Source organism: Oncorhynchus tshawytscha, linkage group LG07 (genome assembly GCF_018296145.1).
Source record: "Oncorhynchus tshawytscha isolate Ot180627B linkage group LG07, Otsh_v2.0, whole genome shotgun sequence".
Taxonomy (NCBI): domain Eukaryota; kingdom Metazoa; phylum Chordata; class Actinopteri; order Salmoniformes; family Salmonidae; genus Oncorhynchus; species Oncorhynchus tshawytscha.
In genome coordinates this window covers 13,520,592-13,664,770 of record NC_056435.1, presented here as the reverse complement: position 1 = coordinate 13,664,770, position 144,179 = coordinate 13,520,592, and the positions used below count along the sequence as shown (strand labels likewise).

Sequence of the window (144,179 nt, the reverse complement as noted above, 5' to 3'; positions counted from 1 at the left end):
ACGCAAACCATGCATGTATTCAGCACACAATGGAGTCCTTCGGTGTGTGTCCTTGTAGCCTAGTTTCCTGGTATGTAGGGGGAAAACCCACTGTGCCACGGTAACTAGTAATGACTGGCCCGGCTGGAGGGGCTTCACAAGTGTAGCACACCTCACATGACATCAGAGCTGTCTGCTGAGCATCTGCTGTGTTTCACTGCCCTGTTCTGTCTATTACATTACATGAATGCTTTTGGCTCCTCTTCAGCCAAGTGAGTCAGTGGCCCTATCCAGAAGCCCTTAGCCCTTAGCCACTAGCCCCTAGCCCTCTTTGTGCTTGTGTAGTTCTGAAAGAATGGGATTGGTATAAGCAATAAGGTAGTAGCTACACCTATCCCTCTGATTTAGATCTAACTAGATGGAATTTGACTGGATGGCATTTTCGCCATATTGCTTAAGTCTAGCGACACAAGTGCTTATAGGGCGTAGCAGCTAGTTTCAAGTATGTAAGCTACTGAGTATCAGGGTTGGGGTCAAGTCAATTTCAGTTCTAGTCAATTTAGAAAGTAAATGAAACTCCAATTCCACATTTTCCTCATTAAAATGCATTGAAGTGAATTGAAATTGGAATTTCAGTGTACTTCCTCAGCTGACTAATTGAAATGGAGTTGACACAAACCCTATGGTGCTATGGGGAGTGTGTATGGGGTCCAAATTAAACAGTCTGGTTACAGAGAGAGGCCGGGAATGTCCTTCATGATGGGATCGGGGACAGGAAGCCATAAACATGTGTTCTTGGTTCCTCCCCAGCCCTCCTGTAACATGCTTCTTAGAAAGAAGGCTGTGGCCAGGGGTCCTCAAGCTCTGTTTATTGTGTTACAGGGCCTGTATGAAGGGCCTGTAAACAGCTTGCAGTGCGACACATACGGTACTGACAGACACATACGCACACATACATTGTTTCATCAAAAACTCACAGGAACACACACACAGAGACCTACGTTAACATGCATAACAGACCTACTGGATGAAGTACATTGTTTCTACTGTGCACACACACACACACCCACACTTACACATACACACACACACACACACATGAATGCAATACCTCTTGAGACATAGTAGGCCCAGCAAATGGAAGTGCACACCCTAAACCAAACACTGCTGGACGACCGAGAGAATAAAAAAAGAGAAGAACTTCAGAGGGTTAAAAGACGTTCACAGTCTGTCTTCAGATCAGCTGTCTTGAACACAGAAAGGCAAGATATACTGTAGCCTATTTCATGATGACTTGTCCTTTGTCCTGCAAAGAATATCAATCATAAGTCAGTGATGTGTCACACAAAGATGAGGTCAAGATTCCCCCTTCCACTGGACACAGGAGACATAACAAAGGTCAGAGTTCACATGCACCACCCTTGGTAAACCCCATAAAGAGAGGGACTGGTTACTTTGGCAGAAGACATTTTTCAGTGTGTAAATGTACAAGAATGTGTGATGAAGTGCTACATTTGGAATTCATTTAATTTTCACACTCCACCCAGTTCTTATATAAGAAGCCCTCGTAACTGCAGCAAGGGTTCACTGGATAGAACCAAAAACATCTCGGGTTCAGGCCTATTCGAGATTTCCACTGGCATAAAATGGTTGCAAGCAGTTCGTCTTGCTTTGCTCAGATGTGACATGGGCCAGTCGACATATCTAGCCTTTGTAATCCTTAAGTCAAATGTACACAATTGTAAGAGCATGGTTTGTTATTGCTTCAAGGCACAAGTAGTATTGTTTTTTTGTATTCTGAGCCTCAGTACAAAAGTGTCCAATGTGCAAATGAAGCCACTAGAGAGGATTTCATCACACAGTATGTCCATGGGTTTCCTTAATTATAATTATTTTATTTAAGGGCTTGGTGGGGGTAGATCCACTTTAATACTGCAGATAGATTGTAGCTTCCATCAATGTAATTGTCTGCATCATTTCCAATCCCACCATATATGTTTTTGTCAATTATACAGTGCCTTAAAGTATTCAGTCCCCTTGACATTTTCCACATTTTGTTACTTTACAGCCTTATTCTAAAATTTATCAAATAAAAAAAAATCCTCAACAATCTACCAAAATACCACATAATGACATAGAGAAAACAGGTTTTTAGAAATATTTTCAAATGTACTAAACATTAAAAAACAGTATTCAGATCCTTTGCTTATGAGACTCAAAATTGAGCTCACGTGCATCCTGTTCCATTGATCATCCTCAAGATTTTTCTACATCATGATTGGAGTCCACCTGTGGTAAATTAAATTGATTGGGCATGATTTGGAAAGGCACACACGTGTCTATATAAGGTCCCAAAGTTGACAGTGCATTTCAGAGCAAAAACCAAGCCATGAGGTCGAAGGATTTGTCCGTAGAGCTCCGAGACAGGATTGTGTTGAGGCACAGATCTGGGGAAGGGAACCAAAAAATGTTTGCAGCATTGAAAGCCCCCAAGAACACAGTGGCCTCCATCATTCTTAAATGGAAGAAGCTTGTAACCACCAAGACTCTTCCTGAACTGAGCAATCAGGGGAGAAGGGCCTTGGTCAGGGAGGTGACTAAGAACCCAATGGTCACTCTGACAGAACTATAGAGTTCTTCTGTGTAGATGGGAGAGCCTTCCAGAAGGACAACCATCTCTGCAGCACTCCACCAATCAGGGCTTTATGGTAGAGTGGCCAGATGGAATCCACTTCTCAGTAAAAAGCACATGACAGCCCACTTGGAGTTTGACAAAGTCAACTAAAGACTCTCAGACCATGAGAAACAAGATTCTCTGGTCTGATGAAACCAAGATTGAACACTTTGGCCTGAATGCCAAGCTTCACGTCTGGTGGAACCCTGGCACAATCCTTATGGTGAAGCATGGTGGTGGCTGCATCATGCTGTGGGGAAGTTTGTCAGTGGCAGGAACTGGGAGACTAGTCAGGATTGAGGGAAAGATGAACAGAGCAAAGTACAGAGAGATCCTTGATGAAAACCTGCTCCAGAGTGCTCAGGACCTCAGACTGGGGCGAAGGTTTAACTTCCAACAGGAGAATGACCCTAAGCACACAGACAAGACAACGCAGGAGTGGCTTCTGAATGTCCTTGAGTGGCCCATCCAGAGCCCGGGCTTTAACCCGATCGAACATGTCTGGAGAGACCTTAAAATAGCTGTGCTGCAACGCTCCCCATCCAACCTGACAGCGTTTGAGAGGATCTGCAGAGAAGAATGGGAGAAACTCCTCAAATACAGGTGTGCCAAGCTTTTAGTGTCATACCCAAGAAGACTCGAGGCTGTAATCGCTCCAAAGGTGCTTCAACAAAGTAATGAGTAAAGGGTTTGAATACTTATGTAAATGTCATATTTCATGTTTCCATATAAATTTGCAAACATTTCTAAAAAACAGTTTTTGCTTTGTCATTATTAAACATCATTGTGTGTAGATTGAGGTGGGAAAAAATCTATTTAATCCATTTTAGAATAAGGCTGTAACATAACAAAATGTGGTAAAGGTCAAAATGTCTGAATACTTTCCGAATGCACTGCATATACATATATTTTCTTAAATATATTTTCCCCTAACCCTACCCCCCCCTTCCATTCTATAATTGGAGTAAACTAATGGACAACAACACTTAGGCTTCTACTTCCAGCTTATACATACTATATACATTTTACGGACACTATGTATTTTACAATAGGTATCTTTTGTTTGCTTCAAATTCCATCCTTCAGCCACCATCAACCACTCCCATCTATCTCTTAAAACCAAACATTTTTTTATTTCTATTTGCCATATACAGTGCCTTGCGAAAGTATTCGGCCCCCTTGAACTTTGCGACCTTTTGCCACATTTCAGGCTTCAAACATAAAGATATAAAACTGTATTTTTTTGTGAAGAATCAACAACAAGTGGGACACAATCATGAAGTGGAACGACATTTATTGGATATTTCAAACTTTTTTAACAAATCAAAAACTGAACAATTGGGCGTGCAAAATTATTCAGCCCCCTTAAGTTAATAGTTTGTAGCGATTACAGCTGTAAGTCGCTTGGGGTATGTCTCTATCAGTTTTGCACATCGAGAGACTGACATTTTTTCCCATTCCTCCTTGCAAAACAGCTCGAGCTCAGTGAGGTTGGATGGAGAGCATTTGTGAACAAGCAGTTTTCAGTTCTTTCCACATATTCTCGATTGGATTCAGGTCTGGACTTTGACTTGGCCATTCTAACACCTGGATATGTTTATTTTTGAACCATTCCATTGTAGATTTTGCTTTATGTTTTGGATCATTGTCTTGTTGGAAGACAAATCTCCGTCCCAGTCTCAGGTCTTTTGCAGACTCCATCAGGTTTTCTTCCAGAATGGTCCTGTATTTGGCTCCATCCATCTTCCCATCAATTTTAACCATCTTCCCTGTCCCTGCTGAAGAAAAGCAGGCCCAAACCATGATGCTGCCACCACCATGTTTGACAGTGGGGATGGTATGTTCAGGGTGATGAGCTGTGTTGCTTTTACGCCAAACATAACGTTTTGCATTGTTGCCAAAAAGTTAAATTTTGGTTTCATCTGACCAGAGCACCTTCTTCCACATGTTTGGTGTGTCTCCCAGGTGGCTTGTGGCAAACTTTAAACAACACTTTTATGGATATCTTTAAGAAATGGCTTTCTTCTTGCCACTCTTCCATAAAGGCCAGATTTGTGCAATATACGACTGATTGTTGTCCTATGGACAGAGTCTCCCACCTCAGCTGTAGATGTCTGCAGTTCATCCAGAGTGATCATGGGCCTCTTGGCTGCATCTCTGATCAGTCTTCTCCTTGTATGAGCTGAAAGTTTAGAGGGACGGCCAGGTCTTGGTAGATTTGCAGTGGTCTGATACTCCTTCCATTTCAATATTATCGCTTGCACAGTGCTCCTTGGGATGTTTAAAGCTTGGGAAATCTTTTTGTATCCAAATCCGGCTTTAAACTTCTTCACAACAGTATCTCGGACCTGCCTGGTGTGTTCCTTGTTCTTCATGATGCTCTCTGCGCTTTTAACGGACCTCTGAGACTATCACAGTGCAGGTGCATTTATACGGAGACTTGATTACACACAGGTGGATTGTATTTATCATCATTAGTCATTTAGGTCAACATTGGATCATTCAGAGATCCTCACTGAACTTCTGGAGAGAGTTTGCTGCACTGAAAGTAAAGGGGCTGAATAATTTTGCACGCCCAATTTTTCAGTTTTTGATTTGTTAAATTTTTTTGAAATATCCAATAAATGTCGTTCCACTTCATGATTGTGTCACACTTGTTGTTGATTCTTCACAAAAAAATACAGTTTTATATCTTTATGTTTGAAGCCTGAAATGTGGCAAAAGGTCGCAAAGTTCAAGGGGGCCGAATACTTTCGCAAGGCACTGTATTTTACAACTGTGATGTTTCATAGAAGTTCTGAACTTTCTTCAGATTGTAAATAAAAAAGAAACACTGTTGCTAAAAGTATTATTGTGTTATTGATTGATTGACTATGACTTTTCAAATCACCCAGTAGGGCTACAGTATCTGCAGAGGTATCTCCAGGTAAATGTTCCACTTCTTCAACTATTCCTTGACCTGCGACCAAAACAGAGCTACAGCACTTAAACAAAAATAATTTACATGTTTCATTTAACCTTTTATTTAACTAGGCAGGTCAGTTAAGAACACGTACTTATTTACAATGACGGCCTAGGAACAATGGGTTAACTGCCTTGTTCAGGGGCAGAACGATAGATTTTTACCTTGTCATGATCTAATGATTCGGTGTCTTCGCAGCAAAAGAGACCTCTATATGCACTGCTCAAAAAAATAAAGGGAACACTAAAATATCACATCCTAGATCTGAATGAATGAAATATTCTTATTAAATTTTTTTTTCTTTACATAGTTGAATGTGCTGACAGCAAAATCACACAAAAATCAATGGAAATCAAATTTACCAACCCATGGAGGTCTGGATTTGGAGTCACACTCAAAATTAAAGTGGAAAACCACAGTACAGGTTGATCCAATTTTGATGTAATGTCCTTAAAACAAGTCAAAATGAGGCTCAGTAGTGTGTGTGGCCTCCACGTGCCTGTATGACCTCCCTACAATGCCTGGGCATGCTCCTGATGAGGTGGCGGATGGTCTACTGAGGGATCTCCTCCTAGATCTGGACTAAAGCATCCGCCAACTCCTGGACAGTCTGTGGTGCAACGTGGCATTGGTGGATGGAGCGAGACATGATGTCCCAGATGTGTTCAATTGGATTCAGGTCTGGGGAACGGGCGGGCCAGTCCATAGCATCAATGCCTTCCTCTTGCAGGAACTGCTGACACACTCCAGCCACATGAGGTCTAGCATTGTCTTGCATTAGGAGGAACCCAGGGCCAACCGCACCAACATATGGTCTCACAAGGGGTCTGAGGATCTCATCTTGGTACCTAATGGCAGTCAGGCTACCTCTGGCGAGCACATGGAGGGCTGTGCGGCCCCCCAAAGAAATGCCACCCCACACTATGACTGACCCACCGCCAAATCGGTCATGCTGGAGGATGTTGCAGGCAGCAGAACGTTCTCCACGGCGTCTCCAGACTGTCACGTCTGTCACATGTGCTCAGTGTGAACCTGCTTTCATCTGTGAAGAGCACAGGGCGCCAGTGGTGAATTTGCCAATCTTGGTGTTCTCTGGCAAATGCCAAACGTCCTGCACGGTGTTGGGCTGTAAGCACAACCCCCACCTGTGGACGTCGGGCCCTCATACCACCCTCATGGAGTCTGTTTCTGACCGTTTGAGCAGACCCATGCACATGTGGCCTGCTGGAGGTCATTTTGCAGGGCTCTGGCAGTGCTCCTCCTGCTCCTCCTTGCACAAAGTCGGAGGTAGCGGTCCTGCTGCTGGGTTGTTGCCCTCCTACGGCCTCCTCCACATCTCCTGATGTACTGGCCTGTCTCCTGGTAGCGCCTCCATGCTCTGGACACTACGCTGACAGACACAGCAAACCTTCTTGTCACAGCTCGTATTGATGTAACATCCTGGATGAGCTGCACTACCTGAGCCACTTGTGTGGGTTGTAGACTCCGTCTCATGCTACCACTAGAGTGAAAGCACCACCAGCATTCAAAAGTGACCAAAACATCAGCCAGGAAGCATAGGAACTGAGAAGTGGTCGGTCTGTGGTCACCACCTGCAGAACCACTCCTTTATTGGGGGTGTCTTGCTAATTGCCTATAATTTCCACCTGTTGTCTATTCCATTTGCACAACAGCATGTGAAATTTATTGTCAATCATTGTTGCTTCCTAAGTGGACAGTTTGATTTCACAGAAGTGTGATTGACTTGGAGTTACATTGTGTTGTTTAAGTGTTCCCTTTATTTTTTTGAGCAGTGTATAACATTCTATTGGTTGCAAGAATTTTGTATAATAATTTTAAAAGAAAAAGTTTTGAATCCGGTCTTGATTTGCGTATCAGTTCATAAACCATGTGCCATGGAACCGGAACAGTGGCGTGCGAAAGTATTCACCCCCTTGGCATTTTTCTATTTTGTTGCCTTACAACCTGGAATTCAAATAGATTTTTTTTTGGGGGGGGGGTTGTATCATTTGATTTACACAACATGCCTACCACTTTGAAGATGCTAAATATATTTGGGGGTGAAAAAACAAGAAATAAGGCAAAAAAATGAGAACTTGAACTTGCATAACTATTCACCCCCCTAAAGTCAATACTTTGTAGAGCCACCTTTTGCAGCAATACTACAGTTGCATGTCTTTTGGGGTATGTCTCTATGAGCTTGGCACATTTAGCCACTGGGATTTTTGCCCATTCTTCAAGGAAAAACTGCTCCAGCTCCTTCAAGTTGGATGGGTTCTGCTGGTGTACAGCAATCTTTAAGTCATACCACAGATTCTCAATTAGATTGAGGTCTGAGCTTTGACTAGGCCATTCCAAGACATTTACATGTTTCCCCTTAAACAAGTTGAGTGTTGCTTTAGCAGTATGCTTAGGGTCATTGTCCTGCTGGAAGGTGAACCTCTGTCCCAGTCCCAAATCTCTGGAAGACTGAAACAGGTTTCCCTTGAGAATTTCCCTGTATTTAGTGCCATCCATCATTCCTTCCATTCTGACCAGTTTCCCAATCCCTGCCGATGAAAAACATCCCCAAAGTATGATACTGCCACCACCATGCTTCACTGTGGGGAAGTTGTTCTCGGGGTGATGAGAGGTGTTGGGTTTGCGCCAGACATAGCGTTTTCCTTGATGGTCAAAAAGCAAAATGTGTGTCTCATCTGACCAGAGTACCTTCTTCCACATGTGTGAGGAGTCTCCCACATGCCTTTTGGCGAACACTAAACGTGTTTGCTTATTTTTTTCTTTAACCAGTGGCTTTTTTCTTGCCACTCTTCCGTAAAGCCCAGCTCTGTAGAGTGTACAGCTTAAAGTGGTCCTATGGACAGATACTCCCATCTCTGCTGTCGAGCTCCTTCAGGGTTATCTTTTGTCTGTTTGTTGCCTCTGATTAATGCCCTCCTTGCCTGGTACATGAGTTTGGGGGGCAGCCCTCTCTTGGCAGGTTTGTTGTTGTGCCATATTCTTTCAAATTTTTAGGATGGATTTAATTGTGCTCTGTGGGATGTTCAAAGTTTTGGATATATTTTTCGAACCCAACCCTGATCTGTACTTTGTCCCTGACCTGTTTGGAGAGTTCCTTGGTCTTCATGGTGCCACTTTCTTGGTGGTGCCCCTTGCTTAGTGGTGGCAGACTCTGGGGTCTTTCAGAACATGTGTATATATACTGAGATGAGTGACAGATCATGTGATACTTAGATTGCACACAGGTGGACTTTATTCAACTAATTATGTGACTTCTGAAGGTAATTGGTTGCACCAGATCTTATTTAGGGGTTTCATAGCATAGGGGATGAATACATATGCACACACCACTTCTCCATTTGACACTTTTTTGAATTCTTTAAACAATTAAGTGTAATATATATATTTTTTTAATAAAGCGAACTGGATGGAATATGGGTAAATATTTGCTAAATCATTTCTTAATTTACAACTTAACAAAAATAATTGACTGAAACTTGTTACAAATGATGGAGTCACCCATGAGTCACCAAGCGATATTTTGAAAGAGGAAGCAAAGGATGTGTTTTCGTTTCAGTCTCCTCCATCTCCAATAACCAAAGATAATCGTATGGATGTTTTTCTATTAATAATGTAAAATTAACAGCTGTACAGAAAGTCATGTTAATTCAGGATTGGTGGGTTATCCGGGGCGGTTGAGCTATTGCGATTAGTATGACGTTATAAGTAACAAGAACATTTACCAGGACATAGACATATCTGATATTGGCAGAAAGCTTAAATTCTTGTTAATCTAACTGCACTGTCCCATTTAGAGTACCTATTACAGTGAAAGAATACCATGCTATTGTTTGAGGAGAGTGCACAATTTTGAACATGAAAAGTTATTAATAAGCAAATTAGGCCTATTTGGGCAGTCTTGATGCAAACTTTTGAACAGGAATGTAATAGTTCATTGGATTAGACTAAAATTGACCTAAATTGCACCTGGGCTGGAATAATACATTATTGGCTTTCTCTTGCAAACGGTTGTTTTTTCTTTGTATTATCTTTTACCAGATCTAATGTGTTATATTCTCCTACATTCCTTTGAGATTTCCACAAACTGCAAAATGTTTCCTTTCAAATGGTACCAAGAAAATGTATATCCTTGCTTCAGGGCTTGAGCTACAGGCAGTTAGATTTGGGTATGTCATTTTAGGTGGAAAATGAAAAAAAGGGTCCGATCCTTAAGAGGATTTAATATGCACTCTTTTGACCTAAATTGCTTTTGTTTTAGAGATGAGTACTGAATTGCATGGCCTCTAAAGGCATGAGTTTTTCTTTCCAGTTTGCAATGTTCTCTGCAAGTGGTCAGCTATATTGGGTTATTGTGTATATTTGGGTTTGTGTATGTACACTGAACAAAAACATTAAAGCAACGTCTAAACTGTTAGTCCCATGTATCATGTGCTGCAATAAAAGTTCCCGGAAATGTTTCATACACAGAAAGAGCTTATTTCTCTCCTTGTGTGCACAAATCTGTTTACATCCCTGTTAGCGAGCATTAATCCTTTGCCAGGATAATCAATCCACCTGAGAGGTGTGGAATATCAAGAAGCTGATTAAACAGTATGATCGTTACACAGGTGCACCTTGTGCTGGGGACAATAAAAGGTCACTCTAAAATGTGCAGTTTTCTCACACAATGCCACAGATGTCTTGTGGGAGCGTACAATTGGGATGCTGACTGCAGGAATTTCTACCAGAGCTGTTGCCAGACAATTTAATGTTAATTGCTCTACCATAAGCCGCCTCCAACATTGTTTTAGAGAATTTGGCAGTGCGTTCAACCGGCCTCACAACCGCAGACAACATGTAACCACACCAGCCCAGGACCTGCACATCCGGCTTCATCACCTGTGGGATCATCTGAGGCCAGCCACCCAGACAGCTGATGAAACTGGAGTTTTGCACAACCAAACCATTTCTGCACAAACTGTCAGAAACCGTCTCAGGGAAGCTAATCTACATGCTCGTCATCCTCATCAGGGCCTTGACCTGACTGTAGTTCGGCATCGTAACTGACTTAAGTGGGCAAATGCCACCTCGATGGCCACTGGAGAAGCTGGAGAAAGAAGTGTGCTCTTCATGGATGAATCCTGGTTTCAACTGTACTGGGCAGATGGCAGACAGCGTGTATGGCAATGTGTGGGTGAGCAGTTTGCTGATGTCAGTGCCCCATGATGATGGTGGGGTTGTGGTATGGGCAGGCATAAGCTATGGACAACGAACACGATTGCATTTTATCAATGGCAATTTGAATGCACAGAGATACCGTGACGAGATCCCGAGGCCCATTGTAGTGCCACTCATTTTTTTACCTTTATTTAACTAGGCAAGTCAGTTAAGAACAAATTCTTATTTTCAATGACGGCCTAGGAACAGTGGGTTAACTGCCTGTTCAGGGGCAGAACGACAGATTTGTACCTTGTCGGCTCGGGGATTTGAACTTGCAACCTTTCGGTTACTAGTCCAACGCTCTAACCACTAGGCTACCCTGTCGCCATCGACGTGTACAACAGCGTGTTCCAGTTCCCGTCAATTTCCAGCAACTTTGCACAGCCATTGAAGAGGAGTGGGACAGCATTCCACAGGCCACAATCAATAGCCTGATCAACTCTACGCAAAGGAGATTTGTCACGCTGCATGAGGCAAATGGTGGTCACACCAGATACTGACTGGTTTTCTTATCCACGCTGATTTTCCTATCCACGACGTGGATGGCCGACAGGCGGATGCAGTCGATTGGGACGCAGCTTAAACTGACAGATTTTTACGTGGATTTTTTTATTATGCCATTATGCACCCGTGCATCAATAGACTCTTACTTTTTCTGATGTTCACAAGGATGTTCCCAGAGGGTTTCCCACGGGCAGTAAAACTGTCCCGAATGGCTGATTGCACATAGGCCTTTTTTACTGTACAACTACTTAATGTATATCAGCTTTACCATTTACTTACTAGTTGTTGTATATTGTGTATTTCTTGCTGTTTGTATGCTGTTTGCATTATCAGAGCTCTGCTGAGTAATATAGAGCTCTGGTGACGTCCAATATATTTATTTATTACACATGAACCCTTTGCTCCAACACCATAAAAACGCAGTGAACTTAGATATCCAAGATGGCTGGAACCTCAAGTTGGGAAAATGTTGCGCTGACAATTGAATACAAAAAAAATAAAAAATAATTCTGCTCAGTGTGAGTTGAACTTGAAAAACAATGTTATGTGAAATGAAATATGATTTGCCTTTGCAGCACAAATATCTGAGTTATGGATGTCTGGTCCATTAATTGGACCATGACTGAAACTGGAAAGGAGTCAAATGGGACTCTAAGTACAACTTTAACATTATTTGTCTCAAGCAAAATCAAAAAAAACTATGGCAACCATCTTAAAAAACAAAACAATTTCCATAGTTAAAACATCTAACAAAGGGATAGTGTGACATTTTGGCATCTGAGACTTTTCTCTACTTACCCATAGTCAGATGAACTCATGGATGCCATTTTTATGTCTGAGTGCAGTTTGAAGGACGTTGGCACTGGCATTAGCACAATGACTGGAAGTCTACAGGAACAGCTAGCATGTTAGTTGTTCCTTTAGACTTCCAGTCATTGTGTTAGTTGCATAAAAGATTTATTATAATAATCATAGTTGACTCAACAAATCTTTTTTTACAGTGCACTGGGAGCTGAAAGGAGTAAGTCAACACATGGCAAATGAACTTTAAACTTGATGATGGACTCTATAAAAAAAACAGTTTGATAAGCTTTAGTTATGAACTTGCCCAAAGTAATTGACAACCACACCTTGTAGCCGACTTCAGTAAAAGTGAAAAAGATGTGGCAGGCACTTTATTAAATCTGCACCCTACCCAGTGTAGCTCAGTTGGTAGAGCATGGTTAGATTCCCATGGGGGAACAGAATTAAAAAAGTATACAAATATATGCACGCATTACAGTAAATTGCTCTGATTAAGAGTGTCTGCTAAATGAAAATACCCCAAAAATACATGGGGCCAAACAGTAGCTATTAGCCCACAAAACAATACAAAAAAAAACTGAAATGATAATTGCAGAGAGAGTGTGAATTTCAGATACTTTCTTGTCTTCTGACATCACAGGAAAGTCAGTGAATTATACAGTTGAAGTCGGAAGTTGACATACACCTTAGCCAAATACATTTAAACGCAGTTGCAGTCACGTTCTCCTGCAGCAGGGTTCTCAAATCTTTATGGAACATCTTTATGGAGCATAAGCATGTTTTGATATTTGGATAAGAAGACAGTGCTGTTGTCGAGGAAATTATAATGTGTCACGTTCTGACCTTAGTTCCTTTGTTATGTCTTTGTTTTAGTTTAGTCGGGGCGTGAGTTGGGGTGGGTAGTCTATGTTCTTTTTTCTATGTTGTGGTGTTGTGTTTGGCCTGGTATGGTTCTCAATCAGAGGCAGGTGTCGTTCGTTGTCTCTGATTGAGAATCATACTTAGGTAGCCTTTTCCCACCTGTGTTTTGTGGGTGATTATTTCCTGTTTAGTGTTTTTTCCATTCACCTTACGGGACTGTTCGTTTGTCGTTTATTGTTTTGTTCAGTGTTCAGTTATTTTATAAAAAATATGAACACTTACCACGCTGCGCTTTGGTCCTCACCATCTTCCACCACAGATGATCGTTACGTAATGATTTTACTGCGGTACCATGTCATTTATTTAGGGCGTGAACTGTAATTGTAAATCATGTCCATGTCATAACCACACACACACATACCAGGGGTTGGAACCTGTTCAGGGAACAATACTGAAAAACGGAAAATAATACATATTTTAAGGAACAGAAACATAACCTGGAACGAAAGTGATCCATACCGTTTGGGAACAGAACCCGTTATTTTAAATGTGGTTAATAAGCCCTCACTCTGTCACTCAGAAACTTATTCCAGTGTCTGCCTACTGCAAGCTGAAAATCTTTGCCCTTGCATACTTAGCCTACGTGCCTCTCCCCCTTCCAAAGCATAGGCTACTGTGCTGAAGTTACAAGCTTCAATTAGAAGATGGGGAGAGAGATTTTTGATTAGCTGTAGAAGAATGGATTAACTTTATCAATGCCAAGTAAGGATACTATAAGCTGAGTTATTATGTTTCACGTTGGATTTATTAACTACAAAAAGCTAAGATGTGTTTTTAAATTCTGGTGCCGCTTTGCGCACACAATATTGTTAGCTAGCTAGCTCAAGCTTGTTAGCTAGCTATCTCAAAGGAATTTTAATGTTCCTCCATAGAAGCTGCCGCTCGTAGGTATAATTCTGAGGACCTAATTCATATAATGTATGTCATAACAAGATGCACAGCCCTTCAAACCTCTTCCCTCTCTCGCTCTCTCCCCACTCGCAAAATTGAAGTTGTCTCTTGCTTCATAGGCTAAACTTGCCTGTCCATATAAACAGCTAGCTTGCCTGCTCTATCCACACTGATTGGTGAATTAATTTAATGAGATAAATGTAAAAAAACATTTAATTTCACAGGTTAAAAAAGGAATGATTTAAATGATATAAACCGGTACTTGTTTTGGGTTCGAACCGGCTCAGAGCTGGTCGATTGGGGGGAAAAAATGTGGTTCCAACCTCTGACCCATAAACACGCATACTGAGAGACCACAGACTGTCAGTGAGGCAGGGGCCCCGTAAGGCTGTGGCTTTTTTACTGGAAAAACAAATGTCAGTCGAGGGAGAGTTGGATTGGACCACCGTGGACCTTATTTGATCCCCTAGCATATGACCACCCATCTTATCTAGCCTTATCTTGGGGCTTGACAATCTCCAGATACAACACATCAGCAGCATAGGATTATTTTTTGTCACACACAAAGACACAGACACACACACACACACACGCTCCTTTCATCACTGTCTGGCCAAAGGAGGCCCTTGAACTTGAGGAGTGAGGTGTATTGTATAGCATGTAGTATCGGAGTCTGACAGCCATGTCTCTAAGACGTCTTATCTTGGGCCTTGTGAAACCGAATTACCAGAGGGACGTCAAATGGCTGAGTCATCAGTCATCAGTCATCATGGCTGAGCCCCTCAGCGACCGTTTTGGCTCCAGTTCAGCCCAGTGTGAGATGAACGATGAGGAGATCCCAAGCTCTCTACTGTCTCTGGCCTAGCATGTGGCTCAAGTCTCGTTCCACCTCATTGGGGCGGCAGGTAGCCTAGTGGCTAGAGCGTTGGACGAGTAACCAAAAGGTTGCAAGATCGAATCCCTGAGCTGACATGGTAAAGAATCCCTGAGCTGACAAGGTAAAAAAAATCTGTTGTTCTGCCCCTGAACAAGGCACTGTTCCTGGGCCGTCATTGAAAATAAGAATTTCTTATTAACTGACTTGCCTAGTTAAATATAGGTCATTGAAGTTGGGTATCTTAGAGAGGGAAACATGATATCTAGATTATATTCCTTTCTCTATACGTTTAACATTTTGCCAATGGATTGTCCGTAGGGAGACAGCTTGGGGGACAAAAGGTGGTAAGTAATGTATAATGTATGCGAAACTAAATCAATGTTTTTCCTGCCCTTGTAGAGTGTATGGTTTTCAAAACGTTCAACCTTAGCCTTAGTAAGGGTAAGAAAAAACACTGGAGTGGTACTGGTTTAAGGCATAGAATGAAATGTAACATAGTCATGAATACGGGCTGTAACCACAAGCATGGCCGCGGGAACATGTTTTGGGTTGGGGGTGATGTTGACGGTGGGGCTGAGTAGTATTCTTCTCCACTCTGCTAAGGAGTATTTTTCACCGCTCATAGAGGAGTACTAAAGGCCTAGTTCACACATTTTGTGGAAGGAAAAAGGTGTCGCGGCACCCTCAGCACCCCTACTTCTCGCGGCTACGATCACAAGCTGGCGTTCCCAACAGTGACCTATGGCTGCTTGCCTATTCCAGATGGCCAATTACCATACACAATACATGTGCATTACACATAAAATCGAATGACTGCATGGATGTGCCAAAGCAGCATTTTCACCCCCCCCTCCTTCCTCACAGTGCTATTACACAGTGACATAATTTTGTCTTACAGCATGTGTGTTTTATTTGTGGTCCTATTTAAGTTTTCTGAGCCAGGATCGAGAACCAACCACGGATGTTTGGTTGGAGCGACTTTCCATTGGGTTTTCTTTCTTCTCTTTCTTAAACCCATACTGCTGATGCAGCTCTTTGGCTTTTGCAGTCACATGCTCCGTGTTTGCTAACTTTGCTATTAAGTGGCCTAGTGTAGTGGGACCCTGGCCAGCAGTGGGAAAGATGCCTCTTGAAACGTTCTCTTTGAGCGTTTATGGCTGAATCGTAAAGTAATAACTGAAAGCGATGGAAGCTGAGCCCTTCAGCTAAAAAAATATGGTCTCCTGTTTGGAAGTGCAACCAGAATGGAAGGGAGGACAATGAATGCGTAGATCTTTTGGAGGCATAGGTTTCCCTTGGAGACAATGTTGAGTCAAATGCTGGAGCTATTTTCAACTTCTATCCTTCCTACTGAATTCAATGGTAACGGTATTATTATGGTTTGGCTGCCTTGAGGGTCATAAACTCAGCAAAAAAAGAAACGGCCCTTTTTTCAGGACCCTGCCTTTCAAAGATGATTCATAAAAATCCCAATAACTTCACAGATCGTTATTGTAAAGGGTCAAAAACATTGTTTCCCATGCTTGTTCAATGAACCATCAACAATTAATGAACATGTACCTGTGGAACGGTCGTAAAGGCACTAACAGCTTACAGACGGTAGGCAATTAAGGTCACAGTTATGAAAACTTAGGACACTAAAGAGGCCTTTCTACTGACTCTGAAAAACACCAAAAGAAATATGCCTAGGGTCCCTGCTCATCTGTGTGAATGTGCCTTAGACATGCTGCAAGGAGGTATGAGGACTGCAGATGTGGCTAGAGCAATAAATTGTAATGTTCGTACTGTGGGACGCCTAAGACAGCGCTACAGGGAAACTGGACTGACGGCTGATCGTCCTTGCAGTGGCAGACCACGTGTAACAACACCTGCACAGGATCAGTACATCCGAATATCACACCAGCGGGACATGTACAGGACGGCAACAACTGCCCGAGTTACACCAGGAACGCACAATCCCTCCATCAGTGCTCAGACTGTCCGCAATAGGCTGAGAGAGGCTGGACTGGGGGATTTTAGGCCTGTTGTAAGGCAGGTTCTCACCAGACATCACCGAAACAACGTCGCCTATGGGCACAAACCCACCGTCGCTGGACCAGACAGGACTGGCAAAGAGTGCTCTTCACTGATGAGTCACGGTTTTGTCTCACCAGGTGTGATGGTCGGATTCGTGTTTATTGTCAAAGGAATGAGGGTTACACCGAGGCCTGTACTCTGGAGAGGAATCGATTTGGAGGTGGAGGGTCCGTCATGGTCTGGGGCGGTGTGTCACAGCATCATCGGACTGAGCTTGTTGTCATTGCAGGCAATCTCAATGCTGTGCGTTACAGGGAAGACGTCCCCCTACCTCATGTTGTACCCTTCCTGCAGGCTCATCCTGACATTACCCTCCCGCATGACAATGCCACCAGCCATACTGCTCGTTCTGTGCGTGATTTCCTGCAAGACAGGAATGTCAGTGTTCTGCCATGGCCAGCGAAGAGCCCGGATCTCAATCCCATTGAGCACATCTGGGACCTGTTGGATCGGAGGGTGAGGGCCAGGGCCATTCCCCCCAGAAATGTCCAGATACTTGCACATGCCTTGGTGGAAGAGTGGGGTAACATCTCACAGCAAGAACTGGCAAATCTGGTGCAGTCCATGAGGAGGGGATGCACTGCAGCACTTAATGCAGCTGGTGGCCACACCAGATACTGACTGTTACTTTTGATTTTGACCCCCCTTTGTTCAGGGACACATTATTCCATTTCTGTTAGTCACGTATGTGGAACTTGTTCAGTTTATGTCTCAGTTGTTGAATCTTGTTATGTTCATACAAATATTTACACGTTTAAGTTTGCTGAAAATTAACACAGTTCACAGTGAAAGGACTTTTATGAGGTTGTGTTTTGTTGCTTTAGACAATATATTTATTTTAGGGTTAAGGTTAGGGTTAAGTTTAGGTGTTAGGTTAAGGTGAGGGTTAGGGGAAGGGTTAGCTAACATTCTAAGTAGTTGCAAAGTAGCTAAAGAAGTAGTAAGTAGTTCAAAAGTTTCTAATTGGCTAAAATTGTCAGTGATTAGATTCAAACTCTCTACCTTTTGGGTTTATAGATGTTTGCATTTAAGGCTAACCCATTCACCTCGACCAACCACCCTACTTTAGCTTTTGACTTAAGTAACCATCTGTCTTGTGTAACCATACCAAACGTAACATATCATATTAATTTGAGTGTCCCAGATGTTCATTTACTATGTTACGCCTAGTAGCTGCTGGCCCAGCTCCAACTCTGAAGCAGGCTCTGCTTTCACTCCTGCCTTGTTTTTGTTTGTACATTGGGCCGGAGGACGCGTTATTGTATGGCAAGTAAGAAATCTTCTTACGAGACCCAAGTTCTCCAACCCAGCTTGGAATAACAGACAAAGCCCAATTCCTTGTCGTCTCCCACCGCCTTTCCATGACCCCCCTACCTGGTTCCTTTATCCTAGGCCTTAAGCCTCGGGCCTGACACGCTGCTCCATTCACCTCCACTTCCTGGCCCCAACAACAAGGTCTTGTTTGTGTTTTTCTGTCTGGAGGGAGAACTGAGAGTGAAGACATTTTATGTCAGACCCAGGTGTGACTCTCATGAAATCCTAACCCTCCATTCTCTTTCCAAGAAAAGTAATATACTATACGCAGGGTTATTCAACTCTTACCCTACAAGGTCCGGAGCCTGCTGGTTTTCTGTTCTACATGATAATTAATTGCACCTACCTGGTGTCCAAGTCTAAATCAGTTCCTGATTAGAGGGGAACAATGAAAGAAAGGAGTGGAACTGGCTTTGAGGTCCGGAGTTGAGTTTGAGGGTACTATTGGGTGATCACATGGGCAATAATAGTGGAAAGCTCAGGAGGTGTGATCATATACTGCAGGCAGGCTTATGGCCACGCAATGTTTTGATGTTTTGTTTGCTCTCTAAATCACATGAAGGACACCCCCCCCCAACACGCACACTGGACTGGGTTGCATACACACACACATTTGACCAGAGGCCATGACTCAGCCTTTAGCTTTTTTAACAGTCTGAGTGCCCCGACCTCAGTGAACCTCTCAACCTCTGATGAGAGAATGTTATTGTTTCAGCCCCTAGTCAACAAGGCCACAGGGGCTCTCCAAAAAAAAAAAAAACATAACTCAATGGGGCGACTCGCCAAAAGCCCTTGACCAAGGTGCTTAGCCTCAGATAAGGTCCTGGTATCCAGGCATATCAATAGGCTCTGTCTGTGGAATGTTAAAACCAAGGTGAACCTGCAAAGCGAGCCGGAGACGATAGCCACGCAATAATGCAATAACACACTAACGCAGGGTTTCTTAAACTATGGGTCGGGAAAGGTGGGTCACGAATTATAAGAATACATCTATAATTACACACTATTTATTCTTAATTTGGGTAGTTGGAGGGCAATTTGGATCATGGGAGGAGCCGTCAATTTCTCATTTGGGTCTTGAAGAAAAAATAATAATAAATAACCTGCTCTAATGAAAGCCAAGTGACGATAATTAAACGATTTATTTATTATATAGGAACCCCCCACATCATGTTTACAGTATGGAAACGCGAGGGCCAACAATAGTTCTTACCGAATTAGAATAAGGACGTTAATGGTATGCAGGTTACCAAACGTTTCTTTGGGAATGGGGTGCTGGTCTGGTTGAACATTGTAGACTCAAATTCCCATGGTCCTCCTTGGTTGCCCTAACACTGGTTCTCACGGCGTCGGTGTTGGCACAATCAGAATGCTTTATCTACTCTCCCTGTTCACCCAGTATGAGTGACAAACAAACTCTATTCACTGGCGGTGGTGGAAGCTGGCCGAGAAAGGGATTATTGTTTAATTACTCGAGATAATCAAATTGCGCTCGGAGGAGTAGTTCTGCTGTTGGAAGGAGTGGAGGACCAAGGTGCTGCGTGGTATATGTTCATCTTTATTATTTGAACTGAACACTGATTAACAACAAACGAAACAGTTCTGTCTGGTGCAGAAAGATACAAAACAACTACCCACAAATCACATGTGAGCAAGAGCTTCCTAAGTATGGTTCTCAATCAGAGACAACGATAGACAGCTGCCTCTGATTGAGAACCACACCCGGCCAAACACACAGAAATAGAAACACATAGAAAAAGAACATAGAATGCCCACCCAAATCACACCCTGACCAAACCAAAATAGAGACATAAAAAGCTCTCTACGGTCAGGGCGTGACAGATACAAAATGTATTTGGGTGAAACATTGATATTAGCATTAGCAAATGGGCTTGGGACACGTGTGATGTGTTTTTATTGAGGACACAATGTATCTGGTGGTCGGTTGCGTTGTACAGTAAGTGTGTACTGGTGCAGTGAAAGGATATTGGCTGGTCATGTGTAGTAGTATTAGTTCATGGTTGATTTGTATTTGTGTGAAGGGATTATGTGGTTTAATGCACCTGTTGCTTAGTCTTGTGGGCAACAACGGGGAGTTGTGCATTGCTAAACCAAGATACTTGGCTGTGTGTGTTTGGTTTACAAAGAGCAGCCCTCGTTCAGTTTTATTTGTCAAGTACAGTGAAATGCTTAATAACTTGCAAGCAGTAGTCAATATCAAAATAGTATAACTAATAAAATATAAAAATAAAACATGAGAAATAAGAAATTAAAGAGGAAGCTATATTCAGGGTCAGTGCAAGTACCAAAATTACAGTGTGCAGGGATACTGGAGTATCTGAGGTAGATATGTAAACATTATGGCATGAGCAAAAGTAATGGGTGGGTGTATGGTGGTGGTGGTGAGTGTGTGGGTGTATGTGTGTGTCGGTGTAAGTGTAAGTGTGTGGGTGTTAGTGTGAGCGTGTGGGTGTGAGTGTGTGGGTGTCAGTGTCAGTGTCCGTGTAGGTATGATAGGCGGATATACACTGAACAAAAATATAAATTCAACATGTAAAGTGTTTATTTAATTGTTTTAACCTTTATTAAACTAGGCAAGTCAGTTAAGAACAAATATTTACAATGACGGCCTACCAAAAATCAAAAGGCCTCCTGCGGGAATGGGGGCTGGGATTAAAAATAAAAATAAATGAAATAGAAATATAGGACAAAACACACATCACGACAAGAGACAGCACTACATAAAGAGAGACTTAAGATAACAACATAGCATGGCAGAAACACATGACAACAAAATGGTAGCAACACAACATGGTAGCAGCACAAAAAATGGTACAAACATTATTGGTCACAGACAACAGCACAAAGGGAAAGAAGGTAGAGGCAACAATACATCACGCAAAGCAGCCACAACTGTCAGTAAGTGTCCATGAATGAGTCTTTGAATTCAGAAAATTAGATAAAACTGTCCAGTTTGAGTGTTTGTTGCAGCTCGTTCCAGTCGCTAGCTGCAGCGAACTGAAAAGACGAGCAAACCATGGATGTGTGTGCTTAGTGAGCATTTCTCCTTTGCCAAGATAATCCATCCACCTGACAGGTGTGGGATATCAAGAATCTAATTCAACAGCAAGATCATTACACAGGTGCACCTTGTGCTGGGGACAATAAAAGACCAATCTAAAATGTGTAGTTTTGTCACACAACACAATGTCACAAATTGAATGTTCCTCTACCATAAGCCACCGCCAACGTCATTTTAGAGAATTTGGCAGTTCGTCCAACAGGCTCACAACCGCAGACCACGTGTTTCACGTTGTGAGCGGTTTGCTGATGTCAATGTTATCAACAGAGTATCCCATGGTGGAGATGGGGTTATAGTGTGGGCAGGCACAAGCTACAGACAACGAACACAATTGCGTTTTATCAATGGCAATTTGAATGCACAGAGATACTGTGACGAGATCCGGACACCCATTGTCGTGCAATTCATCCGCCGCCATCACCTCATGTTTCAGTATGATAATGCACAGGCCCATGTCGCAAGGATCTGTACACAATTCCTGGAAGCTGTAAATGTCCCAGTTCTTTCATGGCCTGCATACTCACCAGACATGCCACCCACTGACCTTGTTTGGGATGCTCTGCATCGACGTGTATGACAACGTGTTCCAGTTCCCACCAATATCCAGAAACTTCACACAGCCATTGTTGAGGAGTGGGACAACATTCCACACGGCCAAAATCAACACCCTGATCAACTCTATGTGTTGAAGATGTGTCGTGCTGCATGAGAAAAATGATGGTCACACCAGATACTGACTGGTTTTCTGATCCACACCCCTACCTTTTTTAGTAAGGTATCTGTGACCAACAGATGCATATCTGTATTCCCATTCATGTGAATTCTGTAGGTTAGGGCCTAATGAATTGATTTAAATGGACTTATTTTCTTTTCTGAACTGTAAAATTGTTGAAAGTTGCATTTTATATATTGTTTTCAGTAAACATGTAAACAGGGTTGAAAAGTGACTGGTAGCAGGAATGTATGAACACTTATGGTAATATATTAATGGTAATACACACTGAGTGTATAAAACATTAAGAACGCTCTTTCCACGACAGACTGACCAGGTGAATCCAGGTGAAAGCTATGATCCCTTATTGATGTCACTTCAATCGGTGTAGATGAAGGGGACGAGACAGGTTAAAGAAGGATTTTACATGTAAACTGGAGTAATAGTGACCAGCACCAGGATAAATAGATAGATAATCAATGAACAGCAGCGCAGTGGTAGTAATACATCTAATCAATCGTTATTTTAGCAGTATCGTACACTGTAAAAACCATGAAACATGTGACACATTTATAAGCTAAACATCTTTAAAACTTAAACATTTGGCATGTAGATTAGCAAATAAGTGCTCTCGTCTTAAACACAGTGTTTAGAATGTAGGAATAAAACATACTAGTCAGGTTTTTCCTGTCCGTTTCAAAGCAGGAGAGCACCTACGGTATACAGTATCTCCTACGTTTTCAGATTTTAAAACCAGTGTTGACTTTCCCACCATCCTGTTGAGAGTGTATTTAGTCGTTACAACTGGATGTGACTTCCCTTACCTTTGATTCAGATCAGTGTTAGGTATGTCTGTCACCTTACCAACATTTCAGCACAACTGAACAGGACATTTGATTCAAGAAATATTTTCAATCGTGTAGTGTTGTTGTTGCTCCTGAGTGGCGCAGCGGTCTAAGGCACTGCATTTTAGTGCTAGAGGTGTCACCACAGACCCTGGTTCAATCCCAGGCTGTATCACAACTGGCTGTGATCTGGAGTCCCGGTAGGGCGGTGCACAATTGGCCCAGCATCCTCCGGGTTAGGTGAGGGTCATTGTAAAATATGAATTTGTTCTTTGTTAAATAAAGCTTCAATAAAAATTAAATACTAATTTCTGTTAACTCAGAGTGAAAACGAAATGGGAGGGGGAACATTATCATATTTCCCAGCATGCTTTGTTGCAGGTTGCTTTTTAGAATAGTTTGTTATAATACAGTATCTAAATTTCCTCATGCTCCTTGATCAGTGGTGTAAAGTACTTGAGTAAAAATACTTTGAAGTACTACTTAAGTCGTTTTTGGGGGTATCTGTACTTTACTATTTATATTTTTGACAGCTTTTACTTCACTACATTCCTAAAGAAAATAATGTACATTTTTACTCCACACATTTTCCTTGACACCCAAAAGTACTTGTTACAATTTGAATGCTTAGCAGTACATGAAAATGGTCCAATTCACGGACTTATCAAGACAACGTTCCTGGTCATCCCTACTGCCTCTGATCTGGCAGACTCACTAAACACAAATGCTTAGTTTGTAAATTATGTCTGAGTGGTGGAGTGTGCCCCTGGCTGTCAAATAATAATAATAAGGAAATTGTGCCGTCTGGGGTGCTAACTATATCGAATTTGACTTATAGCTTTTACTTTTTACTTTCACTCAAGTATGACAATTTGGTACTTTTTCCACCACTGTACTTAAGTTAATTTAAAACCAGATACTTTTAGACTTTTATTCAAGTAGTATTTTACTGGGTGACTTTTACTTTTTCTATTTTCTATTAAGGTATCTGTCAGGCCCTGACCTTAGTTCCTTTTTATGTCTCTATTTTGGTTTGGTCGGGGCGAGAATTGGGGTGGGCATTCTATGTTTTTCTATGTTTTCTATGTGTTTGGCCTGGTATGGTTCACAATCAGAGGCAGCTGTCTATCGTTGTCTCTGATTGAGAACCATACTTAGGTAGCCTGTTCCCACCTGTTGTTTGTGGGTAGTTGTTTCCTGTTGTGGCACCTTTCAGGAATGGTTTGATTTTCGTTGTTTCACGTTGTTATTTTGTGTTCAGTTACATTAAATTTAACATGGACACTTACCACGCTGCGTTTTGGTCCGATCTTTCCTGTTCCTCAGATGAAGATCGTTACAGTATCTTTACTTTGACTCAAGTATGACAATTTAGTACTTTTTCCACCTCTGACTTTGATTAATTGATCTTATACTATAGAAAGAAATACAGATAAAAAACTTTATAAATGAACCCAGGGGTTGGATTTATTACACTCATTACTGAGATGGTTGTTCCAGTTTAGGTGGTTTAGGTAGTCTTAAGTCCACCGTAGCAGTCATTCTGAGTGCACGTTGTGGGTGATAACATTGATGGATATCTTCCCTCTGGCTTGATTCTGATAGGAATTACTAAGTATCAAAAATCATTTAAAATTCCTTATATAAAGCAAACTAGACGGCACCATTGTCTTGTTTTTAAAATGTACGGATAGCCAGGGGTACACTCCAACAGACATCATTTGCAAACAATGCATTTGTGTTCAGTAAGTCTGCCAGACCAGAGGCAGTAGGGATGAACACATGTTTTCTTGATAAGTGTGTGAATTGGCCAGGACCATTTTCCTGTCCTGCTAAGCACTCGACATGTAACGAGTACCTTTGGGTGTCAGGGAAAATGTATGGAGTAAAAAGTACATTATTTTCTTTAGGAATGTAGTGAAGTAAAATGAAAAAATTGTTTCAGCCTCCTGAAGGAGAAGAGGCCCTGCCATGCCTTCTTCACGACTGTGCAGGTGGGAGAGGACCATGTTAAGCCCTCAGTGATGTGGACACCGAGGAACTTTGTGTGTGTGCTTGCGCGCATACCTGTGTATGTGTACATGCTTGCGTGCATGCATGTGTATGTGTGTGCGCACATGTGATGTGTATGTGTGTGCGCGCATATGTGTGTGTGTGTCAGTTCGTAGCCTGGTCTCGTGGTTAGACCGTTTAGACCTAGGCTCCAGGATCAGTGAGCAGTAGGAATCTGTGTTTGTTTGGCTTGTCTGGATCCGTCTCTTCCCAACTCGGATCACTGAAGCATGGGATGGGAATTTGACCACCAGGTGGGTCTGTGGTCTGTACATGTTGCCCCATCCATGGTCTTCCTGATCACTAGCGTTCCTGAGAATCCTATAGGATTCCATATAATGGGAACTGGGAATGCCGGCTCTTGTCCTCATCCATCTTGCTTGTGCAGTGTGTCGACACAAAGTGTTTATTCAACACAAACACACTTATGTACACACAGACACATGTACACTAACACGCAAACACATACTGTACACAAATACACACTACACTCATGTACATAGACGTACACACACATGTACACAGACACACATGTACACACTAAAACAAACACACACATACCTCCATCATCCATGTTGATGTTTTTGTGTATGGCCCCATTGACTGTGTCAGTATTTGCACTGTGCAATGTATGGTCTTGCTGAAAGCTGTGGCCTTGTGTGCTACAGAAGAGAGTGGAAGAGATGAGAAGAGATGTTGACAGGACTGTACTCCTTGAGAAGAACCGTGGTCTTGCTTTGACACTTAGAAGCAACTGGAACCTAAGAGATCAACACCCGTAACTCCTAACTTGAGATCAACACCTGTGACTCCTAAACTAAGTCCGACACTCATGATTCAGACTGTATATCATGCTTTATGTCAATGGAAGATTTGCATGGACATTTGAATAATGCACACAGATTTTTAAAAAGTTAACATCTGGTCCTCTCTCTGTCCCTACCCTATGTACTTCATTATTTCCTACTCGCATGTCTCCGGCCTATAGGCCAGCCTGCTTAGTCTGGCCTCATTAAACTAGCTCCTAACCCCAATTAGCACTCTTGGATGGAGGATGGGGTGTGGGAGTGGGTTTGTCCACTCTAATTCAAGGAGAGAGAGAGAGACCATTGTTTCAGAGGGACTCCAGACTGGGAGTAGTAGTCAGTCCCCCTCCTTCTCAGCCCAGAGCACATAAAATCCCCAGGAAGGATTATTAGCATTAAAGCGCCATTCACAATAAATACAACATTAAATGGCCTCCCTCGATCGCCTCAGGGGAGCCCTGCCCAACGGCAAATGTTTAGGGCAAAATGCTGCAAGGGAATATTAGATTAGTGCTTTCCCCCTGGTGTGTTTGACATAGAGGTCAGGGGGGGTTGAAGGTAAGCCGTATTGGCCACATCCGAGAAAGAGGAAATGTGTGAAGGGGGTCGTAGACAGGGGCGCAGTGGTGAGGGGAAGAGCACGGGCCTGTATCCACAAAGCATCTCAGAAAAGGTCTTAGGAATCCTGTTTTAAGACTATAAACACTCCCAGCTCAAGAGTATGTTTCAGAGTGACGTTAAGACACTGCCCAGACAAACTCTGAGCCAGGAGTAAAATCAACACATAAAAGTTTATCTCGGCTGGTAATCACAACAGTTTGAGATACTGCAAAGGAAAGATAGTGATGACGCTCATTGACATGGTTGCAAATTGAGGATAAACCAGCTAGCATCGTCAGCTCTGAACTCTATAGCACGCTTCAAACAACCACGGTGAATGTGATTTAAAAAATAATAATTATACAGTAATCATCATTATTTAGACACACTCGTCTCGGCCCGTTTTAACAACTCTATGTCACTTGCCGATAATGTTGCATACAACCTTGAGTACAATGTTGGAAAGGTAGAGCAGTGGGAAGTATGGGTACTGCAGTATCACTTGAAAATGAAAAATGTTTCACAAAAGCGGACCGATACCCGTGCCAAAACAGCCCCACCCCCCAAAACATCTTCCTGCAGCCATGTTGAAAGGTCTATAATTTGAACACAATCAAAGTCAACATAAGCCCTTAGATGCCTTTTCAATTGTCCAATTTATAGGCATGCCCAATTTAGACATTGTTTTTAACCACGCGATGTTGCGCTCCAAATGGATAACTTCAAATAACATGATAATTAAATCATCAAAAGAAAAATGTGTTTATTTATTCGCCGAGTGGTTATAAGTATTCATGCATATCATGTGAAATGGGCCTAATGTGAAGTCATTGTCCAAAGGCGCAAGAGATACTTTTTTGCGTGTAGGTCTAGATCATTTATGGATTGATCATAGGCCTATAGAAATATCTAAACATTATTTGAACAACTCCAAAGCAATTGAATGTGGCGCAAGGGACCCCATGACTTGCTGCATTTTTCTATTATCAGAACACCTGCTGGTAACTCTTAGACTGGTTAGGACAGCTCATGAGCATGGCCGCTTGAAGTAGGGTTGCCCGAGGGTGCTGCAGCACCCCCTGAAAAATCCAAATCAAAACAAAAGTAGTGGACTGGGCCTTTTCTAGTCCTGTGTCAGCGGAACCGATATAGTCATCTGTAGCGCGGTCCAAAGGAAAATCAGCATCGGCCATGATTACTTCAAGGTTTAAATGGTTGACTAAAATAACTACCAATCTAAAAATTGTTAGCTGACGTGGCTAATTTAGTCCTGTCAGTGACTGACATAACAAGAGGAAAATTGTTGAATAATGGACAACCAAACATCAAAATGGAGTATTCTAGTGTTTTTACTGTCAATAGTAAGTTGAGACCCCGACTGAGTTCCCCCACAAAAGAAATCAGATTATGTCGCATATGCGTGGAGCCGGCCCAGCCTGGTACTCTGCTAATGTCAGTCGTGTCTGGGTAGATCTCAGACCAACAGTACAGTGCCTTCGGAAAGTATTCAGACCCCTTGACTTTTTCCACATTTTGATACGTTACAGCCTTATTCTAAAATGTATTAAATTAAACATTTTCCTCAGCAATCTACACACAATACCCCATGAAGACAAATGTATTAAAAATGAAAAACAGACACCTTATATACATAAGTATTCAAACCCTTTGCTAAGAGACTTGAAATTGAGCACAGGTGCATCCTGTTTCCATTGATCATCCTTGAGATGTTTCAACAACTTGATTGGAGTCCACCTGTGGTAAATTCTATTTATTGGCAATTATTTGGAAAGGCTCACACCGGTCTATTTAAGGTCCCACAGTTGATAGTGCATGTCAGAGCAAAAACCAAGCCATGAGGTCGAAGGAATAGAGCTCCGAGAAATGACTGTTGAGTCACAGATCTGGGGAAGGGTACCAAAACATTTCTGCAGCATTGAAAGCCCCCAAGAACACATTGGCCTCCATCATTCTTAAATGGTAAATTTGCAAAAAATATGTTTTTGCACTGTCATTATGGGGTATTGTGTGTAGATTGACGAGGGGGGGGAAAAACAATTTAAGTCTGTAACATAAAATGTGGAAAAAGTCAAGAGGTTCTGTATGCACTGTATGTAGCAAAAGAAACTTAAGCAGATACAGTGGCTCAGTGGGTTGGACAGAACATAGTGTTAGCATCACATGTTGAATCGGGACCAACAAAGAGCAAATACACTATGTCCAGCTGTGACCAACTGTATTCAGTATTTTTGTTGTTGTTATTATACTTTGTTTGTTTGCTTGAGTCTGCCTGAAGTACCAGATGGGCAGGCGTTTGCACTTTTAGGACTATTCCATTGGTTCAATTCATCCAAGCAAACTCAATCAAGCACTGCTACCGTTCCGGCAAAGATTTCAGATACATTTTTTCAGGTCTAGTATTAACACGAAAATCCCTCATACACAGCTACCCCTACCGACCCCAAAATACCGCAATACCACAATGACTAGACCTCTGTGGTGATAGGGCGGAATCCAGGCGAGTGGTGTGTGGTGTATAAGTGAGTGATGCTGGGGGTCTAGTAGTGTCAACATGGGGAATGTGTGAACCAGTGCCCTGCCTGCCAGACATCAGTTAAAGGCACCATAAAGCATGCTACTGGACACCGACGTCAGTTCAACGTCTAGTTTTGATTTACATTTGGTTGAGTTGTCAACTAATGTGAATTCAACATAAAATCAACAAATAAATTCATCATGTCATTGGATTTAGGTTAAAAAGAGAACATTCCTTTGTTGATGACTTTTTGCAAATCCAATTAGTTTTCCACATTGATTCAACATCATCACATTGAATATATTGGTTGAAATGACTTGGAAACAACGTTGATTCAACCAGTTTCTGCCCAGTGGGATGCTAGTAGAGGCCTACGATTGTGCCTAGGCTGAATTCTGCCACTAATTTACAGGGACTCCAGGTCTGTTCTGCACAGAACAATGGCCACTGTGTGAAAAGACTCTTACGCTGGTATTTGATTTGTCCCAAGTAGCTGAATGGAGTCTGGAGTTGGGTTTGGAATGTGGATATGAAAAAGTGTGTGGGGTGAGGTCTGTGTGTGTTGGGGGGGAGGGGATTTATCTGTGTGTGTGTGTGTGTGTGTGTGTGTGTGTGTGTGTGTGTGTGTGTGTCTTTCTGTCAAACAAATGTTTAACAGGTACATAACTATTAACAAAAACGATACATAGTCCCTTCTTTCACTCGCCAACGGAGTCTGAAGAGGATCTTGAATTACCAACCTGTGTGTAAGTGTGTGTGGATTTTTAGACTTCCTTACTCTTGACCCTCAGTGACCAGCCCAGTGCAGACCAGCCTGTGTAGGTCGGTAGTTAGCTTTGCTGTGGATGAATGGCATTACCACTGAGTCGTGTTATGGTAGGAGTGTTGTTGTGATTTGCGGGTTGACTCACAACTGCAGAGCGGGCAGGTTTAGGGTCATTAAATATTGTGGGGATGAAGGACGGGTGGGTTGAATAAAGAGAAAACAACACCTTACAAAATCTTGTAAATAAGAATTTGTTCTTAACTGACTTGCCTAGTTAAATAAAGGTTAAATAAAAATAAATACATGTATAATTTTTGTACAATTTATACCTATAGGCTACATTGAGGTTTTAATTTCATTATTTTAAGCTATCTGGCATTAGAGCGTAAGTCTAAGCTTCAAGGCCTAACTGTACATGCACCAAATAGCCTACACAGCAATCGCCAAATGCTTTGGGGAACAGGCAGAAAAATGCATCCATGGAGGGAAAAAGGACACTGTCAGAGTTGAATTCAATAAGAGAAAAGCTGCAAAATGGATTTGAAAATAAAGAGATAGGAGGGACTGAAAAGTAATATTTGGGAAAGATTTGGTGAAGAGGTAATAGAGGATGATAACAGTGCCTAATATGTTAGTTTAGTTTATTAGGATCCCCATTAGCTACTGCACATGCAGCAGCTACTCTTTCTGGGTTCCACATGAAACGTACAAATACATGACAAAGTTCAGAACATTAATAGATAAGAACAACATAAAATATAACATTAAATTCAAAAGTTTTACGTATATGGGAAGGACACCAAGACACAACAAAAATACTATTGGCACACTATTCATATATACATATTCATATATCCAGTACAGTTCAATTTGATCTTTAGAAAGAGGAGAGGTTCTGCGATACTGTAATGTGGTCTGTGTGTAGCTTGTGTAGAGGAGTCAGGCGCAGGACAGCAGATATGAGTGAATAAACATAATTTACGCAAATACAAGACAAATACAATACAATAAAGAGAGCCCACATAACAGACCGCATTACATACAAACAATTATTCACAAACAAACATGGGGGAACAGAGGGTTGAATAATGAACAAGTAAGTATACCAAACTCACTAAAAGTGGCAGTAATAAAGCCTCTCTTGAAAAAGCCAAACCTTGACCCAGAAAATATAAAAAACTATAGGCCTATATCGAATCTTCCATTCCTCTCAAAAATTTTAGAAAAGGCTGTTGCGCAGCAACTTACTGCCTTCCTGAAGACAAACAATGTATACGAAATGCTTCAGTCTGGTTTTAGACCCCATCATAGCACTGAGACGGCACTTGTGAAGGTGGTAAATGACATTTTAATGGCATCGGACCGAGGCTCTGCATCTGTCCTCGTGCTCCTAGACCTTAGTGCTGCTTTTGATACCATCGATCACCACATTCTTTTGGAGAGATTGGAAACCCAAATTGGTCTACACGGACAAGTTCTGGCCTGGTTTAGATCTTATCTGTCGGAAAGATATCAGTTTGTCTCTGTGAATGGTTTGTCCTCTGACAAATCAACTGTACATTTCGGTGTTCCTCAAGGTTCCGTTTTGGGACCACTATTGTTTTCACTATATATTTTACCTCTTGGGGATGTTATTCGAAAACATAATGTTAACTTTCACTGCTATGCGGATGACACACAACTGTACATTTCAATGAAACATGGTGAAGCCCCAAAATTGCCCTTGCTAGAAGCATGTGTTTCAGACATAAGGAAGTGGATGGCTGCAAACTTTCTACTTTTAAACTCGGACAAAACAGAGATGCTTGTTCTAGGTCCCAAGAAACAAAGAGATCTTCTGTTGAATCTGACAATTAATCTTAATGGTTGTACAGTCGTCTCAAATAAAACTGTGAAAGACCTCGGCGTTACTCTGGACCCTGATCTCTCTTTTGAAGAACATATCAAGACCATTTCAAGGACAGCTTTTTTCCATCTACGTAACATTGCAAAAAATCAGAAACTTTCTGTCCAAAAATGATGCAGAAAAATTCATCCATGCTTTTGTCACTTCTAGGTTAGACTACTGCAATGCTCTACTTTCTGGCTACCCGGATAAAGCACTAAATAAACTTCAGTTAGTACTAAATACGGCTGCTCGAATTCTGACTAGAACCAAAAAATTTGATCATATTACTCCAGTGCTAGCCTCTCTACACTGGCTTCCTGTCAAAGCAAGGGCTGATTTCAAGGTTTTACTGCTAACCTACAAAGCATTACATGGGCTTGCTCCTACCTATCTCTCTGATTTGGTCCTGCCGTACATACCTACACGTACGCTACGGTCACAAGACGCAGGCCTCCTAATTGTCCCTAGAATTTCTAAGCAAACAGCTGGAGGCAGGGCTTTCTCCTATAGAGCTCCATTTTTATGGAACGGTCTGCCTACCCATGTCAGAGACGCAAACTCGGTCTCAACCTTTAAGTCCTTACTGAAGACTTATCTCTTCAGTGGGTCATATGATTGAGTGTAGTCTGGCCCAGGAGTGGGAAGGTGAACGGAAAGGCTCTGGAGCAACGAACCGCCCTTGCTGTCTCTGCCTGGCCGGTTCCCCTCTTCCCACTGGGATTCTCTGCCTCTAACCCTATTACAGGGGCTGAGTCACTGGCTTACTGGGGCTCTCTCTTGCCGTCCCTGGAAGGGGTGCGTCACCTGAGTGGGTTGATTCACTGATGTGGTCATCCTGTCTGGGATGGCGCCCCCCTTGGGTTGTGCCATGGCGGAGTTCTTTGTGGGCTATACTCAGCCTTGTCTCAGGATGGTAAGTTGGTGGTTGAAGATATCCCTCTAGTGGTGTGGGGGCTGTGCTTTGGCAAAGTGGGTGGGGTTATATCCTTCCTGTTTGGCCCTGTCTGGGGTGTCCTCGGATGGGGCCACAGTGTCTCCTGACCCCTCCTGTCTCAGCCTCCAGTATTTATGCTGCAGTAGTTAATGTGTCGGGGGGCTAGGGTCAGTTTGTTATATCTGGAGTACCTCTCCTGTCCTATTCGGTGTCCTGTGTGAATCTAAGTGTGTGTTCTCTAATTCTCTCTTTCTCTCTCTCTCTCTCTCTCTCTCTCTCTCTCTCTCTCTCGGAGGACCTGAGCCCTAGGACCATGCCCCAGGACTACCTGACATGATGACTCCTTGCTGTCCCCAGTCCACCTGGCCGTGCTACTGCTCCAGTTTCAACTGTTCTGCCTTATTATTATACGACCATGCTGGTCATTTATGAACATTTGAACATCTTGGCCATGTTCTGTTATAATCTCCACCCGGCACAGCCAGAAGAGGACTGGCCACCCCACATAGCCTGGTTCCTCTCTAGGTTTCTTACTAGGTTTTGGCCTTTCTAGGGAGTTTTTCCTAGCCACCGTGCTTCTACACCTGCATTGCTTGCTGTTTGGGGTTTTAGGCTGGGTTTCTGTACAGCACTTTGAGATATCAGCTGATGTACGAAGGGCTATATAAATAAATTTGATTTGATTTGATTTAATTGGGGAATTGAAACCAGGTGTGTAAGACAAAGACAAAACAAATGGAAAATGAAAAGTGGATCGGCGATGGCTAGAAGGCCAGTGACATCGACCGCCGAACGCCGCCTGAACAAGGAGAGGGACCGACTTCGGAGGAAGTCGTGACAGATACAAGATGTTTTTAAAAGCTACACTTGCTTTTTGCCTGAATAACCTCTGGTGGCAGAGCATTCCACCATGACATGACTGTATGAATAACTGAGCGTCGCATTAAATCTGTTTTTGGTTTGGGTACCCTGAAGAAACCCATAGTGGCGTGTCTGGTGGGGTATGTCTGTTTGAAGTGTATGTGAAAAGATTATACAAGTGGTTAGGCATTTTTAACACACAAATGTTTCTTTAAAAAACTAGAAGAGAAGTAGTGAATTTTTCCTCAACCCTCAACTATGAAAGACTATCGTACATGTTGTTGATGTTGGTTCTGTGTGTGCAGTTAACGGCAAGGCGTTCTGCTTTGTTTTGAGCCAGCTGCAGCTTTGCTAGGTCTTTCTTTGCTGCACCTGACCATATTACCGGACAGTAATCCAGATGAGACCATATCAAAGCCTAAACATTTAGTACAGTTGATCTTTGTGTCAAAACTGCTCTTGTTGCAAGCGATAGAACCCTTTCTGGTTCTACAAGGATTTTGTTTTCTAAGAATGTAATGTAAACTAACCTGGCCCAGCTCAACCTCAGGAATGTAATTTTCTGAATGGAGACTTGGAGCAAATTATGGGCGGGAGTCTTGGTTTTACGGTGCCTATAAAAAGCAGGCTGAATGAGCACAGACAATGACACAGCCTGTTACCTTTTTGAGAATTGCCTGGGATGGCCTAAATGGCAAAGACGCCATTTATAGAACGACAGACTCCACAATAGCCAAAACTAAGAGCAACGTATTATTTATATTTAGTTTATAGCTAGCTTTGTCTTCCCAGATGGATGACTCTTTATTCTCAACCCACCAGATTGGAGATGGTGTTCCTCGCTCATCAATTTGGCTTCTCTGCTGTCCTAATATTTTGCTTTTTAATCATTTAATTTTGGGGCTCCCGAGTGGCGCAGCGGTCTAAGGCACTGCATCTCAATGCTAGAGGGGTCACTACATACCCTGGCTCGATTCCAGACTGTATCACAACCGGCTGTGATTGGGAGTCCCATAGGGCGGCGCACAATTGGCCCAGTGTCGTCCAGGTTAGGGTTTGGCCGGGCTAGGCCGTCATTGTAAATAAGAATTTGTTCTTAACTGACTTGCCCAGTTAAATAAAAATAAATAGGAATGGAGACAGTTTTAGCACTGAGGCAAGCAATTAGCATCCCAGGCAAACTGAAAGCTTGGGATGGTGAGACGATAACAGCTCAGAATGTTGAGGGTCCCATATGACAGATCCCTGTTGTAAACAGCCAATGATCTAACCGAGTAGATGACAGACTTGTACCAAGAAGCCAATGATAGATCAGAATAGTGATGCGTTAATGACAGAATGATGGTGTAACACATCTAAGGTGGTCAGTGTCTTGTCTGTGGGTGCATGTGTACGTGTGTGTGCATGCGTGGTTTACAAGCAAGTCTACCCTCACACTACAAGCAAGTCCACAGGCCTGCGCTTTGTAAGAGCAGGCAGATGGAACTAATGAAACTATGTGTGCTTTTCCAAAACAAAACCAAATGACATGGAAATAACAACTGCAGTCGAAGGTGGAAGTGCATTTCGGTACATTGGTTCTCACTCTCTCTTATGTTCTTTCAGTCCCAGGAGGAAGGAGGCCAGTGTTGACATTGGGGATGGCGGTAGCAGGAGGCCGTGGCAGCCGCTAAGGTCACCTGTATGTAGCTGTGGCATGTTATGCTAGGTGCACTAGGGATGGAATGTGAGATCACACTGAAGCTAGTATACTGAACACCAGACATGACTCAGCTTAGAATCATCATCAGCCAAAAGCACTTGACAAATTCAGTAGAGAAAGTGTGAATGTAAACTTGGAAAGGCAGATATTTATGTTGTTAAAAACAAAGTTGTTTGTTCTACTCAAATGGGTAATGGGTGTCTCGGAAGTCTTACACACGACTGGAGACACCTGGAGGAATGCCGTTGACACTAAAAATGTCTACCCACTAGCTAACCTACAACACTCTAGTCTAGTCAGAGCCTTATGTTCATTTCCTATGCAGGTGCCCAAAGTGGCAAGAACGGGATAAAGCTACAGGTGGCAGCGACCTCACTTCCTTTTAGCCTTAACACTTCGTTCAGCTGTTGCTCAACCTACATCCATCCACCAACAATCTTGTACTTTTTTGATGGCTTTTGGGTGGGCGATGATTTATTCAGATTTAATAGAGCGCTTGTCGTATACTGTTACTTTAATATTGAATAAACACACTAGATTACATGTGGACTTTGAGTCAAGAAACTAAGTATTCCATTTAAGGTCTTCATCTTGGATGAATAAAATGGGTAAGCTATGCACTGGTCAATACATTTTAGAGCCTGCAAGGCTATAAGCTTTGCCTGCTTGGCAATGAGGAGGGAGTGCAAACACAGAAATGTTTGAAAGGCTTAGAGTTCAATCCACTCAGTGCACAGTTATTCAGGCCTTTTCACACTGCATTGTTCTTAGCCCCTGGCTTGCCTTAGCCCTTGGCTAAGACTGACCCTGGGCTAGCTTAGCATGTGTTCACATAAGCAGGGCTAACTGAAACCGACTGTCATTTTTCTGGAGTAGAATATTCGAATTAGGGGACTGTGATTGGCTCACCCTGGGCTAAGGTTGGCGCTATCTTAGATTTAATATGTGCAATATGTAAGCAGTCGCTTAGCCCTGGGCTAAAAGCTCTCTTAGTCCAGGGCTAAGGAGGGCTAAGCCCTAGGCTAAGTGCAGTGTGAACACTATTGACAATTGCATGACAACTAGAAAAAAGGGGAAAAATGTGAAAATAATATTTGGTTATTTTTTTAAAAACATTTTGATTACTGGCCGAATACTTTTAACCACTAGGCTACCTGCCTCCCCCTGTAAAAAAAAAAAAAAAAATGTTAGGAAAACAATACCCTATACAACTCCCTTCTTTCACGGAACAATGCCTCATTTGGATTGCGAAGAGGATCGTGAATTGCCAAAGTACATATTAGGCGACTTAGAGAAGCCTGGAGACGAGAAGGACATTAAAGATGAGGTAGAGTCCCAGTTCCAACAGGGGTTTGATTATAGGGGGGTTCGGTTTTACCAAGAGTAGAGTGATCATAATCTACCTTTGGCATTACATAAACAAGTTCATGCTCAGTCTTGTATCTATTGGGGTATTATTAAGTGTGTGTGTGTGTGTGTGTGTGTGTGTGTGTGTGTGTGTGTGTTCATGTCTACAATAATAGTATCAGACTAGTTGTGTATTCACTTATGGTCCATAGAAGATCACCTGTGCTGTCTACTGCAGTACGTTTGCCAGTCAACTGTACTTCAACTGAGGTCATTTTGAAGATAGACTGCAATACTACTGTAGTCATATTCTGTTACTGTAACTTCATAACTACAATATTTTTTATTTTAGAGGAGAATTTAAAATATAAAAAATATAGCAGGCAAAAGGAACCCCCGCAAGACGCATTTTTCCCTGTGTAACACTCATGCCTTTCGCCTTGAAGGGTTTCTAGCATTGGCGACTGTTCTTTGTGACAGAAGTGTAAGTGCTGTAGGACCCGCTACTGGTGAACGTCTTTCGGCTTCTAATGCTGCGTTAAAGGGCAAGTCGGAAACTTAAAAACTCAGACAAACCCGGAATTGTTACTGGTTGAACGCGGCACGCGTATAACTACAACCAGTTAGCAAGTCGGAGATTTAAGTGTTTCCTAGTTCCGAATAGCACGTGAACGCGGCAAATGTATAGGCTGCTCTTCGGAATTAGGTAGGCTAAAATAACCGCGGTCGTAATCCTTGTGAAATGCTAAATGTTGACCACGAAAAACGCATTGTTTTTAGGCTATTTATTTGTGTGGTTTCATCTGCGCTGTTGTATGGCGTATGAAAGTTTTCGATAACCGTACCAACTGAAACCTGATTATTATAAATGATTAACCCAGTAATTCTAAAGTTCACCGTTTTACATCCGTCCGTTTATGCTCACAACTATTTGTGTTGCCCGTGAGGTGTGTTATGAAAGGCGCAAGGAAGGCATGTTGTGGAGATCCGTCTCTACATTCATTGTAAGCTATCATACCAGGTACAAGTACGTTTTTTTTCACTAACTACTTTTGCACTTGATAGGAAAGCTAAGCAAATGTCCTCGTTGTGTATCGTTAATGGCCAAATGCGAACTGTTACAGATATTAATAGTGTAGCAACAGCGGCCACACTAGTCCAAAAATCATTGCAAACTACGCCTCTAGCCTAATAGTGTAGCTACAGCGACTACACTGTAGCCAAAAAATAATTGCAAGCTACGCCTCTATCTAGCTCTGCATCTTGATTGTATAAAAGGATGCAAAAATGGGACCTGTGTCTTCTGACTAGGCTATTGGATATCCGTTGTAAACGGTGCCTTTGCTCTCTCTGTCCCTCAACCTATATGAATCCTGGAAAGGTTATACATCAGAGACCGTAAAAAGCAGGGTTATATAGGTACTTGACTATCATCACTATCTCACTAGACACACGTAACAACCAAAGGCAGTGGTAACATAGTAGTAACATGACAGTTGCAGTTTGAGTAACCCAGCTGACAATCGAAAAAGCAATGTAATGTCCAAATCAAATTTATTTATATAGCCCTTCGTACATCAGCTGATATCTCAAAGTGCTGTACAGAAACCCAGCCTAAAACCCCAAACAGCAAGCAATGCAGGTGTAGAAGCACGGTGTCTTTCCTAGGCACTAAGTCTAGGCAGTAAATCGGGGAGGCAGATAGCCTAGTGGATCGAATCCTGGAGCTGACGAGCAGTGTTGCCAACTCCACAGTAAGGAAAGTAGCTATTGGTTGTCCTAAAAGTCGCTCGAAGTCGCCAAATGACGTCTTTGCCTAATTTGCATAATTGCGCATGTGCATGTAGTTGTGATGGACGCTGTAGGAGAGACAAAAAGTGAGAAAAAACACCCTAAATAGATTATTTGTAGTTCTAAACATTTCTTCTGTTGATCCTTGTTTTTTTTTTTTTTTGTCACAATTCCAACCCAACTCTTTTATCCGGGCAAGAGACATTCTGACGGAGTTACTTCGTTTTTTAAAATTTTTATTTACATTTACATTCAGGGCGGGATCAGCCAACGGCTTCCCTCATGCGCAATTCCTTTGCAGTCTGGACGTGGAGGGGTGAACATCTCCTGCTCTGACTGCAGCTGGGAGGGACTGGTGCGAGAGGACTGGGCCACCTGTGAGTGCTTTGGGACCCCCGGTAGAACCCGCTGCTCGTTGAGAAGAGTAAGAACGATACATGCTTTCACGTCAGAGTCCCAATAACACCAGAAAAAGTCGCTAGATTTGTCGCTAGTCTCTTTTTTGAAAATGTGTTGCTAGAGGGGTCTGAATACTCGCTAAATATAGCGACAAAGTCCCTAAGTTGGCAACACTGCTGACAAGGTACAAATCTGTCGTTCTGCCATTGAACAAGGCAGTTAACCCACTGTTCCCCGGTAGGCTGTCATTGTAAATAATAATTTGTTCTTAACTGGCTTGCCTAGTTCAATAAAGGTTAAGTAAATACATTTTTTTAAAGTATGCCATGGTTCGTTAGACAAAGCGTTTTGGAAAATGAAGGGCTTTCTAATTATTAAAGATCATGTTCTGACTGATATTTTCTCATAAGAACTTATAGGCCTGTGTTAATATTATAATATTTGCCATTTAGCAGACGCTTTTATCAAAAAAGGGACTTAGTCACAGATGCATACATTTTATGCATGGGTGGTCCCAGGAATCCAACCCACTGCCCTAGCATTACACGCATCGTGCTCTACCAACTGAGCTACAAAGGACCTCAAACCTTATTTTTTGGGGTTTGAGTACTTATGATACCCACTGTACATTGAGAAAGGAAGCTGAGCTGAGTTGCTATGGGGGGGGTTAGTAGATATTCAATTCAATCTCTGTGTGTGTCTTTTACTTTCCCCATTCATTTTGCCCATAGTAATGGCTGATTCAGTTCTGCATTTTTGAACTACAACTGGTGAGCTCTATGGTGTGGGGTGGGGTGGGATAGGAGGAGGGGGGGTGGGGTTTAGGAATGGAGTTGCTCACGTTTACATACAAACAGACTGCAGAATTGATGCGTGGCACAGGAGCGTATGTGGTGCCAGTCTACGACTTGGACATGTATTTAAATCACGATTTACAGTTAGTTGTTGACAGCCCCCGAAACACCAAACACACATGTACAAACACCTTCTAGACCTTGCCTGCGTCCCAAATGGCACCTTATTTCCTACATAGTGCGCAACTTTTGAATAAGGTGCCATTTGCAACGTAGACCTTGTGTAGCCTGAGGAAGTCAGATAGCAGACACACACCCGACACAGGGCGGGCCATGAGAAGGGAGGTACAGATAAGTTACGCAGGCAGGCCCAACCGTCAGAGAAGCGCCCTACTAAGGTTGTTGGTCTCTCCATCGCAGGCGGCAGAGATGTAAGCACTCATGTTAACCCTCTCTCTCTCTCTCCCATTCTGTAGCCAAATTTGTATTTTTACTTTGTTTTTCCCACTAATGGCTCCTCAATGGTCATTCATCTTCGCTGTTAGAGATGCAAGCTCCCTGCCATCTCTCTCTCTCTCTCTCTCTCTATCTCACTAACTCTAGCCTAATTCATATTTTTACCATCTGTAGGATGTGTGTGTGCCTTATTCTCATCCATCCCCTCTCTTTCTGTAGGAGTGTGTGTGTATCTCTACTGGATCCCGTCATGTTGACCCAGCCTGCTCCGGAGCAGGGAGGTGTGTTGCTGAACAGTGGCCTGCACATGAAGAGCAAGAAGGGTCTGGAGGCCGGGAAAGTGGAAGGCCTGCAGGCCCGGGGCCAGTGGGCCAGCAAGGCAGAGTTCCTGCTGGCTGTGGCGGGACAGATCATAGGCCTGGGCAACGTGTGGAGATTCCCCTACCTGTGCTACAAGAACGGAGGAGGTGAGAAACTAAGTTTTGAAGGAAAGACGTTACCACAGATGTCAGAGCTAACTGTACTGTTTTGAATCATAACATCAACGGAACAATACAGAAAGTGGGCGCCGTAAAATAACCCTAGGGTCAACCACTGTAAGAATAACATCTCACGTGACTTCCTACTGTACAGACATAACACTATGTAGGCCTTATCTTGGAACCCAGAGTTAAATGTTAGGGTAAGAGTCAGTCACGAGACTAAAGTAGGCCTACATGTACAGTTGGTATGATAAGTGTTCACCCACCTTGGATTTTTTTCACATTATGTTGTGTTACAAAGTGGGATGGAAATAGATTTAATTGTGATTTTATTTTTTGCAATTGATAGACACAAAATATTCTACAATGATAGTGGAACTAAAATTCCATAGATTTTTTTTTTACAAATTAATACTAATTAAATAACTAAAATATAGTTGTTGCATAAATATTCACCCTCTTTTGTTTAGGCAAACCTAAATTAGTTCAGGAGTAAAATTTGACTTAAGAAATCACATAATAGGTTCCATGGACTCACTCTGTGTGAAATAATAGGTGTTGACATGATGTTTTTATGACTACCCCTTCCTTACTCTGTCTCCCATACTGTGGGGCAAAAAAGTATTTAGTCAGCCACCAATTGTGCAAGTTCTCCCACTTAAAAAGATGAGAGGCCTGTAATTTTCATCATAGGTACACTTCAACTATGACAGAAAATCACATTGTAGGATTTTTAATGAATTTATTTGCAAATTATGGTGGAAAATAAGTATTTGGTCAATAACAAAAGTTTCTCAATACTTTGTTATATACCCTTTGTTGGCAATGACAGAGGTCAAACGTTTTCTGTAAGTCTTCACAAGGTTTTCACACACTGTTGCTGGTATTTTGGCCCATTCCTCCATGCAGATCTCCTCTAGAGCAGTGATGTTTTGGGGCTGTTGCTGGGCAACACAGACTTTCAACACCCTCCAAAGATTTTCTATGGGTTTGAGATCTGGAGACTGGCTAGGCAATTCCAGGACCTTGAAATGCTTCTTACGAAGCCACTCCTTTGTTGCCCGGGCGGTGTGTTTGGGATCATTGTCATGCTGAAAGACCCAGCCACGTTTCATCTTCAATGCCCTTGCTGATGGAAGGAGGTTTTCACTCAAAATCTCACGATACATTCATTCTTTCCTTTACACGGATCAGTCGTCCTGGTCCCTTTGCAGAAAAACAGACCCAAAGCTTGATGTTTCCACCCCCATGCTTCACAGTAGGTATGGTGTTCTTTGGATGTAACTCTGCATTCTTTGTCCTCCAAACACGACAAGTTGAGTTTTTACTTAAAAGTTCTATTTTGGTTTCATCTGACCATATGACATTCTCCCAATCTTCTTCTGGATCATCCAAATGCTCTCTAGCAAACTTCAGACGGGCCTGGACATGTACTGGCTTAAGCAGGGGGACACGTCTGGCACTGCAGGATTTGAGTCCCTGGCGGCGTAGTGTGTTTGTTACTTTGGTCCCAGCTCTCTGCAGGTCATTCACTAGGTCCCCCCGTGTGATTCTGGGATTTTTGCTCACCGTTCTTGTGATCATTTTGACCCCACGGGGTGAGATCTTGCGTGGAGCCCCAGATCGAGGGAGATTATCAGTGGTCTTGTATGTCTTCCATTTCCTAATAATTGCTCCCACAGTTGATTTCTTCAAACCGAGCTGCTTACCCATTGCAGATTCAGTCTTCCCAGCCTGGTGCAGGTCTACCATTTTGTTTCTGGTGTCCTTTGACAGCTCTTTGGTCTTGGCCATAGTGGAGTTTGGAGTGTGACTGTTTGAGGTTGTGGACAGGTGTCTTTTATACTGATAACAAGTTCAAACAGGTGCCATTAATACAGGTAACGAGTGGAGGACAGAGGAGCCTCTTAAAGAAGAAGTTACAGGTCTGTGAGAGCCAGGAATCTTGCTTGTTTGTAGGTGATCAAATATTTATTTTCCACCATAATTTGCAAATCAATTCATAAAAAAATCCTACAATGTGATTTTTCTGGATTTTTTTCTCTCATTTTGTCTGTCATAGTTGAAGTGTACCTATGATGAAAATTACAGGCCTCTCTCATATTTTTAAGTGGGAGAACTTGCACAATTGGTGGCTGACTAAATACTTTTTTGCTCACTGTATATTATACGTCTCTTTATCTGTGTTCATCCATCCCCCTCTCTCTCTCTCTCAGGTGTGTTCTTTGTGCCCTACCTGTTGTTTTTGGTTCTGTGTGGTGTTCCTCTCTTCCTGATGGAGACCTCTCTGGGTCAGTATACCAGCCTGGGAGGGGTCAGTGCCTGGAGGAGCATCTGCCCACTGTTCGGAGGTACAAACACACACCACCCCAAGGTATACATCCACGCACAAATAGGGCTGTTGCGGTGACCGTATTACTGCCACAACAGCGGTCACGAATTACAACGGCAGTCAAATTCCATGTGACTATTTGGTCGCTGTAATTAGGCTTCTCCAAGCTCTGATGCTGCTGATGGTCATTAGTAACCTACCAAAGTTGCTAACTGCTGGGTATTCAGCACTCTATTGTCCCTCTAATCACTCTGACAGCAATGAGAGCCCATGAGCTGATGTTGCTCAACATTTTTATAGGCTATGCAATTGCGTGAGAAAACAGAGTGATGGCCTCTATTAAAAAGAGGAGGCTCCCATCAGCTTTCTAATGGCTAGGCCTACTATATTTATTTCTCAACTTTCCTAATATTAAGCACATTGCTTCTCTTCACAACAGGAGTATAGCCTACCTGGCTGGCATGAAAATGAACCATGGGAAATGCATCCTCCATTCACTATTTAATTGGATAGATGACATGTATTTTTTTCCCCTGCCCCTGTTTCAAGACAGGTGGATGATAATGGTCCATTCTAAATAAAAAGCGTATATTATTTTAGTCTATGTAAAGATAAGATTAAATCATGACTAGTCTGATGGGTGACAATATTAGCCTATCACTTGTGAATGATGCCCAGGCAAGAAACAGCGCATTCCTTTTAATTTGTGACGTTTTGTTCAAATCATAGTCACACACCTCATGTAGCCTATCCCATAGGCCTATATATTTTAATAAGGTTTGTATCACAACTAAAGTGGCCAAATAACTTCTTAAAATTAAGCATATTAATGCGATTTACAAGGGGTGTAGAGTAGAGGTCCACCGATTATGATTTTTCAACGCTAATACCGATTATTGGAGGGACAAAAAAATGCGATACTGATTAATCGGCCTATTTAAAAAATATATATATATGTGTGTATTTATTTGTAATAATGACAATTCCAACAATACTGAATGAACACTTATTTTAACTTAATATAATACATCAATAAAAATCCATTTAGCCTCAAATAAATAATGAAACATGTTCAATTTGGTTTAAATAATGCAAAAACAAAGTGTTGGAGAAGTAAAAGTGCAATATGTGCCATGTAAAAAACAAAAAAGCTAACGTTTGAGTTCCTTGCTCAGAACATGAGAACATATGAAAGCTGGTGGTTCCTTTTAACATGATGCTTCAATATTCCAAGGTAAGAGGTTTTAGGTTGTAGTTAATATAGTATTTATAGGACTATTTCTCACTATACCATCTGTATTTCATATACCTTTGACTATTAGATGTTCTTATAGGCACTTTAGTATTGCCAGTGTAACAGTATAACTTCCGTCCCTCTCCTCACCCCTACCTGGGCTCGAACCAGGAACACATCGACAACAGCCACCCTCGAAGCAGGCGTTACCCATCGCTTCACAAAAGCCGAGGCCCTTGCAGAGCAAGGGGAATATCTACTCCAAGACTCAGAGCGAGTGACGTTTGAAACGCTATTAGCGCGCACCCCGCTAACTAGCTAGCCATTTCACATCGGTTACACCAGCCATTAGGCTAATAGGCTTGAAGTCATAAACAGCACTGTGCTTGCGAAGAGCTGTTGGAAAAACGCACGAAAGTGCTGTTTGAATGAATGTTTACGAGCCTGCTGCTGCCTACCATCACTCAGTCAGACTGCTCTATCAAATATCAAATCATAGATTTAATTATAACATAATAACACAGAAATACGAGCCGTTGTTCATTAATATGGTGGAATCCGGAAACTATCATTTCGGAAGAAAAAAAACTTTTATTATTTCAGTGAAATACGGAACCGTTCGATATTTTATCTAACGGGTGGCATCCCTAAGTCTAAATATTCTTGTTACATTGTACAACCTTCAATGTTATGTCATAATTAGGTAAAATTCTGGCAATTTAGTTCGCAATGAGCCAGGCTGCCCAAACTGTTGCATATACCCTGACTCTGCGTGCAATGAACGCAAGAGAAGTGACACAATTTCACCTGGTTAATATTGCTTGCTAACCTGGATTTCTTTTAGCTAAATATGCAGGTTTAAAAATATATACTTCTGTGTATTGATTTTAAGAAAGGCATTGGTGTTAATGGTTAGGTACAGTCGTGCAACAATTGTGCTTTTTTAACAAATGCGCTTTTGTTAAATCATCCCCCATCATCCCCCAGTTGCATCGATTATATGCAACGCAGGACACGCTAGATAAACTAGTAATATCATCAACCATGTGTAGTTAACTAGTGATTGATTGATTGTTTTTTATAAGATTAAGTTTAATACTATTTAGCAACTTACCTTGGGTTCTACTGCATTCACGTAACAGGCAGGATCCACGTGGAGTGCATTGAGAGGCAGGTGGTTAGAGCGTTGAACTAGTTAACCGTAAGGTTGCAAGATTGAATCCCAGAGCTGACAAGGTGAAAATCTGTCTTTCTGCCCCAGAACAAGGCAGTTAACCCACCGTTCCTAGGCCGTCATTGAAAATAAGAATGTGTTCTTAACTGACTTGCCTAGTTAAATAAATAAAATTAAAAAAAATACAAATCGGAGTCCAAAAATACAGAATTCCGATTGTTATGAACTTGAAATCAGCCCTAATTAATCAGCAATTCCGATTAATCGGTCAACCTCTATTGTAGAGCCTGACTGGCATACATATGCAGCACGTGAGTTTCATGTTTGGGGAAGATAATTTTCACCATTAAAAATGCACAATCACATTTCGGTCACTTTTGAGAATGGTGTTTTCCAGCTAATTGATTGCATTTTGGAACATTCATGCTGATATCCTACTGCTGTGTGCATATTGCTACGCTTATAATGTGAAGAAATAGCCTAATAGTTTACCAACAATTTAAGCTAACCGTTCTGTTCTGTTACGTCAACCTCATTGCTTACAAAATGTTTTGCTGTTGTGTCAACCTCATTGCTTACAAATGTCCCAGATTACAAATGTCCCAGCAAAACAGGCTCCACCCCCAACTGCCCTGAATGAGGGGTCGCAACTGCCTTAATGACTTACACACACACACTCTCACTCATCTGTGGTGCCATGTGTTATTGTTTGTTTTGACAAAACAGTGAGAGGGTTTAAGTTATGTTTAGTTGGTTTGGACAGACTGAAATGAATGAGTTAAAGCCACAGACTTGATGATGATGATAGCTACATCTCTAGATTGAACTGTTCAGGTGGCGCAGAGGCATAGGTAAACTAAGCTACACTCAACCCTCTCGTTTGATCTTATTCTCAAATGGTCTCCTTGTCTCCCTTAGACGTTTTTAGAAATAGATGAGTCTAGGAACTACTTTTCAGTCTCGCTGTATCCTACTACTTCCAACTGCATTGTCTAAACCAGACACGGTCATTGCGTGTCTCGCGAGACGCCTGCGTCTCTTGGCGACTTAATTGGTGACTCGTGACAATAGTCTGAAAGAATGTGTTTTCCTCAGTCAGCCGAAGTTCATAGAATCGTGGTATCAGTGTCCGTTTCTAGTGCCTCTGGCGCATCTTGAAATAGTTTTTTTTCCTACGAATTTGGCTCTAGATTTTCAACGGTTGGAGCTATTACCATCCCTGAAAGCTAAGACTTTCAGGAACAAGTATGTGTCTTCTGTTTCCATCTAAGACACAAGCTGTGCAGGACTTTTTTAGAAGGGAGAGTGATGAATTTGCACAGGATAACTGAGGGAAATGAATAGATTCTCCATAAACAAGCATACATAAGATTGTTTGATGACCATCCCTGATGTTTTCTTGAACATTACAATACCTTTCTGATGCATTTCAATCATTCCAAGGCCTGCTTTCTTCAGACTGAAATTTGCCATTACCTGATTTAACATATCTTGTGCTAGATAATATTATTGAGAGTATGGCAATAAGGTCAGATTCTAACAATTCATCACATTTGTTTCTGATATCCCCAAATGTCCTAAAGTAGAGATTCAGGTAATCAAATAACTTGGAGGTCCATGTTAATACATGTAAGTATTATGTAGAAATTAGTTTAAGATCTTCAATTAATCAATTTTAGTTTGTGACCCCCTCCAACCCCCGTTCTCCAATGGGAATGGCGCCTCACCAAGTGATTTTGTTTTACAAAAGTTGTTCCCTCTGAAATATAAGTGACTAACACTGGTCTAAACTGTTCAACCTGGGACATGTTCATGAGGGAACACCATAGTGAAACATTTTACAACAGAAAGCAAAAACACGCATATCTTATTAAGTTCAGATATTGGCTTGTTTTCTCTTTTTCTTTGTGCCGTTCTGTCCCGTTTCGTAACCTGGGTACTGGTCTGTTTGTGCCATCATGCCACGCCTTGTCATGTCAAACATGTTTTGCATGACGAGGGGCATGATGGCTCAAATAGACTGGTACCCCGGCTCTGCCTGCTGAACACAACCTGGGTGTGGTACTTTCTACAGGTGCAGCCAGATGACTAGCTTCTTAGCAAAGCCACCTGGTCGACACATTGTAAACGTAGTCTATCTTGTAAACAAGCTGGTGTTAGAACTCTCTGCCTCTGGATAGCTTTCCGGTTCACGTAAACATGCCTCTTCCTCCTCCTCCTCCTCCTCTCCCCCTCATACAGACAGCTGCTGTTCTCTGTCCATATGGCCAACAGCTGCACAGACACACTTACATGCTTGTACACACACACACACACACACACACAAATACAGTGCATTCGGAAGGTTTTCACACCCCTTCCCTTTTTCCACATTTTGTTACGTTACAGCCTTATTTTAAAATGTATTAAATAAATAAAAATCCTCATCAATCTACACACAATACCTCATAATGACGAAGCGAAAACAGGTTTTTAGATATTTTTACTAATGTATGAAAAAACAAACGATAATAATACTTTATTTACATAAGTATTCAGACCCTTTGCTATGAGACTCGAAATTGAGCCCAGGTGCATCCTGTTCCCATTGATCATCCTAGAGATGTTTCTACAACTTGATTGGAGTCCACCTGTGGTACATTTAGTTGAATGGACATGATGTGGAAAGGCACACACCTCTCTATATAAGGTCCCACAGTTGACAGTGCAAAAAACAAGCCATGAGGTCGAAGCAACTGTCCGTAGAGCTCAGAGACAGAGCTCAGAGACAGGATTGTGTCAAGGAACACATCTGGGGAAGGGTACCAAAACATTTCTGCAACATTGAAGGTCACCAAGAACACAGTGGCCTCCATCATTCTTAAATGGAAGAAGTGTGGAACCACCAAGACTCTTCCTAGAGCTGGCCGCCCAGCCAAACTGAGCAATCAGGGAAGAAGGGCCTTGGTCATGGAGGTGACCAAGAACCAGATGCTGTGCAGTGATGCTCTCCATCCAACCTGAACTCCCCAAATACAGGTGTGCCAAGCTTGTAGCGTCATACCCAAGAACACTCAAGGCTGTAATCACTGCCAAAGGTGCTTCAACAAAGTACTGAGTAAAGGGTCGAAGTACTGATGTAAATGTAATATATTTTCTAAATTATACATTTGCTAAAACCTACTTTGGGGGTATTGTGTGTAGATTAATGGGGGGGACAGTTCATCAAATTTTAGAATAAGGCTGTAATTGTAACAAAATGTGGAAAAAGTCAAAGGGTCTGAATACTTTCCCGAATGCACTGTACACGCTCGCACAGACACACAGAGCCCAGATAAGACAGCAGGCATGGAATGTTTACAGCGAGTTGTGTGATGGCCAACAGAGCCATGTGTTAGCAGAGGGACAAAACACTGCTGCAGCATCTGTGTTTTGGTACATTTAGTACTAGTAGATTGTTTTTAGACTTGTCTGCCTGTGCACGTGTTCAGGCTCTTTTTAGTGCGTCCTAAATGTTAAGGGTGAAATCTTTTCTTAAAAGCTATGCAAATGTATGTGCACGTTTACCTGTACCCTTGTTAATCCATGATCTACATGGGAGTTTGTTTTGTGTGTCTGTTATTAGCGTTTTTATCAAGCGGTTAGTAACGACCACTCAAGGTGATTGGTTAAAAGCCAAGTTGTGCGTTGTTCACGAAATAGCACAGGGAATGCACACTAACGGTTTTATTTGAATCATAGCTGTGTATCCATTAGAATGTATCAGTGTTTTTTTCCCCCTGTGCCTGCGTGTTTGTTGTTTGTGTGCCTCTGCCCGTGTTTGAGTGTGTAGGTTTTGTGTGTGTGTGTGTGTTGTCTTAGTGCCTGTGGGTGTGTAACTAAAGTTATTCATGCAGTAAAGGTCTGACAAAGTTTTAGACACTTTTGGTACTTTTGTATCGATGAGTCCATGTGACTTAAAAATAAAACAAGTTTGAATCCTTGATTGTAATGTTTTATTCATTTATTTAACCAGGTTAGTTTCAAGAGAGACCTGGATTGTGATTTGTAGATATAAATAAAGTATTTGGAATGTGTTTCCACAGGTCTGGGCTTTGCCAGTCAGGTGATGATCCTCCACGGGTGTGTGTATTACATTGTGGTCCTGGCCTGGGCTCTCTTCTACCTGGTGCACAGCTTCCAGTCAGAGCTGCCCTGGGCCCACTGCAACAACACCTGGAACACAGGTACACCATGTACTGATACCATTTTCACACTGAGTCAAACTGAGCCAAGCTGTACTCGGCTGGCCTGTTTATGCATCCACAATATTTGCTGGAACCATACTGGAAGTTGGGGATGTTGATAGGTTATCTTATTTTCAAAGAGGTAATATCAAATAGGCCTACATATGTCAACTAGTGTCAAATATTTGAACGCATTGGAGATGTGTTTGATTAGGTTGGAGTTTGCATTTTTGGGACGAATTCCAATGGTTCCATTGTACCAGAAAACCTAAATCAAGTGCAGCTCAATTATCCGGTCCAAGTATTTGACCTACAGGTGCCTATGTACCTATTTGACCCAGGTCTGTGAAATATTTCACATATTTCTCTTTATCTTCCAAAGGCAGTTGACACGTTTTTCGGCAGTTGCTATTGCAGTTTTTCCCAATTGTTAACGCACGTTTGCTGAAACTACATCCAAGATGCACAAAACAATTTCCCCAAAAACCACAGACGTCTTGCAAAATGAAACATAGCAATCAAAATCATGTACTCCCTGCTCAAAGTGAAACTCTGTAAACAAATCAATGTATACACATCAAATGAAAGGAACAACTAAGGTCACACTAAAATGACATATTCAAAACACTACTATCAGAAACTATTTCAGTGTAAAGACTAAGATTTTGTTGATATACTGTATATTGTTTGTGTGTACTCAAACAAGAAAGGAACACATGCAAAAATGGAAGTTTTATATTTCAACATGACTCAATACATGTCAAACAGAATACTGTAAAAATGCATAAATACAGTAAATATACAGTTGGAAGTCGTACGTTTACGTGCACCTTAGGCAAATACATTTAAACTCAGTTTTTCACAATTCCTGACATTTAATCCTAGTAAGAATTCCCTGTCTTAGGCCAGTTAGGATCACCACTTTATTTTAAGAATGTGAAAGGTCAGAATAATAGTAGAGTGATTTATTTCTGCTTTTATTTATTTCATCACATTCCCAGTGAGTCAGAAGTTTACATACACTCAATTAGTATTTGGTAGCATTGCCTTTAAATTGTTTAACTTGGGTCAAACATGTTGGGTAGCCTTCCACAAGCTTCCCACAATAAGTTAGGTGAATTTTGGCCCATTTCTCCTGACAGAGCTGGTGTAACTGAGTCAGGTTTCTAGGCTTCCTTGCTCGCACACGCTTTTTCAGATCTGCCCACTAATGTTCTATGGGATTAAGGTCAGGGCTTTGTGATGGCCACTCCAATACCTTGACTTTGTTGTCCTTAGGCCATTTTGCCAGAACTTTGGAAGTATGCTTGGGGTCATTGTCCATTTGGAAGACCCATTTAGGACCAAGCTTTAACTTCCTGACTGATGTCTTGAGATGTTGCTTCAATATATCCACATAATTTTCCTACCTCATGATGCCATCTATTTTGTGAAGGGCACCAGGCCCTCCTGCAGCAAAGCACCCCCACAACATGATGCTGCAAGCCTCCCCCTTTTTCTTCCAATCATAACGATGGTCATTATGGCCAAACAGTTCTATTTTTGTTTCATCAGAACAGAGGACATTTCTCTAACTTCCGGCGCCGACAGAGATGGCCGTCTCGCTTCGCGTTCCTAGGAAACTATGCAGTTATTTGTTTGTTTTTTACGTGTTATTTCTTACATTGGTACCCCAGGTCATCTTAGGTTTCATTACATACAGTCGAGAAGAACTACTGAATATAAGAGCAGCATCAACTCACCATCAGTACGACCAAGAATATGACTTTCCCGGAGCGGATCCTGTGTTCTGCCTTTCACCCAGGACAACGGAATGGATCCCAGCCTGCGACCCAAAACAACGACGTCGTAAAAGAGGCAAACGAAGCGGTCTTCTGGTCAGGCTTAGGAGACGGGCACATTGCGCGCCACTCCCTAGCATACTACTCGCCAATGTCCAGTCTCTTGACAACAAGGTTGATGAAATCCGAGCAAGGGTAGCATTCCAGAGGGACATCAGGGACTGTAACGTTCTTTGCTTCACGGAAACATGGCTCACTCGAGAGACGCTATCTGAGTCGGTGCAGCCAGCTGGTTTCTCCACGCATCGCGCCGAAAGAAACAAACATCTTTCTAGTAAGAAGAGGGGCGGGGGCGTATGCTTTATGGTTAACGAGACGTGGTGTGGTCACAACAACATACAGGAACTCAAGTCCTTCTGTTCACCTGATTGAGAATTCCTCACAATCAAATGTCGACCGCATTATCTACCAAGGGAATTTTCTTCTATTATAATCACAGCCATATATATTCCCCCCCAAGCAGACACATCGATGGCTCTGAATGAACTTTATTTGACTCTTTGCAAACTGGAATCCACATATCCTGATGCTGCATTCATTGTAGCTGGGGATTTTAACAAGGCTAATCTGAAAAAAAGACTCCCTAAATTGTATCAGCATATCGATTGCGCAACCAGGGCTGGTAAAACCTTGGATCATTGCTATTCTAACTTCCGTGATGCATATAAGGCCCTCCCCCGCTCTCCTTTCGGAAAAGCTGACCACGACTCCATTTTGTTGCTCCCTGCCTACAGACAGAAGCTAAAACAAGAAGCTCCCACACTGAGGTCTGTTCAACGCTGGTCCGACCAATCTGATTCCACGCTCCAAGACTGCTTCCATCACGTGGACTGGGATATGTTTTGTATTGCGTCAGACAACAACATTGGCAATGACGGTGAGCGAGTTCATTAGAACGTGCGTTGAAGATGTCGTTCCCATAGCAACGATTAAAACATTCCCAAACCAGAAACCGTGGATTGATGGCAGCATTCGCGTGAAACTGAAAGCGCGAACCACTGCTTTTAATCAGGGCAAGGTGACCGGAAACATGACCGAATAAAAACAGTGTAGCTATTCCCTCCACAAGGCAATCAAACAAGCTAAGCGTCAGTATAGAGACAAAGTAGAATCGCAATTCAACGGCTCAGACACAAGAGGTATGTGGCAGGGTCTACAGTCAATCACGGATTACAAAAAGAAAACCAGCCCAGTCACGGACCAGGATGCCTTGCTCCCAGGCAGACTAAATAACTTTTTTGCCCGCTTTGAGGACAATACAGTGCCACTGACACGGCCCACAACCAAAACATGCGGACTCTCCTTCACTGCAGCCGAGGTGAGTAAAACATTTAAACGTGTTAACCCTTGCAAGGCTGCAGGCCCAGACGGCATCCCCAGCCGCACCCTCAGAGCATGCGCAGACCAGCTGGCTGGTGTGTTTACGGACATATTCAATCGATCCCTATCCCAGTCTGCTGTTCCCACATGCTTCAAGAGGGCCACCATTGTTCCTGTTCCCAAGAAAGCTAAGGTAACTGAGCTAAACGACTACCGCCCGTAGCACTCACCTCCGTCATCATGAAGTGCTTTGAGAGACTAGTCAAGGACCATATCACCTCCACCCTACCTGACACCCTAGACCCACTCCAATTTGCTTACCGCCCAAATAGGTCCACAGACGATGCAATCTCAACCACACTGCACACTGCCCTAACCCATCTGGACAAGAGGAATACCTATGTGAGAATGTTGTTCATCGACTACAGCTCAGCATTTAACACCATAGTACCCTCCAAACTCGTCATCAAGCTCGAGAACCTGGGTCTGGACCCCGCCCTGTGCAACTGGGTACTGGACTTCCTGACGGGCCGCCCCCAGGTGGTGAGGGTAGGTAACAACATCTCCACTCCGCTGATCCTCAACACTGGGGCCCCACAAGGGTGCGTTCTGAGCCCTCTCCTGTACTCCCTGTTCACCCACGACTGCGTGGCCACGCACACCTCCAACTCAATCATCAAGTTTGCGGACGACACAACAGTGGTAGGCTTGATTACCAACAACGACGAGACGGCCTACAGGGAGGAGGTGAGGGCCCTCGGAGTGTGGTGTCAGGAAAATAACCTCACACTCAACGTCAACAAAACTAAGGAGATGATTGTGGACTTCAGGAAACAGCAGAGGGAACACCCCCCTATCCACATCGATGGAACAGTAGTGGAGAGGGCAGTAGGTTTTAAGTTCCTCGGCGTACACATCACAGACAAACTGAATTGGTCCACCCACACAGACAGCATCGTGAAGAAGGCGCAGCAGCGCCTCTTCAACCTCAGAAGGCTGAAGAAATTCGGCTTGTCACCAAAAGCACTCACAAACTTCTACAGATGCACAATCGAGAGCATCCTGTCGGGCTGTATCACCGCCTGGTACGGCAACTGCTCCGCCCACAACCGTAAGGCTCTCCAGAGGGTAGTGAGGTCTGCACAACGCATCACCGGGGCAAACTACCTGCCCTCCAGGACACCTACACCACCCGATGTCACAGGAAGGCGATAAAGATCATCAAGGACAACAACCACCCGAGCCACTGCCTGTTCACCCCGCTATCATCCAGAAGGTGAGGTCAGTACAGGTGCATCAAAGCTGGGACCGAGAGACTGAAAAACAGCTTCTATCTCAAGGCCATCAGACTGTTAAACAGCCACCACTAACATTGAGTGGCTGCTGCCAACACACTGACTCAACTCCAGCCACTTTAATTATGGGAATTGATGGGAATTGATGTAAAATATATCACTAGCCACTTTAAACAATGCTACTTAATATAATGTTTACATACCCTACATTATTTATCTCATATGTATATACTGTACTCTATCATCTACTGTATCTTTATGTAATACATGTATCACTAGCCACTTTAAACTATGCCACTTTGTTTACATACTCATCTCATATGTATATACTGTACTCGATACCATCTACTGCATCTTGCCTATGCCGCTCTGTACCATCACTCATTCATATATCTTTATGTTCATATTCTTTATCCCGTTACACTTGTGTGTACAAGGTAGTAGTTTTGGAATTGTTAGCTAGATTACTCGTTGGTTATTACTGCATTGTCGGAACTAGAAGCACAAGCATTTCGCTACACTCGCATTAACATCTGCTAACAATGTGTATGTGACAAATAAAATTTTATTTTATTTTTTCTCTCCAAAAAGTGCGGCCTTTGTCCCCATGTGCAGTTGCCAACCGTAGTCTGGCTTTTTTATGGCGATTTTGGAGCAGTGGCTTCTTCGACATAGGACTTGTTATGTCTTGCTATGTCGACATAGGACTTGTTTTACTGTGGATATAGATACAGTGAGGGGGGAAAAAGTATTTGATCCCCTGCTTATTTTGTACGTTTTCCCACTGAAAAAGAAATGATCAGTCTATAATTTTAATGGTAGGTTTATTTGAACAATGAGAGACAGAACAACAACAAAAAAATCCAGAAAAACGCATGTCAAAAATGTTTTAAATTGATTTGCATTTTAATGATGGAAATAAGTGTTTGACCCCTTCTCAATCAGAAAGATTTCTGGCTCCCAGGTGTCTATTATACAGGTAAGGAGCTGAGATTAGGAGCACACTCTTAAAGGGAGTGCTCCTAATCTCAGTTTGACACCTGTATAAAAGACACCTGTCCACAGAAGCAAGCAATCAATCAATCAATCAGATTCCAAACTCTCCACCATGGCCAAGACTAAAGAGCTCTCCAATGATGTCAGGGACAAGATTGTAGACCTACACAAGGCTGGAATGGGCTTTGCTGCAGGAGGGCCTGGTGCCCTTCACAAATAGGGAAAAACTGTAAACCAGTTTACATTTGGAAGAGAAAGAGGTATGGGATGATGATGAGTCAAGTTGAGCTAAGGTGAGTTTAGTTGAGTTAAGGTGATCGTGTGTTGAAGTTCTGTCTGTCTTGTAGATACCTGTGTGTTGTTTGACTGTCAGAACCTAACCTCTGGGACCGGCCTACCAGAGAACGCTACCTCGCCTGTCATCGAGTTCTGGGAGTGAGTCTCGCCCACGTTCCTTACAACACGACTGCATTTTGTTTCCTTAGAAATGAAGTAAAGGGGCATTATATGCAGCTTTTTGGCTGGCATTTTAAAATGTGAGGTATTAACAATGTCGTGTCCGTGAATTGCCAAAGTTCGTTTTAGGGGACATAGAGAAGACTGGAGACATTGTAGACGAGGTAGGGTCACATTTCCAACCGGGGTTTGGGTTTAAGGGGGTTCAGTTTTACCAAGAGTAGAGTGATCATAATCTACCTTTGGCATTACAGTGGCTTTAAACAGGTTCATGTTTAGCCTTGTATCTATTTGGGGGTATTATTAATTGTGTGTGTGTGTGTCCGTCCAGGCGGGAGGTCCTGCAGCTGTCCAGTGGACCAGATGAGCTGGGGCCAGTCAGCTGGAGGATGGCTCTGTGTCTACTGCTAGTCTGGGTCGTCTGCTACTTCTGTGTGTGGAAGGGGGTCAAATCCACTGGCAAGGTGAGCACAAATACACATACATACAGTGGGGTCTGAAATTGACACCCTTGACAGAGATTAGCAAAAAAAAATGATGTATAGAATAAATAATTCAAATACTGAGCTATATTGTATTACATTTTTGGGGGGGGGAATTAGAATATTTTATACTAACTATTTTGTTTACCAAGTAATATTTTCTCCGCAAAAAGGTAGCAAAACCTTTCAATACCTCACCTGGCGAGGATACCGCCACTGGGGCTTTTTCTAAAATGTTTTATGAGATTGGAGAACACATTGGGAGGGATCTGAGACCATTCCTTCATACAGAATCTTTCCAGATACTTGATGTCCTTTGTGTGCTCTTACTGACTGCCGACTTCCATTGAAACCACAGGTATTCAATGGTGTTCAAGTCCGGAGACCATTGCAAAATGTTAATTTTGTGGTCAATGAACCATTTCTTCGTGGATTGATGTGCTTATATATACAGTACCAGTCAAAAGTTTAGACACACCTACTTTGTACTATTTTATACATTGTAGAATAATAGTGAAGACATCAAAACTATGAAATAACACATATGGAATCATGTAGTAACCCAAAAAGTGTTTTATTATGTATTTGAGATTCTTCAAAGTAGCCACCCTTTGCCTTGATGGCACACTCTTAGCATTCTCTCAACCAGCTTCACCTGGAATGCTTTTCCAACAGTCTTGAAGGAGTTCCCACATATGCTGAGCATTTGTTGGCTGCTTTTCCTTCACTCTGCAGTCCAACTCATTCCTAAACATCTCAATTGGTTTGAGGTTGGGTGATTGTGGAGGTCAGGTCATCTAATGCAACACTCCATCACTCTCCGTTCTTTGTCAAATAGCCCTTACACAGCCTGGAGGTGGGTTGGGTCATTGTCCTGTTGAAAACGAATGAAAGTCCTACTAAGTGCAAACCAGATGGGATGGCGAATCGCCGCAGAATGCTGTGGTAGCTATGCTGGTTAAGTGTGCCTTGAATTCAAAATAAATGAATGACAGTGTCACCAACAAAGCACCCCCACACCATCGCACCTCCTCCTCCATGCTTCACGGTGGCTACCACACATGCGGAGATCCTCCGTTCACCTACTCTGCAACTCTGAAAGACACAGCGGTTGGAACCAAAAATCGCAAATTTGGACTCATCAGACGAAAGGACTGAATTGATTGCAAATAAATTCATTAAAAATCCTACAATGTGATTTTCTGGATTTTTTTTCTAATTTTGTCTGTCATAGTTGAAGTGTACCTATGATGAAAATGACAGGCCTCTCTCATCTTTTTAAGTGGGAGAACTTGCACAATTGGTGGCTGACTAAATACTTTTTTGCCCCACTATATGTATGTATGTATGTATGTATGTGTGTATATATATATACGCCTCCCACACCAACCCTCAACATGTCTTGACCACCGAAGTCCATTTGATGTCACAAAGCTGTCCAGTACTTAGAAATATCCTCTGTTGTCCTGGTTTCCAGTGGTTTGCAGAAGAGGATGTCTTCCTTATTTGACCCCCCCATAAACGTAACGGACATATACCAGAAGCTGTGCCAGGCCCGCCACGTCTGACTCATTCAGCTGTAGTGCATATAATTCACTGGCTTGTATGCGAAGCAATAACAGTTTCAAAACATCTCCTACCATGTTACTGATGCATTTTGAAAAAGGTGTTGTTTGATGAAATCATTGTCTGTATAATTTTTTGGGCCTTTTCCCCCAGCATTGTCCCAGCCATATCCACAGCAGCAGGAATAATGAAGTTCTCCGCAACAGGGCTTGCCCGTCCAAGCCACTCGGGTAGATCACCTTACAAGACGCTTTTAGCCCCTTCTTATTAATGGTATCTGTTGCTTTTATACATGTCTTACTACTCGAAAGTAGTCTTTATTCTCGCTCAAAAAACTCCAGTGGCTTATTTTTTTTAATTGTCATGTTTCATTTCTAAACGTCTTCGCAAGAGTGAACGTTTCCCTTGAGAGGGTTAATGTGATTGGATGTTAATTATTTGACTAGGCTACCTGTATTTGACATTGTGTTGTTATTTCACTGAACACTAGATGGTTTAATTGTATATTTGGCAGTGCAACGAGGCTACTCAGGCGAGAAAAAATCCTCACCCAAAATGTATAGCCCCGTTGGAAGAAATGTAGTTCGAAAATGTGAATCACATTTTTATTTGGCGTACCCCCGACGGCATTGCGCGTGCCCCTGGGGGTACCCCAGTTTGGGAATACCTGGGTATACCCCAGTTTGGGAATACCTGATATAGAATATGAACTCGGCAAAAAAAGAAACGTCATCTCACTGTCAACTGCATTTATTTTCAGCAACTTAACATGTTATGTTAATACAAATATTAAAACAAGATTCAACAACTGAGATACAAACTGAACAAGTTCCACAGACATGTGACAATCAGAAATGGAATAATGTGTCCCTGAACAAAGGGGGGTCAAAAATAAAAGTAACAGTCAGTATCTGGTGTGGCCACCAGCTGCATTAAGTACTGCAGTGCATCTTCTCATGGACTGCTCCAGATTTGCCAGTTCTTACTGTGAGATGTTACCCCACTCTTCCACCAAGGCACCTGCAAGTTCCCAGACATTTCTGGGGGGAATGGCCCTAGCCCTCACCCTCCGATCCAACAGGTCCCAGGTGTGCTCAATGGGATTGAGATCCGGGCTCTTCACTGGCCATGGCAGAACACTGACATTCCTGTCTCGCAGAGAACGAGCAGTATGGCTGGTGACATTGTCATGTCAGGATGAGCCTGCAGGAAGGGTACCACATGAGGGAGGAGGATGTCTCCTTGTAACGCACAGCGTTGAGATTGCCTGCAATGACAACAAGCTCAGTCCGATGATGCTGTGACACACTGCCCAAGATCATGACAGACCCTCCACCTCCAAATCGATCCCGCTCCAGAGTACAGACCTCGGTGTAACCTTCATTCCTTCAACGTTGAACGCAACTCCCGCCACACACCTGAGAGAAAACCGCCACTCGTCAGTAAAGAGCACTTTTTGCCAGTCCTGTCTGGTCCAGAAACCCACCGGCAATGTTGTTGCCGGTGATTTCTGGTGAGGACCTGCCTTACAACAGGCCTACAAGCCCTCAGTCCAGCCTCTCTCAGCCTATTTGCGGGATTGTGCGTTCATGGTGTATCTCGGGCAGTTGTTGTTGCCACCCTGTACCTGTCCCGCAGGTGTGATGTTCGGATGTACCGATCCTGTTGATACACATGGTCTGCCACTGCGAGGATGATCAGCTGTCCGTCCTGTCTCCCTGAAGCGCTGTCTTAGGTGTCTCACTGTACAGACAATACAATTTATTGCCCTGGTCACATCTGCAGTCCTCATGCCTCCTTGCAGCATGCCTAAGGCACATTCACACAGATGAGCAGGGACCCTGTGCATCTTTCTTTTGGTGTTTTTCAGAGTCAGTAGAAAGACCTCTTTTTAGTTTCCTAAGTTTTAATAACTGTGACCTTAATTGCGTACCGTCTGTAAGCTGTTAGTGTCTTCACCACCGTTCCACAGGTGCATGTTCATTAATTGTTTATGGTTCAAAGAACAAGCATGGGAAACAATATTTAAACCCTTTACAATGAAAATCTTTGAAGTTATTTGGATTTTTACTAATTATCTTTGAAAGACAGCTTCCTGAAAAGGGGACATTTATTTTTTTTGCTTAGTTTAGAAGGTATTATAGCATTTTCGAATGGAATTGAAATGTATAGTATAGATGTGGTTGACATAAGGTATCATAGATGTACAGTTACATATATGTGATTGATATAGAATCTAGAACTTATCACGCCATTTTCGGTTAGATTTCAGATATTATTGATCTAGAAGCTATCCTACTGTTGTTCCAGGTGGTCTACATTACCACCACGTTCCCCTACTTGATGCTGGCCATCCTGCTGGTACGTGGCATCACCCTGCCTGGAGCTGCCCAGGGCATCGTCTACTATCTCAAACCCAACATCACCCGCCTGGCAGACCCACAGGTACCTGCGACCCACCCTCATACCCGCCCACTACCCACACCCATACCCGCCAACATACTGGGTCTTTTTTTGATTAGGCACAAAACTGAAGAAAACTGACTGAAACAGGGAGAGACTACCAGAACTTGTCCCATAAGAAATGTTTACATTGTGAAACGTTTTAGAACGTTTTTCAATGTGTGCCCTAATAAACATGACCCTGGTAATTTCTGAGAGGATACTGATTGTACTGGCTGCTTTTTAGCCAGTCCCAAGCGCCCCTCTATTGGAGTAGGTCTGGTCTAGTCTGAATCAGTCTATGTAGGGTGTCAACCCACTCGACCCAGAGTGGTTGAAAACCACTTTGGTGTTGACATTTCTCTTCCTTATGTTATAAACACATTTTACGAAGACAAATATGATTATTCGGCTTGGGCGACATACCAGTTGCGGTCGGTGCCGTTTAAGGTTAGGGAGGACAATTTAGTTCTTCTTTGAGCATGGCCTTATTTCTATTACAGCATATTGGATGACTGATATTCCATTTACCCAACTCAATGTAACATAGGTTTAGGCTACTACATGAGACTTAAATTTGCGCTATACCCATCATCAGGTTGCTACCACCTAAGTTTATAACGTAGGTGCACAGGTTGAGAGTAATTGGAGTAATCAAGGTGACAGACAGTGACACATTCAATACCATCTTGCACCCTCTTGCCTGCATCAAGCTGATCATTTGTCCAAACGGTTGCAAAACCTTTCGTTTTGCAACTAAAACAAATTCAGCTCGGTTCATCCCTGTTTCATTGCGTTTGCTTCCATTTCGGAAACATATTGCAACAGAATCTGCGGAATAAGTATACCCCTGATCACCCGCGCAAACAGTTCACTTTCTTAGCAGCCATATACAGCATCATCACTTTCCTCATTGTATAAATCCTTCTCGCATCTATGCGCTCTCCTCCTCTCACTTTTTCCCTTTGCTAGTGGACTTCTGTGCACAACACAACAGCTGTCTGTGACCAAGTGAAAAAACCTCTCCAAGCCAAACCTTCATACCATAACCATTAACCACTACACTGCCTACATCGTTGTCACCATATTATCTAATGTCATAGTCAACATAGCTACTAGAACTGACTCATTAGTAAACCCACAATCCAATCCATATGTACAATCACACAGTACAGTGTACAGCAAGGTGTTTAGCAGTTACACTGGCCAGCTCCGTTGGCAATAAATGAATATGACTAAAAGCTTACTTTCACTTGGAAGAGTTGCCGTGTTGGATAGCCTTAGCCAGTTAGCTAACATAAATTGCATTCGTCTCACTGTTTGATTCAGGTTGTTGACTATACTAAATTAGCTGCATTAGCTAGCTAAGTAAGTGAAAGGTAAACTAAAGAGAAAACAACACAACAAAATATAGCTAGCTCTCCCTCTGCTGCGTCTCCTTTTAAATTTTTGGGAAAAAGTGTTTTTTCAAAACTGTACAACTATTGTCGTTCTCTCTTTGAGTCAACTACTCACCACACACTATGTACAGCAGTGCTAGCTAGCTGTTGTTTATGCTTTCGGTACTAGATTCATTCTCTGATCCTTTGAGTGGATGGACAACATGTCAGTTCATGCTGCAAGAGCTCTGATAAGTTGAAGGACGTCCTCATTATTAGGGCTGTGGCGGTCATAAAATTTCGTCAGCCCGTGAATGTCAAGAAACTAATTGTCGGTCTCATGGTTATTGACTGTTAATTAACATCAACACATTTAGCATTTCCTGACTTCCACTACAAGCCACTGATGCAGACCTTTGGAACATCTACATTTTAATAACTCTAATAGATCCATGAAAAATAGCCTAAACCTTCACAATAAATCCATTATTTATTTTTAGACTGGTCTAAAGAAACATGATATGAAGAATACATTGTCTATTTCAGAAGAAAATAATAGCACACTTGTCCATATGTTAGGTCCTGATTTTTTTAAATGTATTTAACTACGCAGGTCAAATAAGAACAAATTCTTATTTTCAATGTTGTCCAAGGAACAGTGGGTTAACTGCCTTGTTCAGGGGCAGAACAACAGATGTTTACCTTGTCAGCTCGGGGATTCGATCTAGCAACCTTTCGGTTACTGGCCCAACGCTCTAACCACTAGGCTACCTTCTTCCCCCTGATTGGGCTATGCCATATGGCTGTGGGCTACACTAGTTCATTTAGCAGACAAGATTTGGTTAGAATTCCATGCCATTATTTTATGGTATGAAGAATACAATTGAACATAGCTGAATAAAATAGAAAGGATATTTTGATTTGATGTATATTGATTTGAGGGAGTGCACACATGCGGCTATTCTGTGTTGTGCGGTTAGCAAAGAAATAGGTACTCCTATATGCTTAATTTAAGTTATCAATGTAACTTTAGTTGTTCTACAAACACTGGGCTCTATGTTTGGATTTTTAATACATTGTAAGGCTACATGAAGCGTCTCTAATGATGATTTGAAAAAAGTAGCTTGAAGGCATGAGCTCTGCTTTGTTTTTTTTGTTGCGCAGGCTGTACACACTTCATCTGTCTCTCATTTTCAATTTGACAAGCACTTGATAATGTCTCGAATTTCCCGGCGGCAATTTTCCTATGAGAAAGGTTCAGAACTTTTGTGAAACAGCACAGTTGAAAAAGAAATGACAAGTGGAAAACTGGTTTGTGTTAAGAGGTAGATGGGAGGGGTTGAGGGTAGCTGAAGGATGGGATTAAACCAAATAACTATTGTAAAATACATTGTGTCCGTAAAATTCATATAGTATGTATAAGCTGGAAGTAGAATCCTAAGTGTTGTCCATTATTTTACTCCAATTAGGGGAGGGGTGTAAGGGTTAGGGGAATATAATAAAGGAAAATATATATGTTTAAATATATATATACACAGTACCAGTCAAGAGTTTGAGTTGGTGTCCATTCAACAGTTTTCTTTATTTGTATTATATTCTACATTGTAGAATAATAGGGAAGACATACACTACCGTTCAAAAGTTTGGGGTCACTTAGAAATGTCCTTGTTTTCCATGAAAACATACATGAAATTTAGTTGCAAAATGAATAGGGAATAAAGTCGTTGACAAGGTTATAAATATTGATTTTTAATTGAAATAGTAATTGTGTCCTTCAAACTTTGCCTTCGTCAAATAATCCTCCTTTTGCAGCAATTACAGCCTTGCAGACCTTAGGCGTTCTAGTTGTCAATTTGTTGAGGTAATCTGAAGAGATTTCACCCCCATGCTTCCTGAAGCACCTCCCACAAATTGGATTGGCTTGATGGGCACTTATGTACCATACGGTCAAACTGCTCCCACAACAGCTCGATAGGGTTGAGATCCTGTGACTGTGCTGTCCATTTCATTATAGACAGAATACCAGCTACCTGCTTCTTCCCTAAATAGTTCTTGCATAGTTTGGATCTGTGCTTTGGGTCATTGTCCTGTTGTAGGAGGAAATTGGATCCAATTAAGTGCATTGCGTTGCAAAATGGAGTGATAGCCTTACTTCTTCAAGATCCCTTTTACCCTGTACAAATCTCCCACTTTACCACCACCAAAGCAGATGGCGTCAAGCACTCCTCCCGTATCTTTTCATTTTTTTTCTGCGTCTCACAAATGTTCTTCTTGTGATCCGAGCACCTCAAACTTAGATTTGTCTGTCCATAACACTTTTTTTCCAATCTTTCTCTCTCCAGTGTCTGTGTTCTTTTGCCCATGTTAATATTTTATTTTTATTAGCCAGCCATGTAGCTTTTTCTTTGCAACTCTGCCTAGAAGGGCAGCATCCCGGAGTCGCCTCTTCACTGTTGACGTTGAGACGGGTAGTTTGTGGGTACAATTTAATGAAGCTGCCAGTTGAAGACTTGTGAGGCATCTGTTTCTCAAGCTAGAAACTCTATTGTACTTGTCCTCTTGCTCAGGGCCTCCCACTCCTCTTTCTATTCTGGTTAGTGCCAGTTTGCGATGTTCTGTGAAGGGAGTAGTACACAGCGTTGTACGAGATCTAAAGTTTCTTGGCAATTTCTCGCATGGAATAGCCTTCATTACTCACAACAAGAATAGACTGACAAGTTTCACAAGAAAGGTCTTTGTTTCTGGCCATTTTGAGCCTGTAATCGAACCCACAAATGCTGATGCTCCAGATACTCAACTAATCTAAAGAAGGAGAGTTTTATTACAACAGTTTTCAGCTGTGCTAAGATAATTGCTAAAGGGTTTTCTAATGATCAAGTAGCCTTTTAAAATTATAAACTTGGATTAGCTAACACAACGTGCCAAAGGGACACAGGAGTGATGGTTGCTGATAATGGGCTTCTGTACGCCAATGTAGGTATTCCATAAAAATCTGCCGTTTCCAGCTACAATAGTCATTTACAACATTAATGTCTACACTGTATTTCTGATCAATTTGATGTTATTTTAATGGACAAAACAATGTGTTTTTCTTTCAAAAACAAGGACATTTCTAAGTGACGCCAAACTTTTGAACGGTAGTGTATGTTAATTTGTTTAACACTTCTTTGATTACTACATGATTCCATATGTGTTATTTCATAGTTTTGATGTATTCCCTATTATTCTACAATGAAGAACATAGTAAAAATAAATAAACTCTTGAATGAGTAGGTGTGTCCAAACTTTTGACTAGTACTATACAGTTGAAGTCGGAAGTGTACATACACCTTAGCCAAATACATTAAAACTCAGTTTTTCACAATTCCTGAGATGTTTATCCCAGTAAACATTCCCTGTCTTAGGTCAGTTAGGATCACCACTTTATTTTTAGAATGTGACATGTCAGAATAATAGTAGAGGGAATGATTTATTTCAGCTTTTATTTCTTTCATCACATTCCCAGTGTGTCAGAAGTTTACATACACTAAATGATTATTTGGTAGCATTGCCTTTAAATTCTTTAACTTGGATCAAACATTTTGGGTAGCCTTCCACATGCTTCCCACAATAAGTTGGGTGAATTTTGGCCCATTCCTCCTGACAGAGCTGGTGTAACTGAGTCAGGTTTGTAGGCCTCCTAGCTGGCACATGCTTTTTCTGTTCTGCCCACAAATTTTTGATAGGCTTGAGGTCAGGGCTTTGATGGCCACTCCAATACCTTGACTTTGTTGTCCTTAAGCCACTTTGCCAGAACTTTGGAAGTTTGCTTGGGGTCATTGTCCAATTAGAAGACCCATTTGCGACCAAGCTTTAACTTTCCTGACCGATGTCTTGAGATGTTGATGCTGCCACCGCTGTGCTTCACGGTTGGGATGGTGTTCTTCGGATTGCAAGCCTCCCCCTTTTTCCTCCAAACATAATGATTGTCATTATGGGCAAGCAGTTCTATTTTTGTTTCATCATCATTTTTCTCCAAAAAGTACGACCTTTGTCCCCATGCGCAGTTGCAAACCGTAGTCTGTTTTTTTTATGGCGTTTTTGGAGCAGTGGCTTCTTCCTTGCTGAGCGGCCTTTCAGGTTATGTCGTTATAGGACTTGTTTTACTGTGGCTATAGATACTTTTGTACCTGTTTCCTCCAGCATCTTCGCACCAAAGTACGTTAATTTCTAGGAAACCGAATGCGTCTCCTTTCTGAGCGGTATGACTGCTGAGTGGTCCCATGATGTTTATACTTGCGTACTATTGTCTGTACAGATGAACGTGGTACCTTCAGGCGTTTGGAAATTGCTCCCAAGGATGAACCAGACTTGTGGAGGTCTACAATTTTTTTTCTTAGGTCTTGGTTGATTTCTTTTGTTTTTCCCATAATGTCAAGCAAAGAGGCACAGAGTTTGAAGGTAGGCCTTGAAATTCATCCACAGGTACACCTCCAATTGACTCTAATAATGTCAAATAGCCTATCCGAAGCTTCTAATGCCATGACATCATTTTATGGAATTTTCAAAGCTGTTTAAAGGCACAGTCAACTTACTGTATGTAAATTTCGAACCCACTGGAATTGTGATACAGTGAATTATAAGTGAAATAATAAATCTGTCGGTAAACAATTGTTGGAAAAATTATTTGTGTCATGCACAAAGTAGATGTCCTAACTGACTTGCCAAAACTATAGCTTGTTAACAAGAAATTTGTGGAGTGGTTGAAAAACGAGTTTAAACGAGTGTATGTAAACTAAGTGTATGTAAACTTCCGACTTCCACTGTGTGTGTGTGTGTGTGTGTGTGTGCGTGTATATCTATCTATCTATCTATAATCTCAGTGCCTTGCAAAAGTATTCACCCCCTTGGTGTTTTTCCTATTTTGTTGCATTACAACCTGTAATTTAAATGGATTTTTATTTGGATTTCATGTCCAAATAAAAAGCACCATTTAAATCCATTGTAAAAAATGGAAAGAATATGGCACAACCACAAACCGCCCACCAAAACTCATGGACCAGGCAAAGAGAGCTGCAAAGCTCCACAGTGGAGATTGGAGGATCTGTCCATAAGACCACTTTAAGCCGTACACTCCACAGAGCTGGGCTTTACGGAATAGTGGCCAGAAAAAAATAAGCAAACACGTTTGGTGTTCGCCAGAAGGCATGTGGGAGACTCCCCAAACATATGGAAGAAGGTACTTTGGTCAGCATTTTGACCATCAAGGAAAACGCTATGTCTGGCGCAAACCCAACACCTCTCATCTCCCTGAGAACACCATCTCCACAGTGAAGCATGGTGGCAGCATCATGCTGTGGGGATGTTTTTCATCGGCAGGAAATGGGAAACTGGTCAGAATTGATGGAATGATAGATGGCACTAAATACAGGGAAATTCTTGAGGGGAAACCTGTTTCAGAGGTTCACCTTCTAGCAGGACAATGACCCTAAGCATACTGCTAAAGCAACACTCGAGTGGTTTAAGGGGAAACATTTAAATATCTTGGAATTGCCTAGTCAAAGCCCAGACCTCCAATCCAATTGAGAATCTGTGGTATGACTTAAAGATTGCTGTACACCAGCGGAACACATCCAACTTGAAGGAGCTGGAGCAGTTTTCCCTTGAAGAATGGGCAGAAATCCCAGTTTCTAGATGTGCGAAGCTTATAGAGACATACTCGAATAGACTTACAGCTGCAAATGTTGGCTCTACAAAGTATTGACTTTGGGAGGGTGAATAGTTATGCACGCTGAAGTTTTCTGTTTTTTAGTCTTATTTCTTGTTTTTCACAAGAAAAAATATTTTGCATCTTCAAAGTGGTAGGCATGTTGTGTAAATCAAATGATACAACCTGTAATAAACCATTTATTTTGGGAGGGTTTGTAAGGCAACAAATTCCCAAGCATGTGTGTGTGTGTGTGTGTGTGTGTGTGTGTGTGTGTGTGTGTGTGTGTGTGTGTGCATACATACAGTGGGGAGAACAAGTATTTGATACACTGCCGATTTTGCAGGTTTTCCTACTTACAAAGCATATAGTGGTCTGTCATTTTTATCATAGGTACACTTCAACTGTGAGAGACGGAATCTAAAACAAAATCCAGAAAATCACATTGTATGATTGAAAAAAAAATATATATATATATATATACACACACAGTGGAAGTCGGAAGTTTACATACACTTAGTTTAGGATTTTGTTTTAGATTCCGTCTCTCACAGTTGAAGTGTACCTATGATAAAAATGACAGACCTCTACATGCTTTGTAAGTAGGAAAACCTGCAAAATCGGCAGTGTATCAAATACTTGTTCTCCCCACTGTACATGCATACAATATGTGTGTGTATTTACAAAAATGATATATGGGGGATTGGAAATGATGCAGACAATTACATTTATGGAAGCTACAATCTATCTGCAATATTAAAGTTGATCTTCCCCCTAAATAAAGAAATATCATTTTACCCATTGGTAAAAATATGCAGTCTATCTACGCAGCCATGCTCTCTCTGTCTTTGTCTTTCTTCTCTTTCTTTCTCTCTTTTTGACTTGCGTGCTCTCTCTCTCTCTTTTTTTCCCTTTCTCTTTCCCTCATTTGTACTTTTTCTCTCTCCATCCTTCCTTCCTTCCGTCCCTCTCTATCTGTCCATCTCTGTTTAGGTATGGATGGATGCGGGGACTCAGATCTTCTTCTCTTATGGCATCTGTCTGGGGAGCCTTACCGCCCTGGGCAGCTACAACAAATACAACAACGACTGCTATAAGTGAGCCTCATACACACACACACACACACACACAGTAGATGATAGAAACCAAATACACACAAAGTGGTACTAATTTCATCAACTTAGCTCACCAAGACAAATAAAGCAAAGGGAGAATTTCACCTTTCAGTTTTCATCTCATGAATTGGCAGATTTATCCGTAGAACTTTTGCTTTCTTAAGGTACTCCCTTCCTTTGTTCCAAATGGCACCCAATTCCCTATGTAGTGCACTACTTTTGACCTGGGGAATAGGTAATAGGGATTCATTTAGGATGCATCCCCCAACTCCCAGTCCCCAGATATTTTACAAAAAGAATGCCAGGAATGACATGGAAAACACTGACACCGTACCCCACCTAGAACAAAATCCCACACTGTCTGTTTCCCACACTGACATGCAGGTCCTGGCAATTACAAACCCAGGGTCGTGTTCATTAGGGAACATAATGGAAACGTTTTAAAGCACTTTGCAACGGAAAAACAAAAATGTGCGTTTCTTATTGGACAGGGCCAAGTAGTCCCTCCCTGTTTGTCTTTTTTTTTGGGGGGGGGTGCACAATAAACATGACCCAGGCTCCTTTTGCAGCTGGACAGCTCTTTGAAAGTTGAAGCTGGCGCCAGACCATAAAGATAATTGATTACTCTTTTGAACATGATCCCTTCTTTTTATGCCACTATGGAATGACTCATGTTTTGATTTGATTGATCTGTCTTGATTGATTGGGTTGATCAATTGTATGGGGCTGTATAGTATTGTTTGAAAGATTAATTTATTCAGATGTATTGACTGACGGACAGTCTTCTTGCCATTGTGTGCTTTTTAACATTGTCTCGTTAATCAATTTATCAATTTTATTTAGCAGATCAGATTTTTGATTAACTGACGGATTGTGTTTCATTTATTTATTGTTTTATTGATTAATTGTTCTTTTTTAGTAGTTTGAAGTCAGTGATTGCTTGAGATTGTCTGTTCCCTATATTTACTCAGTGATTGATTGTGATTGTCTGTGTGGTTTGTCAGGGACTGTTTATCCCTGTGCCTGCTGAACAGTGGCACCAGCTTCCTGGCAGGCTTTGCCATCTTCTCTGTGCTAGGCTTCATGGCTCAGGAGCAGGGCGTGGACATTGCAGATGTGGCCCAGTCAGGTACATTACGGGGGGGTCTTGGGTCAATACGTATTCAACTCTTTTGTTGTGCAAGCTTAAGGAGTAAATATGTGCTTAACGAGTCACATAAGTTGCATGGACTCATTCTGTGTTCAATAATAGTGGTTAACATGATTTTTAATGACTGCCCCATCTCTGTACCACACACATACATTGTGTAAGGTCCCTCAATTGAGTAATGAATTTAAAGCACAGATTCAACCATAAAGACCAGGGAGGTTTTCCAATGCCTTGCAAAGAAGGGCATCGATTGGTAGATGTGTAAAAAAGTATGCTTGGGGTCATTGTCCATTTGGAAGACCCATTTACGACCAAGCTTTAACTTCCTGACTGATGTCTTGAGATGTTGCTTCAATATATCCACACAATTTTCCTTCCTCATGAAGCCATCTATTTTGTGAAGTGCACCATTCTCTCCTGCAGCAAAGCACCCCCACAACACGATGCTGCCACCCCCGTGCTTCACGGTTGGGATGGTGTTCTTCGGCCTGCAAGTCTCCCTTTTTCCTCCAAACATAACGATTTTTAAGACCCATTATGGCCAAACAGTTCTATTTTTGTTTCATCAGACCATTGGACATTTTTCCAAACAGTACGATCTTTGTCCCCATGTGCAATTCCAAATCGTAGTCTGGCTTTTTTATGGCAGTTTTGGAGCAGTGGCTCCTTCCTCGCTGAGCGGCCTCTCAGGTTATGTCGATATAGGACTGGTTTTACTGTGGATATACATACTTTTGTACCGGTTTCCTCCAGCATCTTCACAAGGTCCTTGTCTTTACGTATCCTAAATAATGTGTGACATTTGTTTGATTTAGAATGGACCAGTATCATGCACCTGTATAGAACCAGGGGCAGCGGAAGAAATACATGTCATCTATGCACTTATATAGCGAATGGAGGATGCTTTTCCCCGTGGTTTATTTTTATGCCAGCCAGGTAGGCTATACTCCTGTTGTAAATATAAGCAATGTGCTTAATATTAGGAAAGTTGAGAAATAAATATATTAGGCCTAGCTGGTGGAGGCGATTTAATACGGTCACCTCAACATCCCTAGTTGTGATATGAGAATTGAAGATGGATCAACAACATTGTAGTTATCCTACAATACTAACCTAAATGACAGTGTGGATGAAGGAAGCCTGTACAGGATAACAATTATTCCAAAGAATGCATCCTGTTTGCAACAAGGCACTTAAGTAATACTTCAAAAATTGTGGCAAAGACATGTCCTGAATACAAAGCGATATGTTTGGGGAAAATTCAACACAACACATCACTGAGTTGATCACATTTCTTCAAATTTTCAAGCATGGTGGTGGCTGCATCATGTTATGGGTATGCATGTCATGGGCGAGGACTAAAGTTTTTTAGGATAAAAAAGAAATACAGGAGTAAAGCTAAGTACAGGCAAAATCCTATAGGAAACCCTGTTTCTGTCTGCTTTCCAACAGACACTGGGAGATTTAATTCACATTTCAGCAGGGGAATAACCTAAATCACAAGACCAAATCTTCACTGGAATTTCTAACCAAGGTGACATTGAATGTTCCTGAGTGGCCGAGTTACAGTTTTGACTTAAATCGTCTTGAAAATATTTTGCAAGACTTGAAAGTGGCTGTTTAGCAATGATCAACAACCAACTTGACAGAGCTTGAAGAATTTTAGAAGGAATAATAGGCAAATATTGTACAATCCAGGTGTGCAAAGCTCTTAGAGACTTACCCCAAAAGACTCACAGCTGTAATTGCTGCCAAAGGTGTTTATAACATGTATTGACTCAGGGGGTTGAACACTTATATTATCAAGATATAGTAGTGTTTTATTTTTTATAATTGTTTTACAAATGTTGTTTTATTCTTCCACTTTGACATTACAGAGTATTTTTGTGACAAAAAATACAATTAAATCCATTTTAATCCCACTTTGTAACAGAACAAAATGTGGAAAAAGTCTAGGGGTTTGAATACTTTCTATATGTGTATGACTCGGTGTTGTATGGCTGTGTTTGTCTGACTGTATGTCTGACTGTGTGTGTTTCTCTCCAGGCCCTGGGCTGGCCTTTATAGCTTACCCTCGGGCTGTAGCCATGATGCCTCTCCCTCAGCTCTGGGCTGTGTGCTTCTTCCTCATGATCATCATGCTGGGGCTGGACACACAGGTGTGTGTATGGCACACACACAAACACACAGGGTCTCTTCCACACATGCAACCAGGGTATAACAAATAAGAATTACACTGTAACAAGCATCGTATCCACATGCATACACAGACAACACCCACACAGTATGCAACAGACAAGCATTGCAATGTAACAGCCATCTTACACACACCAACCTACCCTGTTCCCCTTCCCCCTTCCACCCCCTGTCCAGTTTGTGAGCCTGGAGGCCCTGATGACCTCTGTGACTGACCTCTACCCTACGGTGATCCGGCGGGGTTATCGACGAGAGCTGCTGCTGCTGATGGTGTGTGTCGTCTGCTTCCTGGTTGGCCTGGTCATGGTCACCCCGGTGAGTCTGGTTGGATGGATGCATGGGTAGATGATTTCTTGGCTCCTCAGACTCCTTGCTCCGGCCAAGTGCTACCCCACGCCCTTGGACGTTAGTTTCTTCTCTGGGAGTCTGAATCTTGAGTGCCTCACCAACCCTTCACCAAATGCGAACACATTCAGGGCCGTCTGATTGGTCAAGAATCTGATGGGTTGGGCCACAGCCAAAGCACACGTGGGTAAAGCGTCAGTTTGAAAATTCATCTTTGGCTTTGATACCCCGATTGGTTAGAGACGATCCAATCGCTGATTACTTTGTTTTATAAAGTGCCCCTTGTGCCCCTAAAGTCTGTAGCGAATGACAGAGCAGCAGAAGAATTTAGTGTGAGTTGTCAGGCTAGATGGATGGATGGATGGTTGTCTGTTTTACTGGCCACATAACTGGTTGGTTAGCTTGGGTGGCTGTCTACGTGACTGGCTACATGGCTGGCTAGCTGACTGTCTGTCTGTCTCAGTCTGCTTGCCTGTCTGTCTACATGATTGGTTGTCTGTCTGTCTATTTGACCTAATGCCCGACTAGTTGACATATCCACCTACTGTTAGACACTCTGTTACAATTAGTACATTACCCAAATGTCTTCTCCCAATTAAATGATCTCCCTCTGTCTTTTCAATTGTGTAGATCTATGATGTGGTGATAAATCTGTGATGTCATGTTCTCTCAATCTCTTTGGATAGGGTGGTCTCTATGTGTTCCAGATCTATGACCACTACTCCTGTAGTGGGGCCAGTCTGCTGCTCCTGTCCATCTTCCAGTCGGTGGCCGTGGGCTGGGTTTACGGTGAGTCCAGAGGTTGTGCACAATTAAATACCTTATCACAACCTTAACACAACATCTTTCAACCTAATGTAGACTTAACACTGTACACTGAACACACGTGTGCCTTGAAACACTGTACTTTCTGTTAGCCATAGCAAGATGTATAGATATCTCTCAATTGTGCAAATACGCACAAAGTGAGCTAACGGTGGTGTTGTTTAACTATGCACAAATCTAGTATGTCCTCTCACCGTACCTTTCACATTCCTATTCAGGTCAACACTATATGAATCTGGAGTAGTCTATTGCGGGTGTGAGCTGTAGTGTAGTGGAGACCGAGCCAGCGCCAGATCTATTCATGAGTCACTGTCTCCCCAGACCCTAAATCTTCCCGCTGAATGTGTCGCCACACAGTCTCAGCCATGGGGCCCTGGGGAGCCCACAGTAGCTGCCTCGGATACTAACACACAAAAAGCATAGGCAAAGAAAAGCTCAGGCATGAATCTCCCTTAGATGATAACATGCTAGCGCTATGTCACTAACGCAGGAAAAACTCCAGTGATAGAAAAACCTGAGCATAAATCTTCTTAGAAACGCTAACATCCCAAAACGTTCCAGACACAGAAAAGCTTGGGCATAGATCTGCCTCAAATGCTGACACGAAGTCTCTAACATAGACAAGCTCAGACACAGAAAAGCCAGAGTGAAAATCTGCAGAGTCTACAGTGGAACTGCAGAGGGATTTTGGGTGATCTACTTTAATTTGTTTCCATGTAAGTTGAGAGTGTAAGATAGGATTGTTGTTTTACGCTAAGAGCCCTAGCCAGAAGGTAGAGACACGGGCTGTAGATAGGAATGATGATTGGGATTGGAGCAGTCTGTGTGAGGTGGGAACCTCTCTGCTCTGGTGGATTCCTAAGGTGTGTGTGTGTGTAACCTCATACATGCTTGCCTACAGTGCATTCGGTAAGTATTCAGACCCCTTCACTATTTTTGTTACGTTAAAGCCTTATTCTAAAATGGATTCAACATTTTTTTTTTCACATCTATCTCCACACAATACCACATAGTGGCGAAGTAAAAAAACGTTTTTAGAACATTTTGCTAATGTATAAAACCTGTTAAACTGAAATATTACATTTAAGTGTTCAGACCCTTTACTCAGTACTTTGCTTGGCAGCGATTACAGCCTACAACAATTACGCTACAAGCTTGGCACACCTGTATTTGGAGAGTTTCACCCATTCTTCTCTGCAGATCCTCTCAAGCTCTGTCAGGTTGGATGGGGAGCGTGTCTGCACAGCTATTTTCAGGTCTTTTTATTTAATTTTTATTTAACCTTTATTTAAGTAGGCAAGTCAGTTAAGAACAAATTCTTACATACAATGATGGCCTACCCCGGCCAAACCCTGAAGACGCTGGGCCCATTGTGCGGCACCCAATGGGTCTCCCAATCACGGCCGGATGTGAAACAGCCCAGGATCGAACCAGAGTCTGTAGTGACACCTCTAGCACTGAAATGCAGTACATTAGACCGCTGCGCCACTCGGGAGCCCAGTCTCTCCAGAGGTGTTCGATGGGGTTCAAGTCCGGGCTCTGGCTGGGCCCCTCAAGGACATTCAGAGACTTGTCCCGAAGCTTCTCCTGAGTTGTTTTGGCTGTGTGCTTAGGGTCGTTGTCCTGTTGGAAGGTGAACCTTCGCCCCAGTCTGAGGTCCTGAGCGCTCTGGAGCAGGTTTTCATCAAGGATCTCTGTCTACTTTGCTCTATTCATCTTCCCTTGATCCTGACTAGTCTTCCAGTCCCTGCCACTGAAAAACATCCCCACAACATGATGCTGCCACCACCATGCTTCACCGTAGGGATGGTGCCAAGTTTCCTCCAGACGTGACGCTTGGCATTCAGGCCAAATCTTGGTTCTTCAGACCAGAGAATCTTGTTTCTCATGGTATGAGAGTTCTTTAGGTGCCTTTTGGCAAACTCTAAGCGGGCTGTCATGTGCCATTTACTGAGGAGTGGCTTCCGTCTGGCCATTCTACCATAAAGGCCTGATTGGTGGAGTGCTGCAGAGATGGTTGTCCTTCTGGAAGGTTCTCCCATCTCAACAGACTAACTCTGGAGCTCTGTTAGTGACCATTGGGTTGTTGGTCACCAACCTGACCAAGCCCTTCTCCCCCTGATTGCTCAGTTTGGCCGGGCGGCCAGCTCTAGCAAGAGTCATGGTGGTTCCAAGCTTTTCCCATTTAAGAATGATGGAGGCCACTGTGTTCTTGGGGACCTTCAATGCTACAGACATTTTTTGGTACCGTTCCCCAGATCTGTGCCTCGACACAATCCTGTCTCTGTGCTCTACGGACATTTCCTTCGACCTCATGGCTTGGTTTTTGCTCTGACATGCACTGTCAACTGTAGGACCTTATATAGACAAGTGTGTGCCATTCCCAAATCATGTCCAATCAATTGAATGTATCACAGGTGGACTCCAATCAAGTTGTAGAAACATCTCAAGGATGATCAATGGTAACAGGATGCACCTGAGCTTAATTTCGAGTCTCATAGCAAAGGATCTGAATACTTATGTAAATGTAGAAGCATTTCTAAAAACCTGTTTTCGCTTTGTCATTATTGTGTGTAGATTGATGAGAACAAAAAAGTGAATTTAATCCATTTTAGAATTAGGCTGTAACGTAACAAAATGTGGGAAAAGGGGAAGGGGTCTGAATACTGAATACTTTCCGAATGCACTTGGGAGAGTTGTGCGGTAGCCATGCTTTACTACTCTCTGAGCATCCCTGTGGAGATGGAATTTGTCCCATTACGACCATGGGATTTAAAGGTGGTCTGTTCAGGACCTTAGACAATATCCTGTGCTATAGTTCTACCGTCTTATATGGGTCTCCGATTTAAGTGGTTTGGGGCCTCGAAGACCATTTTCTAGTTTTCAATTACTGGTCTTTACGATTGTGCCTGGACTTCAGATTGACCTGGTTTGGTCCTTACAATTCAGAACCATGGTTAAACCACTGTTGTGGTCAGAACCCAGCCTTGACCACAGAGCCATGTAATAACCCCTGACCCCTCGCCCTGTTCCTTAGGGCCTGACAGGTTCAATGACAACATTAAGCACATGATTGGCTACAGCCCGCTGCCCTTCTTCAAGCTGTGCTGGCGCTATCTGACGCCAGCCATGTGCACGGTGAGTGACCTTTAACCCTTGACCCCTGTGTGTGGGAAGAGCCCTGTGATCTTCATATACCCCAATTGTGTCTGCCATTATATCTATGTACACATTTGAGTAATTATGTGAATTATTTGGTTAAATTTTTTTGCAGAATCTAGTTAGGACTTTTCTCTGTACATTTCTTACCCTACAAAGGGATCAGACTGATACACTGGTTCAAGATGAATCCATTGGGTCCTATTCAGACAAGCAATGTGTGTGCAACTCTTTCTCTCTCTCTCACCAGGCGACGTTTGTGTTCTCCTTGGTGTGCTGGTCCCCTCTGTCCCTGGGCAAGGGCATAGTAGCCCCGGGGTGGGCCACAGCTCTGGGATGGCTCCTCACCCTCTCCTCTGTCTCCCTGCTGCCCCTCTGTGCACTTTACGCCCTTGCCACCACCCCCGGCAGCCTAACACAGGTCAGTCACACATTTTTACACCAACAGCCAACTACCACACTTGGCCCTACCATAACCCTGACTCCCACATTAACTGTTACTCTTACCCCTACCGTCCAACACTGCACTATGTGGACTGACACCAACACTTAATTACCGCCATTTCCCCTGTGACTTACCCTCATGATTACACAAGACATTAGTTAGTGTGTCTTGAAAATAACTTGTACCTTCCCATCATGCTATAGAGAATAGGTTGGCCAGTAATTCCGTGCACAAGACTGTACTGAGCATATAAGACATACTGTACAGTGCATTAAGGCATAGGTTGTGTGTGACTAACATCTCGTCCATCTCTCCTGTTGACCCGTAGCGTTTCCGCCGGCTGTGTCGTCCTGCCCCCGACTCCAATTTGGCCATGGACCACCGGACCACCTCTCTCACCTTTGAACCCTGTCTGGCTCTCACCGCCGGAAATCCAATGAGCCAATCGCAGACGTGATCTAGGGACGTCCACCCTGGGTTTAGCCAATGATACGGTTTCTGCGCACCAATGGGACAGATCAGAATCGGGGGTCATGGGATGTTTCTATGGAGATGGGAAGGCCTCTGCCCCTCTGTTGTGTTCTCACTGGTAAATGGAGACAGGATGGTGGTTGAAACTGTGATGGGCCTGGGATATGTCGACCGGACTTAGTGACATGCCCATGAAGGAGGGGGAGGGGGAAATGACCTCATCATAATTTCAGTCAGACTAGTCAATGGTTTCTGACTGGACTATTTTGATCAGACTGTTTGGGTCTGAAATGGTACCCTATTCCCTCCCTATATAGTACACTATTACCTTTAACCAGGGCCGCTAGGGCTCTGGTCAAAAGTAGTGCACTATGTAGGAAATATGGTGCCATTTCAGTCTGTAATTGGCTGAAACTGTTTACAGAAAATGAGAAATCTCATCTGGGATTGGAAGTAGTGAAGAAAATCATACCGTAAAAGATATTTTTCTCCTTTTTGCTACTTATTGTGTTGAATCATGAATCGAGTAAAGTGAATGCAGTACCATGTTGAAAACATAAGTAATAATCAGAGAGACACTATACACTGAGTGTACGAAACGTTAGGAACACCTGCTCTTTCCATGACACAGACTGACCAGGTGAATCCAGGTGAACGCTATTCTCCCTTATTGATGTCACTTGTTAAGTCATTGTACCTAAACTGTATGTGTAAACATGTATACGCAGGGCCCAGCTGTAAAAGAGACCTTGGTCTCAGTCTGTGTTCCTTGTTGAAATAAAGGTATAATAATAACAGTAAGTTCACGTCAATCGGTGTAGATGAAGGGGATGAGACAGGTTAAAGAAGGATTTTTAAGCCTTGAGACATGGATTTGTGTATTTGTGCCATTCAGAAGGTAAGTGGGCAAGACAAAATATTTAAGTACCTATGTACTGGGTAGGGTAGTAGTTGGTGCCAGGCACACCGGTTTGAGTCTGTCAAGAACTGCAACGCTGCTGGGTTTTTCACGCTCAATAGTTTCTCGAGTGTATCAAGAATGGTCCACCATCCAAAGGACATCCAGCCGACTTGGCACAACTATGGGAAGCATTTGAGTCAACATAGGCCAGCATCCATGTGCAATGCTTTTGACACCTTGTAGAGTTCATGCCCTGGTGATTTTGACTGTTCTGAGGGCAAAAGGGGGTGCAACTCAATATTAGGAAGGTGTTTTGTAATCTCAGTGTATAGTAGGAACTCCGACATACAAACATGTCTGGACTGGAGGTCCTTCAGAACACTGAAATGTCCGTAACTTTGAAATTCACTTTAAAAACTCCTCAAACCTTTATCGAATATATTGATTAAAATATATTTTTATATAAATGATTTGTTATAGAAAATATAAACATATATATATTTATTGTTTTACATGTGTTTTCTAATCATTTATCTAGATACTGTAATAATATCTGATTTTTGTTTTTAAGACCATGTAAACAACATTTACATTTTACAGAAGTTCCGTTTCATATTGCCCGTTCGGTTGACTGGTCAATCTGTAACTCTTGAGGCTTGTATCTTTGAGGTTCTACTTTATACAATCTAATGGCATATTGTAAGGTTTTCAATCATGTCAAAATCCCTGTAACTATTTTCTTCTTCTGCAGTATGTGAAAACTGTGGCTAATCATGATCCAATGTGTTCAATTTTACTTCTCAAAGCTGCTGGAAATGTACACTGTCATCTCGGTTTACAAATTGCGAGCCATGGATATGACTCTTTATATTCTTTGATTACTTTCTCGTTGAACTCATGATAAAAAAACAAACATGCTTGTGTTGTATTAAACAAGTGTGTGCATATGTATGTGTCTGCGTGTGTTCCTGTCTGCGCGTGTGTGTGTGTGTGTGTGTGTGTGTGTGCAGAGGACTGTGTTAGTCCACAGAGTTTCAATTTTTAATGTTATAAATAGCATAAGGTAGAACATAAACAGGGTCAGTCAGTTCCAGTACCATATGTACAATGTGCAGGGATACTGGAGGGGTAGATATGTATAGGGAAAGAGAAAGGGGGATACCTAGTCAGTTGTACAACTGAATGCATTCAAGTGAAATGTGTCTTCCGCATTTAACCCAACCTCTCTGAATCAGAGGTGCTGGAGGCTCAGGATATATGATAAACAGAAAATATGATAATTATATGTGCGTGTGTGTGTGAGCAAATTATGAAGTGTGTGTTGGAGTGTCGGTGAGTGTGTAGGGCCATCTGAGTTTGTATAGAGACTGCAAAAAAGGGTCAACTCAGTGTGTGTAATTATTTTGTTAGCTATTTAGCAGTGTTATGTCTTGGAGATAGAAGCTGTTCAGGAGACATTGTGTCATATTTGATGCACCGGTTCCATTTGCCATGCGGAAGCAGAGAGAACCGTCTATGGCTTGGGTGGCTGGAGTCTTTAATGATTTTCCAGGGCCTTCCGTTCACACCACCTGATATAGAGGTCCTGGATGGAGGAAGGGAGCAAGGGCCCCAGTGAGTCCTATTTTGCTGGCGTAGGTACGTTACCTCTGTGACCTAGGTCCTAGGGGACACCCTGTACTTGTCACCTAACCCCCCCTGGCTGCCACGGCAATGGATGACAGAAGAGAGAGCGCCTCTGAACAGGCACACCACACTTTAGAGCGAGAGATAGCGATGAAGGGATGGATGGAGGATGGATGAAGAGAGGGAGGGGCCTCTTTAGAAAGGATCAACTTGTCATCCATCACTCGAGAACAAATGTTGTGGGTTCTCGTTATTATGCTAACGTTCTTTATCGGATGCATTTCTATCCCAGCAGGCATTTAGTGGCCAGTTATGGGTGAGGGAGGGAGAGCATGTGAGTGAAAGAGCGTGTTGTGCATCCCAAATGGCGCCCTATTCCCTACATAGTGCACTATATAGGGTATAGGGTGCCATTTGGGACACGGGCCGAAAGTCGTTGAGATTCATTCTGGAACCATCCACCATCACTGAGCCAGTTGGTTGTGTAAAAGGGTCCGGTGTCAATTAGCTGTGTTAGATTCCCCCCACAGCGGATGATATATAGAACCGGGTTGTCCCTGCTCCACACGTGTCTGTGCACGCATGGTTATGCACACGTTGTTTTGGTGATGAGTATTTTAGATACTATGGGACTCCTTTGCAGAACGTGCGATCTATCATTGTACTGTGTATGTGGAGATGAGGGGGTGGTTAGTTCAGGCCCATATGGTTCCCTGGCATACATCCTCTGTTTCAGAGGAACAGGATTAGAAATGATGCCATGTGTGTGAGAGAGGGGGAATGAAAGACAGAAACGTATTGGAGGATGTGTTGGCAGATGCAGTTTGTCCATGCCCAAGCTCTACACCGTATGATTGGTTAGGTTGTCTGTAGCCCACCCACCTCCTTTTCCTCTTTCTATGCCATCTAGGCTACTCTTTCTATCCCTTTCCTACCCTCTCTCCCCTTTCTATATTGTTTTTTTTGCCATCGCCAATTGCTTTATAAGTTGTTCTTTGTGTAGCAAATCGCATGGTTTGGTGTAAGCAAACACAAAATTTACCGGCTGTAGCATTGACTGTCATTGGTTTACATGTAGATGTAAAATTCACATGTATTCTGAATTCACCTCAGTGGTTTACAATGTATTTATACTTTTTTTGTTGTCTTTTTTTTGGTCAAATGTGTTTCTTGTGAAATTGACTGAAATATTTTAGTAATTTAGCAGACACTCTTATCCAGAGTGAGCAATTAGGGAAAGTACATTGCTCAAGGGCACATCGGCAGATTTTTCTCCTGCTCGGCTCTGGGATTCAAGCCAACAGCCTTTCAATGTTACTTGCCCAACGCTCTTAACCGCTAGAGTACCTGCCACAATCCAGGGTTTATACACATCATTGGGTCTGACACAAACCTCCGCTATCAGGGGAGGAGAAAGTTACGATTAACTCAGGAAATGCATTGTTCATAGAATTTGAAATTCATATATTTAAAAAAGTGACCTATTACCATGCATTTCTTTTTGTTTATCATCGAGAGGAGCATCATGAAACAATGGACCCTTTAGTTTCCCCTGTAATGTGGCAGGTAAACGTTTATTGGTCTTGTCCTTGAGGCAGAACGGAGCAATTTCCGCTAGATGGGCCAGCTGCAGTCAAAATGTGTAAAAATTCATGAAAACAATATTTTCTTTTTATTTAAGGTTAGGGATATGCATTAGGGTTAGCAGTGTGGTTAAGGTTAGGTTTAAAATCAGATTTGATGACTTTGTGACTCAGCTAGTGACCACTCTGCAGAACTACCTCCAGAACAAGATTCATGAGGAAGAAACGCTAACCTGCTGTAATGTGCGGGGCATTGGTTGTGTGGGTCATGCATGTGGAGCTGTGAGAGGTGGAGAGTCTTAGGGTGGCAGTCAGCACATGGTGTTCTGTTTAATGTTTTGGCCATGCTAAGAAGTCCACCCACACACACCCTCTTTCTCTCTCTCTCTCTCTCGCTCTCGCTCTCGCTCGCTCTCCCTCTCTCTCATACTAGGCCACAATATTACTAGATTAGTACGACAAGGGACATCTCAGGGTTTTAGAGGGGGAGGATGTGCGCTCGGTAGAGGAGAGTAGGGTTCACCCACACAAAATAATGCACATTTATCGATAACCTAATGTTTTAGCTAGGCATTTCTCAAGGGGACAAATGGGGACTGGTGGGTTGGAAGGAGGGTGGTTGTGTGCGTGCATGTGTTTGTGTGTGTGGACGTGTTTAACTATACTTGTGGGGACCAGAAGTCCACACAAGAATAGTAAACAAACAACAATTTGACCAACGGGACATTTTGTTGGTCTCCACAAGCAGTGGTGTAAAGTACTTAAGTAGTACTTTAAAGTATTTTTACTTAAGTAGTTTTGGGGGGTATCTGTACTTTACTATTTCTATTTTTGCCAAATTATACTTTTACATTCCTAAAGAAAATAATGAACTTTTTACTCCATACATTTTCCCTGACACCCAAAAGTACTCGTTACATTTTGACAATTCAGACACTTATCAAGAGAACATCCCTGGTCATTCCTACTGCCTCTGATCTGACGGACTCACTAAACACAAATGCCTCGTTTTGTAAATTATGTCTGAGTGTTGGAGTGTGCCCCTGGCAAAATCAAATGATGATAAAAGGAATTTGAAATGGTTTATACTTTTACTTTTGATACATAAGTACATTTTAGCAATTTAACTTACTTTTGATGACTTTGATTACTCAAGTAGTATTTTACTGGGTGACTCATTTTACTTTAGTCATTTTCTATTATTAAGGTATCTTTACTTTTACTCAAGTATGACAAAAAATAAAATAATTGTTGGGATAACATCTCTTTTTCAAGAGAGACCTGGTCCAATAGCAGCAGGGGGAACAAAGTTTCAGGAAAACCAACTTATATACACTAACACAACATTAAAACAAAACTATAGACACACATACAGCACAACAATTCCATATTACAAAAAAAAACACTGTCACGACTAAAAAACAGCTGTCCTAAAGACAATTACACTCTTCTATGATATTTACATTGATCAAGTGTTTAAACTCCACCAACGTGACTAGATCATCAAACTTGTAAATGTTCAGGAGAGAAATCCAGGAACATGGAGCTGAGTAACTAAAACTATTTCTACCATGATCTGTTCTAATTCTTGGGACTGTTAAAAACAAATGAGAATGGGACCATAATTTATATTTATTTACCGACCTGATTAAAAAAAGAGTGACATTTTACCCAATATGGCCTTATAAATCAGTGTATACCGATGTTTTATGCCTACCCAAGGTCAATGACGACCAGCCAACGGTGCTGTAAAGATCACAGTGATGTGTTGAACATCTTTGATTGGTAACGAACCTGAGGGCCTCGTGATATACTGAATCAAGTCCTCTCAGGGTAGTGGTTGAGGCTTGCATATACAGTTGAAGTCGGAAGTTTACACACACTTAGGTTGGACTCATTAAAACTTGTTTTTCAACCACTCCACAAATTTCTTGTTAACAAACTATAGTTTTGGCAAGTCGGTTATTACATCTACTTTTTGCATGTTTTCCAACAATTGTTTACAGACAGATTATTTCACTTACAATTCACTGTATCACAATTCCAGTGGGTCAGAAGGTTACATACACTAAGTTGACTGTGCCTTTAAACAGCTTGGAAAATTCCAGGAAATTATGTCATGGCTTTAGAAGCTTCTGACAAATGATGTCAATTAGCCTGAATCCATTGGAGGTGTATGTATTTCAAGACCTACCTTCAAACTCAGTGCCTCTTTGCTTGACATCATGGGAAAATCAAAAGAAATCAGCCAAGACCTCAGAAAAACAATTGTAGACCTCCACAAGTCTGGTTCATCATTGGGAGCAATTTCCAGACGCCTGAAGGTACCACATTTATCTGTACAAACAAAAGTACGTAAGTATAAACACCATGGGACCACGCAGCCGTCATACCGCTCACGAAGGAGACGCATTCTGTCTCCTAGAGATGAACGTACTTTGGTGCGAAAAGTGCAAATCAATCCCAGAATAGCAGCAAAGGACCCTGTGAAGATGCTGGATGAAACTGGTACAAAAGTATCTATATCCACAGTCAAACGAGTCCTATATCAACATAACCTGAAAGTTTAAAGGGTGCGTAATCGGTGGCAGGGAAGTCAGACGCAGGAGAGCAGAACCTGGTAATAGCCGGAGCAGTTAAATAGCAAAACCCATGGCGTAAAAATAACAAGACATTTGGGTACCAAAACCCATCGCGCACCAATCAACACGTGTCATTTAGATTAAACAATCCCACACAAAGACATTGGGGGAACATAGGGTTAAATACACAACAAATGATTGAGGGAATTGAAACCAGGTGTGAGGAAAAACAAGACAAAACACATGGAAAATGAAAAGTGGATCGATGATGGCTAGATGACCGGCGACGCCGAGCGCCGCCCGAACAAGGAAAGGACCCGACTTCAGCGGAAGTCGTGACAGAAAGGCTGCTCAGCAAGGAAGAAGCCATTGCTCCAAAAACCACCATTAAAAAAGCCAGACTACGGTTTGCAACGGCACATGGGAACAAAGATCGCACTTTTTGGAGAAATGTCCTCTGGTCTGATGAAACAAAAATAGAACTGTTTGGCCATAATGACCATCATTATGTTTGGAGGAAAAAGGGGGAGGCTTGCAAGCTGAAGAACACCATCACAACCGTGAAGCACAGGGGTGGCAGCATCATGTTGTGGGGGTGCTTTGCTGCAGGAGGGACTGGTGCACTTCACAAAATAGATGGCATCATGAGGAAGTAAAATTATGTGGATATATGGAAGCAACATCTGAAGACATCTGTCAGAAAGTTGAAGCTTGGTTGCAAATGGGTCTTCCAAATGGACAATAACCCCAAGCATACTTCAAAAGTTGTAGCAAAATGGCTTAAGGACAACAAGGTCAAGGTATTGGAGTGGCCATCACAAAGCCCTGACCTCAATCATATAGACAATTTGTGGGCAGAACTGAAAAAGCATGTGCGAGCAAGGAGGCCTACAAATCTGACTCAATTACACCAGCTCTGTCAGGAGGAATAGGCCACAATTTCCAGAACTTACTGTGGGAAGCTTGTGGAAGGCTAACCGAAACATTTGACCCAAGTTAAACAATTTAAAGGCAATTCTACCAAATACTAATTGAGTGTATGTTAACTTCTGACCCACTGGGAATGTGATGAAGGAAATAAAACCTAAAATAAATAATTCGCTCTACTAATATTCTGACATTTCACATTCTTAAAATAAAGTGGTGATCCTAGCTGACCTAAAACAGGGAATTTTTACTAGGATTAAATGTCAGGAATTGTGAAAAACTGAGTTTGAATGCATTCGGGCTAAGCTAAACGTCAGACTTAAACTGTATATAACATCACTAAAATATAAAACTGCCAGTAATGTACATCGTACCAGCTTCTTCCTGGTCTCCAGGGAAAAACAAGCCTTTTGCTGGTAATAAAAACCTATTCTCAGCTTGAGCTTCCTTATCAAGTTCTCCACATGAACAGTGAAGCTCAACTTGTCATCAACCCACACACCCAAATATTTGTACACTTTGACTTGCTCTACAGCATGTCCAGCCAATGTAGCAATGACATTAGTAACATACCTGGCATTTGAAAATACCATGCATTTTATTTTACCCAAATTCAGAACCAGCTTCAAATCATACAGATTATGTTGTATGATGTTAAATGCTCTGGGGATTTTCAAAAGCTAAAGATAAACTACTACCACTTCAATAACGAACATTATCGTCTGCATAAAAATGAACATCCACTGTTTCAATATGATCCCCAATGTTGTTGATAAACAAAATGAACAGCAGTGGGCCCAAAATAGGACCTTGCGGAAAACCTGAGCACAACTCTATGGACTTTTCAACCATCCGCCATTACACATTGTGTTCGATTTAATAGGTCATTTATAAACCAATCTAGAGCATGACAAGTAATTCCACCACATTTTAACCTTTGCAGCAACACAGCATGGTCCACGGTGTCAAATGCCTTCGACAAATCAATAAAGACAGACACATTTAAAACATTCAATGTTTCTGAAACAGTGTTGTGGCCAGACCTAAAGCCTGATTGCATTCCATTTAAGATGTTGTTTTCGTGGAGGTAGGCCTTCAGCTGCGAACTAACTAAGGACTCCAGTACCTTTTGATAGTACAGACAATTTTGATATGGGACAATAGTTGTCGAGTAGCGAAGGATCTCCACTTTTCAGGAGAGGCAGTACAAAAGCAGATTTCAATAAATTGGGGGATTTCCTTAACGTCAAGCGTAAGGTTAAAAATGCATGTTTAGGGGGAGCAATGATGTCTGCAACTAGGTGTAGAAAGCAGGGGTCTAGTTCATCAGGGCCAGGAGATTTTTTTTCTATACATTTCTTTCAGGGCTTTATGCACTTCTGAAACAGAGAAGGTTGAAAAGGAGAACCTAGCGAAGGAGTGCACATGGGTGTCAGGTAAATTCCTAGGGGGGTTCATTTATACCTTTGACCTTTTCAAATAATCTTCCTGCAGGCAGGGTAGCCTAGTGGTTAGAGCGTTGGACTAGTAACCAAAAGGTTGCAAGTTCAAACCCCTGAGCTGACAAGGTACAAATCTGTCATTCTGCCCCTGAACAGGCAGTTAACCCTCTGTTCCTAGGCCATCATTGAAAATAAGAATTTGTTCTTAACTAACTTGCCTAGTTAAATAACGGTAAAATCTAAAATGCCGATTTAAGGCTTTCAGAATGGAGATTCTCTCAGTTACAATCTGTGTGTCGACCAACAATTGTTTGGGAAGCTGTGTATCTTTTTTTGCACTCCAAACCTTTCACTACTTGACAAAATTTGGAAGGATTATTTAAATTAGCCGAAGTAGATTTCAATTTTCAGATCATAGCCACACCCATATTTCAAAGACGTTTAAAAGCCATCCAATCATCCGCCGAACCAGACCCTATTGAACCAGTACTTTTTCCACCAATGCCCACAAGGTCAAATGCTATTTCTAGGGGGTTTGGGGTTAAGGTTAGAATGAATGTTAATGTTAGAATTAGGTTTAGTGTTAGGAACTAGGGTTAGGAGCTAGGGTTATGATTAGGGTTAAGGTTAAGTTTAAGGTTAGGAGTAAGGGGAAAATAGGATTTTGAATGGGACTGAATTGTGTGTCCCCACAAGGTTAGTTGTACAACACTGTGTGTGCGTGTGTGTGTGGGTGCATGTGTGTATGGGTGCGTGCTTGCGTGGGTGTTTACAGCAAAACAGAAGGAAGTTTCCATATCTCCCTCCCTCTCTGTGTATTTGGATGGCTCCTATGGGAAAACACTGTTCTGTGACTCAGCCACCAGTAAACTAGCAAATAAACACAGTGCTGGAGACGCATGAAGAGTCACACTTCCCCTCTGAGAGTTTGGCCCTAGACTGCTATGTATGCCTCAGCTCTCTCCAAACACACAGGCATGACACCACTGGCACACACACACTTCCCTGAAGACACAATCAATTGCCAAGACACACACACTGACAGTCCCAAAACAGTCCCTCCTCACAGACCTGGGACTGAACTTCTCCCTATGCAACTGGGTCCTAGACTTCATGAAGGGCCGCTCCCAGATGGTGAAGGTAAGCAACATAATCTCTTCAACCTTTCCTTACCTGTCAGGCCTAGACCCACTTCAATTCGCTTACCGCACCAATAGGTCCACAGACGATACAATCGCCATCACACTGCCCTATTCCATCTGGACAAGAGGAATACCTATGTAAGAATGCAGTTTATTGACTATAGCTCAGCATTCAACACCATAGTACCCTCCAAGCTCATCATTAAGCTCGAGGCCCTGGGTCTGAACCCTGCCCTGTGCAACTGGGACCTGGACTTCCTGACGTGTCGCCCCCAGATGGTGAAGGTAGGAAACAACACCTCCACTTCGCTGATCCTCAACACTTTGGCCCACAAGGGTGTGTGCTCAGCCCCCTCCTGTTCTCCCTGTTCACCCATGACTGCGTGGTCAAGCACGCCTCCAACTCAATCATCAAGTTTGCAGATGACACAACAGCAGTAGGCTTGATTACCAACATCGACGAGACAGCCTACAGAGAGGAGGTGAGGGCTCAGGGGGTGTGGTACCAGGAAAATAACCTCTGACTCAACGTCAACAAAACAAAGGCGATGATCGTGGACTTCAGGAAACAGCAGAGGGAGCACCCTCTGATCCACATCATCGGGACAGCAGTGAAGAAGGTGGAAAGTTTTAAGTTCCTCAGCGTACACATTACTGACAAACTGAAATGTTCCACCCACACAGACAGTGTGGTGAAGAAGGCACAACAGCCCGTCTTCAACCTCAGGAGGCTGAGGAAATTTGGCTTATTACATAAAACCCTCACAAACTTTTACAGATGCACAATTGAGAGCATCCTGTCGGGCTGTATCACCGCCTGGTACGGCAACTGCACCGCCCACAACCGCAGGGCTCTCCAGAGGGTGGTGCAGTCTGCATAACGCATCACCGGGGGCAAACTACCTGCCCTCCAGGACACCTACAGCACCAGATGTCACAGGAAGGCCATAAAGATCATCAAGGACCACAACCACCCGAGCCACTGCCTGTTCTCACCGTTATCATACAGAAGGTGAGGTCAGTACAGGTGAGACAAAGCTGGGACCGAGAGACTGAAAAACAGCTTCTCAAGGCCATCAGACTGTTAAAACAGCCATCACTAGCACAGAGAGACTGCTGTCTATATACACAGACTTGAAATCATTGGCCACTTTAATAACTGGAACACTAGTCACTTTAATAATTTCACTTTAATAATGTTTACAAATCTTGCATTACTCATCTCATATGTATATACTGTATTCTATACTCTTCTTCTGTATTTTAGTCTATGCCGCTCTAACATTGTTCGTCCATATATTTAGATATTCTTAATTCCATTCCTTTACATAGATTTGTGTGTATAGGGTATATGTTGTGAAATTGCTAGATATTACATGTTAGATATTGCTGCACTGTCGGAACTAGAAGCACAAGCATTTCGCTACACCCGCAATAACATCTGCTAAACACGTGTATGTGACCAATACAATTTGATTTGATTTTGACTCAGATTCTCAACAAGGGTGCCCCACAAGAGTGCATCTTCAGTCCCCTCCTGTACTCCCCCTCCTGTACTCCCTGTATACCCACGACTGCGTGGCCACAGTTCCCACTCCATTATCAAGTTTGCGAGGACACGAGAGTAGTAGGCCTGATTAACAAAAAAACTACGAGACGTCCTACAGGGAGGAGGTAGGCATTTTGATGGCGTGGTGCCAGGTAAACCACCTCTCCCTCAACATCCAGTAAAACAAAGGAACTGATTGTGGACTTCAGGAAGGAACCAAGCTGGCCACCCCCCCCCCCCTCCATCCTCATCAACGGGGCTGCCGTGGAGGCGGTCAAAAACATCAAGTTCCTCAGTTCCTCCACATCTCGGAGGAGTGGAAATGGTCAAGCCACATGGACACCGTGGTGAAGAAGACACGACAGCGACTATTCAACGTCAGGATGCTGAAGGAATTCCTCCAGCACACAAAGAGAAAGACGTGTTCTCAGCACTGTGAATACAGGACACACCACACACACGCTTTTTGAGACAGTCGAACTGTGAGAACTTCTATTCTGAAAATGCCATAAATTATCCATCTCTACAGTTGTACATTTAAAACTTCAGACACTCTCCAGCCCACTGTTACAGTTGCCCCTTCAATTATTAAAAAAGCCACACTTAGGAAGTTTAAAAATAACAGACAAGTGTTAAATACACCCATTTGAATGCTGAGCTAAAGAGTGCTGTTTTGGCCTACTGTAAAAATTAAATGTAACCTTTTATTTAACTATAACAAGAGCGGAAGCTTATGAGTTGTGGTGGTGGCTGGTGTTGTTGTTATTGTTGACGTTGTGTGACTGCTAGTAGTGATGATGTCACGCTTGAGTGAAATGAGCTCCAACAGAGCCACACATCACCAGAGTGAATGCCCCTGCTCCGAGCACACAATAGCCGTTATTCTGTACAGAGTAGGCTAAACCCGCGGGCGACTGGGGTAGCTGGAGCGTTGTAGCACAGCGCTGGTTTTCCATAGCAGTCCATAGAGTGACTGCAAATGACATAGCACTCCATGTGACTGTAAATGACGGCACGTTTTGTTATATCTCCTTCCAAAACACGAGTGTCTTTTTTTTTTATCTCACAAAGGAAGAAGATTTTGAGGGATGACCCCTTCGAATTGAACCCTTGCGCGCGCTCATATTTAGACTACACACACGCTCGCGCGCTTAAAAACGCGCACACGCTCTTTCTGTCCCAACTAGTGGGAATACTGAAGATATGGTTGACTATTGAAAAATGCATTGTTCTAGTTCTCCTTTACTCTCCTGTTTGCGTCTCGGCGCCGGGGACAGGACCAAAAAGGGGAGTTGGGTGGGGCGGCAGACTCGGAAGCCTCCAGCACTTGACTTTGCTTTGATTTCGGCAGACACGAGAACACAGCAGGGAGAGAGACGAGGGGGGTGGAGTGGCGAGTGAGTGAGTGCAAAGGGGCAGGACTTTTTCTCTCTCCTCTATTAAGAGGAAACTTTTGTGTTTTGTTCTCCAAGTTCAGCTCGGTCCTCAAGCCGTGTTCTCCGCTGCGCTTTTCTTCAATCTTCGCTCTTTTCTTTCATTCCCTCCGATGCCTTCATTTTTCTGCGTTTTTTTTTCACTTTTCATTCCAATTCTGGATATCGAGATCATGCGCATTCAAACGGGACCTGTTCTGAAAATTGTTTGTTCTTCGTTAGCATTACTGTTTTAGTTGGAATTTAAATGTTTCGCCGTGCACTACTTGTTTTGGGGTAAAGATGACCCGTGTCTTTTGCGCTTTTGCTGGAGTCATGATGGTGTTTCGCATTATTTTGCTGTGCATCATAGAGTTGCATACTGGCTGCGATGCCGTGCTCGCGGCCGGTCTCACCACTTTCAGGGCTTTCGCTCCACCTGCACAAGAGGGTGTTGTGCGGACCGTCGATCGGATTTACCATGGTGGTGGGAAGGTTGGTTACCTACTCTACATGGATGGGAGAAGGTTTCAGTTAGATATGGAGAGGGATGAGTCAATTTTGTCACATCACTTCAGTCCGAAATATGTGATGGCCCTGATGGGGGCGGGAGAAGGCGCCGCGCCTCTGCACCGGGAGTGTGTTTACCGGGGAACCGTGGACTCCAACCCCGAGTCCCTGGCGGTTTTCAGCCTATGTGGTGGGGGTCTAGAGGGATTTTTCGCTTTGAAACACGCACGCTACACAATCACACTTCTCATCCGAACCAAGGGACACGATAACGACGTGCGTTCGCTGGATGACAAGGATGCGAAGAGCGCGCTCCACTACTTCACGCGGGAGCGCTTCAGCTTCGAAGCCATGCCTGTGAGCGAGAGCTGTGGGACCAAGGAAGGGCGCGGGCGCATGGATGCATCGAGGAAACACCGGCGTAAGGGTCGAGGGAACGGGAAACGCGACCGGCATGGTGTCACCCTGGACAGGGGCGAGGAGCGCAGCAGAGCGCACGGCAGAAGATGGTGGACGCAGTTGTCCAAACCTGCCTCTCCACCCTCACTGGGAAGTCGGCGCAAGAGGTCGGTTTCGCGCGCCAGGCACGTGGAGCTCCTGCTGGTCGCAGATGAGTCCATGTCCAAGAAGTACGGCAAGGACCTGCACCACTACCTGCTCACGCTGGCCTCCATCGCTTCCAAGTTGTACGGCCATGCCAGCATCGAGAACCCCATCCGTCTGTCCGTTGTGAAGGTGACCATGGTCACGGAGAAGGAGAAGGGGCTGGATGTGTCCAAGAACGCAGCCGCCACGCTCAAGAGCTTCTGCAAGTGGCAGAACCAGCAGAACCCACTGGACGACGACAACCAGCACCACCACGACGCCGCCATCCTCTTCACCAGGCAGGTAAACAAACAAACAAAACCAGAGTCCGACTCTCACCCCCCCCATCGCCTGGCTGAGAAAACACATACCACTGCGCGCCAGGTCAATCCCTTCCCACTCACTGGACTAGAGCGCATTTTACACTGAGGTGTTACCCCAAGCATGACGTCAGTGTTTGTTGTTGTTATGGTACTGCTTGATTGACAGACAGTTTCTGTACTCGTACCTGTTATTCGGGGGAGTCATTTGGCCCTAAATATGTTATTTACATTTTTGTTATCAAGCAGAAATCTGCTTCGGTTTAGTGTTTCCAATTTGAGTGATTTTGCGTCACACTCTCTCTATTTCTCTCTGTCTGTCTTGCACAGCCTCCCTCCTCTGTGTGGGCTCCTGCGTGTGTCTTATAACAACCCGAAAAAAATAGCGTTTCCTCCGCTGGTGTTTTTATGGGCAGCCTCCGCCGTCTGACTCTCCCAGTCCCCTGACAACCAATGTCTCGAGCCTGTGTGATCTATCGCACCCGCTGCGCACGCACATTCTTCCACGGTTGAAGGGATGTAGTTGAAATCAGCTGCTGGTTAGAGTTCAGAATGTTACTCTCAACCAGAAACCGCAGCCAGCCTTCAGCCTTAATTTTTTTTCCCTTAATTTTTCCCTTCCAGTTTTCTTTTTCTTTTTTCCCCCTCCTACATGTTTTTCTCTGAGCAGAGCTGGGACTGGAAAAAAAAGCAAACACATGCACTACCATTCAAAAGTTTGGGGTCACTTAGAAATGTCCTTGTTTTTTAAAGAAAAGCAATTTTTGTCCATTAAAATAACATCAAATTGATCAGAAATACAGTGTAGACATTGTTAATGTTGTAAATGACTATTGTAGCTGGAAATGGCAGATTTATTTTATGGAATACCTACGTAGGCGTACAGAGGTGCATTATCAGCAACCGTCACTCCTGTGTTCCAATGGCACGTAGTGTTAGCTAATCCAAGTTTATCATTTAAAAACGCTAATTGATCATTAGAAAACCCTTTTGTAATTATGTTAGTACAGCTGAAAACTGTTTCCTGATTTAAAGAAGCAATAAATCTGGCCTTCTTTAGACTAGTTAAGTATCTGGAGCATCAGTATTTGTAGGTTCGATTACGGGCTCAAAATGGTCAGAAACAAATAACTTTCTTCTGAAACTCGTCAGTCTATTCTTGTTCTGAGAAATGAAGGCTATTCCATGCGAGAAATTGCCAAGAAAATGAAGATCTCGTACAACTCTGTGTACTACTCCCTTCACAGAACAGCGCAAACTGTCTCTAACCAGAATAGAAAGAGGAGTGGGAGGCCCCGGTGCACAACTGAGCAATAGGACAATTACATTGGAGTGTCTAGTTTGAGAAACTGACTCCTCAAACTGAAGTCCTCAACTGGCAGCTTCATTACATAGTACCCACAACACACCGGTCTAAACGTCAACAATGCAGAGGCGACTCCGGGAGGCTGGCCTTCTAGGCAGAGTTCCCCTGTCCAGTGTCTGTTATTTTGCCCATCTTAATCTTTTCTTTTTATTGGCCAGTCTGAGATATGGCTTTTTCTTTGCAACTCTACCTAGAAGGCCAGCATCCCAGAGTCACCTCTTCACTGTTGATGTTGAGACTGGTGTTTAGTGGGTACTATTTAATGAAGATGCCAGTTGAGGACTTGTGAGGTGTCTTCTCAAAGTCTACCACAGGGATTGAATATATGACCTACGGATCCAAATCATGGTATTATGATGGTAATAGTGCTCACTGTTACCCCTAGTGGCCGGTTGTGAAGGTATTTACGGATGTCCTCAGGACATGGACAGACCTCCAATTTCTAAGTCAATCTTGAGCGATCTGCCTGCGTTTAACACACACACACACACATCTCAAACCCACTAAACTCTCTGCATTTTTCACCCCTCTGCTGTGGTTTCTTGGTCCGTCGGCTGTGGTTGAGGTGCCAGGTATCTTTCTTGCCTCAGGATTGTGGTACGCGTAACTAAGTCATGCAAGGTGTTTTTGTGCTGGAGACGGCTCCCACTACAAGGGAAAACCGAGGTAAATTTTTTTGGCCCCGGCGCCCGGGTGGATCCTGTTGGCAGTGCCACGTGAGCATACCTGGGCTTGGTAGGTTGGCAGAGCAACGGTGTGCCAACCATTACCACCACCACCTGCATGGGTATGGACTTCCCACCCACTTGGCAGTGCTTTCCCTCTGTGTCACCTGCAGGGGGTAGGGTGGCATGGCTGGCACAGTGGCTGGCACACCGGGCACGGAGATACTTGGCGCTGGCACTACCCAGGGGCAAGTGACAGGTCATAACAACAGTAACAACTCTATAGCATAACAACATGATAACACCTGTAAGGTGTTTGGAGTGGGTCATGACTTATCAAAAGGTTAAAGGTCAGTGAACCCCCTCAGCCGATAGGATTTGAACTCTGATTTCATGATTGGCTGTAGTGTCAGATCACTGTGTCTTTAACCCTTCCATTCATTTGTCTCTTATTGCTGTAGCTTGTCATCAAGGAAGTTAATGTCGTAGCTTGGGTGAGTCGCGCTCATTCAATGGAAGTCAAATCCATCAGCAGACTGCATTCTATGGAAGTCAAATTCAGCAGACTGCATTCTCACAGTCAGAGACGAGACCCATCCATTCTTTGGCGATGTAGGGGGGTTATTGGAACATGCGGTTATTCATGCATGGGTCCAATTACTCCGGTCCCAACACCCCCGTGTCCTGAGTGAGCAGACCCATGTGCCAGTGTCACCGGGCTCTGTGCATGCAGCACCGCGACAGAACAAGAGACACATTGAGGGGACTCGATGTGCGTATGCATTTGTCATTTGTATGTGTGTGCAGTTGTGGGTGTGTGCATGCGCGTGTGTATGTGCGTGCCTGTGTGTGATTATTAGGTGTTACGTCACAGTGTGACCGGACGCATGACTGCTCTCGCCGGGGGACCGGGACATTAAACAAAGCCTCACTGTGATGACAGAACATAGAGCAGGGATCGTGGACTAGATTCAGCCGCGGGCCTATTTTCTTCTGGAGCAGATGTTCAGGGGGCCGGGACATAATTACAAATCATTTGTGGACTGCAAATTAGCCGCAAGAAGCCCAAACACATATAATAATATTTGACTAAAACATAATCATTTCCAACCTTGCTCACATTTGTACATGATCACATAGGTTTCTCTATGTGTGAGAATACTTCAAAACAGATTTCCAAAATTGAAATCACTTGGAGTTGATTTGCTGGTGTTTTTACAGTCTATGTCCAACAATAACAAAAGTAATTAATTTTTTTTTTAAACAAGAGTTTTTTTGCTCAGATAACTTGGGAGGCCAAATAAAAATTGTCCCATGGGCCTCCGGTTAAGGAGCCCTGACATAATGAGAGACAGACAGAGCCCAGAAATAATCAACTTGAAATAGCCAAGAAAACATCATTATTGACATGAATATGCAGCATGGAAATATTCACCATAAATACTACATCCTTCGGGATGATCATGTTTATTGTAGCCTCTTACTTTGATTGTTCCCTCGTGCGCTAGGACATACATGTTTTACGGTTTCCTTGTTGCCAGAGAGAGAGGTAGAGAGAGAAAGATAGCAGGGGGGTAGAGTGATAGAGAGAGGACACAGAGAGAGAGAGGGAGCAAGATTGTGTGTTTACTCTGAGAAAGAGACAGGAAGAGAGAGGGAGACAGAGCGAGGACTCTGAGAACGAGAGAGCGTGACTGCAGGGGGCAGAGAAAGCATAGAAACGTTAGGCTACATCTCCGTTTTTGTTGAAGGTTACGCATCTGTTTGAAGGTTAAGGGCACGTATTCGCCACACATTCCAAAGTAGGACTACTGATCTAGGATCAGATCCGCCCTCTTATTCATAATGAGAAGTTCAATTATTGTTGTCTCTATGTTAAAGTACAGTGCCCTGCAGATGTCCCTGTCAGTTTCACCAGACAAACAGACCGACCAGTGGTGCGCAGCCCAGTGGCTTTGCTCCAACCAATAACACCTAGGTCATTTTCACTTTATACACGAAACACACAATCACCTTATGCAGTTGCTGGGTCTGAAAAGTGAATTCATAATCTGTGAGGCAGAGTAGCCTATCACACACTCTTACTAGGCAGCTATGGCATGTAACAAGATGTTCCTTACCAGTCACGTGGACCGAGTGATGGGTCGAAAGTTGAATGGCAGAGTTTATATAGGCATGAAATACAGGACCTGTGAAATACCCCAGTCTTATAACAAATAGAGGAGATATAGTCCTACCTATGGGAGGAGAGGACCGGGAAACACACACCTTAAACACATGCACACACACACACACGCCCTTTAAGCAGACACACACCGTACACACAGTGCACACACACACACACACACTGTAAGCAGACACACATGCACGCACACATACTGTGAACACACACACATACACACAACAAACATGAGCGAGGAGAAGAAGCGACGGGAGAGCACATAGGACATACTTTGCTCAAACCAAATAAAACACGTGCGTACATACTCAGTTCTCCACGGCACATGATAGAATGTGCGCATGTGCACTGGAGTTGGAATGATAAGAGTATGGACATATGGACGTTTTGGAAGTGAGTCCGTCTGTTGCTGTCTGGTTCGTTTTAGTAGACAAAACAACGCCATGAACTGAAATGATCCGCTAGCCGTTAAGGTCTGGGATGATATTCACCAAGCATCTCAGTGTGGAATTGCTGCTCTAGGATCAAACCTTTTTTTAAATTCTACCCCTGGAATGACGATCACCGTCTCTCTGATAGGCTGATATGGTTGAATATGAAGGATACCACCAGGTTATTGGATGAAGGTAGCCTCTTTAGATGTGTGACACAGGTCACAGGAGTTTTGTCAGGGCCTGACCAGGAAAAAACGTTTAGGGGTGGGCTCTAGCCTAGTACGATTGCCATTTAATAGGCTAATGTCACTCTCACCGATGATTGGCAGGCCATTCCTTTCACGGTTAGTTGACACTTACATTGTTGAGAGATTTTTGAGTGACAAGTTGTTGTGGTTAGTCTCTCTGGACTCTCTCCACGATACAGTAATTGCGGTGTTTGGTGTGTGTGTGCATGCACGCTAATGCCACAGACTGACAGTGTGTGTGTCTGTGATTGACGCGCTCCTTTACTCAGAGTGGCAGTGTGTTTTTCGAACGCAGCTAGGGTGTGTGACCCGAGACACACACAAATGCACATACACATGTACATGTACACGCAAACACACACACACCCTGGCTCTCTTTCTCACACACACACACACACTCAGTCTTCTTATATGATCGTCTACTGACCTAAATACCTTACCACCGGCGCTGAGGTTGTTTTTCTCAATATTTCCATAACGGCCCATTCCCTCCCTTCTTTCCTCCTCTTTTTTTCATTTCCTCCATCCTCCCGTCCACTTTCCCCAGGTGTCTGATTCCATAACTTTATTTCTTTTGCTCTCTCTTTCTCACCCACCTGCTTTCTCTCTCTCGCTCACCCTCTCATATGATCTGTGAAAGCCCCTTGGGATATAAGGAAAATACCAAGCTGGAAACACACTGGAAAGCGGGAGGGAGGGGAGAAAAAAGAGAGATGGACAGAGAGTGAAAGTGAGAGAGAGAGACGCAGAGGGAACATGAGAGGGACAGGGACAGAGTGTAAGGGGCAGTGGGAGGCAGAGAGAGTTGGGGACAACAAGTTCAAGTGAACAAAAGAGAGTGAAGGTGAGAGAGAGAAAGAGAAACCGGGACAGCTAGTAAGTAAGAAATAGGAAAACCAACACATCTATGGTGAACATGTTGGTTTCTACAATGTCCCTCCCGATTGGCTAGGGAGATTAGCCCTTTCTTCATTGTCCCTCCCGATTGGCTCGTTCATCTGATGGTGACAACAAGGAGTTGAAAACATGTCATGTCTATTCTCTCCATCTACACACACATCAGGGGGCAAAATCTTAACAATGACCAACACAATGGAATCAGACTGGACTGCATTTAACTTTGTTTTTATCTCTCCTTTAGTAAGTAGGGGATTTTCTCTTTGAAGAGTCTCTGTCTAAAGAAAAAGGGTGTCCAAAATGGCACCCTATTCCCTACATAGTGCATTATCTTTGACCAGAGCCCTAAGTAGTTCACTATATAGGGTAAATAGGGTACCACACTAGGGCTACGGCCGAAATGGCACTGATGGCCCTATGGACCCTGGTCAAAAGTAGTGCACTATGTAGGGAATAGGGTGTCATTCGGACACTGCCAGCGTTTGTGTCTGGAGTGAGTGCATGAGGCGTTCCCCCCTGTTGGTCATGTGTTGGAGAGCCCAGAACAGAACATAGACGGGTTTGTTCCTAAAGTGTTTCATCCGAGACGAGTAAATACACAGCCCAGAGAGTCTCTCACACACGGCACAGCGGGCCTGTCAACACCACTTAACAAGGAATTCATCCTGTCCCCAGGGTTTTTATTTTTTATTTCACAGTTCTCATTTACAACTGAGACCTGGCCAAGGTAAAGCATAGCAGTGTGAACAGACAACAACACAGAGTTACACATGGAGTAAACAATAAACAAGTCAATAACACAGTAGACAAAAAGAAAAAAAAGAGTCTATATACATTGTGTGTAAAAGGCATGAGGAGGTAGGCGAATAATTACAATTTAGCAGATCAACACTGGAGTGATAAATGATCAGATGGTCATGTGCAGGTAGAGATACTGAGATACTGGTGTGCAAAAGAGCAGAAAAGTAAATAAATAAATGGGGATGAGGTAGGTAAATTGGGTGGGCTATTTACCGATGGACTATGTACAGCTGCAGCGATCGGTTAGCTGCTCAGATAGCAGATGTTTAAAGTTGGTGAGGGAGATAAAAGTCTCCAACTTCAACGATTTTTGCAATTCGTTCCAGTCACAGGCAGCAGAGAACTGGAAGGAAAGGCGGCCAAATGAGGTGTTGGCTTTAGGGATGATCAGTGAGATACACCTGCTGGAGCGCATGCTACGGGTGTGTGTGGGAGGGGAGCCTGGGGTGGCGGGTGGGGTGGAGTGGAGAGGAGTGTGTGTGTGTGTGTGCCCTTATCTCATTCATAGATGACACGTGCACTTTTACAGTTAATAACGTACACACTGTATGTATACTGTGAGAGAGTGTGTGTTTGTGTGTGCATGCTTGTGTCTCCGTGTATGCGTGTGTGTGTGTGTGTGTGTGTGTTTCGGAGAACGAGACAGTCGATGGCATAGGGACACAGTGTTTGATTGACTGATTGATTCCTTTACACAGCAGAGTAGCTTCAAGGCCTCTGGGCATCATCTGTATAGATCTGTGTGGGAGCTGGAACACTGGTCAATACACAGTGCTGTATCTAAGAGAGAGAGCGAGAGAGAGAGAAACAAGGATTGGCGAGAGAAAGAGAACAGAGAGAGGAAAAATAGGGCAGAAATGGAGAACTCAATAGCATCAACAAAATATGGGTCAAATAATGTCTGATCTTCTCTCATTTCTCATCTCTAAACTATCCGGCTTGTCCTTGCATTGTCTGTGTTTTGATGTGTATGCGTGAGTTCTACAGTATATGTGTCTGCCCTAACTTGACACTAACTTAAAATCTACATTTAACATGATACGTACATTCAATCTCAGGCGATGGGCAAAGTAAAGCAATATTTATAATGTGCCGGCAGGTATTTTTTATGTCATTTCACCCTTTCCACCAACCCGTTTGCTTGTGCCCCCTGTATAGGACCTGTGTGGGCACCACTCGTGTGACACACTGGGCATGGCCGACGTTGGCACCATCTGTTCACCAGAAAGGAGCTGTGCCGTCATAGAGGACGACGGACTCCATGCCGCCTTCACCGTGGCACACGAGATAGGTGGGCACCGCTCACACACCTGCATACAAACACACACACATACACACACACACACACTCGATTACCTGCCAATACATGCATACACACTCACATACCCACACATTTGTTTTATGTACGTAAGCACATGCAAACACACATCCAAACTCTATTGCTATCACTGTCACCTGAGGTCTCTTCATAGTCCCCAAATCCAGAGCATACTCTGGAAAACACACAGTACTACATAGACCCATGGCTACATGGAACTCTATTCCAGTAAGATCTGATTTAAATAACAGATACAACTACAGGTTAAGGAACGAAGCTGACTGAATAGACACGAACACAGGCACACACACGCATATGCAGACACACGCTAACACACGTACATTGTAATGTTGTAACATTGTTGTATTGTGGTATGATACATTTTGTATTGTAGATATGTAATGGTAGAGTAGTGGTGTCACAATGTGTTGTATGTTGTACTTGCCTTGGCAGCAGCTAATGGGGATTCTTCATAAATACAAATACACACTCAAGAACACAATACTCACTGTGTAACAGCCCCCCCCAAAAAAAAAAAAAGATTTGTATTTCTGTCTGCCTACCTGTCCGTCTCTCTGTCTGTGAACCAAAGGTCACTTGCTGGGCCTGTCTCACGACGACTCCAAGTTCTGCGAAGAGCGTTTCGGCGCCAGCGCGGACAAGCGTCTCATGTCGTCCATCCTGACCTCCATCGACGCCTCCAAACCCTGGAGCCGCTGCACCTCAGCTACCATCACGGACTTCTTTGACGATGGCAACGGTAAGACATGAAGGGGGGGTGGAAAGCAGGGGAGGAAAGCAGGGAAGAATGTCAGGGTAGGATTGAGGGGGATGACAAGAGGAGAGCGGAAGAGGAGAGAATGAAATCCAGAAGTATTTTGGCACTCCAGGCCAACCAGGTAACCAAGTCTTTATTGTAAAAGTCAGGAGAATAACCTCAATGACTTACTTGGTTAAACAATGAGGGTTGGGCTCACCTACTGTGCATAGTTAATGTGCTGTTGTCTTTGTCCAAATTGAATCCAATGTCCCTTCACACCTATCGAGTGGCAGATTAGAATGATCGGAGGATTGACAAACCAGACAGACAAACAGCCTTTGGCATTTGCCCACGTCCACCCCTCTCTCCCTCTACAGCCGAGTGTCTCCTGGACTCCCCCCGCCTGCCCCTGCTCGGCTCAGAGGAGCTGCCCGGCCAGAGCTACGACGCTGTGCGCCAATGCCGCCTGGCGTTTGGACCCGAGTACACGGTCTGCCCGGGCATGGACGTGTGCGCCCGGCTGTGGTGCGCAGTGATACGCCAGGGCCAGATGGTGTGCCTGACCAAGAAGCTGCCCGCGGTGGAGGGCACGCCGTGTGGCAAGGGTCGCATCTGCCTCCAGGGAAAGTGTGTGGACAAGACCCGCAAGAGACACTACTCGGTAAGGACAGGGGAGAGGGAGGGAGGGGAGGAGAGGGAATGGGAGGCAACAACGCAATAGGCTGACAGCATAGACAGAGTGGAAGACAGTGGAAGAGCAGAGTACGACTTTATTATTATGTATTATTCTCTAGAGATGGGAAGGAGGGATGGAGGAAAAAACAGAAATATATATAATAATAATAATAAATATGCAAAAAATAGAAATAAATATAATGTATTGTCACAAACACAGGATAGGTGCAGGGAAATGTGTTCAGCCATAGTAGTACTGCACCCCTGGAGCACATTAGGGTTAAGTAGCTTGCTCAAGGGCACATCGACAGATTTTTCACTTTGTCGGCTCAGGTATTCAAACCAGCGACCTTTCGGTTACTCACCCAACACTATAACCACTAGGCTACCTCCTGCCCGATAGGGTGACAACATAGACAAGTCTCTCAAATTATACTACTTGGTGAGAGGAATGATGGGAGGGAGGTAGTAGAGGGGGGTGGAGGTGGAGTATGGTGAGTACGGTGAGAGTGCCAACAATAGCGATGAGAGACACTATAAAACAAGGAGAGAAGGAATGATGGGAGGGAGGTAGTAGAGGGGGGGGTGGTGGAGTATGGTGAGTACGGTGAGAGTGCCAACAATAGCGATGAGAGACACTATAAAACAAGGAGAGAAGGAATGATGGGAGGGAGGTAGTAGAGGGGGTGGAGTATGGTGAGTACGGTGAGAGTGCCAACAATAGCGATGAGAGACACTATAAAACAAGGAGAGAAGGAATGATGGGAGGGAGGTAGTAGAGGGGGGTGGTGAGAGCGAGTGAGTGATGGGAGGGAGGTAGTAGAGGGGGGTGGAGTATGGTGAGGTGGTGAGAGTGCCAACAATAGCGATGAGAGACACTATAAAACAAGGAGAGAAGGAATGATGGGAGGGAGGTAGTAGAGGGGGGTGGAGTATGGTGAGTACGGTGAGAGTGCCAACAATAGCGATGAGAGACACTATAAAACAAGGAGAGAAGGAATGATGGGAGGGAGGTAGTAGAGGGGGGGGAGTATGGTGAGTACGGTGAGAGTGCCAACAATAGCGATGAGAGACACTATAAAACAAGGAGAGAAGGAATGATGGGAGGGAGGTAGTAGAGGGGGTGGAGTATGGTGAGTACGGTGAGAGTGCCAACAATAGCGATGAGAGACACTATAAAACAAGGAGAGAAGGAATGATGGGAGGGAGGTAGTAGAGGGGGGTGGAGTATGGTGAGTACGGTGAGAGTGCCAACAATAGCGATGAGAGACACTATAAAACAAGGAGAGAAGGAATGATGGGAGGGAGGTAGTAGAGGGGGGTGGAGTATGGTGAGTACGGTGAGAGTGCCAACAATAGCGATGAGAGACACTATAAAACAAGGAGAGAAGGAATGATGGGAGGGAGGTAGTAGAGGGGGGGGGTGGAGTATGGTGAGTACGGTGAGAGTGCCAACAATAGCGATGAGAGACACTATAAAACAAGGAGAGAAGGAATGATGGGAGGGAGTGTAGAGAGAGGGACAGAGAGAATGGGAGGCTGGGATGGAGTTAGGTGAACGTGTGGACAAGAGTCACAGGAGATATATACTGAGTGTACAGAACATTAAGGACAGCTGCCCTTTCAATGACAGACTGACCAGGTGAAAAGGTAGGATCCCTTATTGATGTCACTTGTTAAATCCACGTCAATCCGTGTAGATGAAGGGGAGGAAACTGGTTAAAGAAGGATTTTTAAGCCTCGAGACAATTGAGACATGGATTGTGGACATGTGTCATTCAGAGGGTGACTGGGCAAGATGAAAGAATTTTGAACGGGGTATGGCCAGGCGTAGGTGGTCACGAAATTCTATAGTCCCCTAACTAGAATATAGTTCTAGACCAACTAGGCATCTATATTCAGTGTTGGGGAGTAGTGAACTGCATGCAATGCAACTCGTAATTTAACCACATTTTAAAGTAGCTTGTTAGTGTTTTCAGGAGTCAATTACCTTTTTTGCCATGTAGTGGTGTAGCTAACTACTGGAAATATGCACTACTTTTTAAAAATTATATGGTTGTTGGCAAGAATTTCCTTTCTTTTTCAGCAGCAGACCTGCCTAATTCTCACTTGAAACACATTTTTTGTGTTTAATAGGCGATATTACACACTGTTAAAGTATGACTCCAGAGTGATCTGTTCTTGCAGTTTCAGATTTAATAACTTGAGTTAAGTAAACTATATTTTTTATTAAGGGTAGATTTAGTGTATCTTAACTTCTTCCAGTGTGCAGTTATTTGGTAGCTTGGTAAACTATATCTTCAGAGGAGACTCCCAAACACTGTCTATATTGTATATCAAGACCAACTTACTTACTAGAATATACAGTAGATCTTGTCTAGACCAACCATCTATTTCAAAGTAATTGCAAACAAAATGTTCAAGGAAAATATGCATGTTTATTTTAGATGGGGAGAGGGGAGGGGATGGGAGGAGAGGATGGGAGGATAGGTGAAGAGAGCATAGGAGAGGACAGGAGGTTTCACACCTGCTGGAGGGGGGCCCTCCTAGGGGTCCTAAGGGTGAAGAGGGGGGTACAACGACCCATTGAGAGCTGCAACAAAATAAAAACAGGACATAAGGGGGTTAGGTTAATCCTAGGATCAAAGGTGAGGGGTTACAGTCTATTGTTAGTTTATTGGTTATGTGTTGGGTTAGGGCTATACAATGTTCTACTCCTCACCTTAATGCTACATAGCAACTTCCCCTGTGGGATTTAATCTCTCTTTCATTCTCGACCATCCTACTCACCAGCCCCTTGTCTCTCATTCACCAATGCCTCTCGCTCCTCCTTCCTCCTCTCCAACTCCTTCCTCCATCCACTCCTTGTCTGCGATGTCATTTGCTCTCTTCTCTATCTCTCTGTTCTTTATGTCCAGGAGTTTGGCTTGACTCCTACCCCAGTCTATTCATTTCCATCCTCCCTCTCTCTCTCTCTCTCTCTCCATCCGCACTCTTTCTTTCCACCTCTTCTCTCTCCTTCCTCAGCCTCTCCTTCTCAATCTTCCTTACCTTTCCCTCTGTCAACTCTTTCTCTTTTGCCAGCTGCGCTCTCACCCTCTCCACCTCCTCTCCCCTTCACCTTCATTTCATCTGCCCAGTTCTGAACATTCTCCCTCTCCTCCCTGACAGCCATCCTCTCTTCCGTCAGCCACTCGCTTTTCAGAACCATCTGCCGCTTCTCTCTTAGAATCGTCCCTTCTCTCCCTGCAGTCTTCTCCACCTTCTCCACCCGCACCTCCATCTTCTCCACTTCCCTCCTTGCCACCTCCACCTCCTTCCTCTCCTCCGCCACCTCCTTCCGCTCCTCCCCCACCTTCTTCCTCTCCTCCTTCACCCCCTTTTTTCTCCTCCGCTACCTCCCTCCTTTCCACCATCACCTGCTCCTCTCTCTTCACCTGCAGCTCCCTCTTCTCCACCTCTTTCCTCTCCACCTGCTCCTCCCTCTTCTCCGTTACCTCCTCCCTCCTCTTAAACTCCTCCTCCTTCTTCTGGTTGGACTCTGCCCTTTTCTTACCCTCCTCCATGGCTTTGAGCTGAAGGACAGTCTGTAAGAATGACACTCCGTAAGTCAGTAAGAGAGGACATGTTCATTTTACAGCCTATCTCAGCCCAACAGTCAGTCGCTGGTCATGATGACCCACTCAGACCTGGGTTCAAATACTATTTGAAATCTTTCAAATACTATTTGAAATCTTTCAAATACTTTGAGTGTTGCTCTATACTGCTTGGAGTGCCAGATGGGTTGGGTTTACGGTTTTGGGACTATTCTATTGGTCTATTGAGCCAGGAAAGCTCAATCAAGCACAAGGTCCTGAACCCACTACAACTAACAACCCATAGAATAAGAATAAATAGAACCCATAGAATAAACCAAGAGGCTGAAGTGTAGTGTGATAGAATATAGAATTAAAATGAATTATTGTAGTTATATAGGTTGTTAGTTGTAGTGTTATAAAATTAGAATGAATAGAACCCATAGAATGAATCATTCTAATTCTATGGGTTGGTAGTTGTAGTAAGATAGAATTCAGAATGAGAATGAAGAGAACCTGTAGAATGAATCATTCTTATTGTATCTAACACCTTGACCTGAGTTTATATCTGTGCTTGATTGAGCTTGCCTGGCGCATTGGAACCAATGGAATACTCCCAAAAGTGTGAACCCTGTCCATCCAGCACCTCAGACAGGCTTAAGCAAACGCTCAAAGTATTCTATATTTTCTTTGAAGATCTCAAATACTAGGCCTATTTGAACCCAGATCTACTAACAACATTATACCTTTCCGTGATGAGGGACTTGTTACCATTAGTCTAATAATTGCATGGATGTTTATAAACTGTCAAATACACAAAGTACATCAAATACATGAAGTAAAAAACAGAAACTTGACAGTCACTTTAGAGACTGCCAGCCTCCGTGACCCCCCCTTCATCGTCAAGACCAAAAACAATACAAAATACTGTACAAACAATATATAGAAAAAAAAGTAAGAAATCAACAAAGTCAAAGCAACAAATAAAACAAAAAGGAAATATATCATGTACAAAAAAATAGAGTACAATAAAATAGAAATAGAGTAGGCTAAATATTAGGTTGAATATTTCGCAGGTGTTTGCAGCTAGTTGCAGATAGTGTTGGTAGCGGTCCAAAAATAAATGGAATCTGATTTGTGGCTGGATGGCGTAACACTGGAATGTTTACACCATCCGTTGCCATGGCAAATGGCCATGTCATAGAGGTAAATCAGGATAGATGTATCTTTGTGATGTCATCACAAATATCAACGTTCTAGATGATGTAATAATGATATCAACATCTGTGGCCTCTACAATGATAGTAGGCCCAGCAATTAAGACAAAATAGAAATGCAAATGAAAAATAAAAAACACAGAACAAATAAACAAAGACGAATAGAGACAATACGTAAAAAATTCAAGACAGTTCAGATCAGCTTTCTCTCCCCCAATCCTAACCTTAACCATTAGTTGGGAAAATGCTAAAATGACCCAAGATCAGCATCTAGGGACAACTTGTTGTAGGCTAGCATAGCACATTGCTACAGTCTGACTTTGCCTTGATGCACTGGGTGGCCTTTGAACATTACTTTCATTTCTATCATCATGCCGCCCCACACCCCTCTCAATGTATTCCACTTGCACAGACAACCACGTGCATGCAGATACACAAATGGATCAAACACACACACACACACATAACACATGCATCACACACACACACAGACAACTGCATCACACACACAGACACACACATGCATCACACACACACACAGACAACTGCATCACACACACACACACACACACACATAACACATGCATCACACACACACACACAGACAACTGCATCACACACACAGACACACACTTGCATCACACACACACACACAGACAACTGCATCACACACACACACACACACACATAAACACATGCATCACACACACACAGACAAATGCATCACACACACACACATTTTACATGTGTCTTGGCTGCCAGCCAATCCAACTTTTAACGTGCTCACTAGGCAACTTTAACAGTACTCTCTTATCTCTCCCCTTCCTCTATCCCTCTCCTCCTCTGATCTCTCTTTCTCTCTCTATCTCTCTCTCTCAATCTCTTTCATATCGCCTCCCGCTCTCCTATCTCCTCTTTCTCTTTCATCTTCCCGCACTCCTCATTCTCCTCATTCTCCTCTCCAAGGCATCTAACCATGGTAGTTGGAGTTCATGGGGTCCGTGGGGGGCATGTTCGAGGACGTGTGGTGGAGGGGTGCAGTTTGCCCAGCGTCTGTGTAACAACCCGCCGCCCCGAAACAATGGGCGCTACTGCACCGGCAAGAGGGCCATCTACAAGTCCTGCAGTGTCACCCAGTGCCCCTCGCCCAGTGAGTGTAGTACTGCAGATTGACTGGCTGATGCGTGTGATCACATAGTGCTATAGACACACATAAGCACACACAAGTATACATTTGCTCATGCAAATACACAGGCTTACAATAGATCAATGAATGGTAAATATTTTGACTCTCTCTCTCTTGCGCTCTCTCTCACACACACACACACACAGTCTGAAATTCTAATATTCCCACTCTAACATGTGGTGGAACTTACCTCCCACAGGTAAGAGTTTCCGCCAGGAGCAGTGTGAGTTGCGGAACGGCCCCCAGACAGACCCTAAGGGGGTGAAGACCTTTGTGGAATGGGTACCCAAGTTCGCAGGGGTGCTACCTAAAGATGTGTGCAAGCTGACCTGCCGGGCCAAGGGCACAGGCTACTATGTGGTGTTCTCGCAGAGGGTGAGTGAATAAGAGAAGGGCACTGGGGAGTGAAAGAGTGCGAGTGAGGGTACAGTACTTTGGAGTGCTTTCTTCCACTACCACTCGTCCACGACCTTTGGTTTGCACGACTTGTAGTGTCCGTTCTGCTAGTATGATAATGATAAAGATGATGATGATGATATTGCTATACCCATGATAATGATATATACAGGGCCTTCAAAACGTATTTGCGCCCCTTGACTTTTCCCACATTTTGTTGTGTTACAAAGTGGGATTAAAATGGATTAAATTGTCATTTTTGGTCAAAATAGTCAGTAATGTCAAAGTGGAAGAGAAATTTGAACATGTATAAAACAAAAACACTAATATATCTTGATTAGATACGTTTTCACCCCCTCGAGACAAAACATGTTAGAAACACCTTTGGCAGCATTTACAGCTGTGAGTCTTTTTGGGTAAGTCTCTAAGAGCTTTGCACACCTGAATTGTACAGTATTTGCCGATTTTTCTTATTCTGTAACAGGATTCAATGTCGTCTTGGAAAGCAACTCCAGTGTATATTTGGCCTTGTGTTTTAGGTTATTGTTCTGCTGAAAGGTGAATTCATCTCTGTCTGTTGGAAAGAAGATTGAACCAGGTTTTCCGCTAGGATTTTTCCTGTGCTTAGCTGTATTCTGTTTCTTTTTACCCCCCCCCCAAAAAAAAAAAAAACTCCCTTGTCCTTGCCGATGACAAGCATACCCATAACATGATGCAGCCACAACCATGCTTGAAAATATGAAGAGTGGTACTAAGTGATGTGTTGTGTTGGATTTCCCCCAAACATAACACTTTGTATTCAGGACAAAAAGTACATTTCTTTGCCACATTTTTGGCAATATTACTTAAGTGCCTTGTTGCAAACAGGATGCATGTTTTGGAATATTTTTTTATTCTGTACATGCTTGGTATACAGGCATGGTGAAATCCTTCCTATCCGGACAACTGAGTTGGGAAGGATGCCTGTATCTTTGTAGTGACCGGGTGTAATTGATACACCATCCAAAGTGTTATTAATAACTTCACCATGCTCAAAAGGCTATTCAACATCTGCTTTTTTGTTTTGTTACACATCTACCAATCGGCGCCTTTTCTTTTGCATGAAATTCTTTACTCGATTGAAGGACCTTATCAGACAATTGTATGTGTGGGTTACAGAGATGGGGTCGTGTTAACCACTAATTGTCGAACACAGAGTGAGTCCATGCAAACTCATTATGTGTTTTAAGCAGATGTTTTACTCCGGAACTTATTTAAGCATGCCGTAACAAAGGGGTTGAATACTTGTTGACTCAAGACATTTCAGCTTTTCCTTTTTATTCATTTCAAAAAAATGTTCTACAAACAAAATTCCACTTTGACATTTATGGGGCATTGTGTGTAGATAGATCAGGCTGTAACAAGAACAAAGGATGTGAAAAAGTCAAGCGGTGTGAATACTTTCTGAAGGCACTGTACATGATAATATACCCACGATGACTGTGAGAATACTTTCTGAAGGCACTGTACATGATAATATACCCACGATGACTGTGAGAATACTTTCTGAAGGCACTGTACATGATAATATACCCACGATGACTGTGAGAATACTTTCTGAAGGCACTGTACATGATAATATACCCACGATGACTGTGAGAATACTTTCTGAAGGCACTGCACATGATAATATACCCACGATGACTGTGTGAATACTTTCTGAAGGCACTGTACATGATAATATACCCATGATGACTGTGAGAATACTGATGATGATGATGATGATGATGATAGATTTATTTTATATACGGGAATCTCACAGTCGCTTTAAAAAATATGTATTTCGGGGAGATGGTCTTCCACAGATAAATGATGATGCAGTTCAGTAAAGTGGAGTTGAGTGCAGGTGGGTGCAGGTGAGTGCAGGCCTCTACGATGAGGACGACGAAGACTGCAACCACAGCAAAGATGATAATATCTCCTTATTTCTCCTTCTCCAGGTGGCAGATGGGACAGAATGTCGGCCGTACAGCAGCTCAGTGTGTGTGAAGGGCAAGTGTGTGCGTACCGGCTGTGACGGCATCATCGGCTCCAAGCTGCAGTTTGACAAGTGTGGCATCTGTGGAGGGGACAGCACCGGCTGCATCCGGGTGATAGGGAACTTCACCAAGAAGAGGTAAGGGAACCCACATACACATAGACACGCCTGCAATTGAAAGAACATTTGGTGTTTCCATGTGTGTTTTGTCCCGTACACACCACCAAGAAAAGACAAAACTGAAATTGAGATTTTTCACTTCAAAGTCAAAAAAATGGGCTTCGCTTAATTATTCAAAAAATATTTGGTTGGAGGCTAATTCTTGTTTATTGTGTCATTTATCTCACATGTAGTAAGTTGCAGGTGCCAAATGGGAAAAATAGCCGTTAAAACTATTTTGAAAAATAAAAATGGAACCTTCTGCTCTGTTGCACTCGATTGTAAAGTGAAAGGGTGCGAGTAAACGGAATTTTCACCTATATGTACATCTTGAGTGCATTTGAAGGAATGGTCTATAGATTGTCTTCCTCTCCATCTTTCATTCAACAAATTGACACATTCTTCTTTAAGATATCAATGTCTCACACTCACTCTTTCACTCCCTCTAACATCCACCCTTCTCCCTCATCTCTAAATACGTCATGAGTTTGTAATTCTAAATCACACCTTATAATGGTGAATATAGACATACACTATATACTGTATACCCCTTCAAATGAGTGGATTCTGCTATTTCAACCACACCCGTTGTTGACAAATGTATAAAATCTTAACGCTACAGCATACAATGACATTCTAGACAATTCTGTGCTTCCAACAAGTTTGGGGAAGGCCCTTTCCTGTTTCAGCATGATAATTCCCCCATGCGCAAAGCGCAAAGAGCCCTGACCTCAAACCCATCTAACACCTTTGGGATGAATTGGAACGCCGATTGCGAGCCAGGCCTAATCGCCCAATATCAGTGCCCAATCTCACTAATGCCCTTGTGGCTTAATGGAAGCAATTCCACGCAGCAATGTTCCAACATCTAGTGGAAAGCCTTCATAAAAGAGTGGAGTCTGTTATAGCAGTAAAGGGAAGACCAACTCCATATTAATGCCCATGATTTTGGAATGAGATGTTTGACAGGCAGGTGTCCACGTACTTTTGGCCATGTGGTTTACAACATACCGGGGAACATACACACACACTCCTCACTCTCCTGTAACTGCTTTCTCCCCTCTCTCCCTCCCCCATGCAGTAAGGGCTACACAGACGTTGTGAAGATCCCAGCGGGCTCCACCCACATCAAGGTCCGCCAGCACAAGCCCAAGGACCAGCCCCGCTACACAGCCTACCTGGCCCTGCGTCGTCCCAGTGGCGACTACCTTCTCAACGGCAAGTTCATGATCTCTACCTCAGAGACGGTCATCCCCCTCAACGGCTCGGTGCTCAACTACAGTGGCTGGAGCCAGCGGGACGAGTGGCTACACAGCATGGGCCCTGGGGCCCTCAGAGAGGCCCTTACAGTTCAGATTCTGGCCACGGACGCCAAGAGGCCCCTGGATATCCGCTACAGCTTCTTCATGCCCCGTCGTGTTTCGGCTCCACCGCCGCCACCTCCCCCGCACACCTCCACAACTACACCCACCACTACTACTACTACAACAACCACCTCTACTAGATCAAGCAGTAGAACCATATCGGCCCCGTTTTTGGCCCTGGCTCTCTCTACAGCCCCAGGGGTGTCGACGGCGGCGGCCTCTGGGCCCCAGTGGGTGACTGGCCCCTGGATGATCTGCTCCAGGACTTGTGACACAGGCTGGCAGAGCCGCACAGTGCAGTGCAAGGACCCGCAGGCCAAGCTGTCCAAGGGCTGCCCTCTGGGCGACCGCCTCTCCGCCTTCAAACAATGCCTGGTGAAAAAGTGTTGAGAGGACTAGAAACTAGACTCCCCTGAAAGTAGGGGGTACACACAGACAGAGAGACTGGCTATTGACAGTCAACCCCTCCTCTTCCTTACCCCTCCCACCCTACTATGCCAGGCCCTGCTTGGCACAGCAACAGACATACGACGGACACATGTGAACACTTCCGAATAGTGCAGCCGCCCAATCAGCAACCACCCACTTGTCAAATCCCTCCTCTATCGGAAGGTTTTGTTTGTATTCCCCTGTTAATGACATGTTTTGTTTGCTTCTCTGTATGTTCTTGCTACTGTGGGTTTTTCATGATTTGTCCGCTTTGTCTCTTTGTCTTGCGTGACTGCACACCTCCGGACAATGGGCCTCCGTGCTAGTCTGTCGAGGGGCAGTTTTTCTCCACTTCCTTTCGGGGTCCACGTTTTTCTTCTTGCTCTACCCACTGCCGATTCTCCACATACGTTTGGTCTCTCCAACTTCCTGTTTGGATTGCGGACCAGGAAGTAGGCTGGGGGCACAACCAAGAGCAAACGATCCGGGGTTGAACCGCACTGCAAACATCCCAGGTCAGAAAATGGACATACAGTGATAGACTGAGTTGGGGCAGAGTTGTGCCCAACAGCTAGTGCTGAGCGATTTTAAACCTAAATTGAGTTTATTATTTTGTTTTTTAAACAACTAATTGACAGACTTTGTTTCAATTATTTGGATCCCATGTAGTTATGTTTTTTTCTGTGAACTCAATGTGCACATGGGGCAGTTTCTCTAGAAATAAATCAGATCAAGCTCAAACTATGCGATGGAGTTGGGAGTTGTAGTTTACATCAGGCCAATATTCTAAATAGTTTAGTGCAGAAAACATGCTAATTAACTACAATGATCATAATGGATTGCGTGCGTACTTGTCCGATCTGTGTGTTTCTTTTATGCCTGCTACATCAGGTTAGTACAGAAGAAGGCGCATTCGAGAGGGAAAGAAAGCACTTACTTTGCGAAGTATCTCTACCTGAAAATGCATAGTCTAAGGGGTTGATAGTTGGTATTCAGTAGTCATAAAAGTATGCCTTATTTACTTTGAAGAACTACTAAAATACTGATTTTGTCAGACCGCATAGGCAGCAGCTCTATAGGAAGGACTTGGAATAAAATAATAAAATCATCAAATTAAACAAATGTAATATACACAACTGAAATATTTTAGTAAGTGATAAGTAGTACTGGGCAGTCGCTATCATTATTACTTGTTTTATTCTGTGTTACAGCATTCAACCCACATAATGCATAGTGCATTTAATATTTTCAAAAATGGTTTGAAATCGAAAACCATGATTATATTTTAATAATCGAACCGAAACCGAACTGACCTCAAAAAGCACTAATCGCTCAGCACTACCAACTGCCAATTCCCAGTGACACCTATAGAGTGACACTGGGCCAAGAGACCACGGTGAACCTTCAACTCTGACCTTTGTGGAGGTTAAAGGTTGTAATTATATAAGATTACATAATGTGTGGGGCTAAGCTTGACATTTGAGTGTTTTGTCTTTGTGTGTATGGGTTTGTTTATATTGTGAACATACAAGTGTGAACATACAGTGTACTCCGTGTCCTAAACTCTTTTAATGGACTTTAACCCTCAGTTCCATTTGTATCACTATGCGGGTGCTAGAGGGTCGCTACCATTTTGTCACTGTGTTTATCTGTCTGTCTTTCTGTCTGTTTGTCTGATTAGGAAAAAAGCAATTCTTGCTAGTATGACAATGTGTGCACTGGATACTTGCAAATACAGCAAGAGGGAAACTAACCCAGTCATACCTGACCAAATACACTTCTACAGCTCTCTCTCTCTCTCTCTCTCTCTCTCTCTCTCTCTCTCTCTCTCTCTCTCTCTCTCTCTCTCTCTCTCTCAACATATTGACACGTTCTTGTTTAAGCTATCCATTTCTCACACTCAAGTCTTTCTCTCACTCTGACATCCACTACCATCCATTCTCTGTCATCCCTCTGTCCCTCATGAGCTTGTAATGCGAAACCACACACCCTTTGACGGGTGGTGATAGACATGCAATATACTGGATACATATGGGATCTTGCAACATAGGCACAACTCACTGTTTGTCATACACAGGCACAGACACACATTCACATAAAGAATACACAGCACCCCCAAATGACTTAATCAAGAGTAGTTTCACTGTATTAGGCCCACATTAATGCATAATACACACATATGTACACACACATTTTAACTCGCACAATACACGTTTAGATAGAAGCAACAGTATCACATATGTACAGAATACATTTTGCACACACACATAAATATGTTTAAAAAAAATCCACCGCACGCATGCAAACACACACGCGCGCACACACACACACACACACACACACCAATATAGTGTATCTGTATTACTGTTTGACACTTCCTATGGGAAAAGACCCTTTCGTTGAACGACAGAAACACAGCACTGAACTTGTAATTTATTGTTTGTACAACTGGTATGTGAAAAAAGAACCATGTGATGAATTTATTTATTATTATGGTAATGTTGTATCATGTTTACTATTTAACTAAGAATATGACTGTGCAGAATAATTCATTTTGAAGAAAATGGTGTTTTCTAGTCATCTACATGAATATATGTACATAAAATGTATATATTTAAAAGCTCTGTGTCGGTTTCATTCATTTATTGGACGTGTTCAGAACTTTTTTAAATTTTTAAAAACATTTTACTAGGAAAGACCCTTAGGGTACGAAAACTCTTTTGAAAAGGCGACTTGAACTAACGTAGCAAAGTATCCCCTCTCTCTCTCTCTCTCTCTCTCTCTCTCTCACTCACTCACTCACTCACTCACTCACTCACTCAGACTTTGTACCTTACATACAAGAGGTTAAAGCTTAGTTCCCAGATCTTATCAGATGATGGCATACGGTCCTGCAACCACACATACAGCGGCTACAGTGGAAGTAGTGCCCCGTCACCATGTGGTCAGAACTACTCCTGTTCGATCGCGTGACAATGCACTCATGTCAAATGGAACATACGGTAATCAGTCCCTTCGTGGACTGACATAAAATCCCAGTTCAATCATTAAAAAAATCATTATTGACAATGAATGGCGTTTTTTCGTTTTGTCAATCGGAATTTCGAGCACGATGGCGACGGGACAGCCAGACTACACCGGTCTACAGCAGTATAACAGCCAGGAGAGAAGAACGCAAAGACCATTTCCACTCTTTATGAAGAAGAGTGCAAACAACTGATAGGGGATAAATGTATAACCATTATAAATCACAGCATAAGTCACAGTTAAGAAAGGCAACATAAAAACCTAGTTGGTTGCTGTTTAGTGTCACCCTCACCTCATGGAGTTCAGGGAAGACCATACACTTGCTCTTCCCTTCTCTCTATTCAATGGCTGTACCTCATATACAGTGGCAAGAAAAAGTATGTGAACCCCTTGGAATTACCTGGATTTCGGCATAAATGTGATATCAAATTTGATCTGATCTTCATCCAAGTCACAACACTAGACAAACACAGTGTGCTTAAACTAATAACACAAATGATTGTATTTTTCTTGTCTATATTGAATACGTCATTTAAACATTCACATTGTAGGTTGGGAAAAGTATGTGAACCCCTAGTCTAATGACTTCTCCAAAAGAAGTCATTAGATTTTGGTTAGAGCTGCCCTGCCCAATAAAAAACACTCACAAAATCTGAGTTTGCTATTCACAAGAAGCATTGCCTGATGTGAACCATACCTCGAACAAAAGAGATCTCAGAAGACCTAAGATTAAGAATTGTTGCCTTGCATAAAGCTGGAAAGGGTTACAAAAGTATCTCTAAAAGTCAGTCCATGGTAAGTCAAATGCAGAAATTTCAGCATTGTTGCTATTCTCCTTAGGAGTGGCCGTCCTGCAAAGATGACTGCAAGAGCACAGCGCAGAATGCTCAATGAGGTTAAGAAGAATCCTAGAGTCTCAGCTAAAGACTTACAGAAATCTCTGGAAGATTCTAACATCTCTGTTGACGAGTCTACGATAGGTAAAACACTAAACAAGAAAGGTGTTCATGGGAGGACGCCACGGAAGAAGCCCACTGCTGTGCATAAAAAACATTGCTACACGTCTGAAGTTTGCAAAAGAGCACCTGGATGTTCCACAACGCTACGGGCAAAATATTCTGTGGACAGATTAAACTAAAGCTGTGTTGTTTGGAAGGAACACACAACACTATGTGTGGAGAATAAAAGGCACAGCACACCAACATCAAAACCTCATCTCAACCGGCTGCTTTGATGCCTCTGCTTGCTGTCATCGACGGAAAAATGAATTCCCAAGTTTATCAAGACATTTTTGCAGGAGAATGTAAGGCTATCTGTCCGCCAATTGAAGCTCAACAGAAGTTGGGTGATGCAACAGGACAACAACCCAAAAGACAGAAGTAAATCAACACCAGAATGGCTTCAACAGAAGAAAATACGCCTTCTGGTGTGACCCAGTCAGTCCTGACCTCAACCCGATTGAGATGCTGTGGCATGACCTCAAGAGAGCAGTTCAAACCAGACATCCCAAGAATACTGCTGAACTGAAACAGTTTTGTAAAGAGGAATGGTCCAAAATTCCTCCTGACCGTTGTGCAGGTCTGATCCGCAACCACAGAAAACGTTTGGTTGAGGTTATTGCTGCCAAAGGTGGGTCAACCAGTTATTAAATCCAAGGGTTCACATACTTTTCCCACCCTGCACTGTGAATGTTTACACGATGTGTTCAATAAAGACATACAAAATTATAATTGTTTGTGTGTTATTAGTTCAAGCAGACTGTGTTTGTCTATTGTTGTGACTTAGATGAAGATCAGATCAAATGTTGTGACCAATTTTTGTTGAAATCCAGGTAATTCTAAAGGGTTCACATACTTTTTCTTCCCACTGTACCTGCATTTACTAAGGTGTTATCTTTCACTACAAGATTGATGACGACGATGATAGATCATTTTACCACAATCCCATGTCAGATGAGAGTAGAAGTGTGTGCGTGTGTGCAGTGCTGGCATGCGTGCGTGCGTTTTCCCCGTTGCTATTTAAAAAGACATCGAAAGAGCATAGGGCATACGGTATGATCCACTCCATGATGAGAAGTGGTGGATGGAGTGTGGTATGCCAAAGTGCAGACGCCACATTAGACACACATGCACACACACACACTCTAGAATGTGGTCACATTCATTTTTTAAAATTTTATAGCCAATGGGGATGGAGTGTACTTATTAATCTTCACGCCCTCATATAAATGAATATGTGTGATAAATGTGGTGTAGTGGACTCCATCTCTCCGTATGACACGTCCACGAAGATAGCACAATAACTGTTACTCCCTTAAGAAAATGACGTGTGTACAAGAGTCAGGGTGTAGCTGCATATGATATTATAGAATAGCCCTGACTCCCTTTACAGAGACACTATGGGGTTCAGTGATCGCTCATTTCAAAGTTGACAAAATGGATGTAGCAATCCCAGATTGATATGTTCACTATGTGTTCTAGTGCGTTGCTCCTCTCTAGGGACTAGCAAGAATGCTGTGGAGTCACCGTAAGTCCCTATGGGGCCCTGAAGAGTGTACGAATTGATGGAAGTTCCAGTCCCGGTGGTACTGAGGTCTGAGAACACTGAGGTCAAATGTGATGCTGTGCTGCCATCTGCAGGCTATAGGGCTTTTGTAACCAATGAATGATCCTCACCAACACAATAATACTACATGACTTACGCCTTGCAAACTCTTTTCTGTGCCTAAATGAAACACCCAATACAAACAGGGCAACAACAACAGCCTATGGTCTTCACTTGTGTTCCCAAAATGCCATTGGCCCTCAGTACAAGTCATTTAGAGATCGCCGAGGTGCCAGACCCATTGAAGTATATGCCATCGGGCAGACTGTTTCATCCAACGCGACTTAGAGTTATGTATGCATACATTTTTCGTATGGGTGGCCCCGGGAATTTAACCCAAAATCCCTCCGTTGCAGGTGCCATGCTCTACCAACTGAGCCAGACAGGACAAGATGTCATTCATAATACAGAATGAATTCAAAGATAATGGATTTTGGCAATCAAAGACCCCTGAAACAAACATTGGGACTAAATGCCCCTCTATGCCACAGAGAGGTGTACAGTTGAGGCTGGTATCCCGGCCCTGTTCATTTTATGGCCCTTTTTTTGATTTACAATCCCTAATGCCTCCATACCAGGGTTAATAAAGATAGAAATGATGGTCTTCCATACAACCAATTCATATTTTTTCCCCCTTACATGTGTGACATGCAAATGCTGAGCCAAAGGAGTCTAGTCTTACGTGGGACTAGCATGTGCCATGTATTGGATTTGTGGCAGTAGTAGAGCCTTTGTTACTTTTTTCCACGGCCCACGTCTGACACCTGTTGGACTACTATGTCACTACAACTAATTCCCTCTCCCCGACCTGTTGCGCTTAAGGTGGCCCATCACAAGTCTCCCCTCGAAACCGTAAGTTAAATGCGTACGATGGGCTCCAGCTAACGCGTTAAAAACGCATTTGGTGAATTAATTAGAAATGTTTCCCTCGTATACTTTACTTGCCAGGCCATACTCATAACAGACTCGCAGTTCACTAAGAGGCTGAGACCACCGTGTATGGCACTTTATCCATCTTATCTCTTGATCTTTATCTCTTGGCTATTGGTGTTCCTGCGCTGTACCTGTGACGTCTCGTTTTGTTCCCGTACGGTATGTACCACTTGTCTGTCCTGTCATCTGGGTGAATAGACTAACATGCACATGTAAATAGACTTACCATACATAGACACGGTTGGGTTTAGTCTTTTATTGGTGTGTCACGTATCATTATTCAAACGTGATCTATAATACTTAGCAAATATTTACTCGGTCACTGGGAGGGGGAGAGTAATCCGGGGATAATTCGTTTGGAAAGGTTCCAGAGTACTGGATTTATACAAGTGATGCGGTTTGCACCATATGTTTGAGAAGAGGAGCTGGGAAGACGAGCGCGGGGAGGGGAGGGGGTGTCCGTCCAAGGAGAGGGGCCCTGGCCTCGGAGGATTGAGTGGCGAAGGAGATACGTCCAAGGGACTATTCCACCTTAAGAACCCACCGGCCCCTCTGAGCTCCCTCTCCCCGAAGAGCTACAGAAACCCGCCAGGCCGCCACCGCGCACAGCTCGCTTGGCACTGAGGCTATGCAAACGACTCCTCGCTCCCCGTATCGAGCCCCGGTGCGACGGTTGCCATGTCTGACCTGCTATCCCCACATCTCCAGTTTCACAGACACCACAACACTGCCACAGATAAACCAATGCCACCTTCATGAAGTGTAATTTACGTTCAACGTGTGGGTATAGCCTATAGGATATATGAGCACAGCGTAAAAGTAGCAGGGGCGAAAAGTATGAGAGTTTTCAGTGTAAATGATGAGAACGTTTAGGGGGAGGACGGGGGTATGGGGAGAGGAGTGAGGGCTGTAGTCCCGCCCACAAGCAGAGCAGGGGGAAAAAAAATGTTCTGGGCCAAACGCGTCCCACTCCACATTGATTGATTATTATGGCACGTCTCTATGTCTGCGTTTTGTTGCGCACGAGATTTCGTCTCTAAAAGATCAAAGGGGCTTCAGGAAGGGGTGGTCCTGAGTAGGGGGATATATAGGGAGCCGGGGTCTGTCCTTCTTTAAGGCAAAATCAGAGCAGAAACTAGACGGCACAGTAGAAAAAAACCTGCGCCCGAAGTCACATAGAAACTCAAACAGCTGTTGAGTATTCAAGAGAGGACTGAAAGAAGCACCAACGTCCCGAAGAGTTGGAATTTATCTACTGCTGAGCTTTTTTCGACCAAGAGAATATAAGACTCGAGCTTGAAGCAACAAGACATGAAGTCTGAGCTGTAGACTATTTTGAATGGGTTTTGCACTGGATTTGTTTCCGTTTTAGTTTTTTTTACACTTACACAATTTCTGGAGGTGTTTTAGTTCTTGGACTGATATTTTTTAGTAATTAGTGGAGTCTTTTACGGATTTTACTTGCTTCCGCCAGACACTTCAATATCATTTTATCTTTCAGTTTGAAGGGTTTGACACGGAATATGATGTGGTTCGTTTGCGTCTGGTTCTGTTTGATTACCGCTCTGTGCGTGAGCGCGGCGCACGGCACATGGGAGGAAAGTACAGTTGTACCGGTCAGACTCGACCCGGTTCGGCCGGAGAGGAAAGCCGAGCAGGGCCGGACCCTTTCGGTAGAGGAGCGAGAGAAGGAGTCGGAGATGCGGGTCTACCGGTTGGACGTATTTGGCAAACGGGTGGTCTTGGAGCTAGAGCCGGACCAGACCTTCCTGGCACCTGGGTTTGTGTTCCATGTGGTGGGGAGCCCGGAGTTGCAGGCGCAGCGGGAATCTGACAGCAGCACAGCCGAGACTCAGTGCTTCTTCTCGGGCACGGTGAACGGGGAGGAGGACTCCGCAGCTGCGCTCAACCTGTGCCACGGACTACGGGGCGGCTTCTACCTCCAAGGTGAAGAGTACTTCATCTATCCCAATAATTCGACTGATGCACAGCCTATTGATGGGGACCTCCACCTCATTCGTCGAAGAGGTCAGGCATCTTTTGCAGAGGAGAGCAGCTCAAAGTGTGGGGTCAACGAGGACGAGGACAGGTTGCCAGAGAATCAGGAGACAAAAGTAGACCATGGAACCACTAACTCAGACCACCCAGGTATGCATTAACACTTATAAAACCTTTAACTTGGGTCCATTTAGTAATATGCTGCCTTTAAATCATATTCATAGGCCTACATCTTTTAGTAAGAAAAAAACATAAGCCAAGCTGTTGCAGATAGTCACTTAGTTGTGTTGCGTGTCTACATCATGTATGGCAAACGAAAAGGACAAATTCCTGTACCAGCCGTGTCCTGGGGCTTCAATTTCTGGAACGGGCAGAGTTTAGCCTTGAGGATTTGTCTATCCAAATTACCTCATCTTCTGTCTTGGAGTGATGCGTAAAATACCACTTTTACGCAAACATCTGAGCCTCTAATAATTACAACAGCGAAGGCTATATATTTAAATGTTGAGGTAAGGGTGGATAAGTCGATACTTTGACCGGTGCACAGCTAGGGTTAACGGGGAATGGGCTCAGCTTTGACAGTATACGCAGGCAAGGGGAGAAGGGGGAGGGTAAGGCTCGGAGGAAGTGAGCGGGGAGTGACCGAGGGAGGGAGGTACGGGCCGGGCACGGGGGCTGGTGGAAACTAGTCTCGCCGCTTCCTGGTACTGCACGTTGCAGGTCAGCACTGTCAGACATTTTCCCAGATTTTTTTTTCTCCCCTCTCACATATAATTTCCGCCCAGTGAAGGTAAATTTGGGAATGTAGTCCTTACGAAGAGACGCCCATACAGAGAAAACGATTTCACGTGAAATTTCACAGAGGAACTCATGTAAAAACGTGTTTTTGGAACACTAAAACATGTAATAATCACATGTGAAATGCATGTGGTTTTTCAGTAAGGGGCTGCTGAGTCACCCAATGAGAGCCGCTGGAGCTGCTCCAGACGCACCTGGAGAGGTCGATCTGCTCAGTGCTCAGGCGCTCTTCATCTGCCCTAGAAAATACAACTTTGTAGTTTACAATCCATGATGGCCTGTAGTATCACTTGTTACAACTCAAATAAAATCACTTGTGACCACTCAGATATTTGCCATAAGCAATTTGACATTTCATCTTCAAGTCTCTCATCTCTCATCAGACTGATTACAGACTAACAGTTCATCAATTTAAACCAGAGAAACCAGGCTCTCACAAGAGAACTGTCTTAAATGTCTGACTCTAGGCCAGTTTGTCTCACCTCTCTCGATTCTTCTCTCTTTCCATCCAGCCCACCACCAGCGGTCCAAGCGCTTCGTGTCCACGCCCCGCTTCGTGGAGATCATGATCGTGGCCGATCAGTCCATGGCCGAGTTCCACGGTGCCGGACTCAAGCCCTACCTGCTCACCATCATGGCGGTGGCATCGCGCCTCTACCGCCACCCCACCATCCACAACTCCATCAGCCTAGCCGTGGTCAAGCTCTTGGTGGTCTACGAGGAGGAGAGCGGCCCCCAGGTGTCGTCTAACGCTGCCCTGACTCTCCGCAACTTCTGCCAGTGGCAGCGGCAGCACAACCCGCCCAGCGACCGCCACCCAGAGCACTACGACACGGCCGTGCTCTTCACCCGAACGGTATGTTGCTTTTGTGTTTTCACACTGTTTTCACAATGTTTTTACACCAATGTTTACCGTGGTAACAAGCAACACCTTCACAACTACTTGGTTGCTTTCCAAATGGCACCCATTTCGCTATATAAGCTCACTACTTTTGATTTGAAACAGGGTTCTGCTTTATGGTATGGGTTCTGTGTCTGTGTGTGTATGTGGGAAAGCAGTGAGTTTGACAGATGTGTTTTGTCCCTTCTCACCCCCTATAGGACCTGTGCGGCGCCCACTCCTGTGACACGCTAGGCATGGCGGATGTGGGCACGGTGTGCGACCCGGAGAGGAGCTGCTCCATCATCGAGGACGACGGGCTGCAGGCGGCATTCACCGTGGCACACGAACTTGGTAAGATGATACCCTGATGCCAAGCTGCCACATATGCACCACACATTCACATCTCTGTCACTAGCCACACGCTAGTACACATCTCGTCTCTCAGTCCCAAACCAACCCCTTGTCTCCCCTCTCTCCATTCCTCCCTCTCTTTTGTGGCTTAGGCCACGTGTTCAACATGCCCCACGATGATTCCAAGCAGTGTGCCAGCGTCAACGGTGACCATTGGGGCTCGCACATGATGGCATCCACCCTGTCCAACCTGGACCAACTCCAGCCTTGGTCGCCTTGCTCCGCCCTCATGGTCACCTCCTTCATGGACAACGGACACGGCCAGTGCCTATTGGACAAGCCCCACAAGTCCCAGCCGCTGCCTGCCACGCTACCCGGAACCGTGTACGACGCTGACCGCCAATGTCGCCTGACTTTCGGGGAGGAGTCACAGCACTGTCCCGACCTGAGTACCACATGTGTGGCACTCTGGTGCACAGTGACCACAACCAACGGACTGCTGGTCTGTCAGACCAAGAACTTCCCGTGGGCGGATGGGACGCTGTGTGGCCATGACAGCTTCTGCCTGGCGGGACATTGTCTGAGCAAGACTGAGGCCGCTCGTCACCAGGTGGGTGTTAACCCTCTTATAACACGGCCCTATGACAAAGTCTTGAAGTCAATGGGAGTGATGGAATTGGTCCATTCGGGGGGAAAGGAAGTATAATGCAGCTTTGGGATTGGCTAGTTTGAGCTACATTGGATTAGGTCCAATGTTATGTCTTTTGTTTTAGATATCAGGCTAGCTATAGGAGTGTTGAAATGTTATAGGACACTCAAACTCAAATCTGGACCTTGAAGCCAGTTCCACTGCCTTATTATCAGAGACTGATTTTGACCAAGGACACCAGGTGTGTGCAATTAATTATGAGGTAGAACAGAAAACCAGCAGGCTCCGGACTTCATAGGGTAAGAGTTGAGTACCCCTTATAGGGGCTAAAGTGTGTGTAACTATGAGCTTTTTAGCTATAGGACTACCTATAGGACTATTGAAGTGTTATATGGGCTAGTGTGTGACTATGAATGACGATGATGTCGTCTCCTGTTGCAGACTCCAGTCAACGGTGCCTGGGGAGTATGGGGACCATGGGGAGACTGTTCCCGTACCTGCGACGGAGGGGTGCAGTACTCCTTCAGGGACTGTGATAACCCTCTGCCCAAAAACGGGGGCAAGTACTGTGAGGGCAAGAGGATCCAATATCGCTCCTGTAACACAGAAATCTGCCCTGGTAGCAATGGTAAGAGCCTCTACTAGCCACACTTATGACATACTTAGTTCATGCTTATTACATAGCTGATACACTAATTACTCTCATTACCCATACATATTCATATATTTATACTTTGAAATTATACAACCTTATTTAGACACATAGGCCACTGACTTGCATATTGTACCCATACTTATACTTTCGACACGTTCGAGAATAGCCAAATTTGAATTTCACGGCCTACTGTAAAGTTAACAGAAGGCTCAAGCTAATCTAACAGTGAATATCACACCTCTCTCTCTCTTCATCCCTCTTTCTCTGTAGGTGTGTCGTTCCGCGAGGAGCAGTGTCTGGCCCACAACGATATTTCGTCGCAGGTCTCATTCGGTTCGGGAGAGGGCGTGGAGTGGGTTCCCAAATATGCCGGCGTCTCGCCCAAAGACCGCTGCAAACTGGTGTGCCGGGCCAAGGGCACAGGCTACTTCTTCATTCTGAAACCCAAGGTAAGTGAGGTCACACCACAGATACTTTTGCAAAAATGTAGACAAACACTGTCTATGCTAGCTAGACTAGCTAACACGGCCTAGGCTAACTAGGCTAATACTGTCTAGGCTAACACTGTCTCTAGGCTAACTAGGCTAAGCTAATGCTGTCTAGGCAAACTAGCCTAACACTTTCTAGGCTAACTAGGTAACACTGTCTCTAGGCTAACTAGACTAAGGTAATGCTGTCTGGGCTAACTAGGCTAACATTTGTTTCTCTGCAACCGTCAGGTGGCTGACGGTACTCCCTGCAGCCCGGACTCCACCTCAGTGTGTGTGCAGGGTCAGTGTGTGAAGGCGGGCTGTGACCGAATCATCGGCTCCAGCCGTCGCTTCGACAAGTGCGGCGTGTGCGGAGGCAACGGCTCAACCTGCAAGAAAGTGTCTGGTGCCCTGGAGCGTGCCAGGTGAGAACAATGACCTATGACCTCAAAACAGCCATCTTTGACTAGAAATTACTGTTTTCTAGTTGAACCCATTTACTAACTTTTACTACAGTCTGTAGAATCCTATTTTTCTCTAATTAATCTATCTCTATCACCCTAAACCTCTTAGCCCTGCCATCTCTTTTTAACACAGTCTCTTACAATTAACTTAACTCTTACACTTATGCATAACTTTTTATCATTGGCTATATTTGACCCTTGTGTTTTTCCGCCCCTCAGGCCTGGTTACCAGAACGTCGTGACCATCCCCGCTGGCGCCACTCACCTGGACGTGAAGCAACGTGCCCCCGGTGGTGGTCGCCATGACAACAGCTACCTGGCAGTGTTGCGCCAGGACGGCACCTACCTCTTGAACGGCGACTACAAGCTGATGACTCTCGAAACAGACATCGCCCTCAAGGGGGCGTTGCTACGATACAGCGGTAGCTCCGCCTCCCTGGAGCGTCTACGCAGCTTCTCGCCCCTCCCCGAGGCCCTGACCATCCAGGTATTGTCTGTAGGCGACTCGCCCCGTCCCCGTGTCAAATACAGCTACTTTGCCCCGAGGCCCGCTTTGGCGTCACCTAGTGGTGGAACGGTGGCACGCCGCCAGTCCATCAATGCCATCCGGGAGCTGGGGGATGCTGAGTGGACCCTGCGGGAGTGGGGCCCATGCTCGCAGAGCTGTGGGGGTGGTACTCAACAGAGAGAGGTGCTGTGTCTGGATCCCCAGGGGCGGCCATCGCGGGAGTGCCCGGAGGAGCTGCGCCCGTTGGCTTCACGCCCTTGTGCCACACAACCCTGTCCTTCATGGTTCCTGGGGGAGTGGTCGGCGTGCTCCAAGAGCTGTGGCCGTGGGTTCCGCAAGCGCCCGCTACGCTGCGTGGGACACAACGGGCGTACGCTCGCCCACGAGAGCTGCGACCCCAAAGACAGGCCTCGACCTCTGCTGGACTTGTGCAACCAGAGCACCTGCTAAGACTGTCGGGACTCACCTCATTATTACGTCCCTGAAGAACAGCTCATGAAAGAAAGAAAGAAAGAAAGAAAGACAAGGACTAAAACAACCATATCATCATGAACTTTGCGCCTGATAATACATTGACCAATCATGAGAATGTTTACATCCCAAGCAGAGTGCTTTCGGGGGTGTTTTCGGGGGGTCTAATGGGTCCAATGTGGCTGACTGATTGACTGACACTGCAGAGCCAACAACCTCTCTCTCAACTCCCTCCAGCTACTTTGAGGGTAGACTTTAGTATTGTTTGGGTCTGCTCCGTGCCACTGCCACCCCTAGAACACCACACAGACTTGGTGCAGCTGCCCACTGGGCTGGCATGGGGGCACAATGCAGGCACACTGGGACCTTCTCCCTCCCTCTACACCCATGTCAGTGGAGCTGAGATGGAGGAAGAGTTTAAGTGGACACTTCTCTTTCGAAAAAGCATGCTGCTTTAGGTGCCAATGACATGCTTGTGTTTGTGTGTGCGGTGGTGTGTGTGTGTGTGTGTGTGTGTGTGTGTGTGTGTGTGTGTGTGTGTGTGTGTGTGTGTGTGTGTGTGTGTGTGTGTGTGTGTGTGCGTGCGTGCGTGCGTGCGTGCGTGTGGGCTGTCTGTCCTAGCTGGACTGGACAGACATCTTGGGGGGACTATATATGCCAGATGTATCACTGTACAGAATTGGCTACCTTGGGGTGAGGATGTATGTATATGTATTAGAAACAAATGAATGGTCTCACTGCCACACATTCCACTCCCTGTATCGGTTGGAGGCACTCCCTGTTTCAAAGGTTGCAGAACAAAAGACAATCCGAATTGTCCCTCCTAATCCATACAACTTTGTACGCAACCAAACTAACTCAATACAGTTCATTTCAATCAACTTCGGATCATTCCTGAACAAGTTGGTATGTGCTGCTAACATTCCAGTAGAATCTCCCAATAGACTCGTTCCAATAGACGTATTATTCAAAATGCATCCCGGACTGAACAAAACCAATTTCAAAGCCATATCACTCGGCCCCGCCCCAGACCAAAGAGGTGTGTGAGCAAGCGAACGCGCGTGTGTGTGGCTTCTCTCCTGCTACTACTTCATAAGTAAGTCTCTCCTGCCTTCCGAGAAGGTTTTTTTTTGATGATGACGTTTTGTACAGAATATCCAAACATAATTTATTTTTGTTAAATATAATCTTGTTGCTTTTTTATTATTATTGTTGTATTTTTTATTTGTTATTATATTGAAATAACAGAAGGATGTAGAGTATATAGAGTATTTATACAGTATTATATATATGGTCCTAGGTTTATGAATAAAGTATCACGTTGACCTATACACTGTTGTCACAAGTGTGGTGTGTCTTGGTATTCTTACGCATCCCTACACACACACAGCTACATAGATTCGACTCTATACATACACCTCAATCTATTCCACTCTATGCGCGTGCACACACACACACACTCACACACGCACAAACATACTCACAAACATGGCCTTCGTCAGCAAATATATGGTGGGATTTGTGTAATAAACATAATCCCCTTATATACTCATACGTCTGATCATGTCTCCCTTATGGACAATGTGTAATAAACATATGTTCCACTGGGTGGCAGTGTTTCAATGGCCCCTCCGGACTTCCGCTGGGTCTCAGGATAGGAATGCTGATCTCAAATCAGTACCCCCTGTCCATGTAATCTTATGCATTATGATCTCAGCACTCCTATACAGGCTCTGATGTATTATCAGTTTAGCCTTTTAGTCAATAATGAATTAATAGATAACATAGACAGCAGGAACCTGATCCTAGATCAGTACACTTATTCTGAGAAGCTTTATGAATATGGCCCCTGATGTAGGATTTGCAAAATAAATTGTCCATAATGAATAAGATTACATAGACAGCAGAGACCAGATCCTAGATCAGCACTCCTACTTTGAGACGTTTTGTGATTGCGGGCCAAGACTCAAAGGAAGTCATTACGCTGTAATTATGGGAGAAGAAGACTCCAACATCACTGTCATTTGGGTAACACCATAAGGGTCTCATTTAAAATGGCACCCTATTCCCTATGTAGTGCACTACTTTTGACTGACCAGGGCCCACATGGCTCCGGTCAATAGTAGTGCACTGTAAAGGGAAGAGGGTGCCATTTGGGACGCAACAAATATGTCAGCAGATTCTGTAAACAACAGGTTTGCAGAACAGTAAAAGAATGTCCTGAATCTGTATTCCCTCTCAGTTTAGCTTATGTTGATTTTTCAGAAAAAAAGAGCCAAAGAAGGGGAAGGAAAAGAGGAGCCCAAACCGTTAAAGCTCAATGCTAACTTGTCTACATTACAGTGATAAATGTTTCAACCCCTGAAAAGACAGACTTGCAATTTATCTAAAGAGCATTTCAAATCTACTACCACAGAGTCTCTGTATAGGACTAGATATATTCAATGCTGTGCTCTTCCCATAAGCGTGTGTGGAGTTGCCACTAAGGTAGCCTACCACATTTGTGTTTGCTGTCTGTTGTTGCCAATGGAAAATGCTTCTTTCCTTGGGAACTGGGACTTTATAGAATACAATTACACTATTGTTGGTACTTATGTTAAGTTTTCCCATCTCTGCCTGCCGGTGCAAGACGAAAGGCAAAAACTCCCACCAACAACACCCAATTAATTAACTGCCTAAAACCCCTGACATCTGTGAGCAATTATGAATGGGTGGCATTTCTGTAAAAGGTCACGGTTCCCTATGAAATTAAAAATGATCCAACAGAATTTTAACGTGGGAGTTGAAGATTGCACTTCCTGCAATAAAGCTGTCATAAGAATGACACGATGCCACTCTGAGGTGTAGGGTGAAGTTGCCCCTAGTCTACGGTCGTGGGTCAGTTTGGCATTTCCCCCACTAACGGTCAAGGTTATGATTGGGGATGGGGAAGCTGATCCTAGATCTGCACCTAGAGGAAACTTCAACTAGAACTCATGCATTACATTTTTAGAATTAATCTATCTATATATCCAAGCTCCTCTTTCATGCATCATGGCAAAGCCAAACCTGCGATTCACGCTTATTCCGTCTTTATTAGCATTGGAATATATATTCGTAATAAAGAGATACTGGACTGTTCTCGCCGAAAACAATTAGTATTTTATGCAGAATGAGTGGCAATATATGAAGGCATAACCATGTTTGACTGTCACACAAGGTAAATAGGCATAGGCTGATTAAAGATTGTGTTTGAGGGGGGGGGGGGGGGGGGGGGTGTCATTCAATCCTACACGCTTGAGAAACCCATTTAGCCTACATTTTACAAGATGAAGAAGTTTAGTTCTAAATTATATCAAACAAACTCCGTGCTCCTTGAACATTTAAAATAGAGGTTCATGGATGTTTTGTAGAGAGGGGATGGGTGGACATGTTGAGAGGGGCAGATTGGATATTGTTTGGTTTCTGACTAGGGTCGTTGGTAAACAATGTTTTAAAAAAAAAGTATATTTCCTCTCAAAATGATCGTGTACACGACATAGACCTATATATATATTTTTTCATTTTCAAAGTGGTCGTGATGGTGGGGGCGGCGGCGTCTTTTATGCCGGAGAGATGCGAATGTTATTGAGGTACTTCCATCCCTTTCCCCACCCAGTCAACAGAGTCATTTGAGAAAATAGCTTGATGCGGGGGAGGGGAAGCGCTAGGACCCACTCCAGGGGAAAAGAAGAAAACAGCGAGGAAAGAGTGAAGGATACACTATCAGGGATACGAACACATGGAAGAAGAAACGAATGAGACTTTTCATTCTGATTTGAGCAATTTTATGACTGGAGCAAAGATCCATTCATGTGCGTTCATGGCTCTCTTCGATTGTACTTTTTAGAGAACTCCGTTTAATTGCGCATATCAGCGAGGTTTCGGCGAGCGACTATGTCCCATAGTCTTTTTAGGCGCATATCGATGGAAAACGCGGACGTCGTCGTTTGGGAATAACTGTGAGCAACATTTAGAACAAGTAGGCCTATGCTATCAGTCGATATGGGAAGAACAGAGGCAGCGGGGTGGAAATTCCTACGGGACTCTCTCCTACTTTGTCTTTTTACCGGTAAGAGTTCGTTCATTTGTCCCTGGTTCTCTAGGATGCTTTATAAGTCTTTAACGTGCGCAAATGTTTTATTCTCAGCAAAAGTGTTCCTTTAACAACGGGTTACTTTTTTTGATTAGGCTAATTGTGAATGTGAACTCCTCAACCCAATGCATGGATGGTTTCACAACGTAAACGAACGGTAGCTATATCGCAAAAATACGTGCTTTAAAGTAGCCGGTCACTAACTTAGACATACTGCCGTTAATTTACTCAATGGTAAAAGAGTCCCTGGGTAAATAAAACTACTGTAGTTTACTGTACGTGTCGCCACTTCTACAACGAACAACAATTCGCATAAAACTTGACATCAAATACATAGAAGAAAAAGTGTGTGCGAGCTTGTGGGAGGGGGGGTACAAGCCTTGCTCGGCGCTAGTCGCAGAACTATACTGTCATTGTCCCCAGCGTAAAAAGCGACAGGACGTGGAGGTAAGGAGCTAGACCTCAAGGGACCACCCATATAGACTCCCATCGTTGGATGACATGCACATTACAGTAGTTACACTCCACACTTCACAGGGAGAAATATGTTTGCAGCCCGAATGGCGCCCTATTCCCTACACAGTGCACTACTTTTTGACCAGAGCCCCATGGTCAAGGCTGCTATTATAGGCCCACACAGCCTTTTCAGGGTTGGAAAATACAATCTGCCATCAGTTTGGAGGGATGTGTTGAAAATACACCAGCTTTTGAACAAAGTGAGAATAAGGCTGGAATGAAGATGGAAATCCTTGAACACACACACAAACACACACCAGTAATTTGTGGCAGTATGCTTGAAGGTTGAGAAACAGCAGGGCTGTGTCTGGGTTAAATTATCTGGGGGTTGAGGAGGGCAAACACCTAGATGTAGGACACACGTCCTTTAGACAGACAGTGTGCGTTCAACTACTCTATAAATAATAATCAAATACAAAACCACAAGGAGTGTTTCCAAATGTCCTTTATTTCAAGTGCTTTCTCATTTTGAGGCCACTCTCCCAAAGCCACCCCCTTCATCTCAAGTTGTCACGTATCCATGTGTCTCCACTGAAGGACTCTCACCACCAGAGGCCGGATTCACAAAACATTACTTACGAAAAAAACGTAAGAGATTTCTTCTTAAGAAGGTTTTGTGAATCCAGCCCCAGCTCTCCAGGGCCTCAGAGTGCCTGTAACCTTCAGTGCTTCATCTTTATCGTGCTCACATACACACACACAGGTTTACACATTTTTATATTACATTTAAGTCATTTAGCAGATGCTCTTATCCAGAGCAACTTACAATGAGTGCATTTATCTTAAGATACTGTAGCTAGGAGAGACAACACATCACAATCGTGTCAGGTACAGTTTCCCTCAACAAAGTATTTATCAGAAAAGTCCGTTCAAGTGAGAAAAGAGGAGTGCCTTTTTTTTACACTCACTCACACACACACACACACACACACACACACACACACACACACACACCCCACCCCAACCAAGGCTAACAGGGTATACAAAGGGAAAATCTTTGGTGAGAGAGAGGTAACGGCAGGTTCAGACTAGTGCGGAGAGAGAAAGAACACAGAGGTGAAGTTAGTGAATAGTGTAGTTGACTAAAAGTATACACTTTCACATAAAAAATATATATTTTCTGAAATTCCTTGGATGATCTCCATTCACATAACCCTGTTGTCACACAACTCATCTTATTGTTATCACCCTTTTTGTTGTGTTGTGTGCTTATCGGTTGATGTTTAGCTCCCACTCTACAGGATGAACACCTTTTAAGACTTAATAAGGCTTAATAAACCCTCTATAAGGACTATATATTTCCACTTATCAAATACCTTAGTTCTTGTTTTTTGAGTTTAAGTGCAATTACTCTAGTGAAAAAAAACTCTTAAGTTAAAGCCTTGATCTTAGTGACATTTCCATGTTTCGAAAAGGTTCAATTAAGCAAAAGACAAAGTTTAAAGTGTATCTACCGATGCTACTCTCCATTATGTTTTGAACCTTTTGTAATATGAAAACAGCATTGTGATTTTGCCCTTTAAAGGGTTTTGGAAAATCTTGATTCCAAAGATCACACTCTACCTTTCTCTCAGCATATTAGATGCAGGGTGTGTGTGAGTGTGTGCATGTGTCCGTAGTAGAGGTAGGTGTGAGTGTGTGTGTGTGTGTGTGCGTCTCCATATAATGTATTGCATCTCTCCTGCAGGTCACAGTGAGGCCCAGTGTGATGGCTGTGTGGAGTACTGCTGTGAAGGCTCTCCCCCTTTCTGCTGCTCCTACTACGCCTTTATGGGAGATGTCCTCTCGTAAGTATACACACATATGCTCACACACAATGTCACCTTCTATACATATGCACATACTCAGTCACCCTCAGTCGATAAACACACACTAACCAACTACACACACACACACACACACAATCACTTCTCCTCCACTTCACCACCTGCCCTTTCCACATGCAGTGTATGGCCCCTCTGAGAGATTTGACCTTCGTCATTTGGCTCAAGACAGCTGGCCTCTCGCTTTCTCAGTCCTCCTCACCAGTCCAGCTATGGAGTATAACACATGCTACCTGCTACAGTCCACCAATGAAGAGGATAATGGTATTAAAGTGTTGTGTAAGCATGGAACATTAATTAATGCCACAGTTAAAATTCCCAAATTCACCATTTTCACACCATAAAGTTGATGCTAAATAAGTGGGGGATTCACAAAAAAGTGCTATTGAATAGGCCCATTGAATGTGGACTCATTTTATCTAGCCATATAATGTAGCTCTTTCAAGGCCATGGTTGTCATAAGGTAATGGGGGGGAATAATGGTTCCTTGTCTCAAGAGAGATATCTCATCTCATTCTACAGCTTCTCCACAGCCTTTTAAATGGATTTTTGACCACATACATACATACACAAAAGCACACGCACATGTACACACATATACACACACACATACAGGTCTGAGTCATATAATCAGATGTTTGAGCAGATCTCCATGGTTGCACCACAGACATGTTTGGTCATTCATCTTAAGATAGCTAGGTGAGACAACAACATATCACAATCTTACTGCACCGCTGCTTGGACTCCACCTGGCGATCTGTTCACCGTTTGCCCTAGCCTGACTCCCCCTGTCTGGTCTCCCCGGTCTGGTACCCCCCCCTCTCCCGAGCTTTTGCTCGCCTCCAGCACACATGCACTGTTGGGGCGAGTGACTCTGAATTTACAATGGCTAGCCCCAAGTCGTTATATATTTTATTTTTTTCTTGTGCATTTTGCTATGCCGTGCCTTGATTGTATTACTGTTGATGATATCTGGAAATGTGCATGTACACCCTGGCCCATCTACTGTTGCTAGCCCCAATTCTGACTTGGGCTCTGGTATCTGCTTCACTGATTTCTGCTCCCGTAAAAGCCTGGGTTTTCTGCACGTTAACACTAGAAGCTTATTACCTCAAATGGATAAATTGGAAGTGTGGGTTCACAGCTCCAATCCAGATGTGTTGGTCATTACTGAGACATGGTTAAGGAAGAGTGTTTTGAATACTGATACATTCTGGTTATAACCTTTAAAGGCAAGACAGATCTTCCAAAGGTGGGGGAGTGGCAATCTTTACCAAGGATCACCTTCAGTGCTCGGTTGTCTCCACCAAGTCTGTCCCCAAACAATTTGATTCGCTGGTTTTAAGTATTAAACTTTCAAATAGCTCTTTGTTGACTGTTGCTGGGTGATATCGTCCTCCATCAGCACCAGCCTGTACCCTACCTGCCCTAAGCTCTCTCCTGGCCCCTTACACCAAGTCTGAATTTGTCCTGCTAGGTGACCTAACCTGGGACATGCTTAAACCACCTGACCAAGTCCTAAAGCCATGGGACTCCCTAAATCTTTCTCAGATTATTACCAATCCCAGAAGGTATGACTCCAAACACCCAGAAAAGGCTACAGTTCTCTCTGTAACAGTTCTCGCTCTGTGGGTCTAACCCAAAGATGTTCTGGAAAACTGTTAACGACCTGGAGAATAAACCCTCCTCCTCACAGCTACCCATGTCCCTTAAAGATGATGGTGGGGTTGATACTGACAAGAAGAACATGGCGGAGCTCTTTAATCACCACTTCATTAAGTCAGGATTCCTACTTGACTCAGCCATACCTCCTTGCCCATCCAACGTTTCCTCATCTACCACTCCTTCTAATGCGACTATCCCCGATGCTTCTCCCTCTTTCCCCCCTGCCCCGCTACAAAGTTTCTCCTTGCAGGCAGTCACTGAGTCCGAGGTGCTAGTAGAGCTCCTGAAACTTGACCCCCCAAAAAACATCTGGGTCAGATGGTTTAGACCCTTTCTTCTTTAAGGTTGCTACCCCTATTATCGCCAAGCCTATCTCCGACCTTTTTAAACTGTCTCTACTTTCTGGGGAGATTCCCATTGCTCGGAAGGCAGCCACGGTTCGTACTTTATTTAAAGGGGGAGATCAAGCTGATCCTAACTGTTATAGGCCTATTTCTATTTTGCCCTGTTTATCAACAGTGTTGGAAATACTTGTCAATAATCAACTGACTGGCTTTCTTGATGTCTATAGTATTCTCTCTGGTATGCAATATTATACCTGCTCAGGTTATGGATGTGTCACTGCAACCTTAAAGGTCCCCAATGATGTCACCATTGCCCTTGATTCTAAGCAATGTTGTGCTGCTATTTTTATTGACTTGGCCAAAGCTTTTGATACAGTAGACCATTCTATTATTGTGGGCCGGCTAAGGAATAAGGTGTCTCTGAGGGGTCTTTGGCTTGGTTTGCTAACTACCTCTCTCAAAGAGTGCAGTGTATAAAGTCAGAAAATCTGCTGTCTCAGCCACTGCCTGTCACCAAGGGAGTACCCCAAGGCTCATTCCTAGGCCCCACGCTCTTCTCAATTTACATCAACAGCATAGCTCAGGCAGCATAGCTCAGAGTCTTATACTCAGTTGGCCCCTCCCCGAATTTTGCTTTCTTAGTGTCCAACAAGCTTTCTCTACCTTAACCCTGTTCTGAACACCTCCAAAACGAAGGTCATGTGGTTTTGTAAGAAGAATGCCCCTCTCCCCACAGGTATGATTACTACCTCTGAGGGTTTAGAGCTTGAGGTATTCTTTTTATTTATTTTTTTATCCCAGCCCCCATCCCCGCAGGACGTCTTTTGCCTTTTGCCTTTTTAGTTAAATAAAGGCTAAATAAACGTTAAAAAGCACGTTTTCCCTCAACAAAGTAGTTTTTAACAAAATGGCCTTTTTGTGGGAGGCGGTGTCTGTGGGATTTATTTAAGATACTCTTTAAAGAGGTAGGGAGGTGAATTGAAATTCCATGCAGAATTGATTTGTGAGAAGATTCATTGGATGAGATGACTTACCAGCAGCCACGAACTAGAATGAAAAGGTGAGCATTCAGTCAAAGTGACTAACGTGTTTGTGTGTGTGCATGCATGTGTGTATGTGTGCGCTTTCTAGGGGCACGGCGATCTCAGGCATCGTGTTTGGTGTGGTGTTTCTGATGGGAGCGCTGGCGGCCTTCTTCCTGTGTGTGTGCATGTGTGTGAAGAACGGGCGAGGGGCCCAGGTGGACGTGTTCAACACCTCCTACATCAACACTGTGTCCCAGGGCTACCCAGGTAAGACTGATCTAGGATCAGGTCCCCTATGTCCATATAATCTTATTCATTATGATCTGAAATGATAAACTGATCCTAAGTCATCTTTCAGGGTCCATATAGTTTAACGTTTTATTAGTCAAATGCACAAGTACAGTGAAATGCTTAAAGGTCCAATGCAGCCATTTTTATCTCAATATCAAATCATTACCAGGTAACAACTAAGTTCCTTGCTGTGATTGTTTTCTATTCAAATGGCAAAAGGGAAACAAAATGAGCTTCTTACCAAAGAGCAATTTCTTAAGCAAGAATTTTGCTAGGACTGTCTGGAATTGGTCTCAGTGGGGAGAGGAAAACTGAAAAAGATCTGTTATTGTCAGAGAGATTTGGAACTCTTTTTTATTAGACTTTTAACTACACTGAACAAAAATATAAACACAACATGTAAAGTGTTGGTCCCATGTTTCTTGAGCTGAAATAAAAGATCCCAGAAATGTTACTCTAAATGGGCATTATCATCATTTTCACATTTTCACAGTATTATTCCATATACACTGCTCAAAAAAATAAAGGGAACACTAAAATAACACATCCTAGATCTGAATGAATGAAATATTCTTATTAAATACTTTTTTCTTTACATAGTTGAATGTGCTGACAACAAAATCACACAAAGATTATCAATGGAAATCAAATTTATCAACCCATGGAGGTCTGGATTTGGAGTCACACTCAAAATGAAAGTGGAAAACCACACTACAGGCTGATCCAACTTTGATGTAATGTCCTTAAAACAAGTCAAATGAGGCTCAGTAGTGTGTGTGGCCTCCACGTGCCTGTATGACCTCCCTACAACGCCTGGGCATGCTCCTGATGAGGTGGCGGGTGGTCTCCTGAGGGATCTCCTCCTGGACAGTCTGTGGTGCAACGTGGCGTTGGTGGATGGAGCGAGACATGATGTCCCAGATGTGCTCAATTGGATTCAGGTCTGGGGAACGGGCGGGCCAGTCCATAGCATCAATGCCCTCCTCTTGCAGGAACTGCTGACACACTCCAGCCACATGAGGTCTAGCATTGTCTTGCATTAGGAGGAACCCAGGGCCAACCGCACCAGCATATGGTCTCACAAGGGGTCTGAGGTTCTCATCTCGGTACCTAATGGCAGTCAGGCTACCTCTGGCGAGCACATGGAGGGCTGTGCGGCCCCCCAAAGAAATGCCACCCCACACCATGACTGACCCACTGCCAAACCGGTCATGCTGGAGGATGTTGCAGGCAGCAGAACGTTCTCCACGGCGTCTCCAGACTCTGTAACGTCTGTCACATGTGCTCAGTGTGAACCTGCTTTCATCTGTGAAGAGCACAGGGCGCCAGTGGCGAATTTGCCAATCTTGGTGTTCTCTGGCAAATGCCAAACGTCCTGCACGGTGTTGGGCTGTAAGCACAACCCCCACCTGTGGACGTCGGGCCCTCATACCACCCTCATGGAGTCTGTTTCTGACCGTTTGAGCAGACACATGCACATTTGTGGCCTGCTGGAGGTCATTTTGCAGGGCTCTGGCAGTGCTCCTCCTTGCCCAAAGGCGGAACTAGCGGTCCTGCTGCTGGGTTGTTGCCCTCCTACGGCCTCCTCCACGTCTCCTGATGTACTGGCCTGTCTCCTGGTAGCGCCTCCATGCTCTGGACACTACGCTGACAGACACAGCAAACCTTCTTGCCACAGCTCGCATTGATGTTCCATCCTGGATGAGCTGCACTACCTGAGCCACTTGTGTGGGTTGTAGACTCCGTCTCATGCTACCACTAGAGTGAAAGCACCGCCAGCATTCAAAAGTGACCAAAACATCAGCCAGGAATCATAGGAACTGAGAAGTGGTCTGTTGTCACCACCTGCAGAATCACTCCTTTATTGGGGGTGTCTTGCAATTTGCCTATAATTTCCACCTGTTATCTATTCCATTTGCACAACAGCATGTGAAATTTATTGTCAATCAGTGTTGCTTCCTAAGTGGACAGTTTGATTTCACAGAAGTGTGATTGACTTGGAGTTACATTGTGTTGTTTTAAGTGTTCCATTTATTTTTTTGAGCAGTGTATATAAAACACAAGAAAATCACATTTTTGACTGCACTGGTCCTTTAACCCCTTACACTTGTGAAAATTGGCTGATATGGATAGGGACAAATTTATATATATTTTTTTAAAGAATAACTATACATAGCATATGCATGAGCATGGTAGCAATTGAAAGAGAACACTTTGGAGATTATGGGGAAATTTATCAGACCAAAGGTGAGGACAAAACCGTTCACCTTACACGAGACTGATTCCAAACATTACACTGTTTATTTTACGTGCATCTTACATTTACTTTACTTTCCATTGAAATGACGTGGAAACATCAGTGTGTGCCCCGTCGTCAGCTAAGTTATAAAATACGATCTTACGGTGTCAGGCTTTCAAAAGGCACCGACAAATAGTAATTTTGATGCACATAGAAGGGAGTCATTAGTGCATTCAGGTGCATGTTTAAATAACACTAAAAATGGAACATTGTACACCAAATGCCTGTTTGCTTAAGACTGATGCCATGCAAGCGCTTACACATGCATACACACACTTGCATTGAAACGAACACGCCTGCACACACACGGGGGCACACATACACAAATGTAAATATTGCCACACGTGCACACAAACGCATACAGTTGGCCTTGCTGTCGTGATTTTTGTTGTCTTTGATGCCTTTTTTTTGCGTTGCTGTTTTTTGTTGTTGTTTTCCTTTGTTTTTGTATTTTTTCTCTTTTGTTCTTTTTGTTGGTTGTTGGCGCATTGGGTCTGTCGGTGGTGGTTTTGGTTGAGTTGGAGGGGATGGTGACGGGTGGGGCGTGGGGGAGGTTTTTCGAGGGGACTTGTGGGGGTTTCTTGGATGGTTGAGGGAAGCTCTCGAGGGGAACTGTGGGGGATCTTGGAAGGTTGGAGGCCTGGTGTTTGGGAGCTTGGGCCGGTGGCCGAGAGGTCGCTGGTTCGGGTCTCCGATTTGAATGGGTGGGGATCTGAATGCCAAGAGAGTTCAAAGCTGTCATCAAAGCAAAGAGTGGCTACTTTGAATAATCTAAAATCTAAAATATCTTTTGATTTATTTAACACTGTTTTGGTTACTACATGATTCCATATGTGTTATTTCATAGTTTTGATGCCTTCACTATTATTCTTCTTCAATGTAGAAAATAGTAAAAATAAAGAAAAACCCTTGAATGAGTAGATGTGTCCACCAAACTTTTGACTGGTACTCTACAGTCAGTGCATATAGTCCTTGGTTGGGGTGGGCAGCTATTGTCTATCTGTATTGAAGTCCCATTGCTTGGAAGTCTCATAAGCTGCCTCGGAGCCTGTTGGTACGAGACCTGATACTCTGGTACCGCCTGCCGGACGGAAGAAGAGAGAACAGGGGTGGCTGGAGTCTTTGGTATTTTTTAGACCTTCCTCAGACACTGCTTGGTGTGTATGTCCTAATCTTATTCATTATGGTCTAAAAGGTCAAACTGATCCTAGCTCAGCACTCCTACTCTGAGACGCTTTATGAACACAGGCCGTAAAACTGCTCCTCCACTAACTTGCTGAACAGAAAATTACCCGGCCACCAATTTACCCATTTCCCTGCAGTGCAATGATTCCACCAATAGAGGACATTGCTCCTCCACCAATGATCAACACATACTGAAGTCTAGAACGTTTCTACCAGTGGAGGCTGCTGAGGGGAGAATGGCTCATAACAATGGCTGGAATGGAGACAATGGAATGGTATTGATACCATTCCATTGACTCCAGTGGAGTCTGGTGGGAGGAGCTATAGGAGGACGTGCTCATTGTAATAGCTTGAATGGAATCAATGGAACGTGGTTCCCATATGTTCATTTTGTGTTTTTATATGCGTTTGATATGAGCCTGTCCTCCTATAGCTGCTCCCAACAGCCTCCTCTGATTGACTCCATTCCAGCCATTACTATGAGCCGTCATCTCAGCAATCTCCACTGGTTTCTACAGCCCCAGCAAAACAGATACAATGACATAGCAGGGTCTGTTGTACTTCTATGTTGTATGTGTGTTTTGGCAATCTTTATTTATCCATCAACTACTGATAACAAACATGCACTTTTCTCTCTCTGTGTCTGTCTGTCTCTCTCTCTTTCTCCAGGACCCCCACCTCCCTACACCTATGACTATGAGATGTACCCTTCGGCCATGCGCCCCCCTCCCTACACCCCCACCCCACCTAGGACAGACAGCTACTCCCCTCCCCCTCCGTATCCGGGCTATAATCGCAAATGACTTGAAGACAAAATGGAGAGTCCTGACCAGGCTACTTGCCTTTCTGAAGGAGCACATCATGGATTAAGCTTATGCAGTGTATTAGCAGGGAAAGATGAGACTGTACGCATATCCTTTCGAACCCCTGGGTCACTTAAAATAACTGCATGTGGACTGGACCACTTTGACCTTTTCTTGTGGGTATGACTGGGTCAATTAAACTGATTGGTGTTTTGTGTGTGTGTGTGTGTGTGGGGGGGGGTGAAAACCTCTGAATCACTTAAAATGACTGTGTGGACTGATCCACTTTTGAACATTTGATGTGGGGGTCAATCCAACTGATCAGCTTGTCGGGGGTGAAAACCACTAGTAGTATTTGACTCATATTCTATGTCAATGAATATGAGTGAGGGGACAAAGTACGTAACTTTATTTGAAGATGTGGATCTTTGTTGTACCATTTCTCTGGTAGAGATGTCTGTTAGCTGGCTTTCCTTTAGGCCAGGTGCTCTTCCCTATCTTATTTCAACAAGGCAAAGGAGAGAAAACTGTAGCCTAGTCCTAGATATGTTTGTGCTCTATTGCCAATTCTTTATGTGGCAATGACCTGAGGACATGGCGAGACAGCACAAACAAATCTGGGACCAGTCAAGGAAAACTGTGTAAAACTATGAATTGTACCGTAGAAACAGGATGGTAAACATACGGCTCCTTGGTGAAGTTTCCCCTAGGTACAGATCTAGTATCAGCTTCCCCTTCTCCCAATCCCAACCTTAACTATTAGTGGAGATACTACAAAACTGACCCAAGATCTAACATCTAAATCAAACTTTATTTGTCACATGCGCTGAATACAACAGGTATAGACCTTACTGTGAAATGCTTACTTACTGGGCCGTACGCACTACCCTCTGTAGCGCCTTACGGTCAGATGCCGAGCAGCTGCCAAAGCAGGCGTTGATGCAACCGGTGAGGATGCTCTTGATGGTGCAGCTGTATACATTTTTGAGGATCTGAGGACCATTGGCAAATCTTTTCAGTGTCCTGAGGGGGAAAAGGTGTTGTCGTGCCCTGTTCACAACTGTCTTGGTGTGTTTGGACCATGCTAATTCGTTGGTGATGTGGACACCAAGGAACTTGAAACTCTCGACCCGCTTCACTACAGCCCGTCGATGTTAATGGGGGCCTGTTCCACCCGCTTTTCCCTGTAGTCCACGATCAGCTCCTTTCTTGCTGACATTGAGGGAGAGGTTATTGTCCTGGCACCGCCAGGTCTCCTATAGGCTGTCTCATCATTGTCGGTAATCAGGCATACACTGTTGTGTCATCGGCAAACTTAATGATGGTGTTGGAGTCGTGTTTGGCCACGCAGTCATGGGTGAACAGGGAGTACAGGAGGGGAATAAATACACACCCCTGAGGGGCCCCAGTGTTGAGGATCAGAGTGGCACACGTGTTGTTGCCTACCCTTACTACCTGGGGGCGGCCCATCAGGAAGTCCAGGATCCAGTTGCAGAGGGAGGTGTTTAGTCCCAGGGTCCTTAGCTTAGTGATGAGCTTTGTGGGCACTATGGTATTGAACGCTGAGCTGTAATCAATGAACAGCATTCTCACATAGGTGTTCCTTTTGTCCAGGTGGGAAAGGGCAGTGTGGACTGTGATTGAGATTGCGTCATCTCTGAATCTTTTGGGGCGGTATGCGAATTGGAGTGGGTCTAGGGTATCCGGGATGATGCTGTTGATGTGAGCCATGACCGGCATTTCAAGGCCACTTCATGGCTACCCACATGAACGCTACAGGCGGCAATCATTTAGGCAGGTTACCTTCGTTTCTTTGGGCACAGGGATTATAGTGGTCTGCTTGAAACATGTAGGTATTACAGACTCGGTCAGAGAGAGGTTGAAAATGTTGGTGAAGACACTTGCCAGTTGGTCCGCGCATGCTTTGCGTACACGTCCTGGTAATCTTTCTGGCCCCGGCGACTTTGTGAATGTTGGCCTGTTTAAAGGTCTTGCTCACATTGGCTACCAAGAGCAGTATCACACGGTCGTCCAGAACAGCTGGTTCTCTCATGCATGCTTCAGTGTTGCTTGCCTCAAAGCGAGCATAAAAAGCATTTAGCTCGTCTGGTAGGCTTGTGTCACTGGGCAGCTCGCGGCTAGGTTTCCCTTTGTAGTCCGTATTCGGTTTCAAGCCCTGCCACATCCGACGAGCATCAGAGCCGGTGTAGTAGGATTCAATCTTTATCCTGTATTGACACTTTGCCTGTTTGATGGTTCGTCTGAGGGCGTAGCTGGATTTCTTATAAGCGTCCGGATTAGTGTCCCGCTCTTTGAAAGCAGCAGCTCGAGGCTTTAGCTCGACGCGGATGTTGCTTGTAATCCATGACTTCTGGTTGGGATATGTACGTACGGTCACAGTGGGGACGACGTCATTGATGCACTTATTTATGAAGCCGATGACTGAGGTGGTATACTCCTCAATGCCATTGGATGAATCCCAGAACATATTCCAGTCTGTATTGAGCGGGTCAATGGTACTTCCTGACTTAGTTTTTGCTTGTAAGCAGGAATCAGGAGGATAAAATGGTCAGATTTGTCAAATGGAGGGCAAGGGAGAGCTTTGTATGCTTCTCTGTGTGTGGCGTAAAGGTGGTCTAGAGGTTTTTTTCTCTCTTGTTGCACATTTGACATGCTGGTAGAAATGAGGTAAAACGGATTTAAGTTTGCCTGCATTAAAGTTTCCAGCCACTGGGCGCATCGCTTCTAGATAAGCATGGTCTTGTTCATTTATGGTCTTATACAGCTCATTGAGTGCAGTCTTAGTGCCAGCGTCGGTTTGTAGTGGTAAATAGACAGCTACGAATAATATAAATGAGAACTGTCTTGGTAGATAGTGTGGTCTAGAGTAGAGGTCGACCGATTATGATGTTTTTAACACCGATACCGATTATTGGAGGACCAAAAAAAGCCGATGCCGATTAATCGGACGGTTTTTATTTATTTATTTGTAATAATGACAATTACAACAATACTGAATGAACACTTATTTTAACTTAATATAATACATCAATAAAATCAATTTAGCCTCAAATAAATAATGAAACATGTTCAATTTGGTTTAAATAATGCAAAAATGTATGTGCCATGTAAAAAAGCTTAAGTTTAAGTTCCTTGCTCAGAACATGAGAACATATGAAAACTGGTGGTTCCTATTCCCAGGTAAGAAGTTTTAGGTTGCAGTTATTATAGGAATTATAGGACTATTTCTCTCTAACATTTGTATTTCAAATAACTTTGACTGGATGTTCTTATAGGCACTTTAGTATTGCCAGTGTAACAGTATAGATTCCGTCCCTCTCCTCGCCCCTACCTGGGCTCGAACCAGGAACACATCGACAACAGCCACCCTCGAAGCATCGTTACCCATCGCTCCACAAAAAGCCGCGGCCCTTGCAGAGCAAGGGGAACAACTACTCCAAGTCTCAGAGCGAGTGACGTCACCGATTGAAACGCTATTAGCGCGCATCCCGCTAACTAGCTAGCCATTTCACATCGGTTACACCAGCCTAATCTCGGGAGTTGATAGGCTTGAAGTCATAAACAGCTCAATGCTTGAAGCATTGTGAAGAGCTGCTGGCAAAACGCACAAAAGTGCTGTTTGAATGAATACCATCGCTCAGTCAGACTATCAAATATCAAATCATAGACTTAATTATAACATAATAACACACAGAAATAGGAGCCTTTGGTCATTAATATGGTCGAATCCAGAAACTATCATTTCGAAAACAAAACGTTTATTCTTTCAGTGAAATACGGAATCGTTCTGTATTTTATCTAACGGGTGGCATCCATAAGTCTAAATATGCAGGTTTAAAAATATATACTTCTGTGTACTGATTTTAAGAAAGGCGTTTATGGTTAGGTACAGTCGTGCAACGATTGGGCTTTTTTCGCAAATGCGCTTTTGTTAAATCATCCCCCGTTTGGCGAAGTTGGCTGTCTTTGTTAGGAAGAAATAGTCTTCACACAGTTCGCAACGAGCCAGGCGTCCCAAACTGCTGCATATACCCTGAGAAGTGCAAGAGAAGTGACACAATTTTCCTCGTTAAAAGAAATTCATTTTAGCAGGCAATATTAACTAAATATGCAGGTTTAAAAATATATACTTGTGTATTGATTTTAAGAAAGGCATTGATGTATATGGAGCAACGACAGTCCTTTTTCGCGAATGCGCACCGCTTCGATTATATGCATCGCAGGACACACTAGATAAACTAGTAATATCATCAACCATGTGTAGTTAACTAGTGATTATGATTGATTGATTGATTTTTATATGATAAGTTTAATGCTAGCTAGCAACTTACCTTGGCTTCTTACTGCATTCGCCTAACAGGCAGGCTCCTCGTTGAGTGCAATGTAAGGCAGGTGGTTAGAGCGTTGGACTAGTTAACCGTAAGGTTGCAAGATTGAATCCCTGAGCTGACAAGATAAAAATCTGTCGTTCTGCCCCTGAACAAGGCAGTTAACCCACCGTTCCTAGGCTGTCATTGAAAAGAAGAATGTGTTCTTAACTGACTTGCCTAGTTAAATAAAGTTGTAAAAAACGGTGTCCAAAAATACCGATTTCCGATTGTTATGAAAACTTGAAATCGGCCCTAATTAATCAGCCATTCCAATTAATCGATCGACCTCTAGTCTAGAGCTTATCATAAGGTACTCTACCTCAGGCAAGCAATACCTCAAGACTTCTTAATATTAGACATCGCGCACCAGCTGTTATTGACAAATAGACACACACCCCCACCCCTCGTCTTACTAGACATTGCTTCTCTGTCCTGCCGATGCATGGAAAATCCCGCCAGCTCTATATTATTCGTGTCCTCGTTCATCAACAACTCAGAGAAACATAAGATATTACAGTTTTTAATGTCCCGTTGATCATATATCATCCATTTTGTTTTCCAATGATTGCACGTTGGCCAATAGAACGGATGGTAGTGGAGGTTTACTCACTCGCCTACGAATTCTCAAAAGGCCCGACCACCGCCCCTTTTTTCTCTATCTTTTCTTCACGCAAATTACTAGGATTTGGGCTTGGTTCTGAAAAGGCAGTATATCCTTCTTGTCGGACTCGTTAAAGAAAAAATCTTTGTCCAGTTCGAGGTGAGTAATCGCTGTTTTGATGTCCAGAGTTATTTTTGGTCATGAGAGATGGTAGCAGCAACATTATAAACAAAATCTACAAGTTCAAAAATAAGTTACAAACAACGTTAAAAAACGAACATTTGGTTAGGAGCCCGTAAAGCGCCAGCCATCCCCTCCGGCGCCATTGTCCAGATCAGCGTCTAGGGGCAACTTCACCCTACTCTGAGCAGGGCTGCCTATATGTGCACAGTGAAGACGGGTCTGGGCCTGCTCTCGGAGGACTGAGGAATGATGAAATGAATCCTATGATGGTGTTGTTTCTCAACAATCTTTCAGTATTGTTTATATGTTGTCGATATGAACATGTTCAGGATGAAAGTTAAGTTAAAGTTTCCAAATCATATTGTCTACTCTGCCTCAATAAATACCCAAGAAAACCTCTAAACTCAGTACACCAGTCAATGGCCGTGTGTGTGCATGCACGAGCACGTAACCACGTGTGTGGGAATCGGTAAG

At 43.5% G+C, this 144,179-nt stretch overlaps 4 protein-coding genes across 16 annotated transcripts; all 4 read left to right on the top strand.

Annotated features, from left to right (window-relative positions):
• Positions 1–36,874: 36,874 nt before the first annotated feature.
• LOC112254017 (sodium- and chloride-dependent GABA transporter 2-like) lies at positions 36,875–77,069 on the top strand. Of its 13 annotated transcripts, none has more exons than XM_042324134.1 (16): positions 36,879–37,357; positions 38,401–38,568; positions 40,013–40,260; positions 42,492–42,649; positions 49,080–49,220; positions 55,020–55,107; positions 55,460–55,592; positions 59,487–59,621; positions 67,677–67,780; positions 68,803–68,927; positions 70,995–71,107; positions 71,322–71,459; positions 72,176–72,278; positions 75,352–75,452; positions 75,724–75,894; positions 76,247–77,068. In XM_042324134.1, exons 1-16 carry the CDS (start codon positions 37,271–37,273, stop codon positions 76,373–76,375), a joined length of 2,142 nt encoding a protein of 713 aa, XP_042180068.1. In that variant the 5' UTR covers positions 36,879–37,270; the 3' UTR covers positions 76,376–77,068. The 13 variants fall into 13 exon arrangements, with proteins under 13 accessions (XP_042180070.1, XP_042180068.1, XP_042180072.1 ...); XM_042324143.1 differs by having other exon boundaries at positions 36,886–37,374; positions 38,401–38,521; positions 42,492–42,626; XM_042324144.1 differs by having other exon boundaries at positions 36,887–37,374; positions 38,446–38,568; positions 42,492–42,626.
• A 12,268-nt stretch (positions 77,070–89,337) lies between these two features.
• On the top strand, positions 89,338–113,270 carry LOC112254016 (A disintegrin and metalloproteinase with thrombospondin motifs 5). The gene is made up of 8 exons (XM_024426221.2): positions 89,338–90,951; positions 98,717–98,849; positions 99,469–99,636; positions 100,014–100,297; positions 106,070–106,253; positions 106,489–106,664; positions 108,665–108,840; positions 109,943–113,270. Exons 1-8 carry the CDS (start codon positions 89,857–89,859, stop codon positions 110,613–110,615), a joined length of 2,889 nt encoding a protein of 962 aa, XP_024281989.1. The 5' UTR covers positions 89,338–89,856; the 3' UTR covers positions 110,616–113,270.
• A 4,940-nt stretch (positions 113,271–118,210) lies between these two features.
• adamts1 (ADAM metallopeptidase with thrombospondin type 1 motif, 1) lies at positions 118,211–125,796 on the top strand. The gene is made up of 8 exons (XM_024426220.2): positions 118,211–119,366; positions 120,527–120,870; positions 121,116–121,248; positions 121,401–121,858; positions 122,339–122,525; positions 122,823–123,001; positions 123,272–123,447; positions 123,706–125,796. The coding sequence occupies exons 1-8, from the start codon at positions 118,742–118,744 to the stop codon at positions 124,442–124,444; spliced, it is 2,841 nt and encodes a 946-aa protein (XP_024281988.1). The 5' UTR covers positions 118,211–118,741; the 3' UTR covers positions 124,445–125,796.
• Positions 125,797–128,051: 2,255 nt separating this feature from the next.
• cyyr1 (cysteine/tyrosine-rich 1) lies at positions 128,052–139,577 on the top strand. The gene is made up of 4 exons (XM_024428239.2): positions 128,052–128,555; positions 130,783–130,882; positions 134,059–134,219; positions 138,397–139,577. The coding sequence occupies exons 1-4, from the start codon at positions 128,474–128,476 to the stop codon at positions 138,528–138,530; spliced, it is 477 nt and encodes a 158-aa protein (XP_024284007.2). The 5' UTR covers positions 128,052–128,473; the 3' UTR covers positions 138,531–139,577.
• The last annotated feature ends 4,602 nt before the right edge of the window (positions 139,578–144,179 follow it).

Coding starts and splice junctions, on each gene's coding strand:
- LOC112254017 (XM_042324134.1), top strand. CDS start 37,271: ATGCTCACAACTATTTGTGTTGCCCGTGAGGTGTGTTATGAAAGGCGC. Junction 59,622..67,676: donor CCCGCCTGGCAGACCCACAG/GTACCTGCGACC, acceptor ATCTCTGTTTAG/GTATGGATGGATGCGGGGAC. Junction 67,781..68,802: donor TACAACAACGACTGCTATAA/GTGAGCCTCATA, acceptor GTGGTTTGTCAG/GGACTGTTTATCCCTGTGCC.
- LOC112254016 (XM_024426221.2), top strand. CDS start 89,857: ATGACCCGTGTCTTTTGCGCTTTTGCTGGAGTCATGATGGTGTTTCGC. Junction 98,850..99,468: donor CACCGTGGCACACGAGATAG/GTGGGCACCGCT, acceptor TGTGAACCAAAG/GTCACTTGCTGGGCCTGTCT. Junction 106,665..108,664: donor ATGTGGTGTTCTCGCAGAGG/GTGAGTGAATAA, acceptor CTCCTTCTCCAG/GTGGCAGATGGGACAGAATG.
- adamts1 (XM_024426220.2), top strand. CDS start 118,742: ATGATGTGGTTCGTTTGCGTCTGGTTCTGTTTGATTACCGCTCTGTGC. Junction 121,859..122,338: donor CTGAGGCCGCTCGTCACCAG/GTGGGTGTTAAC, acceptor CTCCTGTTGCAG/ACTCCAGTCAACGGTGCCTG. Junction 123,002..123,271: donor TCTTCATTCTGAAACCCAAG/GTAAGTGAGGTC, acceptor TGCAACCGTCAG/GTGGCTGACGGTACTCCCTG.
- cyyr1 (XM_024428239.2), top strand. CDS start 128,474: ATGCTATCAGTCGATATGGGAAGAACAGAGGCAGCGGGGTGGAAATTC. Junction 128,556..130,782: donor CCTACTTTGTCTTTTTACCG/GTAAGAGTTCGT, acceptor TCTCTCCTGCAG/GTCACAGTGAGGCCCAGTGT. Junction 134,220..138,396: donor TGTGTCCCAGGGCTACCCAG/GTAAGACTGATC, acceptor CTCTTTCTCCAG/GACCCCCACCTCCCTACACC.